The sequence below is a fragment of the Drosophila eugracilis genome, unplaced genomic scaffold, assembly GCF_018153835.1.
Source record: "Drosophila eugracilis isolate 14026-0451.02 unplaced genomic scaffold, ASM1815383v1 contig_1903, whole genome shotgun sequence".
NCBI classification, from domain to species: domain Eukaryota; kingdom Metazoa; phylum Arthropoda; class Insecta; order Diptera; family Drosophilidae; genus Drosophila; species Drosophila eugracilis.
The window spans coordinates 43,802-166,001 of NW_024572759.1; the positions used below are offsets into that span (position 1 = coordinate 43,802).

General features: G+C 43.2%; 12 protein-coding genes, 2 long non-coding RNA genes and 6 pseudogenes across 17 annotated transcripts; 4 read left to right on the top strand and 16 right to left on the bottom strand.

The window, feature by feature from the left end:
• Nucleotides 1-10,042: 10,042 nt before the first annotated feature.
• On the bottom strand, nt 10,043-12,999 carry LOC121529810 (annotated as a pseudogene).
• Nucleotides 13,000-15,057: 2,058 nt separating this feature from the next.
• Nucleotides 15,058-18,904, bottom strand: LOC121529811 (annotated as a pseudogene).
• A 2,018-nt stretch (nt 18,905-20,922) lies between these two features.
• On the bottom strand, nt 20,923-22,601 carry LOC121529812 (annotated as a pseudogene).
• A 1,672-nt stretch (nt 22,602-24,273) lies between these two features.
• LOC121529813 (gelsolin-like) lies at nt 24,274-25,972 on the bottom strand. Its single transcript, XM_041817810.1, is given in 3 exon segments — nt 24,274-24,306; nt 25,074-25,648; nt 25,651-25,972. Coding segments are annotated over 3 exon segments (930 nt in total).
• A 1,646-nt stretch (nt 25,973-27,618) lies between these two features.
• On the bottom strand, nt 27,619-29,314 carry LOC121529814 (annotated as a pseudogene).
• Nucleotides 29,315-30,981: 1,667 nt separating this feature from the next.
• LOC121529815 lies at nt 30,982-32,665 on the bottom strand (annotated as a pseudogene).
• Nucleotides 32,666-34,354: 1,689 nt separating this feature from the next.
• LOC121529816 (gelsolin-like) lies at nt 34,355-41,899 on the bottom strand. The gene is given in 6 exon segments (XM_041817811.1): nt 34,355-34,387; nt 35,138-35,709; nt 35,712-35,777; nt 35,780-36,022; nt 38,585-38,867; nt 41,459-41,899. Coding segments are annotated over 6 exon segments (1,638 nt in total).
• A 2,266-nt stretch (nt 41,900-44,165) lies between these two features.
• Nucleotides 44,166-45,219, bottom strand: LOC108115898 (annotated as a pseudogene).
• Nucleotides 45,220-53,762: 8,543 nt separating this feature from the next.
• On the bottom strand, nt 53,763-57,691 carry LOC108115899 (gelsolin-like). Its single transcript, XM_017227535.2, is given in 5 exon segments — nt 53,763-54,304; nt 54,307-55,479; nt 55,531-55,620; nt 55,623-55,725; nt 57,656-57,691. Coding segments are annotated over 5 exon segments (1,914 nt in total). The 5' UTR covers nt 57,677-57,691; the 3' UTR covers nt 53,763-53,777.
• Nucleotides 57,692-59,423: 1,732 nt separating this feature from the next.
• LOC121529808 (gelsolin-like) lies at nt 59,424-63,721 on the bottom strand. The gene is given in 8 exon segments (XM_041817809.1): nt 59,424-59,554; nt 59,679-59,804; nt 59,862-60,439; nt 60,442-61,436; nt 61,438-61,528; nt 61,580-61,666; nt 61,669-61,774; nt 63,686-63,721. Coding segments are annotated over 8 exon segments (2,064 nt in total). The 5' UTR covers nt 63,707-63,721; the 3' UTR covers nt 59,424-59,494.
• A 2,005-nt stretch (nt 63,722-65,726) lies between these two features.
• LOC108117358 (gelsolin) lies at nt 65,727-71,446 on the bottom strand. 3 transcript variants are annotated; one of them, XM_017229778.2, is made up of 8 exons: nt 71,339-71,445; nt 70,579-70,802; nt 69,924-70,116; nt 69,372-69,446; nt 67,924-68,119; nt 66,161-67,872; nt 65,978-66,103; nt 65,727-65,853 (listed from the first exon to the last, which is right to left on the bottom strand). In XM_017229778.2, exons 2-8 carry the CDS (start codon nt 70,617-70,619, stop codon nt 65,794-65,796), a joined length of 2,403 nt encoding a protein of 800 aa, XP_017085267.2. In that variant the 5' UTR covers nt 70,620-70,802; nt 71,339-71,445; the 3' UTR covers nt 65,727-65,793. The 3 variants fall into 3 exon arrangements, with proteins under 3 accessions (XP_017085267.2, XP_041673742.1, XP_041673741.1); XM_041817807.1 differs by having other exon boundaries at nt 65,785-65,876; nt 71,339-71,446; XM_041817808.1 differs by lacking the exons at nt 70,579-70,802; nt 71,339-71,445 and adding an exon at nt 70,476-70,554.
• Nucleotides 71,447-71,508: 62 nt separating this feature from the next.
• On the top strand, nt 71,509-72,737 carry LOC108117623. Its single transcript, XR_001772899.1, has 2 exons — nt 71,509-71,584; nt 72,383-72,737. It is a non-coding gene; the product is annotated as an uncharacterized LOC108117623 (long non-coding RNA).
• Nucleotides 72,722-75,001, bottom strand: LOC108117440 (ATP-dependent RNA helicase abstrakt). The gene is made up of 2 exons (XM_017229891.2): nt 74,976-75,001; nt 72,722-74,667 (listed from the first exon to the last, which is right to left on the bottom strand). The coding sequence occupies exon 2, from the start codon at nt 74,629-74,631 to the stop codon at nt 72,781-72,783; it is 1,851 nt and encodes a 616-aa protein (XP_017085380.1). The 5' UTR covers nt 74,632-74,667; nt 74,976-75,001; the 3' UTR covers nt 72,722-72,780.
• Nucleotides 75,002-75,073: 72 nt separating this feature from the next.
• Nucleotides 75,074-83,502, top strand: LOC108117266 (cyclin-G-associated kinase). The gene is made up of 9 exons (XM_017229658.2): nt 75,074-75,435; nt 75,774-76,004; nt 76,072-76,211; nt 76,268-77,185; nt 80,790-81,199; nt 81,270-81,643; nt 81,701-82,665; nt 82,719-82,880; nt 82,930-83,502. The coding sequence occupies exons 1-9, from the start codon at nt 75,258-75,260 to the stop codon at nt 83,038-83,040; spliced, it is 3,489 nt and encodes a 1,162-aa protein (XP_017085147.1). The 5' UTR covers nt 75,074-75,257; the 3' UTR covers nt 83,041-83,502.
• LOC108117503 (guanine deaminase) lies at nt 83,353-85,391 on the bottom strand. Its single transcript, XM_017230025.2, has 5 exons — nt 85,165-85,391; nt 84,850-85,110; nt 84,590-84,744; nt 84,259-84,532; nt 83,353-84,203 (listed from the first exon to the last, which is right to left on the bottom strand). Exons 1-5 carry the CDS (start codon nt 85,261-85,263, stop codon nt 83,631-83,633), a joined length of 1,362 nt encoding a protein of 453 aa, XP_017085514.1. The 5' UTR covers nt 85,264-85,391; the 3' UTR covers nt 83,353-83,630.
• A 3,020-nt stretch (nt 85,392-88,411) lies between these two features.
• LOC108117587 (pre-mRNA-splicing factor RBM22) lies at nt 88,412-89,800 on the bottom strand. Its single transcript, XM_017230135.2, has one exon. The coding sequence runs from the start codon at nt 89,732-89,734 to the stop codon at nt 88,478-88,480; it is 1,257 nt and encodes a 418-aa protein (XP_017085624.1). The 5' UTR covers nt 89,735-89,800; the 3' UTR covers nt 88,412-88,477.
• A 657-nt stretch (nt 89,801-90,457) lies between these two features.
• On the top strand, nt 90,458-92,045 carry LOC108117656. Its single transcript, XM_017230190.2, has one exon. It carries the CDS (start codon nt 91,437-91,439, stop codon nt 92,025-92,027), a length of 591 nt encoding a protein of 196 aa, XP_017085679.1. The 5' UTR covers nt 90,458-91,436; the 3' UTR covers nt 92,028-92,045.
• Nucleotides 92,046-92,931: 886 nt separating this feature from the next.
• LOC108117664 lies at nt 92,932-93,982 on the bottom strand. The gene is made up of 3 exons (XR_001772903.2): nt 93,891-93,982; nt 93,766-93,818; nt 92,932-93,709 (listed from the first exon to the last, which is right to left on the bottom strand). It is a non-coding gene; the product is annotated as an uncharacterized LOC108117664 (long non-coding RNA).
• Nucleotides 93,902-98,058, top strand: LOC108117639. Of its 2 annotated transcripts, none has more exons than XM_017230173.1 (2): nt 93,902-94,062; nt 96,797-98,058. In XM_017230173.1, the coding sequence occupies exon 2, from the start codon at nt 96,812-96,814 to the stop codon at nt 97,940-97,942; it is 1,131 nt and encodes a 376-aa protein (XP_017085662.1). In that variant the 5' UTR covers nt 93,902-94,062; nt 96,797-96,811; the 3' UTR covers nt 97,943-98,058. The 2 variants fall into 2 exon arrangements, with proteins under 2 accessions (XP_017085662.1, XP_017085670.1); XM_017230181.2 differs by lacking the exon at nt 93,902-94,062 and adding an exon at nt 95,410-95,949.
• On the bottom strand, nt 97,974-113,348 carry LOC108117629 (beta-mannosidase). Its single transcript, XM_017230161.2, has 9 exons — nt 112,432-113,348; nt 111,994-112,128; nt 103,450-103,963; nt 103,294-103,390; nt 102,928-103,216; nt 100,301-100,780; nt 99,827-100,248; nt 98,379-98,759; nt 97,974-98,331 (listed from the first exon to the last, which is right to left on the bottom strand). The coding sequence occupies exons 1-9, from the start codon at nt 112,574-112,576 to the stop codon at nt 98,071-98,073; spliced, it is 2,724 nt and encodes a 907-aa protein (XP_017085650.1). The 5' UTR covers nt 112,577-113,348; the 3' UTR covers nt 97,974-98,070.
• Nucleotides 113,349-122,200: the final 8,852 nt, after the last annotated feature.

A 122,200-nucleotide genomic window follows, 5' to 3' on the forward strand; every position in this document is an offset into this window, starting at 1 on the left:
AACGCGATTTTCTTTGAACACGACATTCACATTGGACTTTACGTCTGGACAATGTTTGGCAATATGGCCCACACCGTTGCACTTGAAGCATTTTAGGTCGCCCTTACACTCAGCTATCTTATGGTCAGCGGACCCACAGTTATAGCAATGCTGTTGCTTTCGGTTAAATGGATTTTCCTGTTTTTCAGCGCGATCGAAATTCGGCTTACGTTTAAACGAATTGCTTTTAACAACCGACTCTGCCAACTCAAACCGAGTTCTGAGCTCCTTTTTTTTTCGCGCGACTCCCGTTGCTTGACGTGCAACCCACCTCCCGCCCAACCGACCGAGGGGCGCTGCCGTCTATCGTACGGCTCGGAACACGGGGATAGATCCGAGTGGATTAGTAAAGATACGAGGAAAGTTAGTTTTGTGCTAAATGGATTAGTATCGAAACTTTCAGAGTGTTAGGAGGCGAGTTAGAAGTAATGTTATAAAGATCATTGTATTTTGAACATAGTACCCGAAATGGTTCATGTTGGGCAAAGTTCGAACTACAATGCTCTAAGGATAGAGGAATATAGTTTCTAGTAATCCTAAGGGGTACATGGATATTCAAGCGGCCAAGAAGGGCCTGGCTATCAATTTCACCCTTAAGAAGATTATGAATAAAGACTACCCCAAGCATCGACCTACGATTAGCGAGGGATGGCAAATTGATTAGTAAGAGTCTACTTTTATAAGAGGGAAGGTGTATATTTGCATCCCAGTTGAGACCTCGGAGAGCAAATATTAAAAAATTCTTTTGGATGGATTCAATAAGGCACTGGTGAACCCCATACTGGGGGGTTCCAGATACATGATCCATATTCCAGAATAGGACGAACTAAAGAAATAAAAAGTGTTTTGGTAACATAGGGGTCGTTAAATTCCTTCGACCACCTTTTAATGAAACCAAGAACTCCTCTAGCTTTATTAACCATAGAGGAAATATGGTCGGAAAACTTAAGTTTTGCATCCAGTAGGATGCCAAGATCTTCAACTGCATTAATTCTTTCCAGAGCTACACCATGCAAATTATAAGTGGCAACTTTAGGTCTTAGGCGACAGAAGGTCATTGCTTTGCACTTAGAGCCATTAAGATTTAATAAGTTTGCAGAGCACCAGTTTTGAAAATGATTAAGGTCAGATTGCAGTTTCACCTGGTAGGAGGCATCGGTATATTGCAGACAGAGCTTGACATCGTCTGCATACATAAGTACTAGGAAGTCATTAACAACCAAGGGAAGGTCGTTAATGAATAAAGTAAAAAGTAACGGACCAAGGTGGCTCCCCTGAGGGACCCCGGAGGAAGCATAGACTAAAGCAGACACTGAATTTTTAAAAAGAACTCGTTGCGTTCTACCTGTGAGGTAACTGCTAATCCAACCCAGGAGATCAGTGGGAAAACCGATAAGATCGAGTTTTTCTGAAAGAAGGCTGTGATTCACGGAGTCAAATGCTTTACTGAAGTCAGTGTATATGACATCCGTCTGAAGTTTATTTTGGAAACCAGTGATCACGAAGGATGTTAGTTCCAGAAGATTGGTAGTGGTAGACCGTTGTTTCATAAAGCCATGCTGGCATGGAGATATGACAGATCTACACTGGTGCTGCAAGTGAGGCACAAGAATTTTTTTCGAAGAGTTTCGGAATTGCTGATAGTTTGGATATACCTCTGTAATTTTCAGCATCCGATTTTTTTCCCTTCTTGTGAAGGGGAATGATAAAGGACTCTTTCAGATAGCGGGAAACGTGGACGTTTCCAGGGAAAGGTTAAATAATTTTAAAAGGGGTTTGGCCAGGGTAGCAGAGCAGTACCTAAGCTCACAGCCCGGTACCCCGTCTGGACCTGGCGAAAAGACTGGCTTCACATTCTGAAGATCCTTTATAACCCCACATTCCGACAAGGTGGGTCGGGAAATAAAGTTAGACCGGGGGATATCATAAGCGTAAGTCTGCGCGTTTATTAACAAAGGTGAATAAGTAGTTTGAAAAAACTGTGCAAAAAGATCGGCAATTTCCTGATCCGTGCTTGCTGTAGTTTTTCGAAACGATAGCAAAGACGGAAAGGTTTTAGATTTACGCTTAGTGTTAACAAAACTATAAAACTGTTTCGGATCCAGAGCAAACTGGTTCTTACATCGAGCTAAATAGTTCTTATAACATTGAGTGTTTTGCACGGTAAAGTTAGACCGAGCCACCATATAATGCACATAACAGTCATTGCTATTGGTTCCTAAGTATTTTTTAAAGAATCTTAATTTGATATTTTTTTAGGTTAGAAAGGTGCCTTGTATACCAAGGGGTTTATCCGCCATAGCCGGATACCGCAACGGAACAAAGCGATCAAAAACTAGGTTTAATGTACTATAAAATATATCTAGAGCAGTCGACATATCGGTACATGCGTACAAATCGGACCAGTCAAATTCTGAGATAAAATTATTAATTTTTTTAAAGTCGGCTTTTACGAAAACATCGAATTTTCGTATCAGCGTAATTGTTCTTAGGCTTAGTGCATAGCCCCGTATCGATCGTAAGATCTAATGTTGGATGATAAGGATCTTCGGGGAGTGTGAGAGGTGGAGCTCTGTATATGGATACGGCGTCCGTATCAGAGAGAAAGCACAGATCGAGCAAACGACCTAAAGAATTCCCTATATGATTAATTTGAGCCAGTGACATGTCTAACATGCCCGCAGTAAAGTCGTGATGCGACGTAGGTGTTAAAGCTAAGGTGTTATCGTTCATGGTCCAAGCCACCTGGGGTAGGTTAAAATCACCCAACACCACCAGCTGATCCATGTCCGATAACATTGAGAAGACAGACTGAATGGTTCATGTTGGGCAAAGTTCGAACTACAATGCTCTAAGGATAGAGGAATATAGTTTCTAGTAATCCTAAGGGGTACATGGATATTCAAGCGGCCAAGAAGGGCCTGGCTATCAATTTCACCCTTAAGAAGATTATGAATAAAGACTACCCCAAGCATCGACCTACGATTAGCGAGGGATGGCAAATTGATTAGTAAGAGTCTACTTTTATAAGAGGGAAGGTGTATATTTGCATCCCAGTTGAGACCTCGGAGAGCAAATATTAAAAAATTCTTTTGGATGGATTCAATAAGGCACTGGTGAACCCCATACTGGGGGTTCCAGATACATGATCCATATTCCAGAATAGGACGAACTAAAGAAATAAAAAGTGTTTTGGTAACATAGGGGTCGTTAAATTCCTTCGACCACCTTTTAATGAAACCAAGAACTCCTCTAGCTTTATTAACCATAGAGGAAATATGGTCGGAAAACTTAAGTTTTGCATCCAGTAGGATGCCAAGATCTTCAACTGCATTAATTCTTTCCAGAGCTACACCATGCAAATTATAAGTGGCAACTTTAGGTCTTAGGCGACAGAAGGTCATTGCTTTGCACTTAGAGCCATTAAGATTTAATAAGTTTGCAGAGCACCAGTTTTGAAAATGATTAAGGTCAGATTGCAGTTTCACCTGGTAGGAGGCATCGGTATATTGCAGACAGAGCTTGACATCGTCTGCATACATAAGTACTAGGAAGTCATTAACAACCAAGGGAAGGTCGTTAATGAATAAAGTAAAAAGTAACGGACCAAGGTGGCTCCCCTGAGGGACCCCGGAGGAAGCATAGACTAAAGCAGACACTGAATTTTTAAAAAGAACTCGTTGCGTTCTACCTGTGAGGTAACTGCTAATCCAACCCAGGAGATCAGTGGGAAAACCGATAAGATCGAGTTTTTCTGAAAGAAGGCTGTGATTCACGGAGTCAAATGCTTTACTGAAGTCAGTGTATATGACATCCGTCTGAAGTTTATTTTGGAAACCAGTGATCACGAAGGATGTTAGTTCCAGAAGATTGGTAGTGGTAGACCGTTGTTTCATAAAGCCATGCTGGCATGGAGATATGACAGATCTACACTGGTGCTGCAAGTGAGGCACAAGAATTTTTTCGAAGAGTTTCGGAATTGCTGATAGTTTGGATATACCTCTGTAATTTTCAGCATCCGATTTTTTCCCTTCTTGTGAAGGGGAATGATAAGGGACTCTTTCCAGATAGCGGGAAACGTGGACGTTTCCAGGGAAAGGTTAAATAATTTTAAAAGGGGTTTGGCCAGGGTAGCAGAGCAGTACCTAAGCTCACAGCCCGGTACCCCGTCTGGACCTGGCGAAAAGACTGGCTTCACATTCTGAAGATCCTTTATAACCCCACATTCCGACAAGGTGGGTCGGGAAATAAAGTTAGACCGGGGGATATCATAAGCGTAAGTCTGCGCGTTTATTAACAAAGGTGAATAAGTAGTTTGAAAAAACTGTGCAAAAAGATCGGCAATTTCCTGATCCGTGCTTGCTGTAGTTTTTCGAAACGATAGCAAAGACGGAAAGGTTTTAGATTTACGCTTAGTGTTAACAAAACTATAAAACTGTTTCGGATCCAGAGCAAACTGGTTCTTACATCGAGCTAAATAGTTCTTATAACATTGAGTGTTTTGCACGGTAAAGTTAGACCGAGCCACCATATAATGCACATAACAGTCATTGCTATTGGTTCCTAAGTATTTTTTAAAGAATCTTAATTTGATATTTTTTAGGTTAGAAAGGTGCCTTGTATACCAAGGGGGTTTATCCGCCATAGCCGGATACCGCAACGGAACAAAGCGATCAAAAACTAGGTTTAATGTACTATAAAATATATCTAGAGCAGTCGACATATCGGTACATGCGTACAAATCGGACCAGTCAAATTCTGAGATAAAATTATTAATTTTTTTAAAGTCGGCTTTACGAAAACATCGAATTTTCGTATCAGCGTAATTGTTCTTAGGCTTAGTGCATAGCCCCGTATCGATCGTAAGATCTAATGTTGGATGATAAGGATCTTCGGGGAGTGTGAGAGGTGGAGCTCTGTATATGGATACGGCGTCCGTATCAGAGAGAAAGCACAGATCGAGCAAACGACCTAAAGAATTCCCTATATGATTAATTTGAGCCAGTGACATGTCTAACATGCCCGCAGTAAAGTCGTGATGCGACGTAGGTGTTAAAGCTAAGGTGTTATCGTTCATGGTCCAAGCCACCTGGGGTAGGTTAAAATCACCCAACACCACCAGCTGATCCATGTCCGATAACATTGAGAAGACAGACTGAATGGCTGCTAGGTGCCGCTCATATGTCAAGGAATCGGACTTAGGCGGAATATAAGAGCAAGTGATGTATAACTTTAACCTAGACAATGAGATTTTTACTGTAATAAATTCTAAGTCTCCAGTTTGAAGATTTATCACCTCGGAAACGAGATTAGAGTCCACTGAAATTAAGACTCCACCACCATTTCCGAGGGATCGGTCAAGCCTATATATTGTGTACCTACTGGGGAAAACTTCAGAATTAAGAATTTCTGGAGTAAGCCAGGTTTCGGTAAACACAATGACCTGGGATGCAAACGAGAAGCTTACCGAGAACAAATTAGAAAGTTTAGAACGTAAGCCTCTTGTGTTCTGGTACGTAAGAATAAAGAATGATGTTAGTTTTTTAGGTTGGCAGGAGCGTTTACTTGTGGAAGCTTTACTCCTAAAGGGCCACTTTTTTCTTTTTTTTATTCTTAAGCTGATGTTCTTGAACGAAAATATGTTGCGGCCAGAAATTGGTCGAACAGATATCATCAAAAGCCATCGGAGGAACACGGATCTTGAAAGATGCCACGTTCCTAGCGTAGGAATATTTATATTTAGTAATATTTTCCACTCTAATATCGACTTTAAGTTTTGCTTGAATGTAAGCTAAGATGTCCGATTCGGACGTATCAGGGGAAAGCCGGGAAACAAAAATGTGTTTCTCTAGAGGAATACCAATCAAGGGTTTTGGCGGGGCGGGAGGTTTGCTCACGCTACCAGTGGGTGCCGGTAATCCGGACCCTAAGTTCCTCTGGTGAGTTAAGGGTACATTTTTTTGGGCTTGTAGAACCTTTGGCACGGGAGGGTCCAATGCGACTACCTCGGACTGCTCATCGGACAAATGCCTACGCACCTTAGCAACATTTTCGGGATCCGAAATATGGGCTGTTACCGGTGTCGTCACGATTGGAGTGGTAGACGGCAGCGGTGACAATGAAGGAGACTGTTGAACATCAGACGGAGGGAGAAGGAAGTTATTTAAATGACGTCGAACTATACAGTGGAAATTTTAAGTCATCACGCACCTCTAAGCCATCTACGATATAGCTTATTATCGACTGATCCTCGATATGACCCAGTGCTGCAATCTTTCGCATCTGGAGAACATATTCATGGAAATTTTCCGACGCACGTTTTTTACGGTTTCTTAGCATTTTGTGAATTTCCGCACTACTCAACTGTTTGTCGAATTCGTCAATTAAAACTTCACACAAATCTTCATAGTTTGATACTGCAACCGTTTCGAGGAACAATTTAGCTGTTCCACTGATTTTGTTTCTGGCGTTGACGTATTTTTGCTTCTCGTTTAATTCGTAGGCCTCTGCATTTTCGTCAAAATTCACCAACCATTGCCTAATGGGGATCGAGACACCGTTAAAATTAGGAACCACATTCGCAAAGCTTTCCACCGAAACACCACTTTTATTTTCACCAATTTCACATTTTTCTGCAATCATTTTTATTAGTTTGGCCAAGTCCCCGTTGTTCACAAATCTGTGTGAATCTTCAAAGTCTATATTGCTCATTTTGTCTACAAGTTCTTGGTCAACTTCGTCCGATTTTAATGGCAAACTTTCGTCAAGTTGAGATTGTGTATGTAACGGCTTGAGCTCTGCAATAGTTGTCTCTTTTTCACTACTTTGATCGCCTATATTGAATGTTTTTTCGCCAATGCTCCTTCTATTTAATTGAAATGTGCTGTTTTGCACATCTTCGTTAAGTTTTTCTGGATTCTTCTTTGATGTCGTAGAATTATTGTTTTGCGCAGTATTTTTCTTCTTTATATTTGTTCTCATCATAATTTCACAACTTCTTAAACAATTTCACAAAGAGTTAATTGTTGCACATAGTTCATTTAATTGGCTGCTCGGATCGGTTGAGCCCCCATGTAAGATTTATTATAAGATTATAGGTTTATTTAATATGAATACGATTAAGTATATAGCCGAACAGGTAAATGAATGTTAATACAGATTTCCAATGACCGACAGAAATTCGCGACTACTTTTGACAACTTTCAACTTTATTACGACTTCTGCGACTGGCTTCTACGACTTGCTTTTTCTGACTACTTCTCGACTCTCCTTCTCTTATCTTCTTCGGCGCTGCAAACTTCTCATCTGTCCAAATTTAGCATATTAGCAAAGGGTGGGAATGATGGGTGGTTTGTGTCAAGGATGGGTATGCCAACTTGTGAGGTGATTGTACCCATGCCACCTTACACATATGTACCTTAAGAGTAGCAATTCAAGAGTCCACAGAGTAAATTTACATATGTACATATGTTCCTTAAGAGTAGTAATTCAAGAGTAAACAAAGTTAACTTAAGTTTAAGCGTATTTATAAAAATGTATGCAAATATATGAGCAATTATTTAAGTTGTTATTGAATATATCTAAACAGTAGGAGTTGCAATGAAATGAAATGACTAAACACATACAACAGGCAGACAGACAGACGGACATACAGCCAAGGCCAAGGATAAACTTTCAGCAGGTACCTCATTGGCATGCACATCGCTTTCTAAGGTACCTTGTATGCGGAAAAGTTGTGCAGCTACCGGGAGTGCCGTGTAGGATGTTATCAACTGACCTGTAAATGTCTTATAGAAGTGGCGAGGCTCGTGGCCATGGTTGACCAACACAAAAAGAACTTCCTGCTTTTCTGGGACATCTAGACCCATCTTCACGGCACCCTTCTCGGCGGCGGAGGAAGAGTTTATTCCCTGCCAAACATACGTTATGGAACCAGTGTCTCCGATTTTGTCCTCATAGTTATAAGTGAGAACGTATGAAGCGATTCCCTGAAGGGGGACGCTCTCTCCAAAAGACACGGTGTTCGCCAAGATTTCATCAGAGCCCGTCTTCGTAACATACTCGGTAATACAGTTTTGACCATGATCAGGCATGAAGCCGAAGGCCCGACCTCTCTTCTTCATCTGAGACACCACAGCGTCGATTTGGTTGACATCTAGTGATTCATAAGAGCCGATGTCCAAAGCCGAGCTAATGAGACGACTATGCTCCATTCCAACATCTGCTTAAATGGTGGAGCGCCTTCTACAATGCGGTGAAATTGAGTCCAGGCCGGGTATTTTTTGCTGCATCAGTCTTCTCCTTTTGAGAGGCGCCCTTTCCGACCCAAACGAATATTCCGGAACCGGTGTCGAGGATAAAGCATTCGTGTGTGTCAAGTGTATTCTGGGTTAATGGTTTTTGGCTAATTACTTCGACTTTCAGTTTGCCACTGGAGTCGCCTACCTTGTAGAGGACAGGCTGCGGTGATAGACAGGCCGGCAGACGAACAGGTAGATCGAAAGTGTATACAGACAGACGGACAGACAGTCTGGCAGGCATACAGACAGACAGGTAGACAGAGAGACACTCAGACAGCTAGATAGACAAGCTTACAGGAAAGACTGAAAGGCAGACGGACAGACATACAGGCATGTGGACAGGCAGATAGACAGACAGACAGGCGGACAAGCATGCATGCAGGCAGACAGACAAAGGGACAGACAGACATTCAACAGGCAGACAGACAGATGGATATACAGCCAGGCAGACAGAACCACAGACATACGGATAGGCATTCAAGCAGACAGAAAGAAAAACAGGCGAATATACGGACAGGGAAATAGGCAGAAAGACATACACTCAGGCAGACAGACAAAGAGGCAGAGAAAAAGGGTAGACAGACAGGCAGGCACACAGACAAACGGACAGGGAGACAGAGAGACAGTCAGACAAATGGGCAGACAGGCTTACAGGAAGGCAGACAGACTACAAGGCAGACGGACAGGAAGACAGACAGGCAGGACAGACGGACTACAGCCAGGCAGAAAGACAGCAAGGCAGACGGAGAGGCAGACAGACAGGTAGACAACCTGGAAAGCAGACTGGCAGACAAACCGGCAAACGGATCAAAAGACACACAGACAGATAAGCAGACAGACGGACAGAAAGGCAGACAGACAAGCAGACAGACAGAATGACAAGCAGGCAGGCAGACTGGCAAACAGACATACAAACATACGGATAGGCAGACAGACAGACATAATAAAAGACAGACAAAAATATAGACAGATACCAGACAGACAGACGGGAAGGTGGATATACGGACCGGCAAATAGACCGACATAAAGACAGGTAGACAGAGAGACAGCCACACAGCAAGGCTTAGATAACCCAGACAGACACGGATTGAGGCATACAAGCAGCTAGACAGACCGACATGTATGCAGACAGACAGGCAGGGAGACAGACAAGCCAGCTAGTCAGACAGACAGCCACATTGCACGGCAGACGGACAGAAAGGCAGACAGACAAGCAGTCAGACAGACAGATAAGCAAGGAAGAAATCTTTTACTTTACATTTCCTTCAACAGTTTGCGATCAATGGCAATAGAGGCATATATGGGTATATTATTAGAATATTCACGGCTATGCCTTACATACAGATTGATCCAACGAACCAGAACTTATCTGACTTCGCACCTTTCTCCACATGCCGTATAGAATACAGACAGACAATTAAGCAGACGGACAGACAGAAAGCCAGACAGAAAGAAAAACTGGCAGGCAGACAGGAATTCAGACGGTCAGGTAAACAAACGTACAGGCAGACAAGAAGTCAGAGAGAAAAACAGACATGCAGACAGGCAGACATACAGACAGACAAACAGACGGACAGACAAGTAGGCAGTCATACAGTCAGACAAACAGACGGACAGACAAGCAGGCAGACAGATAAGAAGACAGACGTATGGGCAGACAGACGGACAAGCAGATAGACAGATACATAATATATGCAAGGGCCTTAACAAGTCGTGCAAGAGCCAACCCATAAGTAGATCTCATCTCCAGCATCCATTAGCATGATATCATCGGAGTCCAAGTCTTGTTCGTACTTAGCCACTTCCTCAAATTTAATAAATTCATTAGAGCTTAAACGGCAATGGAAAAGGCGCGGCTCCAGCAACGGTGCCCCTGGATCGCTCAAGCTCCGATCGTACTGGCCTTCGCCGTTTAACTCCTCCCAGAACTCATCTGATTCCGCACCCTCCTCCACATTCTCAAACTCAACGTCATCCCAGTACAGGGACAAGCAATTAAGGGCAACTCTTTTCTCAAAGGCAGATGCGCCCATACCATTCCAAATATATATCCTGTGGGACTGTCCAGAAAGAAAGACACAGGCATCACGCGAGGCCAAGGATAAACTTTCAGTAGGTACCTCATTGGCATGCACATCGCTTTCTACGGTACCTTATATGCGGAAAAGTTTTGCAGCTACCGGGAGTGCCGTGTAGGATGTTATCAACTGTCCTTTAAATGTCTTATAGAAGTGGCGAGGCTCGTGGCCATGGTTGACCAACACAAAAAGACCTTCCTGCTTTTTTGCGACATCTAGACCCATCTTCACGGCACGCTTCTTGGCGGCGGAGGAAGAGTTTATTCCCTGCCAAACATACGTTATGGAACCAGTGTCTCCGTTATTGTCCTCATAGTTATAAGTGAGAACGTATGAAGCGATTCCCTGAAGGGGGACGCTCTCCTCAAAAGACACGGTGTTGGCCAAGATTTCATCAGAGCCCGTCTTCGTAACATACTGGGTAATACAGTTTTGACCATGATCAGGCATGAAGCCGAAGGCCCGACCTCTCTTCTTCATCTGAGACACCACAGCGTTGACATCTAGTGATTCATAAGAGCCGATGTCCAAAGCCGAGCTAATGAGACGACTATGCTCCAATCCAACATCTGCTTAAATGGTGCAGACTCAGCGCCTTCTACAATGCGGTGAAATTGAGTCCACGCCGGGTATTTTTTGCTGCATCAGTCTTCTCCTATTGAGAGGCGCCCTTTCCGACCCAAACGAACATTCCGGAACCGGTGTCGAGGATAAAGCATTCGTGTGTGTCAAGCGTATTCTGGGTTAATGGTTTTTGGCTAATTACTTCGACTTTCAGTTTGCCACTGGAGTCGCTAACCTTGTAGAGGACAGACTGCGGGGACAGACAGACCGGCAGACGAACAGGTAGATCGAAAGTGTATACAGACAGACGGACAGACAGTCTGGCAGGCATACAGACAGACAGGTAGACAGAGAGACACTCAGACAGCTAGATAGACAAGCTTACAGGAAAGACTGAAAGGCAGACGGACAGACAAACAGGCATGTGGACAGGCAGATAGACAGACAGACAGGCGGACAGAAATACAAACAAGCAAGCAGGCAGACAGACAGGCAGCCACATAGCAGACAGACAAACAGTCATACCGGCAAACGGATCAGAAGGAAAACAGAGAGGCAGACGGGGAAACGGGCAGGCAAACAGACAGACAGTCAGGCAGACAGGCAAGCAGACAGACAGATAGGCAGCTAGACGGACAGAAAGGCAGGCATTCAGACAGTCAGGCAAACAACCAAACAGGCAAATAAGAGAGAAAGGCTGTCAGACCAACAGGCAGACAGACAAGCAGACAGGCATTGAGGCAGACAGACAGAAAGACAAGCAGGCAGACTGACGGACTTACATACAGCAGAGCAGACGGACAAACAGACAGAAAGGCTGAAAAACAGGAATGCAGACAAGCAGGCAAATGGACAGACAAAACGTCAGATGGTCCGACAGGCAGTACCACTGCACACAGACAGGCAGACATACCGGCTAACGGATTGGAAGGCAAACAGAGAGGCAGACGGGCAGGCACACAGACAGACAGACAGATAGGCAGACATACGGACAGACAGACAGACAGAAAGACAAGCAGGCCGACTGACAGACAGTCAAACAGACAGCAAGGAAGATGGACAGGCAGACAGACAGACGGACATACAACCAGGCAAAAAGACGGACAGACATACGGATATGTCTGCCAAGCAGGCGGGCAGACAGACAGACAAACGGACAGACGAAAGCCAGACAGACAGACAGGCGGACGGGTACACAGACAATCAGACAGACAGACAGATAAACAGACAGACAGAAAGACAAGCATGCATGCAGGCAGACAGACAAAGGGACAGACAGACAGAAAGACAAGCAGGCCGACTGACAGACAGTCAAACAGACAGCAAGGAAGATGGACAGGCAGACAGACAGACGGACATACAGCCAGGCAAAAAGACAGACACACAGGCGGACGGGTACACAGACAAAACAACAAACAGACAGAAAAACAGACAGACAGAAAGACAAGCATGCATGCAGGCAGACAGACAAAGGGACAGACAGACGGACATACCGCCGGCAGACAGACGGACAGACATACAACAGGCAGACAGACAGACGGACATACAGCCAAGGCCAAGGATAAACTTTGAGCAGTTACCTCATTGGCATGCACATCGTTTTCTAAGGTACCTTTTATGCGGAAAAGTTGTGCAGCTACCGGGAGTGCCGTGTAGGATGTTATCAACTGACCTGTAAATGTCTTATAGAAGTGGCGAGGCTCGTGGCCATGGTTGACCAACACAAAAAGACCTTCCTGCTTTTCTGCGACATCTAGACCCATCTTCACGGCACCCTTCTCGGCGGCGGAGGAAGAGTTTATTCCCTGCCAAACATACGTTATGGAACCAGTCTCTCCGTTATTGTCCTCATAGATATAAGTGAGAACGTATGAAGCGATTCCCTGAAGGAGGACGCTCTCCTCAAAAGACACGGTGTTGGCCAAGATTTCATCAGAGCCCGTCTTCGTAACGTACTGGGTAATACAGTTTTGACCATGATCAGGCATGAAGCCGAAGGCCCGACCTCTCTTCTTCATCTGAGACACCACAGCGTCGATTTGGTTGACATCTAGTGATTCATAAGAGCCGATGTCCAAAGCCGAGCTAATGAGACGACTATGCTCCAATCCAACATCTGCTTAAATGGTGCAGACTCAGCGCCTTCTACAATGCGGTGAAATTGAGTCCAGGCCGGGTATTTTTGCTGCATCAGTCTTCTCCTTTTGAGAGGCGCCCTTTCCGACCCAAGCGAATATTCCGGAACCGGTGTCGAGGATAAAGCATTCGTGTGTGTCAAGCGTATTCTGGGTTAATGGTTTTGGCTAATTACTTCGACTTTCAGTTTGCCACTGGAGTCGCTTACCTTGTAGTGGACAGACTGCGGTGACAGACAGGCCGGCAGACGAACAGGTAGATCGAAAGTGTATACAGACAGACGGACAGACAGTCTGGCAGGCATACAGACAGACAGGTAGACAGAGAGACACTCAGACATCTAGATAGACAAGCTTACAGGAAAGACTGAAAGGCAGACGGACAGACAAACAGGCATGTGGACAGGCAGATAGACAGACAAACAGGCGAACAGAAATACAAACAAGAAACCAGGCAGACAGACAGGCAGCCACATAGCAGACAGACAAGCAGTCATACCGGCAAACGGATCAGAAGGAAGACAGAGAGGCAGACGGGGAAACGGGCAGGCAAACAGACAGACAGATAGGCAGACATACGGACAGACAGGCAGGCATTCAGACAGTCAGGCAAACAACCAAACAGGCAGATAAGAGAGAAAGCCTGTCAGACCAACAGGCAGACAGACAAGCAGACAGGCATTGAGGCAGACAGACAGAAAGACAAGCAGGCAGACTGACGGACTTACATACAGCAGAGCAGACGGACAAACAGACAGAAAGGCTGAAAAACAGGAATGCAGACAAGCAGGCAAATGGACAGACAAAACGTCAGATGGTCCGACAGGCAGTACCACTGCACACAGACAGGCAGACATACCGGCTAACGGATTGGAAGGCAAACAGAGAGGCAGACGGGCAGGTACACAGAAAGACATACGGACAGACAGGCAGACAGACAGACAGAAAGACAAGCAGGCCGACTGACAGACAGTCAAACAGACAGCAAGGAAGATGGACAGGCAGACAGACAGACGGACATACAGCCAGGCAAAAAGTCGGACAGGCATACGGATATGTCTGCCAAGCAGGCGGGCAGACAGACAGACAAACGGACAGACGAAAGCCAGACAGACAGACAGGCGGACGGGTACACAGACAAACAGACAGACAGACAGAAAAACAGACAGACAGAAAGACAAGCATGCATGCAGGCAGACAGACAAAGGGACAGACAGACGGACAGACATTCAACAGGCAGACAGGCAGATGGACATACAGCCAGGCAGACAGAACCACAGACATACGGATAGGCATACAAGCAGACAGAAAGAAAAACAGGCGAATATACGGACAGGGAAATAGGCAGAAAGACATACACTCAGGCAGACAGACAAAGAGGCAGAGAAAAAGGGTAGACAGACAGGCAGGCACACAGACAAACGGACAGGGAGACAGAGAGACAGTCAGACAAATGGGCAGACAGGCTTACAGGAAAGCAGACAGACTACAAGGCAGACGGACAGGAAGACAGACAGGCAGGACAGACGGACTACAGCCAGGCAGAAAGACAGCAAGGCAGACGGAGAGGCAAACAGACAGGAAGACAGCCGAAAAGACAGACAGACGGACAGAGATACGGTCAGACAGCCAGACGGACCGACGACAGAAAAGCGGACTGACGGATAGACAGAAAAGCAGAAAGACAGACCGCCAGGCAGATAAGCAGACTGACAGACATGCAGGCAGACAGGCATTCAGAATGTCAGGCAAACAGTCATACGGCAGAGAAGAAGTCAGAGAGAACGGCAGTAAGACAGACAGACAAACAGATGGACAGGTAAACAGGCAGACAGATTGGGAGACAGACAGACAGATACATAATATATGCAAGGGACTTAACAATACATAACAAACTAGCATCGAAAGCACTGGCGGTGTTTTTTTGATCAAGTGTTTAAATCAGCGCGCTTTGGGCTTCGCTTGAATATACAGCTGTGGGTTAACAAGGAATTATATGTGGAACAGAGTGATCCTTTTCTGAGAGACAACCCAACCCTTATCTAGAAACTACAGATTTTCCTCATCAAACGCGTAAGAACCAATCCATAAGAATAGCTCATTGCCAGCATCCATTAGCATGACGTCACCAGAGTCCAAGTCATCTTAATTGTTCTCAGCCACTTCCTCAAACTTAATAATTCATTGGAGCTTAAACGGCAATAGAAAATGCGCGCCCAAGCTGCGATCGTACCAGCCTTTGCCTTATAACTCCTCCCAGAACTCATCTGACAAGCAGGCAAATGGACAGACAGAACGTCAGATGTTCCGACAGGCAGTCACACTGCACACAGACAGGCAGACATACCGGCTAACGGATTGGAAGGCAAACAGAGAGGCAGGCAAGCAGACAGACAGAAAGACAAGCAGGCCGACTGACAGACAGTCAAACAGACAGCAAGGAAGATGGACAGGCAGACAGACAGCCAGACAGACGGACATATAGCCAGGCAAAAGACGGACAGACATACGGATATGTCTTCCAAGCAGGCGGGCGGACAGACAGACAAACGGACAGACAAAAGCCAGACAGACAGACAGGCGGACGGGTACACAGACAAAACAACAAACAGACAGAAAAACAGACAGACAGAAAGACAAGCATGCATGCAGGCAGACAGGCAAAGGGACAGACAGACGGACATACCGCCGGCAGACAGACGGACAGACATACAACACGCAGACGAACATACAGCCAAGGCCAAGGATAAACTTTCAGCAGGTACCTCATTGGCACATCGTTTTCTAAAGTACCTTGTATGCGGAAAAGTTGTGCAGCTACCGGGAGTGCCGTGTAGGATGTTATCAACTGACCTGTAAATGTCTTATAGAAGTGGCGAGGCTCGTGGCCATGGTTGACCAACACAAAAAGACCTTCCTGCTTTTCTGCGACATCTAGACCCATCTTCACGGCACCCTTCTCGGCAGCGGAGGAAGAGTTTATTCCCTGCCAAACATACGTTATGGAACCAGTCTCTCCGTTTTTGTCCTCATAGTTATAAGTGAGAACGTATGAAGCGATTCCCTGAAGGGGGACGCTCTCCTCAAAAGACACGGTGTTGGCCAAGATTTCATCAGAGCCCGTCTTCGTAACATACTGGGTAATACAGTTTTGACCATGATCAGGCATGAAGCCGAAGGCCCGACCTCTCTTCTTCATCTGAGACACCACAGCGTCGATTTGGTTGACATCTAGTGATTCATAAGAGCCGATGTCCAAAGCCGAGCTAATGAGACGACTATGCTCCAATCCAACATCTGCTTAAATGGTGCAGACTCAGCGCCTTCTACAATGCGGTGAAATTGAGTCCAGGCCGGGTATTTTTTGCTGCATCAGTCTTCTCCTTTTGAGAGGCGCCCTTTCCGACCCAAGCGAATATTCCGGAACCGGTGTCGAGGATAAAGCATTCGTGTGTGTCAAGCGTATTCTGGGTTAATGGTTTTTGGCTAATTACTTCGACTTTCAGTTTGCCACTGGAGTCGCTTACCTTGTAGTGGACAGACTGCGGTGACAGACAGGCAGGCAGACGAACAGGTAGATCGAAAGTGTATACAGACAGACGGACAGACAGTCTGGCAGGCATACAGACAGACAGGTAGACAGAGAGACACTCAGACATCTAGATAGACAAGCTTACAGGAAAGACTGAAAGGCAGACGGACAGACAAACAGGCATGTGGACAGGCAGATAGACAGACAAACAGGCGGACAGAAATACAAACAAGAAACCAGGCAGACAGACAGGCAGCCACATAGCAGACAGACAAGCAGTCATACCGGCAAACGGATCAGAAGGAAGACAGAGAGGCAGACGGGGAAACGGGCAGGCAAACAGACAGACAGATAGGCAGACATACGGAGTGCCGTGTAGGATGTTATCAACTGACCTGTAAATGTCTTATAGAAGTGGCGAGGCTCGTGGCCATGGTTGACCAACACAAAAAGACCTTCCTGCTTTTCTGCGACATCTAGACCCATCTTCACGGCACCCTTCTCGGCAGCGGAGGAAGAGTTTATTCCCTGCCAAACATACGTTATGGAACCAGTGTCTCCGTTTTTGTCCTCATAGTTATAAGAGAGAACGTATGAAGCGATTCCCTGAAGGGGGACGCTCTCCTCAAAAGACACGGTGTTGGCCAAGATTTCATCAGAGCCCGTCTTCGTAACATACTGGGTAATACAGTTTTGACCATGATCAGGCATGAAGCCGAAGGCCCGACCTCTCTTCTTCATCTGAGACACCACAGCGTCGATTTGGTTGACATCTAGTGATTCATAAGAGCCGATGTCCAAAGCCGAGCTAATGAGACGACTATGCTCCATTCCAACATCTGCTTAAATGGTGCAGACTCAGCGCCTTCTACAATGCGGTGAAATTGAGTCCAGGCCGGGTATTTTTTGCTGCATCAGTCTTCTCCTTTTGAGAGGCGCCCTTTCCGACCCAAACGAATATTCCGGAACCGGTGTCGAGGATAAAGCATTCGTGTGTGTCAAGTGTATTCTGGGTTAATGGTTTTTGGCTAATTACTTCGACTTTCAGTTTGCCACTGGTAAGCGACTGCTTACCTTGTAGAGGACAGGCTGCGGTGATAGACAGGCCGGCAGACGAACAGGTAGATCGAAAGTGTATACAGACAGACGGACAGACAGTCTGGCAGGCATACAGACAGACAGGTAGACAGAGAGACACTCAGACAGCTAGATAGACAAGCTTACAGGAAAGACTGAAAGGCAGACGGACAGACATACAGGCATGTGGACAGGCAGATAGACAGACAGACAGGCGGACAGAAATACAAACAAGCACGCAGGCAGACAGACAGGCAGCCACATAGCAGACAGACAAGCAGTCATACCGGCAAACGGATCAGAAGGAAAACAGAGAGGCAGACGGGGAAACGGGCAGGCAAACAGACAGACGGACAGACAGGCAAGCAGAGAGACAGATAGGCAGCTAGACGGACAGAAAGGCAGGCATTCAGACAGTCAGGCAAACAACCAAACAGGCAGATAAGAGAGAAAGGCTGTCAGACCAACAGGCAGACAGACAGGCATTGAGGCAGACAGACAGAAAGACAAGCATTAAGTATATAGCCGAACAGGTAAATGAATGTTAATACAGATTTCCAATGACCGACAGAAATTCGCGACTACTTTTGACAACTTTCAACTTTATGACGACTTCTGCGACTGGCTTCTTCGACTTGCTTTTTCTGACTACTTCTCGACTCTCCTTCTCTTATCTTCTTCGGCTGGGTGGGAATGATGGGTGGTTTGTGTCAAGGATGGGTATGCCAACTTGTGAGGTGATTGTACCCATGCCACCTTACACATATGTTCCTTAAGAGTAGCAATTCAAGAGTCCACAGAGTAAATTTACATATGTACATATGTTCCTTAAGAGTAGTTATTCAAGAGTAAACAAAGTAAACTTAAGCTTAAGCGTATTTATAAAAATGTATGCAACTATATGAGCAATTATTTATTATTGAATATATCAGTGAGAACGTATGAAGCGATTCCCTGAAGGGGGACGCTCTCCTCAAAAGACACGGTGTTGGCCAAGATTTCATCAGAGCCCGTCTTCGTAACATACTGGGTAATACAGTTTTGACCATGATCAGGCATGAAGCCGAAGGCCCGACCTCTCTTCTTTATCTGAGACACCACAGCGTCGATTTGGTTGACATCTAGTGATTCATAAGAGCCGATGTCCAAAGCCGAGCTAATGAGACGACTATGCTCCATTCCAACATCTGCTTAAATGGTGCAGACTCAGCGCCTTCTACAATGCGGTGAAATTGAGTCCAGGCCGGGTATTTTTGCTGCATCAGTCTTCTCCTTTTGAGAGGCGCCCTTTCCGACCCAAACGAATATTCCGGAACCGGTGTCGAGGATAAAGCATTCGTGTGTGTCAAGTGTATTCTGGGTTAATGGTTTTTGGCTAATTACTTCGACTTTCGTTTGCCACTGGGTCGCTTACCTTGTAGAGGACAGACTGCGGTGATAGACAGGCCGGGGACGAACAGGTAGATCGAAAGTGTATACAGACAGACGGACAGACAGTCTGGCAGGCATACAGACAGACAGGTAGACAGAGAGACACTCAGACAGCTAGATAGACAAGCTTACAGGAAAGACTGAAAGGCAGACGGATAGACATACAGGCATGTGGACAGGCAGATAGACAGACAGACAGGCGGACAGAAATACAAACAAGCAAGCAGGCAGACAGACAGGCAGCCACATAGCAGACAGACAAGCAGTCATACCGACAAACGGATCAGAAGGAAAACAGAGAGGCAGACGGGGAAATGGGCAGGCAAACAGACAGACAGACAGATAGGCAGACATACGGACAGACAGGCAGACAGGCAAGCAGAGAGACAGATAGGCAGCTAGACGGACAGAAAGGCAGGCATTCAGACAGTCAGGCAAACAACCAAACAGGCAGATAAGAGAGAAAGGCTGTCAGACCAACAGGCAGACAGACAAGCAGACAGGCATTGAGGCAGACAGACAGAAAGACAAGCAGGCAGACTGACGGACTTACATACAGCAGAGCAGACGGACAAACAGACAGAAAGGCTGAAAAACAGGAATGCAGACAAGCAGGCAAATGGACAGACAAAACGTCAGATGGTCCGACAGGCAGTACCACTGCACACAGACAGGCAGACATACCGGCTAACGGATTGGAAGGCAAACAGAGAGGCAGACGGGCAGGCACACAGAAAGACATTCGGACAGACAGGCAGACAGACAGACAGAAAGACAAGCAGGCCGACTGACAGACAGTCAAACAGACAGCAAGGAAGATGGACAGGCAGACAGACAGACGGACATACAGCCAGGCAAAAAGACGGACAGGCATACGGATATGTCTGCCAAGCAGGCGGGCAGACAGACAGACAAACGGACAGACGAAAGCCAGACAGACAGACAGGCGGACGGGTACACAGACAAACAGACAGAAAAACAGACAGACAGACAGAAAAACAGACAGACAGAAAGACAAGCATGCATGCAGGCAGACAGACAAAGGGACAGACAGACGGACAGACATTCAACAGGCAGACAGACAGATGGACATACAGCCAGGCAGACAGAACCACAGACATACGGATAGGCATACAAGCAGACAGAAAGAAAAACAGGCGAATATACGGACAGGGAAATAGGCAGAAAGACAGACACTCAGGCAGACAGACAAAGAGGCAGAGAAAAAGGGTAGACAGACAGGCAGGCACACAGACAAACGGACAGGGAGACAGTCAGGCAGATGGGCAGACAGGCTTACAGGAAGGCAGACAGACTACAAGGCAGACGGACAGGAAGATAGACAGGCAGGACAGACGGACTACAGCCAGGCAGAAAGACAGCAAGGCAGACGGAGAGGCAGACAGACAGGAAGACAGCCGAAAAGACAGACAGACGGACAGAGATACGGTAAGACAGGAAGACGGACCGACGACAGACAAGCGGACAGACAGCCAGACGGACCGACGACAGAAAAGCGGACTGACGGATAGACAGAAAAGCAGAAAGACAGACCGCCAGGCAGATAAGCAGACTGACAGACATATAGGCAGAGAAGAAGTCAGAGAGAAAAGCAGTAAGACAGACAGACAAACAGATGGACAGGTAAACAGGCAGACAGATAGGGAGACAGACAGACAGATACATAATATATGCAAGGGACTTAACAATACATAACAAACTTGCATCGAAAGCACTGGCGGTGTTGTTTTAATCAAGTGTTTAAATCAGCGCGCTTTGGGCTTCGCTTGAATATACAGCTGTGGGTTAACAAGGAATTATACGTGGAACAGAGTGATCCTTTTCTGAGAGACAACCCTACCCTTATCTAGAAACTACAGATTTTCCTCATCAAACGCGTAAGAACCAACCCATAAGAATAGTTCATTGCCAGCATCCATTAGCATGACGTCACCAGAGTCCAAGTCATCTTAATTGTTCTCAGCCACTTCTTCAAACTTAATAATTCATTGGAGCTTAAACGGCAATAGAAAATGCGCGCCCAAGCTGCGATCGTACCAGCCTTTGCCTTATAACTCCTCCCAGAACTCATCTGACAAGCAGGCAAATGGACAGACAGAACGTCAGATGTTCCGACAGGCAGTCACACTGCACACAGACAGGCAGATATACCGGCTAACGGATTGGAAGGCAAACAGAGAGGCAGGCAAGCAGACAGACAGAAAGACAAGCAGGCCGACTGACAGACAGTCAAACAGACAGCAAGGAAGATGGACAGGCAGACAGACAGCCAGACAGACGGACATATAGCCAGGCAAAAAGACGGACAGACATACGGATATGTCTTCCAAGCAGGCGGACGGACAGACAGACAACCGGACAGACGAAAGCCAGACAGACAGACAGGCGGACGGGTACACAGACAAAACAACAAACAGACAGAAAGACAAGCATGCATGCAGGCAGACAGACAAAGGGACAGACAGACGGACATACCGCCGGCAGACAGACGGACAGACATACAACACGCAGACAGACAGACGGACATACAGCCAAGGCCAAGGATAAACTTTCAGCAGGTACCTCATTGGCATGCACATCGTTTTCTAAGGTACCTTGTATGCGGAAAAGTTGTGCAGCTACCGGGAGTGCCGTGTAGGATGTTATCAGCTGACCTGTAAATGTCTTATAGAAGTGGCGAGGCTCGTGGCCATGGTTGACCAAAACAAAAAGACCTTCCTGCTTTTCTGCGACATCTAGACCCATCTTCACGGCACCCTTCTCGGCGGCGGAGGAAGAGTTTATTCCCTACCAAATATACGTTATGGAACCAGTGTCTCCGTTTTTGTCCTCATAGTTATAAGTGAGAACGTATGAAGCGATTCCCTGAAGGGGGACGCTCTCCTCAAAAGACACGGTGTTGGCCAAGATTTCATCAGAGCCCGTCTTCGTAACATACTGGGTAATACAGTTTTGACCATGATCAGGCATGAAGCCGAAGGCCCGACCTCTCTTCTTCATCTGAGACACCACAGCGTCGATTTGGTTGACATCTAGTGATTCATAAGAGCCGATGTCCAAAGCCGAGCTAATGAGACGACTATGCTCCATTCCAACATCTGCTTAAATGGTGCAGACTCAGCGCCTTCTACAATGCGGTGAAATTGAGTCCAGGCCGGGTATTTTTTGCTGCATCAGTCTTCTCCTTTTGAGAGGCGCCCTTTCCGACCCAAACGAATATTCCGGAACCGGTGTCGAGGATAAAGCATTCGTGTGTGTCAAGTGTATTCTGGGTTAATGGTTTTTGGCTAATTACTTCGACTTTCAGTTTGCCACTGGAGTCGCTTACCTTGTAGAGGACAGACTGCGGTGATAGACAGGCCGGCAGACGAACAGGTAGATCGAAAGTGTATACAGACAGACGGACAGACAGTCTGGCAGGCATACAGACAGACAGGTAGACAGAGAGACACTCAGACAGCTAGATAGACAAGCTTACAGGAAAGACTGAAAGGCAGACGGATAGACATACAGGCATGTGGACAGGCAGATAGACAGACAGACAGGCGGACAGAAATACAAACAAGCAAGCAGGCAGCCACATAGCAGACAGACAAGCAGTCATACCGGCAAACGGATCAGAAGGAAGACAGAGAGGCAGACGGGGAAACGGGCAGGCAAACAGACAGACAGACAGATAGGCAGACATACGGACAGACAGGCAGACAGGCAAGCAGAGAGACAGATAGGCAGCTAGACGGACAGAAAGGCAGGCATTCAGACAGTCAGGCAAACAACCAAACAGGCAGATAAGAGAGAAAGGCTGTCAGACCAACAGGCAGACAGACAAGCAGACAGGCATTGAGGCAGACAGACAGAAAGACAAGCAGGCAGACTGACGGACTTACATACAGCAGAGCAGACGGACAAACAGACAGAAAGGCTGAAAAACAGGAATGCAGACAAGCAGGCAAATGGACAGACAAAACGTCAGATGGTCCGACAGGCAGTACCACTGCACACAGACAGGCAGACATACCGGCTAACGGATTGGAAGGCAAACAGAGAGGCAGACGGGCAGGCACACAGAAAGACATTCGGACAGACAGGCAGACAGACAGACAGAAAGACAAGCAGGCCGACTGACAGACAGTCAAACAGACAGCAAGGAAGATGGACAGGCAGACAGACAGACGGACATACAGCCAGGCAAAAAGACGGACAGGCATACGGATATGTCTGCCAAGCAGGCGGGCAGACAGACAGACAAACGGACAGACGAAAGCCAGACAGACAGACAGGCGGACGGGTACACAGACAAACAGACAGAAAAACAGACAGACAGACAGAAAAACAGACAGACAGAAAGACAAGCATGCATGCAGGCAGACAGACAGACGGACAGACATTCAACAGGCAGACAGACAGATGGACATACAGCCAGGCAGACAGAACCACAGACATACGGATAGGCATACAAGCAGACAGAAAGAAAAACAGGCGAATATACGGATAGGGAAATAGGCAGAAAGACAGACACTCAGGCAGACAGACAAAGAGGCAGAGAAAAAGGGTAGACAGACAGGCAGGCACACAGACAAACGGACAGGGAGACAGAGAGACAGTCAGGCAGATGGGCAGACAGGCTTACAGGAAGGCAGACAGACTACAAGGCAGACGGACAGGAAGATAGACAGGCAGGACAGACGGACTACAGCCAGGCAGAAAGACAGCAAGGCAGACGGAGAGGCAGACAGACAGGAAGACAGCCGAAAAGACAGACAGACGGACAGAGATACGGTAAGACAGGAAGACGGACCGACGACAGACAAGCGGACAGACAGCCAGACGGACCGACGACAGAAAAGCGGACTGACGGATAGACAGAAAAGCAGAAAGACAGACCGCCAGGCAGATAAGCAGACTGACAGACATATAGGCAGAGAAGAAGTCAGAGAGAAAAGCAGTAAGACAGACAGACAAACAGATGGACAGGTAAACAGGCAGACAGATAGGGAGACAGACAGACAGATACATAATATATGCAAGGGACTTAACAATACATAACAAACTTGCATCGAAAGCACTGGCGGTGTTGTTTTAATCAAGTGTTTAAATCAGCGCGCTTTGGGCTTCGCTTGAATATACAGCTGTGGGTTAACAAGGAATTATACGTGGAACAGAGTGATCCTTTTCTGAGAGACAACCCTACCCTTATCTAGAAACTACAGATTTTCCTCATCAAACGCGTAAGAACCAACCCATAAGAAAAGCTCATTGCCAGCATCCATTAGCATGACGTCACCAGAGTCCAAGTCATCTTAATTGTTCTCAGCCACTTCCTCAAACTTAATAATTCATTGGAGCTTAAACGGCAATAGAAAATGCGCGCCCAAGCTGCGATCGTACCAGCCTTTGCCTTATAACTCCTCCCAGAACTCATCTGACAAGCAGGCAAATGGACAGACAGAACGTCAGATGTTCCGACAGGCAGTCACACTGCACACAGACAGGCAGATATACCGGCTAACGGATTGGAAGGCAAACAGAGAGGCAGGCAAGCAGACAGACAGAAAGACAAGCAGGCCGACTGACAGACAGTCAAACAGACAGCAAGGAAGATGGACAGGCAGACAGACAGCCAGACAGACGGACATATAGCCAGGCAAAAAGACGGACAGACATACGGATATGTCTTCCAAGCAGGCGGGCGGACAGACAGACAAACGGACAGACGAAAGCCAGACAGACAGACAGGCGGACGGGTACACAGACAAAACAACAAACAGACAGAAAAACAGACAGACAGAAAGACAAGCATGCATGCAGGCAGACAGACAAAGGGACAGACAGACGGACATACCGCCGGCAGACAGACGGACAGACATACAACACGCAGACAGACAGACGGACATACAGCCAAGGCCAAGGATAAACTTTCAGCAGGTACCTCATTGGCATGCACATCGTTTTCTAAGGTACCTTGTATGCGGAAAAGTTGTGCAGCTACCGGGAGTACCGTGTAGGATGTTATCAACTGACCTGTAAATGTCTTATAGAAGTGGCGAGGCTGGTGGCCATGGTTGACCAACACAACAAAAAGACCTTCCTGCTTTTCTGCGACATCTAGACCCATCTTCACGGCACCCTTCTCGGCGGCGGAGGAAGAGTTTATTCCCTGCCAAACATACGTTATGGAACCAGTGTCTCCGTTTTTGTCCTCATAGTTATAAGTGAGAACGTATGAAGCGATTCCCTGAAGGGGGACGCTCTCCTCAAAAGACACGGTGTTGGCCAAGATTTCATCAGAGCCCGTCTTCGTAACATACTGGGTAATACAGTTTTGACCATGATCAGGCATGAAGCCGAAGGCCCGACCTCTCTTCTTCATCTGAGACACCACAGCGTCGATTTGGTTGACATCTAGTGATTCATAAGAGCCGATGTCCAAAGCCGAGCTAATGAGACGACTATGCTCCATTCCAACATCTGCTTAAATGGTGCAGACTCAGCGCCTTCTACAATGCGGTGAAATTGAGTCCAGGCCGGGTATTTTTTTGCTGCATCAGTCTTCTCCTTTTGAGAGGCGCCCTTTCCGACCCAAACGAATATTCCGGAACCGGTGTCGAGGATAAAGCATTCGTGTTTGTCAAGTGTATTCTGGGTTAATGGTTTTTGGCTAATTACTTCGACTTTCAGTTTGCCACTGGAGTCGCTTACCTTGTAGAGGACAGACTGCGGTGATAGACAGGCCGGCAGACGAACAGGTAGATCGAAAGTGTATACAGACAGACGGACAGACAGTCTGGCAGGCATACAGACAGACAGGTAGACAGAGAGACACTCAGACAGCTAGATAGACAAGCTTACAGGAAAGACTGAAAGGCAGACGGATAGACATACAGGCATGTGGACAGGCAGATAGACAGACAGACAGGCGGACAGAAATACAAACAAGCAAGCAGGCAGCCACATAGCAGACAGACAAGCAGTCATACCGGCAAACGGATCAGAAGGAAGACAGAGAGGCAGACGGGGAAACGGGCAGGCAAAAACAGACAGATAGGCAGACATACGGACAGACAGGCAGACAGGCAAGCAGAGAGACAGATAGGCAGCTAGACGGACAGAAAGGCAGGCATTCAGACAGTCAGGCAAACAACCAAACAGGCAGATAAGAGAGAAAGGCTGTCAGACCAACAGGCAGACAGACAAGCAGACAGGCATTGAGGCAGACAGACAGAAAGACAAGCAGGCAGACTGACGGACTTACATACAGCAGAGCAGACGGACAAACAGACAGAAAGGCTGAAAAACAGGAATGCAGACAAGCAGGCAAATGGACAGACAAAACGTCAGATGGTCCGACAGGCAGTACCACTGCACACAGACAGGCAGACATACCGGCTAACGGATTGGAAGGCAAACAGAGAGGCAGACGGGCAGGCACACAGAAAGACATTCGGACAGACAGGCAGACAGACAGACAGAAAGACAAGCAGGCCGACTGACAGACAGTCAAACAGACAGCAAGGAAGATGGACAGGCAGACAGACAGACGGACATACAGCCAGGCAAAAAGACGGACAGGCATACGGATATGTCTGCCAAGCAGGCGGGCAGACAGACAGACAAACGGACAGACGAAAGCCAGACAGACAGACAGGCGGACGGGTACACAGACAAACAGACAGAAAAACAGACAGACAGACAGAAAAACAGACAGACAGAAAGACAAGCATGCATGCAGGCAGACAGACAAAGGGACAGACAGACGGACAGACATTCAACAGGCAGACAGACAGATGGACATACAGCCAGGCAGACAGAACCACAGACATACGGATAGGCATACAAGCAGACAGAAAGAAAAACAGGCGAATATACGGACAGGGAAATAGGCAGAAAGACAGACACTCAGGCAGACAGACAAAGAGGCAGAGAAAAAGGGTAGACAGACAGGCAGGCACACAGACAAACGGACAGGGAGACAGAGAGACAGTCAGGCAGATGGGCAGACAGGCTTACAGGAAGGCAGACAGACTACAAGGCAGACGGACAGGAAGATAGACAGGCAGGACAGACGGACTACAGCCAGGCAGAAAGACAGCAAGGCAGACGGAGAGGCAGACAGACAGGAAGACAGCCGAAAAGACAGACAGACGGACAGAGATACGGTAAGATAGGAAGACGGACCGACGACAGACAAGCGGACAGACAGCCAGACGGACCGACGACAGAAAAGAGGACTGACGGATAGACAGAAAAGCAGAAAGACATATAGGCAGAGAAGAAGTCAGAGAGAAAAGCAGTAAGACAGACAGACAAACAGATGGACAGGTAAACAGGCAGACAGATAGGGAGACAGACAGACAGATACATAATATATGCAAGGGACTTAACAATACATAACAAACTTGCATCGAAAGCACTGGCGGTGTTGTTTTAATCAAGTGTTTAAATCAGCGCGCTTTGGGCTTCGCTTGAATATACAGCTGTGGGTTAACAAGGAATTATACGTGGAACAGAGTGATCCTTTTCTGAGAGACAACCCTACCCTTATCTAGAAACTACAGATTTTCCTCATCAAACGCGTAAGAACCAACCCATAAGAAAAGCTCATTGCCAGCATCCATTAGCATGACGTCACCAGAGTCCAAGTCATCTTAATTGTTCTCAGCCACTTCCCTCAAACTTAATAATTCATTGGAGCTTAAACGGCAATAGAAAATGCGCGCCCAAGCTGCGATCGTACCAGCCTTTGCCTTATAACTCCTCCCAGAACTCATCTGACAAGCAGGCAAATGGACAGACAGAACGTCAGATGTTCCGACAGGCAGTCACACTGCACACAGACAGGCAGATATACCGGCTAACGGATTGGAAGGCAAACAGAGAGGCAGGCAAGCAGACAGACAGAAAGACAAGCAGGCCGACTGACAGACAGTCAAACAGACAGCAAGGAAGATGGACAGGCAGACAGACAGCCAGACAGACGGACATATAGCCAGGCAAAAAGACGGACAGACATACGGATATGTCTTCCAAGCAGGCGGGCAGACAGACAGACAAACGGACAGACGAAAGCCAGACAGACAGACAGGCGGACGGGTACACAGACAAAACAACAAACAGACAGAAAAACAGACAGACAGAAGGACAAGCATGCATGCAGGCAGACAGACAAAGGGACAGACAGACGGACATACCGCCGGCAGACAGACGGACAGACATACAACACGCAGACAGACAGACGGACATACAGCCAAGGCCAAGGATAAACTTTCAGCAGGTACCTCATTGGCATGCACATCGTTTTCTAAGGTACCTTGTATGCGGAAAAGTTGTGCAGCTACCGGGAGTGCCGTGTAGGATGTTATCAACTGACCTGTAAATGTCTTATAGAAGTGGCGAGGCTGGTGGCCATGGTTGACCAACACAAAAAGACCTTCCTGCTTTTCTGCGACATCTAGACCCATCTTCACGGCACCCTTCTCGTCGGCGGAGGAAGAGTTTATTCCCTGCCAAACATACGTTATGGAACCAGTGTCTCCGTTTTTGTCCTCATAGTTATAAGTGAGAACGTATGAAGCGATTCCCTGAAGGGGGACGCTCTCCTCAAAAGACACGGTGTTGGCCAAGATTTCATCAGAGCCCGTCTTCGTAACATACTGGGTAATACAGTTTTGACCATGATCAGGCATGAAGCCGAAGGCCCGACCTCTCTTCTTCATCTGAGACACCACAGCGTCGATTTGGTTGACATCTAGTGATTCATAAGAGCCGATGTCCAAAGCCGAGCTAATGAGACGACTATGCTCCATTCCAACATCTGCTTAAATGGTGCAGACTCAGCGCCTTCTACAATGCGGTGAAATTGAGTCCAGGCCGGGTATTTTTTGCTGCATCAGTCTTCTCCTTTTGAGAGGCGCCCTTTCCGACCCAAACGAATATTCCGGAACCGGTGTCGAGGATAAAGCATTCGTGTTTGTCAAGTGTATTCTGGGTTAATGGTTTTTGGCTAATTACTTCGACTTTCAGTTTGCCACTGGAGTCGCTTACCTTGTAGAGGACAGACTGCGGTGATAGACAGGCCGGCAGACGAACAGGTAGATCGAAAGTGTATACAGACAGACGGACAGACAGTCTGGCAGGCATACAGACAGACAGGTAGACAGAGAGACACTCAGACAGCTAGATAGACAAGCTTACAGGAAAGACTGAAAGGCAGACGGATAGACATACAGGCATGTGGACAGGCAGATAGACAGACAGACAGGCGGACAGAAATACAAACAAGCAAGCAGGCAGACAGACAGGCAGCCCGCGACGCGTCCCGGCCGGTCGGGAAGACAGAGAGGCAGACGGGGGAAACGGGCAGGCAAACAGACAGACAGACAGATAGGCAGACATACGGACAGACAGGCAGACAGGCAAGCAGAGAGACAGATAGGCAGCTAGACGGACAGAAAGGCAGGCATTCAGACAGTCAGGCAAACAACCAAACAGGCAGATAAGAGAGAAAGGCTGTCAGACCAAGAGGCAGACAGACAAGCAGACAGGCATTGAGGCAGACAGACAGAAAGACAAGCAGGCAGACTGACGGACTTACATACAGCAGAGCAGACGGACAAACAGACAGAAAGGCTGAAAAACAGGAATGCAGACAAGCAGGCAAATGGACAGACAAAACGTCAGATGGTCCGACAGGCAGTACCACTGCACACAGACAGGCAGACATACCGGCTAACGGATTGGAAGGCAAACAGAGAGGCAGACGGGCAGGCACACAGAAAGACATTCGGACAGACAGGCAGACAGACAGACAGAAAGACAAGCAGGCCGACTGACAGACAGTCAAACAGACAGCAAGGAAGATGGACAGGCAGACAGACAGACGGACATACAGCCAGGCAAAAAGACGGACAGGCATACGGATATGTCTGCCAAGCAGGCGGGCCAGCAAACGGACAGACGAAAGCCAGACAGACAGACAGGCGGACGGGTACACAGACAAACAGACAGAAAAACAGACAGACAGACAGAAAAACAGACAGACAGAAAGACAAGCATGCATGCAGGCAGACAGACAAAGGGACAGACAGACGGACAGACATTCAACAGGCAGACAGACAGATGGACATACAGCCAGGCAGACAGAACCACAGACATACGGATAGGCATACAAGCAGACAGAAAGAAAAACAGGCGAATATACGGACAGGGAAATAGGCAGAAAGACAGACACTCAGGCAGACAGACAAAGAGGCAGAGAAAAAGGGTAGACAGACAGGCAGGCACACAGACAAACGGACAGGGAGACAGAGAGACAGTCAGGCAGATGGGCAGACAGGCTTACAGGAAGGCAGACAGACTACAAGGCAGACGGACAGGAAGATAGACAGGCAGGACAGACGGACTACAGCCAGGCAGAAAGACAGCAAGGCAGACGGAGAGGCAGACAGACAGGAAGACAGCCGAAAAGACAGACAGACGGACAGAGATACGGTAAGACAGGAAGACGGACCGACGACAGACAAGCGGACAGACAGCCAGACGGACCGACGACAGAAAAGCGGACTGACGGATAGACAGAAAAGCAGAAAGACAGACCGCCAGGCAGATAAGCAGACTGACAGACATATAGGCAGAGAAGATGTCAGAGAGAAAAGCAGTAAGACAGACAGACAAACAGATGGACAGGTAAACAGGCAGACAGATAGGGAGACAGACAGACAGATACATAATATATGCAAGGGACTTAACAATACATAACAAACTTGCATCGAAAGCACTGGCGGTGTTGTTTTAATCAAGTGTTTAAATCAGCGCGCTTTGGGCTTCGCTTGAATATACAGCTGTGGGTTAACAAGGAATTATACGTGGAACAGAGTGATCCTTTTTTGAGAGACAACCCTACCCTTATCTAGAAACTACAGATTTTCCTCATCAAACGCGTAAGAACCAACCCATAAGAAAAGCTCATTGCCAGCATCCATTAGCATGACGTCACCAGAGTCCAAGTCATCTTAATTGTTCTCAGCCACTTCCTCAAACTTAATAATTCATTGGAGCTTAAACGGCAATAGAAAATGCGCGCCCAAGCTGCGATCGTACCAGCCTTTGCCTTATAACTCCTCCCAGAACTCATCTGACAAGCAGGCAAATGGACAGACAGAACGTCAGATGTTCCGACAGGCAGTCACACTGCACACAGACAGGCAGCCATACCGGCTAACGGATTGGAAGGCAAACAGAGAGGCAGGCAAGCAGACAGACAGACAGAAAGACAAGCAGGCCGACTGACAGACAGTCAAACAGACAGCAAGGAAGATGGACAGGCAGACAGACAGCCAGACAGACGGACATATAGCCAGGCAAAAGACGGCCAGACATACGGATATGTCTTCCAAACAGGCGGGCGGACAGACAGACAACCGGACAGACGAAAGCCAGACAGACAGACAGGAGGACGGGTACACAGACAAAACAACAAACAGACAGAAAAACAAGCATGCATGCAGGCAGACAAACAAAGGGACAGACAGACGGACATACCGCCGGCAGACAGACGGACAGACATACAACACGCAGACAGACAGACGGACATACAGCCAAGGCCAAGGTTAAACTTTCAGCAGGAACCTCATTGGCATGCACATCGTTTTCTAAGGTACCTTGTATGCGGAAAAAGTTGTGCAGCTACCGGGAGTACCGTGTAGGATGTTATCAACTGACCTGTAAATGTCTTATAGAAGTGGCGAGGCTGGTGGCCATGGTTGACCAACACAAAAAGACCTTCCTGCTTTTCTGCGACATCTAGACCCATCTTCACGGCACCCTTCTCGGCGGCGGAGGAAGAGTTTATTCCCTGCCAAACATACGTTATGGAACCAGTGTCTCCGTTTTTGTCCTCATAGTTATAAGTGAGAACGTATGAAGCGATTCCCTGAAGGGGGACGCTCTCCTCAAAAGACACGGTGTTGGCCAAGATTTCATCAGAGCCCGTCTTCGTAACATACTGGGTAATACAGTTTTGACCATGATCAGGCATGAAGCCGAAGGCCCGACCTCTCTTCTTCATCTGAGACACCACAGCGTCGATTTGGTTGACATCTAGTGATTCATAAGAGCCGATGTCCAAAGCCGAGCTAATGAGACGACTATGCTCCATTCCAACATCTGCTTAAATGGTGCAGACTCAGCGCCTTCTACAATGCGGTGAAATTGAGTCCAGGCCGGGTATTTTTTTGCTGCATCAGTCTTCTCCTTTTGAGAGGCGCCCTTTCCGACCCAAACGAATATTCCGGAACCGGTGTCGAGGATAAAGCATTCGTGCGTGTCAAGTGTATTCTGGGTTAATGATTTTTGGCTAATTACTTCGACTTTCAGTTTGCCACTGGAGTCGCTTACCTTGTAGAGGACAGACTGCGGTGATAGACAGGCCGGCAGACGAACAGGTAGATCGAAAGTGTATACAGACAGACGGACAGACAGTCTGGCAGGCATACAGACAGACAGGTAGACAGAGAGACACTCAGACAGCTAGATAGACAAGCTTACAGGAAAGACTGAAAGGCAGACGGATAGACATACAGGCATGTGGACAGGCAGATAGACAGACAGACAGGCGGACAGAAATACAAACAAGCAAGCAGGCAGACAGACAGGCAGCCACATAGCAGACAGACAAGCAGTCATACCGGCAAACGGATCAGAAGGAAGACAGAGAGGCAGGCGGGGAAACGGGCAGGCAAACAGACAGATAGGCAGACATACGGACAGACAGGCAGATAGGCAAGCAGAGAGACAGATAGGCAGCTAGACGGACAGAAAGGCAGGCATTCAGACAGTCAGGCAAACAACCAAACAGGCAGATAAGAGAGAAAGGCTGTCAGACCAACAGGCAGACAGACAAGCAGACAGGCATTGAGGCAGACAGACAGAAAGACAAGCAGGCAGACTGACGGACTTACATACAGCAGAGCAGACGGACAAACAGACAGAAAGGCTGAAAAACAGGAATGCAGACAAGCAGGCAAATGGACAGACAAAACGTCAGATGGCCCGACAGGCAGTACCACTGCACACAGACAGGCAGACATACCGGCTAACGGATTGGAAGGCAAACAGAGAGGCAGACGGGCAGGCACACAGAAAGACATTCGGACAGACAGGCAGACAGACAGACAGAAAGACAAGCAGGCCGACTGACAGACAGTCAAACAGACAGCAAGGAAGATGGACAGGCAGACAGACAGACGGACATACAGCCAGGCAAAAAGACGGACAGGCATACGGATATGTCTGCCAAGCAGGCGGGCAGACAGACAGACAAACGGACAGACGAAAGCCAGACAGACAGACAGGCGGACGGGTACACAGACAAACAGACAGAAAAACAGACAGACAGACAGAAAAACAGACAGACAGAAAGACAAGCATGCATGCAGGCAGACAGACAAAGGGACAGACAGACGGACAGACATTCAACAGGCAGACAGACAGATGGACATACAGCCAGGCAGACAGAACCACAGACATACGGATAGGCATACAAGCAGACAGAAAGAAAAACAGGCGAATATACGGACAGGGAAATAGGCAGAAAGACAGACACTCAGGCAGACAGACAAAGAGGCAGAGAAAAAGGGTAGACAGACAGGCAGGCACACAGACAAACGGACAGGGAGACAGAGAGACAGTCAGGCAGATGGGCAGACAGGCTTACAGGAAGGCAGACAGACTACAAGGCAGACGGACAGGAAGATAGACAGGCAGGACAGACGGACTACAGCCAGGCAGAAAGACAGCAAGGCAGACGGAGAGGCAGACTGACAGGAAGACAGCCGAAAAAGACAGACAGACGGACAGAGATACGGTAAGACAGGAAGACGGACCGACGACAGACAAGCGGACAGACAGCCAGACGGACCGACGACAGAAAAGCGGACTGACGGATAGACAGAAAAGCAGAAAGACAGACCGCCAGGCAGATAAGCAGACTGACAGACATATAGGCAGAGAAGATGTCAGAGAGAAAAGCAGTAAGACAGACAGACAAACAGATGGACAGGTAAACAGGCAGACAGATAGGGAGACAGACAGACAGATACATAATATATGCAAGGGACTTAACAATACATAACAAACTTGCATCGAAAGCACTGGCGGTGTTGTTTTAATCAAGTGTTTAAATCAGCGCGCTTTGGGCTTCGCTTGAATATACAGCTGTGGGTTAACAAGGAATTATACGTGGAACAGAGTGATCCTTTTTGAGAGACAACCCTACCCTTATCTAGAAACTACAGATTTTCCTCATCAAACGCGTAAGAACCAACCCATAAGAAAAGCTCATTGCCAGCATCCATTAGCATGACGTCACCAGAGTCCAAGTCATCTTAATTGTTCTCAGCCACTTCCTCAAACTTAATAATTCATTGGAGCTTAAACGGCAATAGAAAATGCGCGCCCAAGCTGCGATCGTACCAGCCTTTGCCTTATAACTCCTCCCAGAACTCATCTGACAAGCAGGCAAATGGACAGACAGAACGTCAGATGTTCCGACAGGCAGTCACACTGCACACAGACAGGCAGCCATACCGGCTAACGGATTGGAAGGCAAACAGAGAGGCAGGCAAGCAGACAGACAGAAAGACAAGCAGGCCGACTGACAGACAGTCAAACAGACAGCAAGGAAGATGGACAGGCAGACAGACAGCCAGACAGACGGACATATAGCCAGGCAAAAAGACGGCCAGACATACGGATATGTCTTCCAAACAGGCGGGCGGACAGACAGACAAACGGACAGACGAAAGCCAGACAGACAGACAGGCGGACGGGTACACAGACAAAACAACAAACAGACAGAAAAACAAGCATGCATGCAGGCAGACAAACAAAGGGACAGACAGACGGACATACCGCCGGCAGACAGACGGACAGACATACAACACGCAGACAGACAGACGGACATACAGCCAAGGCCAAGGTTAAACTTTCAGCAGGAACCTCATTGGCATGCACATCGTTTTCTAAGGTACCTTGTATGCGGAAAAGTTGTGCAGCTACCGGGAGTACCGTGTAGGATGTTATCAACTGACCTGTAAATGTCTTATAGAAGTGGCGAGGCTGGTGGCCATGGTTGACGAACACAAAAAGACCTTCCTGCTTTTCTGCGACATCTAGACCCATCTTCACGGCACCCTTCTCGGCGGCGGAGGAAGAGTTTATTCCCTGCCAAACATACGTTATGGAACCAGTGTCTCCGTTTTTGTCCTCATAGTTATAAGTGAGAACGTATGAAGCGATTCCCTGAATGGGGACGCTCTCCTCAAAAGACACGGTGTTGGCCAAGATTTCATCAGAGCCCGTCTTCGTAACATACTGGGTAATACAGTTTTGACCATGATCAGGCATGAAGCCGAAGGCCCGACCTCTCTTCTTCATCTGAGACACCACAGCGTCGATTTGGTTGACATCTAGTGATTCATAAGAGCCGATGTCCAAAGCCGAGCTAATGAGACGACTATGCTCCATTCCAACATCTGCTTAAATGGTGCAGACTCAGCGCCTTCTACAATGCGGTGAAATTGAGTCCAGGCCGGGTATTTTTTGCTGCATCAGTCTTCTCCTTTTGAGAGGCGCCCTTTCCGACCCAAACGAATATTCCGGAACCGGTGTCGAGGATAAAGCATTCGTGCGTGTCAAGTGTATTCTGGGTTAATGATTTTTGGCTAATTACTTCGACTTTCAGTTTGCCACTGGAGTCGCTTACCTTTGTAGAGGACAGACTGCGGTGATAGACAGGCCGGCAGACGAACAGGTAGATCGAAAGTGTATACAGACAGACGGACAGACAGTCTGGCAGGCATACAGACAGACAGGTGGACAGAGAGACACTCAGACAGCTAGATAGACAAGCTTACAGGAAAGACTGAAAGGCAGACGGATAGACATACAGGCATGTGGACAGGCAGATAGACAGACAGACAGGCGGACAGAAATACAAACAAGCAAGCAGGCAGACAGACAGGCAGCCACATAGCAGACAGACAAGCAGTCATACCGGCAAACGGATCAGAAGGAAGACAGAGAGGCAGACGGGGAAACGGACAGGCAAACAGACAGATAGGCAGACATACGGACAGACAGGCAGACAGGCAAGCAGAGAGACAGATAGGCAGCTAGACGGACAGAAAGGCAGGCATTCAGACAGTCAGGCAAACAACCAAACAGGCAGATAAGAGAGAAAGGCTGTCAGACCAACAGGCAGACAGACAAGCAGACAGGCATTGAGGCAGACAGACAGAAAGACAAGCAGGCAGACTGACGGACTTACATACAGCAGAGCAGACGGACAAACAGACAGAAAGGCTGAAAAACAGGAATGCAGACAAGCAGGCAAATGGACAGACACTGCACACAGACAGGCAGACATACCGGCTAACGGATTGGAAGGCAAACAGAGAGGCAGACGGGCAGGCACACAGAAAGACATTCGGACAGACAGGCAGACAGACAGACAGAAAGACAAGCAGGCCGACTGACAGACAGTCAAACAGACAGCAAGGAAGATGGACAGGCAGACAGACAGACGGACATACAGCCAGGCAAAAGATGGACAGGCATACGGATATGTCTGCCAAGCAGGCGGGCAGACAGACAGACAAACGGACAGACGAAAGCCAGACAGACAGACAGGCGGACGGGTACACAGACAAACAGACAGAAAAACAGACAGACAGACAGAAAAACAGACAGACAGAAAGACAAGCATGCATGCAGGCAGACAGACAAAGGGACAGACAGACGGACAGACATTCAACAGGCAGACAGACAGATGGACATACAGCCAGGCAGACAGAACCACAGACATACGGATAGGCATACAAGCAGACAGAAAGAAAAACAGGCGAATATACGGACAGGGAAATAGGCAGAAAGACAGACACTCAGGCAGAGAAAAAGGGTAGACAGACAGGCAGGCACACAGACAAACGGACAGGGAGACAGAGAGACAGTCAGGCAGATGGGCAGACAGGCTTACAGGAAGGCAGACAGACTACAAGGCAGACGGACAGGAAGATAGACAGGCAGGACAGACGGACTACAGCCAGGCAGAAAGACAGCAAGGCAGACGGAGAGGCAGACAGACAGGAAGACAGCCGAAAAGACAGACAGACGGACAGAGATACGGTAAGACAGGAAGACGGACCGACGACAGACAAGCGGACAGACAGCCAGACGGACCGACGACAGAAAAGCGGACTGACGGATAGACAGAAAATCAGAAAGACAGACCGCCAGGCAGATAAGCAGACTGACAGACATATAGGCAGAGAAAAGCAGTAAGACAGACAGACAAACAGATGGACAGGTAAACAGACAGACAGATCGGGAGACAGACAGACAGATACATAATATATGCAAGGGACTTAACAATACATAACAAACTTGCATCGAAAGCACTGGCGGTGTTGTTTTAATCAAGTGTTTAAATCAGCGCGCTTTGGGCTTCGCTTGAATATACAGCTGTGGGTTAACAAGGAATTATACGTGGAACAGAGTGATCCTTTTCTGAGAGACAGCCCTACCCTTATCTAGAAACTACAGATTTTCCTCATCAAACGCGTAAGAACCAACCCATAAGAATAGCTCATTGCCAGCATCCATTAGCATGACGTCACCAGAGTCCAAGTCATCTTAATTGTTCTCAGCCACTTCCTCAAACTTAATAATTCATTGGAGCTTAAACGGCAATAGAAAATGCGCGCCCAAGCTGCGATCGTACCAGCCTTTGCGTTATAACTCCTCCCAGAACTCATCTGACAAGCAGGCAAATGGACAGACAGAACGTCAGATGTTCCGACAGGCAGTCACACTGCACACAGACAGGCAGCCATACCGGCTAACGGATTGGAAGGCAAACAGAGAGGCAGGCAAGCAGACAGACAGAAAGACAAGCAGGCCGACTGACAGACAGTCAAACAGACAGCAAGGAAGATGGACAGGCAGACAGACAGCCAGACAGACGGACATATAGCCAGGCAAAAGACGGACAGACATACGGATATGTCTTCCAAGCAGGCGGGCGGACAGACAGACAAACGGACAGACGAAAGCCAGACAGACAGACAGGCGGACGGGTACACAGACAAAACAACAAACAGACAGAAAAACAGACAGACAGAAAGACAAGCATGCATGCAGGCAGACAGACAAAGGGACAGACAGACGGACATACCGCCGGCAGACAGACGGACAGACATACAACACGCAGACAGACAGACGGACATACAGCCAAGGCCAAGGTTAAACTTTCAGCAGGTACCTCATTGGCATGCACATCGTTTTCTAAGGTACCTTGTATGCGGAAAAGTTGTGCAGCTACCGGGAGTGCCGTGTAGGATGTTATCAACTGACCTGTAAATGTCTTATAGAAGTGGCGAGGCTCGTGGCCATGGTTGACCAACACAAAAAGACCTTCCTGCTTTTCTGCGACATCTAGACCCATCTTCACGGCACCCTTCTCGGCGGCGGAGGAAGAGTTTATTCCCTGCCAAACATACGTTATGGAACCAGTGTCTCCGTTTTTGTCCTCATAGTTATAAGTGAGAACGTATGAAGCGATTCCCTGAAGGGGGACGCTCTCCTCAAAAGACACGGTGTTGGCCAAGATTTCATCAGAGCCCGTCTTCGTAACATACTGGGTAATACAGTTTTGACCATGATCAGGCATGATCAGGCCGGCAGACGAACAGGTAGATCGAAAGTGTATACAGACAGACTGACAGACAGTCTGGCAGGCATACAGACAGACAGGTAGACAGAGAGACACTCAGACAGCTAGATAGACAAGCTTACAGGAAAGACTGAAAGGCAGACGGATAGACATACAGGCATGTGGACAGGCAGATAGACAGACAGACAGGCGGACAGAAATACAAACAAGCAAGCAGGCAGACAGACAGGCAGCCACATAGCAGACAGACAAGCAGTCATACCGGCAAACGGATCAGAAGGAAGACAGAGAGGCAGACGGGGAAACGGGCAGGCAAACAGACAGACAGACAGATAGGCAGACATACGGACAGACAGGCAGACATGCAAGCAGAGAGACAGATAGACAGCTAGACGGACAGAAAGGCAGGCATTCAGACAGTCAGGCAAACAACCAAACAGGCAGATAAGAGAGAAAGGCTGTCAGACCAACAGGCAGACAGACAAGCAGACAGGCATTGAGGCAGACAGACAGAAAGACAAGCAGGCAGACTGACGGACTTACATACAGCAGAGCAGACGGACAAACAGACAGAAAGGCTGAAAAACAGGAATGCAGACAAGCAGGCAAATGGACAGACAAAACGTCAGATGGCCCGACAGGCAGTACCACTGCACACAGACAGGCAGACATACCGGCTAACGGATTGGAAGGCAAACAGAGAGGCAGACGGGCAGGCACACAGAAAGACATTCGGACAGACAGGCAGACAGACAGACAGAAAGACAAGCAGGCCGACTGACAGACAGTCAAACAGACAGCAAGGAAGATGGACAGGCAGACAGACAGACGGACATACAGCCAGGCAAAAAGACGGACAGGCATACGGATATGTCTGCCAAGCAGGCGGGCCAAACGGACAGACGAAAGCCAGACAGACAGACAGGCGGACGGGTACACAGACAAACAGACAGAAAAACAGACAGACAGACAGAAAAACAGACAGACAGAAAGACAAGCATGCATGCAGGCAGACAGACAAAGGGACAGACAGACGGACAGACATTCAACAGGCAGACAGACAGATGGACATACAGCCAGGCAGACAGAACCACAGACATACGGATAGGCATACAAGCAGACAGAAAGAAAAACAGGCGAATATACGGACAGGGAAATAGGCAGAAAGACAGACACTCAGGCAGACAGACAAAGAGGCAGAGAAAAAGGGTAGACAGACAGGCAGGCACACAGACAAACGGACAGGGAGACAGAGAGACAGTCAGGCAGATGGGCAGACAGGCTTACAGGAAGGCAGACAGACTACAAGGCAGACGGACAGGAAGATAGACAGGCAGGACAGACGGACTACAGCCAGGCAGAAAGACAGCAAGGCAGACGGAGAGGCAGACAGACAGGAAGACAGCCGAAAAGACAGACAGACGGACAGAGATACGGTAAGACAGGAAGACGGACCGACGACAGACAAGCGGACAGACAGCCAGACGGACCGACGACAGAAAAGCGGACTGACGGATAGACAGAAAAGCAGAAAGACAGACCGCCAGGCAGATAAAGCAGACTGACAGACATATAGGCAGAGAAGATGTCAGAGAGAAAAGCAGTAAGACAGACAGACAAACAGATGGACAGGTAAACAGGCAGACAGATAGGGAGACAGACAGACAGATACATAATATATGCAAGGGACTTAACAATACATAACAAACTTGCATCGAAAGCACTGGCGGTGTTGTTTTAATCAAGTGTTTAAATCAGCGCGCTTTGGGCTTCGCTTGAATATACAGCTGTGGGTTAACAAGGAATTATACGTGGAACAGAGTGATCCTTTTTTGAGAGACAACCCTACCCTTATCTAGAAACTACAGATTTTCCTCATCAAACGCGTAAGAACCAACCCATAAGAAAAAGCTCATTGCCAGCATCCATTAGCATGACGTCACCAGAGTCCAAGTCATCTTAATTGTTCTCAGCCACTTCCTCAAACTTAATAATTCATTGGAGCTTAAACGGCAATAGAAAATGCGCGCCCAAGCTGCGATCGTACCAGCCTTTGCCTTATAACTCCTCCCAGAACTCATCTGACAAGCAGGCAAATGGACAGACAGAACGTCAGATGTTCCGACAGGCAGTCACACTGCACACAGACAGGCAGCCATACCGGCTAACGGATTGGAAGGCAAACAGAGAGGCAGGCAAGCAGACAGACAGAAAGACAAGCAGGCCGACTGACAGACAGTCAAACAGACAGCAAGGAAGATGGACAGGCAGACAGACAGCCAGACAGACGGACATATAGCCAGGCAAAAAGACGGACAGACATACGGATATGTCTTCCAAGCAGGCGGGCGGACAGACAGACAAACGGACAGACGAAAGCCAGACAGACAGACAGGCGGACGGGTACACAGACAAAACAACAAACAGAAAGAAAAACAGACAGACAGAAAGACAAGCATGCATGCAGGCAGACAGACAAAGGGACAGACAGACGGACATACCGCCGGCAGACAGACGGACAGACATACAACACGCAGACAGACAGACGGACATACAGCCAAGGCCAAGGTTAAACTTTCAGCAGGTACCTCATTGGCATGCACATCGCTTTCTACAGTGCCTCGTATGCGGAAAAGTTGTGCAGCTACCGGGAGTGCCGTGTAGGATGTTATCAACTGTCCTTTAAATATCTTATAGAAGTGGCGAGGCTCGTGGCCATGGTTGACCAACACAAAAAGACCTTCCTGCTTTTCTGCGACATCTAGACCCATCTTCACGGCACCCTTCTCGGCGGCGGAGGAAGAGTTTATTCCCTGCCAAACATACGTTATGGAACCAGTGTCTCCGTTTTTGTCCTCATAGTTATAAGTGAGAACGTATGAAGCGATTCCCTGAAGGGGGACGCTCTCCTCAAAAGACACGGTGTTGGCCAAGATTTCATCAGAGCCCGTCTTCGTAACATACTGGGTAATACAGTTTTGACCATGATCAGGCATGATCAGGCCGGCAGACGAACAGGTAGATCGAAAGTGTATACAGACAGACTGACAGACAGTCTGGCAGGCATACAGACAGACAGGTAGACAGAGAGACACTCAGACAGCTAGATAGACAAGCTTACAGGAAAGACTGAAAGGCAGACGGATAGACATACAGGCATGTGGACAGGCAGATAGACAGACAGACAGGCGGACAGAAATACAAACAAGCAAGCAGGCAGACAGACAGGCAGCCACATAGCAGACAGACAAGCAGTCATACCGGCAAACGGATCAGATGGAAAACAGAGAAGCAGACGGGGAAATGGGCAGGCAAACAGACAGACAAACAGATAGGCAGACATACGGACCGACAGGCAGACAGGCAAGCAGAGAGACAGATAGGCAGCTAGACGGACAGAAAGGCAGGCATTCAGACAGTCAGGCAAACAACCAAACAGGCAGATAAGAGAGAAAGGCCGTCAGACCAACAGGCAGACAGACAAGCAGACAGGCATTGAGGCAGACAGACAGAAAGACAAGCAGGCAAATGGACAGACAAAACGTCAGATTGTCCGACAGGCAGTACAACTGCACACATACAGGCATACCGGCTAACGAATTGGAAGGCAAACAGAGAGGCAGACGGGCAGGCACACAGACAGACATACGGACAGACAGGCAGACAGACAGGCAGACAGACAGGCAGACAGACAGACAGAAAGACAAGCAGGCCGACTGACAGACAGTCAAACAGACAGCAAGGAAGATGGACAGGCAGACAGACAGACGGACATACAGCCAGGGAAAAAGACGGACAGACATACGGATATGTCTGCCAAGCAGGCGGGCAGACAGACACACAAACGGACAGACGAAAGCCAGAGAGACAGACAGGCGGACGGGTGCACAGACAGACAGAAAAACAGACAGACAGAAAGACAAGCATGCATGCAGGCAGACAGACAAAGGGACAGACAGACGGACAGACATTCAACAGGCAGACAGACAGACGGACATACAGCCAGGCAGACAGAACCACAGACATTCGGATAGGCATACAAGCAGACAGAAAGAAAAACAGGCGAATATACGGACAGGGAAATAGGCAGAAAGGCAGACATTCAGGCAGACAGACAAAGAGGCAGAGAAAAAGGGTAGACAGACAGGCAGGCACACAGACAGACGGACAGGGAGACAGAGAGACAGTCAGACAGATGGGCAGACAGGCTTACAGGAAGGCAGACAGACTACAAGGCAGACGGACAGGAAGACAGACAGGACTACAGCCAGGCAGAAAGACAGCAAGGCAGACGGAGAGGCAGACAGACAGGAAGACAGCCGAAAAGACAGACAGACAGACAGAGATACGGTCAGACAGGCAGACGGACCGACGACAGACAAGCGGACAGACAGCCAGACGGACCGACGACAGAAAAGCGGACTGACGGCTAGACAGAAAAGCGGAAAGACAGACGGCCAGGCAGATAAGCAGACTGACAGATATGCAGGCAGACAGGCATTCAGAGTGTCAGGCAAACAGTCATACGGCAGAGAAGAAGTAAGAGAGAAAGGCAGTAAGACAGACAGACAAACAGATGGACAGGTAAACAGGCAGACAGATAGGGAGATAGACAGACAGATACATAATATATGCAAGGGACTTAACAATACATAACAAACTAGCATCGAAAGCACCGGCGGTGTTGTTTTAATCAAGTGTTTAAATCAGCGCGCTTTTGGCTCCGCTTGAATATACAGCTGTGGGCTAACAAAGAATTATATGTGGAACAGAGTGATCCTTTTCTGAGAGACAACCCTACCCTTATCTAGAAACTACAGATTTTCCTCATCAAACGCGTAAGAACCAACCCATAAGAATAGCTCATTGCCAGCATCCATTAGCATGACGTCACCAGAGTCCAAGTCATCTTAATTGTTCTCAGCCACTTCCTCGAACTTAATAATTCATTGGTGCTTAAACGGCAATAGAAAATGCGCGCCCAAGCTGCGATCGTACCAGCCTTTGCCTTATAACTCCTCCCAGAACTCATCTGACTTCTCCACATGCCGTACAGGATCAACAGCAGACGGACAGACAGAAAGAAAAGCTGGCAGGCGGACAGGCAAACAGACATACAGGCAGACAAGAAGTCAGAGAGAAAGACAGACATGTAGACAGACAAACAGACGGACAGACAAGCAGGCAGACAGATAAGAAGACAGACGTACGGGCAGACAGACGGACAGGCAGGCAGACAGATACATAATATATGCAAGGGCCTTAACAAGTCGTGCAAGAGCCAACCCATAAGTAGAGCTCATCTCCAGCATCCATTAGCATGATATCATCGGAGTCCAAGTCCTCTTGTTCGTACTTAGCCACTTCCTCAAATTTAATAAATTCATTTGAGCTTAAACGGCAATAAAAAGGCGCGGCTCCAGCAGCAGTGCCCCTGGATCGCTCAAGCTCCGATCGTCCTGGCCTTCGCCATTTAACTCCTCCCAGAACTCATCTGATTCCGCACCCTCCTCCACAACCTCAAACTCAAGGTCATCCCAGTACAGGGAGAAGCGATTTAGGGCACCTCTTTTCTCAAAGGCAGATGCGCCCATACCGTTCCAAATATATATCCTGTTGGACTGTCCAGAAAGAAAGACACAGACATCACGCGAAGCCAAGGATAAACTTTCAGCAGGTACCTCATTGGCATGCACATCGTTTTCTAAGGTACCTTGTATGCGGAAAAGTTGTGCAGCTACAGGGAGTGCCGTGTAGGATATTATCAACTGTCCTTTAAATATCTTATAGAAGTGGCGAGGCTCGTGGCCATGGTTGACCAACACAAAAATACCTTCCTGCTTTTTTGCCCGCTTCTGGGCGGCAGAGGAAGAGTTTATTCCCTGCCAAACATACGTTATGGAACCAGTGTCTCCGTTGTCCTCATAGTTATAAGTGAGAACGTATGAAGCGATTCCCTGAAGGGGGACGCTCTCCTCAAAAGACACGGTGTCGGCCAAGATTTCATCAGAGCCCGTCTTCGTAACATACTGGGTAATGGTTTCAATACAGTTTTGACCATGATCAGGCATGAAGTCGACCTCCGCTCTTCTTCATCTGAGACACCACAGCGTCGATTTGGTCGACATCATTCATAAGAGCCGAAGTCCAAAGCCGAGCGAATGAGACGACTATGCTCCATTCCACCATCACGCCAGGTAGCAGGCGAATATACGGACAGGGAAGTAGGCAGAAAGACAGACAGCCATGCAGGCAGACAGACAACGAGGCAGAGAAAAAGGGTAGACAGACAGGCAGGCATACAGGCAGACGGCATGGAGTCAGAGAAACAGTCAGACAGATAGACAGACAGGCTTACAGGATGGCAGACGGACAGAAAGACAGACAGCTTGAAATACAGACATACGGACAGACAGGCAGACGGACCGACGGCAGACAAGCAGTCAGACAAAAAAGCAGAATGTCAGACCGACAGGCAGAAAAGCAGACTGACAGACATGCAGACAAGCAGGCAGCAGCAGACAGACAGACAGAAATATATACAGAAAAGCAGACAGACATTCAGGCAGACAGACAGAAAACCAAGCGGGAAGGCAGACGGGCATTCAGACAGTCAGGCCAACAGACAGACAGAAAGGCAGACGAACCGACAGATAGATAGGCAGTCACACAGCAGACAGACAGGTAGACGTACCGGCAAACGGATCGAAAGACAAACAGACTGTCAGTCGGGCGGACACACAGATAACCAGTAAGACGAACAGAAAGGCAGGCAGGCAGGCAGACAGATATACCGACAGGTAGACGTACAGACAGACGGAGAGACAGAACTCCAGATAGGCAGACGGACAGACAGACAGACAAACACACAGACAGGAAGACAGACAGAAAGACAGACAGGCAGGCATTCAGAAAGTCAGGAAAACAGTCATACGGCAGACAAGAAGTCAGAGAGAAAGGCAGTAAGACAGACAGGCAGACAGACAAACAGACGGACAGACAAGCAGACAGACAGATAAGAAGACAGACGGGCAGACAGACGGACAGGCAGACAGACAGATACATAATACATGCAAGGGTCTTAACAATACATAACAAACAAACATAAAATGCACTGGCGGTGTTGTTTTAATCAAGTGTTTAAATCAACGACCACTTACCTTCCAGTAAGTGTTATCTCAGCTAGGAAACATGCGCTCGAAAACTTTGGGCTCCTTGCCCTGAAGGCCGCGAATGATGATCACCGTGTTGATGGAGCACGCTATGGACTGCGCTCGAATATACAGCTGTGGGTTAACAAAGAATTATAAATGGATCAGAGTGATCCTTTTCTGAGAGACAACCCTATCCGTATCTAGAAATTACGATTTTTCGTCATCTAATGCTTAAGAACCAACCCATTAGTAGAGCTCATGGCCAGCATCCATTAGCATGACGTCATCAGAGTCCAAGTCCTCTTGATTGTACTCAGCCACTTCCTCAAACTTAATAATTCATTGGAGCTTAAACGGCAATGGAAAAGGCGTTCCCAAACTGCGTACCGGCTGTTTTGAGGAGGGCATTAATTTATGCCACCTGTTTCTAAATATTTTGCAACTTAAAATTGCACGAAAAAATGCGGTACCGTGAACGGTGAAAAAGAACATGCCAAAAGAGTGTTTTTCATAAATTTAATTGCGACTGCGTTTCTACAGCGATAAAGAACGAATGTGTGGGGGCGAGCCGACCGATCATCGACTCGCGAGCGCTAATCTTGGCTTGTCTTAAAATAATTGATTACAGTGAAGCAAATTTTGCTATTAGCTTGATGACCGCTTCCGACATACTCCCCCCGTTGGAAGAGCCATACTTCTAAGCGAAGTGCTTTCAAGGGGCAGCACAGCTAATTTCCTTGTTGCCCGGTTGCACAATCCAGAGTTAGTGCGGATCACCGCAATTCGATCGACGCCGTCATCTCCAGAGACAGTGCTCTCCACCCCGCGAAGGCGACACCGCAAGGGGGCTAAATTGTCATCCTTGATTAGGACTATGCTGCCTGGCTGTACGTTGTGCTCGAGGGAGCGCCGAGAGGGTCGGCGTGCTCGAGATTTTCTGGTATCTTCCACTCAGATGGGTTAAGGTAGAACTGTGGGTGATAATCGGGGATTGTCCGGGTAACGGTGGTAGTTCCTACAGCTGCCAGATCTGCATTGCCCTAAGCTGTGTCCCTTCCGTAGGCAATTTAAACAAAAGTGCAACCTTTTTGCTTCGTTGTAGCGCTGAGTTGGAGACAATCCTAGAAGCTCTGGTCATTTCGTCAAATAATTGTCCCTTGACCCACATAGTACACACGATGGCAATGTCGCAAACGAAGCGATAGGCGCGGTGTGATGACTTCTACTAGCTAGATTTCCCACCGGTTCGCTAGGTGTATGGTCTACCATTGCGCATTCCAAATTCTCCATCATGCGGCATTGAAGATCCAAAAATGTGGAAAATGTATCCCAATTCGGCAACTTCTTTGCAGGCAACCCTTCCTCCCACCTCTTCTGGTTCCGATGGTCCAGCTTTGAAGAGATAAGATGGATCAAAACACCGTCAAGAATTTCCTGCGTAGTTGCCATAGCACTGAGGACGCGCAAGTGTGAATTTGCCTTGTCGCTCTATTGCCTCAAACCACTTGCTGATCCCTTCTCCACATGATAGCTTGAATAATGACCGAACGTGAGCCTGGAAATGTAACAATTTATTATCAAAACGTAAAATCAATAGATCTAAGGCCCTGTCATGATTCCTCTCAGTGGGTTCCAGGGATCGAATTGTGTCCAACGCTGCGCCATACAAGCAAGATGCTGGAATTTTTCTACATTTGACAAGTCCTTGTTTGTTCACACCACCGTGTTGAACAAAGCGTAGAAGTCTAGCTAATCGATGTATGATCCTCCAAATCGCGGAAGATGAAATTCCGGCAGTCTGGTAGGCCTAGAATTGCGCTTGAAGACGGAACTGATACCATGCAATTCGGTTGAACTTGCCATGGACGTTCTCCTTTAGCTGTTCAGCGCGCGTCGGATTCCATCTCCGCGATCACTAGCCGTTCGAGGTTTAGTTGAGAGCAGTCGAAGTCGGAATTCATCCGTTCGACTAACTCTAAACGCACCTGCAAGTCACTCTCATCGAACTTTACCAACTGTTCATCACTCAAGAATGCACTTAATGCCACGGAGTTTGACTTTGCCCGATAAAAGTCTTCGCTATCTGGGGCAAGTTGCACAAGTTCCGTTTTATTTGATTCCGACATTTCGAATTAATTTTGGAATGGGTATACAAAAGTCACTACGCAAACTTTCCGATGCACTTGACTAACGGCGACGAAAGCGAGAATAGAAGTGGCGGGTAGTTCGGAACCGAAAAACGAAAAAACCTCCGCTTAGCAACCGAAATTATGTAACACTCGGCGTTGTGTATAAGTTTTTGAAATATACAGCAGCCGATGCTGCCTGCAGCTTTGGTTTGCAGGTATAAGCGAATACCGTACAAACGATGCGAATTGAGTTTGTTGGCCTTTACACCGAATTGTGTAAGAGGCGCTTGGAATTATTAAAACGATATTTAATAATTTCTTAACTTTCACACGCGTTCACGATCACGTCGGGGTCACCAATGTTTTGAGGAGGGCATTAATTTATGCCACCTGGTTCTAAATATTGTAAGGATGCTAATCACGGGCCAGGGTATAAACTTCAGTCAGCCCAGCGTCCTCTACAGAAATATTTATAAATACTGAGACAGGCAGGAAAAAGAAGGCGAGATGTGCGTGTGAGGTGAATTTTCGAGGTGGAGTTGGGCGGGCGGCCGATCCTGTCACCCGGCAATCGGTTGTCCGGCCCCGTCAGCCGGGTGCCGGTGCCCTTTCTGTCCTTTAAATATCTTATAGAGAAACAGAAAGACAGATAGACAGGCTGGCAGGCAGTACAGTAACTTTACATAAGATATGCAAAGGTCTTAACAATACATAACAAACACAGTTTTTTTGGCACATTTTATTCAGAAGTATTTAGAATGTTTTACACCTCATTGTTGGCATCAAAAACACTTCGCTTTATGTCTTCATAGGAGGGCAAGTTCTGTAGAAAAAATCGTTTCAATTCTAACAAATTTTAAATATCGAAAGCATATGGTCTGGTTAATGTATTTTTAATGAACTAGCGGTATTAGTTTAATCAAGTGTCTAAATTGACAATCACCTACATTCCAGTAATTTTTATCCCAGCTAGGAAACATTTTTTTTTTTTTTTTTTTTTTTTTATTATAGCTTTGCTTGTATTTAATGAATCTACTCTTACTTTTGAGACTAACAATAAGTTGACGAATCTTAACATTAAAATTTAACTAACAGTATACTAAGACTGCATTTTGGTTGCGCGTCCCTCAGGTCGGTCGCTGGGTGGGTAGGTCATTGCTTGTTAGACCTCTCGCCAGGTGGTTAGGGTGCACCGATAGCTTGGTGAAGTACTTTACCTTTTGTTCTGCGATCACTTCTTTTACTGGTTGAATGTTTATGTCGCGGTGTATGTTTTCGTTGCGAACGTACCACGGTGCCCCGGTGATTGTTCTCAGGATCTTCGACTGAACTCTCTGAACAGTGTCAATTTTGCTATTGCTGGCGTTCCCCCATAACTGGGAGCCATACATCCATATAGGTTTTAGTACCAAGTTGTACAGCATGATTTTATATTCAAGGCTAAGAGGTGACCGGGCGTTGATAAGCCAATGAAGGCTGCTGGCTTTTAGCTTTAAGTGTGTTCTTTTGGCTTCAATGTGCCGGCGCCATGTCGAGATGTACTCCTAGGTAAGTTACTTCGTTTGCTTGTGGGAGTAGAGTGTTGTTTAACGTAATCGGCGGGCAGTTTTGCCTGTTCAGAGTGAACGTAACGTGTTTGCATTCTAGTTCGTTCACTTTAATTCGCCAATCTGATAGCCATTTTTCAACATCGACCATATGACGAGCTAGCTGCGCAGTTGCTTGAATCGGGCATTTAGAACGCCTAAGAATATCTGTGTCATCGGCAAACGTAGATGTAGTTAAACGTGTGCTTGTCGGGATGTCTGCTGTGTAGAGGACATATAGTGTTGGCCCTAGCACGCTACCTTGAGGAACTCCAGCTCCAACAGTGTAATCATCAGATATAGCAGTGTTGCACCTCACAACAAATTTTCTGTCGTGAAGGTAAGACTCTAAAATCTTGTGGGTGCTGTAGGGGAGCATTGTCTTGATCTTGTACATTAGACCTTCTAGCCAGACTCTATCAAATTCTTGAGAGACATCTAAAAATATGGCAGTACAGTACTCTCGTTTTTCGAAAGCGTTTCGAATTTCTGATGTTATCCGATTGACCTGCTCAATTGTTTCATGCTTTTCACGAAACCCAAATTGGTGTGACGGGGATCCTTCCTGGATTCTCAGGTATGTGTTTATCCGAGTTAGGCTTTTTTCAAAGAGTTTAGATAGGCAAGAAAGTAGGCTTATAGGTCCATACGACGTGGGGATAGTGCGGACTTTCCCCGGCTTTGCTATCATTATTACAACTGACTTTTTCCATCTCACTGGAAAGTGGCCAAGTCTAGCGATGGCATTAAAGAGCTGGGTGAGAGTGCAAACGGCGCAGTATGGGAGCTCAATGATCATTTTGGGAGTTATGAGGTCGCAGCCCGGGGATTTTTTCGGATTCAGTTGTCTTTTGATGATGTTTACGATTTCGTTTGGGCGAAACTCAATTGGCTCATGTTGAGGCTGGGGCTCATATGATAGAGTAGGCAATGTAAACGCAATAGTGGCAGGATTTGGTTGGAAGATATTTTTAAGGTGGTTGGCAAACGTGCTGGCTTGGTCTGCTTCACTGCGCGCCCATCCGCCTGTGGAATTTCTAATAGGCATCACGGTTTCTTTCGGTGAGCTCAGAGTTGGGTGAGCTCTCCATAGTGAGTGTTTTGTACTATTGGTTGACAATTGCTCAATGTAGCGACGGTGGACATATGTTTCTTCTTGCTGTAGAGCTTGAGCAAGTTGACGTGAGGCATGTTTTAAGCTTTGCTTAGCAGATGGCGATCTGTGAAATTGCCATGCTAGACGTAAGCGTCGCTTTTCGAAGACGAGCTGTTCGATTTGTAGATTTGACTTCTTTTGATTGCATTGTGTGTTTATAGTATGAGGTGTTGAAACTCGAGCATTAACAAAACTGTCTACGTTGGCTTCATCGCTGAGGTGAGGACTTAGCTCAATGTGTGAGCTAATATACTTCCTGTACTTAACCCAATTGGTTTTATGTGAGGTCAGTTTTAATGGTTGATCCCATGTTCCTGGATGTCGGAGTAGAGTAAAAAGGACAGGCGAGTGATCAGATGAAAGATCCGAAAGGCATTCGGCGCTTATCATGTTTTTAGGAATGTTTTCGGTTATCGCAAAGTCTATTAAATCCGGAAGTTTCTTTGGGTCTGCCGGCCAGTATGTTGGTGTGCCAGAGGAAACATAGTCGAGCTTGTTCTTGGCTTTGATAATTGCATTATAGAGCTGCTTTCCTTTTGGAGTCACGAGACGAGATCCCCAGTGTGTGTGCTTGGCATTGTAGTCTCCTGCTGCTATGAAGTGGTCTCCGAGTGAGTTGAAAAACTGCATAAACTCATCTTCGGCTATGGTGAAGCGTCGGGGGCAGTATACGGCGGCTAGCATTAATTGCTTGCCAGTATGTAGGTATATATTTATGGATGTGGCCTGTAGGTAGTTTTTAGCAAATTTCATATGAGCAAATTTCATATTAATGCGGCTTCTGGATGGTTTGTTCCATAGAATGAATATCCTCGTAGTTGAAAATTGTATCTGTTTGTAAGATGTATTTCTGAAATCAGCATTACGTCGATTTGATTGTCTAGTAGGAATTGCGCTAACTCGAGTTTATGCTGCGAAACGCGTTCCACGTAGATATTCGTAGGGAAGTCATTATTTGGATTGTTGTGAAACCAGCATTTGTATTAATAGATTTTGGTTTCGCATCAGATCTTGCATTGTTGTATGCATAAACGACATAAACTTCGTAAGGCTTTGTTGTAGACTGCATATCATAGCTTCAAAGTTACATTTTGGCTGCTCTGTCGGTTGATGCTGCTGAGCCGTGTTTGGTTTTTGGTATGCTGATTGCGGCAATGAGCTTTTAGAGGCTGGGGTAGACAATCCTGATTTTAAAGCACTTGCGTATGTAATATTTTTGGCAGAGTTTATGGGTCCTAGTGAGGATCTGGCTGCAGTCGAGAAGAGGACTTCAGGGTTTGACCTGGAGGCTATCAACTGTTTATTTTGGGTGCGGGCAGTAATTCCCCTCTGGTGGATTCGACTTTTCAGCTCCTTATAAACTGGGCAACCTCTTTAGTTAACAGTGTGATTTCCACCGCAGTTGCCGCACTTTTTTGAGTTGTGGTCATCTTTGCTCTCTGAGCAGTGTGCGGAGTCATGAAGCTCACCACAAACTACACACACCGGGCGCAGTTTACAGTAAGACCTTGTATGGCCAAATTCTTGGCAGTTCGCACATTGTACCGGGGCATTGCGTTTGTGCGGCTCCTCAACCGTAATTCTGCGGTGCAGCAGGAACTGAAGATTGTATATAGGGTGCACTTCGTATTTCTTTAGGGGCTTAATTTTTGGTTCGAGCTCAACCTTAAAGAGTGGCTGCGGCTTTCTATCCTTGTTAAGGATATTGAAGACTGTCTTAGCGCTAAATCCCTTCTCTTGTAGCGCCTTTGTTATCTCTGCAGGCGATACTTCGGACTCTATGCCCTTAAGTACGACTTGCTGGCCCTTGCTACTTTTTAGCTGATACGTGTAAAAGTTTTTTTTTTGTCGGTGATATATTTTGATAATACTCTGTAATTATCTTCAGACTTCGTTTGAACTTTTGTTTCCTGGATGTTGCCCTTTACGAGTGAAATTATGTGAAAATTGTCCTTGCCAATAAGCTCTATAATATTGTTGACAAGAACGTTGGAACTTTTTTCGACTTCAGTAAATTCGGCATCATCCTCATAGTCTGCCGAGATTTTAAAACGGTTTGAGTTAGAGGGCGTTTCTATTGCAGCTATGTTAGCATTGCCACGGGTTATTTTGCGTTGAGAGTTTAGGGGGCTTAGCTTCCTTTTGATATGGATGTAGCGGTCCATACCAGTCTGCACAGCCGGCCTTATACTTTCTTTGTTTTTGTTCTCTTTTTCGGGCAGCGCAGCGGCAGAAGTATTAATGTTTGCGCTGCTAGCTGATGACGTCGTTAATCGCGCTGTCGTTACAGTTGCGGTTGTTGTTGTTGTTACGGTTGACGTTGTCAAAGAAATTGCGGTGCTAGTTGCTGCGCTCTTTGGCTGGAGGCGGAGCAAGAACGCGCTCTCTCGCTCTCTACGTTCGGAATTCGGTCAAGTTTGGGGTGATTGACCGTGTTTGTGAAGAGCTTGCATTACTTTCGGTTGCTTTGAAAGAGAAGTAAGCGATGTTTCTTTGTACTGAGAGCCGTCTCTCGGCTTGCTCGCGTTGACGTTGTGTGCGAACGTCGTTTAAACTCATTGCAGTCGAGATTGAGTTTGTTAAAATTAGTGTTTTGTTTTATATTAATTAATTAATTAATCAATATAAACATTAGCGATTTTCATCGCTGAAAGCGTCTTTTCGCGTTGTTTTGGTTTACGAAACCAGTCACTGCACTTTTTTGGATATTATTGAATACTTTTTTAGCTAGGAAACATGCGCTTGAAAACGTTGGGCTCCTTGCCCTGAGGGACGCGGATGATGGTCACCGTGTCAATGGAACGCGCTGTGGGCTCCGCTCGAATATACAGCTGTGGATTAACAAAGAATTATATGTTGAACAGAGTGATCCCTTTCTGACACAAAACCTTAGCCATATCTAGAAACTTCGAATTTTCCTCATCAGTCGTGCAAGAGCCAACCCATAAGTAGAGCTCATCTCCAGCATCCATTAGCATGACGTCATCGGAGTCCAAGTCCTCTTGTTCGTACTTAGCCACTTCCTCAAATTTAATAAATTCATTAGAGCTTAAACGGCAATGGAAAAGGCGCGGATCCAGCAGCGGTGCCCCTGGATCGCTCAAGCTCCGATCGTACTGGCCTTCGCCGTTTAACTCCTCCCAGAACTCATCTGATTCCGCACCCTCCTCCACATTCTCAAACTCAACGTCATCCCAGTACAGGGAGAAGCGATTTAAGGCAACTTTTTTCTCAAAGGCAGATGCGCCCATGCCGTTCCAAATATATATCCTGTGGGACTGTCCAGAAAGAAGGACGAAGGCATCACGCGAGGCCAAGGATAAACTTTCAGCAGGTACCTCATTGGCATGCACATCGCTTTCTACGGTGCCTCGTAAGATGTTATCAACTGTCCTTTAAATATCTTATAGAAGTGGCGAGGCTCGTGGCCATGGTTGACCAACACAATAAGACCTTCCTGCTTTTCTGCGACATCTAGACCCATCTTCACGGCACGTGAGGAAGAATTTTTTCCCTGCCAAACATACGTTATGGAACCAGTGTCTCCGTTATTGTCTTCATAGTTATAAGTGAGAACATATGAAGCGAATCCCTGAAGGGGGACGCTCTTCTCAAAAGACACGGTGTTGCCCAAGATTTCATCAGAGCCCGTCTTCGTAACATGCTGGGTAATGGTTTCAATACAGTTTTGACCATGATCAGGCATGAAGCCGAAGTCCCGACCGCCGCTCTTCTTCATCTGAGACACCACACCGTCGATTTGGTCGAAATCTAGTGATTCATAAGAGCCGATGTCCAAAGCCGAGCGAATGAGACGAGTATGCGCCATTCCAACATCACGCCAGGTAGCAAAATACTGCTTAAATGGTGCAGACTCAGCGCCTTCCACAATGCGGTGAATTTGAGTCCACGCCGGGTACTTTTTGCTGCGTAAAAACTCCTGTGCTTTGATCATGGCATCAGTCTTCTCCTTTTGAGAGGCGCCCTTTCCGACCCAAACGAATATTCCGGAACCGGTGTCGAGGATAAAGCATTCGTGTGTATCCAGCATAGTCTGGGTTAATGGTTTTTGGCTAATTACGTCGACTTTCAGTTTGCCACTGGAGTCGCTAACCTTGTAGAGGATAACCGCTGCGGCGTCTAACCTCTCGAACGCACCATCCTCGTCGGAGGCTGACTCCTCAGGCACCTTGTCATCTGAACCCGACCCAAGCACATCAAAGAAATGCTGTTTATCGAAATCAATGCTAAATTCGTCGATGATTTGAACTCGGGCACGACCGTTGTGATCCTGGTCCCTGATCTGGTTTGCAGCGCTTATTGCCTTCAGTTTCTCGACTCGCTTTGCCTGGGAGCCCACGTAGACATATATATCGCTTCCGGCATCTAAAATAAAGCAATCGCCCTTGTTCATCGACGATACGGACAGGTACACTTGGCGTACTCGCACGTTGCGCTTGCCCTTGACCTGAAATAGTCGCTTCTCCCCCTGGGCATTGCTCTCTACGTGTTTGAAACCAGATCCGACGCCGCCCTGTTGGTAGCGAATACCTGCAAATATATTTAGTTTAATGAGATTCAAACGGAAATAACTAGATTTACCATTTTTGAAGTAGCCGAGAAATAACTGTGACTCGTGGTCCTGCACCTCGCGGTGTTGGATCGGACCCCCGTTCAACAAATCATCAACTGGACAGTGAAAATAGCTGCAGATCCGGCCTCGTCAGTAGACGTCTCTGATCCAAGCCAGAAGTGCACATCCCAAGACAGTTTTTTGACTCTCCTATTTTCAATTGTCTTTAAAATATTTGAAATATTAAGATTAAGTTATATATTTATTGGTTTATTCATAACATCCGGGTGAATCTGTCTGAAGGTTATGTTTCGGTATGGGTCAGAAATGAACTCTAGTACAGTATTTGTTGACAGTGTTGGAACCTTTAGATAGTTATTTTAAACACCAAAAAGGTTGAATACTCGTTACGAGTCCGTAATAATATCCTTTATTTTAAAAAATTAGATAACAAGGTTCAGATTAAACATTTTTTGGTTAATTCGTAGTGCATAAAAAAGTATTATTATATTTAGTCATTCTACTTCTTACATATGTGTATAAATAAAATAAAAACATAAATAAATAAATAAAACAATAACAAGTTACGCCGAATCATTATAACTATTTAAAAAAAAACATGTTTAATAACTGATGGTGAAGTGACGCCTTATAACGCACCTTTCTCAATAAATCTCGAAAAAATTATCCGATTTAAAAAATTATTGGTGTATTGATACATATTAACAAAAAAAAAAGTCATACAGAAACATAAATTTTATTATGGTGGCAATCCCGAGATATTATCGTTTTGGGTTTTTCGCGTTTTGTGGGCGTTAAAGCTTAATTCCAACTGTCTATACTTTTCATTACCGTTTCTACAACAAACGGTACGAGTTTTTTGAGATTGGTCCCGATAATGATATTATTCGTTGTCATTATTATTGCAGATTATGTCAGCGTGGGCGAAACAGGGCTCTGAGATAAGTTTGCGCTGCATAGGAGTCTTAAAAATCGACATGCCTTATGTTGTGTGTTATATAGTTCATGAGATCTCAGCGTTCATACAGAGAGATGAACGGACGGACGAACAGATGGACAGACGGAAAAACGGACAGACTGGCGGGCATGGCTAAATCGAGTATGTCTTTAGCCGCTTTGAATGCAAAATTATTACTAATATTATTAATATTCAATGTCCCAAAATAATTTTCTTAAACATCGCCGAAAATTACAAGGTTCAAACTAGTATGATTCGGACTACCATGCGGTATATTCCTGAAATAAAGTTTTAAATTTTTAGCAGTTTGTTACACCCTTGCATTCAGAAAAACAATATAAATTGTTGGATTGTAATATTGGATCAATATTAACTTTATTTTGCTTACGGTTATGCAGAATTTTGAGCCTGTTCCCTATCCAAAAAATAACTATGGAAAATTTTACACTGGCGACTCGTTTATAATTCTTAATGTAATGCCTCTTGGTCATCAGCCGAGGGTGGTGAGGGGATCCCTGGGAAATCTGTTTATTGTAATGATAAATATAACCAATCAATCTGTTTGGGTATACGTTATTATGAACTGTGTTTTGTCTTTTGCTCAAATAGAGACGATTCTTCCTACTGAGAGCGTATGTACTGAAAATAAGAGAATTAATAATGTAGTAAATTGAAAGGGAACAAAGATTCTGAATACCACTGAGTGGTACTTACAGTCGGCCCTTAATTTAATTTATTTTATGAAGTGTACGAATAATTTTCGTGCGTAAAAATTACTTTTTTGGGTTAATATGTTTAAAATTGCTACCTTTTGCCAAAAAGCAATTTTCTAACTGATGGTGACGTCACTGTCCATGTTAGGCCTTATAACCTAAATTTCTCCATACATAGCAAAATTATGTTCCGATTAGAAAAATCCTTGGTAAACCGATAGATATTGGCAAAAATAAGTTATACAAGGTCAAACGAAGACACACACTATAATATTATGGACTCCCCAGGTTTGGTGGGCGTGACAGGATGCTGAAATAAACATGTGCGTAGGCACCTCAAGAATCTGCCTGCTTAATCTCAACTCTGTATATCCTATAGATCCTGAGATCTCAGCGTTCATACGGACAGACGGACATGAATAAATCGACTTCGCTATTGATACTGATGCAAGCAACACTTACAACACGATTACTCTTTTCCATTTCAGAACTAAGTTTCGAGCGACTAGCGGGCAGAGCTATGTCTCAGACACTAAACGAAAGCTAAAGCTCATCTTCGCTTTTATAAATTCGTCTCAAGTCTGAATTGCGCTTACGTCTGGGAACGACTTTAATTTTGCTTGGGTGATCCATAGATAAGCAAAGCTCGTACAATAAGCTAAACAGTGAATATATAGTGAAAGCAAATCCGAAAAAATCCCAGAAATGTAAATATGCGTATCTACACTAGTCTATTTCTATCGTAGTAATCTTATAATTGGGTGATCGTAGTGCCCTTATAATTCGCAACAGTGTTATACAGCTTGTTTCGAACTGCCTCCAGCTTTGTTCAACCTATGATGCCCTTGGTTAAGCTATGTGAGATTCACCGAAGTGTATAAGGTGGTCCTTAGTCTACGGTTTCAGGACGTCTTAGAACTCAGGCTCCTGCCTTCTTTCCACAATGAGCAGGGGCTTCTGGTCTAAAATACAGACAGTTTGGTGATTTTATTAATATGCGTGGTGCCCAATCCCTTGGTGCTTAGGGGCCATTTGTGGCCTATGACATACATTCATAATTCCAATTTTCTATTCTAACTATCCAGTAGTTCATAGTTCAGCAGTAGTTCATAGTTACTATATGTTAGGAATATTCTCTTATAATAAATCATGTCTACAAAGGAACTTGGCTTTCCTTTAAAAGCAATGATAGTCTAAAATTCGATTCTATTTTTCAAAAACAAGTGATAAGACAAATCATCATCCAATGATGACCTTAGAAAATTATTGCTTTAAAAGTTGTTGTTTTTCTTAATGATTGTATTCACGTTTATGTTATCAGCCTTCATGACTAGCTTACTCTTTTCTACTTGCACAAATTAAATACAGTCTGACTTTAAATTTTAAGATATTTTAAGGAAACAATACTTTCGCAAGAAGCTACATACATATATGTTTTATAATATTACAACACACATTATTTGAAACAAACACGACACATTCATTTTTTATACTCTTTACTTGTAGAGTAAAAGGATATATTGAAAGAAGGAAGGTAGAAGAAGTCGTGTCCGAACCTATATTCTTGACCAAGATCAATAGCCAAGTCGATTAAGCCATGTCTGTCTATTCGTCTAGCCTTACGAAAGCGAAAAAAAAATAAAATCGTAGATGTTTGAAAACTAGAAAACTAGGATTAAGCATGAATAATCTTGAAATGGCGGCGCATTTTGAGGTGGTATTATTATACGGCCACACCCACTCTTACGACCAAGACCCGCTCAAAAACAACGTTCTATAAGAACGCGGAGATCACGCTAACTAAAAATGTTGAAAAATTCCCAGAAATGTAAATATGAATAAATATACACCTATATATTTATTCTATCGTCTTAGTAATCTTATAATTATGTGATCGTAGATCTTTAATAATCAGCAGCTGTATTAGAAGGATAGTCCCGACGTCCTATGTTTGAGGCCTGCTTATTCTGAACTGCTTCCAGCTTTGGACACTCTGTTATACGATGGCCCAGTCCGCCACAGTAGGTACAACCATGGGAGTCACCTAAGTCTAAGTGCTGGTGTTCAGCGGTAAGCGTCCACGGCCCGTGACCGGTCTTCCTAATCTTTACCGCCATGTATTGCCACAGCCTCAACACCCTTCAACACCCTGTCCTTTAAATATCTTATAGAAAGACAGACAGACAGATAGAAAGGCAAGCAGGCAGTACAGTAACGTTACATAAGATATGCAAAGGTCTTAACAATACATAACAAACACAGTTTTTTTGGTACATTTTATTCAGCAGTATTTAGAATGTTTTACACCTTATTGTTGGCATCAAAAACACTTCGCTTTATGTCTTCATAGGAGGGCAAGTTCTGTAGAAAAAATCGTTTCAATTCTAACAAATTTTAAATATCGAAAGCATATGGTCTGGTTAATGTTTTTCTAATGAACTAGCGGTATTAGTTTAATCAAGTGTCTAAATTGGCAATCACTTACCTTCCAGTAATTGTTATCCCAGCTAGGAAACATGCGCTTGAAAACGTTGGGCTCCTTGCCCTGAGGGACGCGGATAACGGTCACCGTGTCGATGGAACGCGCTGTGGGCTCCGCTCGAATATACACCTGTGGATTAACAAAAAATTATATGTGGAACAGAGTGATCCCTTTCTGACAGAAAACCTTAGCCATATCTAGAAACTTCGAATTTTCCTCATCAGTCGTGCAAGAGCCAACCCATAAGTAGAGCTCATCTCCAGCATCCATTAGCATGACGTCATCGGAGTCCAAGTCCTCTTGTTCGTACTTAGCCACTTCCTCAAATTTAATAAATTCATTAGAGCTTAAACGGCAATGGAAAAGGCGCGGATCCAGCAGCGGTGCCCCTGGATCGCTCAAGCTCCGATCGTACTGGCCTTCGCCGTTTAACTCCTCCCAGAACTCATCTGATTCCGCACCCTCCTCCACATTCTCAAACTCAACGTCATCCCAGTACAGGGAGAAGCGATTTAAGGCAACTTTTTTCTCAAAGGCAGATGCGCCCATGCCGTTCCAAATATATATCCTGTGGGAATGTCCAGAAAGAAGGACGAAGGGATCACGCGAGGCGAAGGATAAACTTTCAGCAGGTACCTCATTGGCATGCACATCGCTTTCTACAGTGCCTCGTATGCGGAAAAGTTGTGCAGCTACCGGGAGTGCCGTGTAGGATGTTATCAACTGTCCTTTAAATATCTTATAGAAGTGGCGAGGCTCGTGCCATGGTTGACCAACACAAAAAGACCTTCCTGCTTTTCTGCGACATCTAGACCCATCTTCACGGCACGCTTCTTTGCGGCGGAGGAAGAGTTTATTCCCTGCCAAACATACGTTATGAAACCAGTGTCTCCGGTATTGTCCTCATAGTTATAAGTGAGAACATATGAAGCGAATCCCTGAAGGGGGACGCTCTCCTCAAAAGACACGGTGTTGGTTAAGATTTCATCAGAGCCAGTCTTAGTAACATACTGGGTAATGGTTTCAATACAGTTTTGACCATGATCAGGCATGAAGCCGAAGGCCCGACCGCCGCTCTTCTTCATCTGAGACACCACACCGTCGATTTGGTCGACATCTAGTGATTCATAAGAGCCGATGTCCAAAGCCGAGCGAATGAGACGAGTATGCGCCATTCCAACATCACGCCAGGTAGCAAAATACTGCTTAAATGGTGCAGACTCAGCGCCTTCCACAATGCGGTGAATTTGAGTCCACGCCGGGTACTTTTTGCTGCGTAAAAACTCCTGTGCTTTGATCATGGCATCAGTCTTCTCCTTTTGAGAGGCGCCCTTTCCGACCCAAACGAATATTCCGGAACCGGTGTCAAGGATAAAGCATTCGTGTGTATCCAGCATAGTCTGGGTTAATGGTTTTTGGCTAATTACGTCGACTTTCAATTTGCCACTGGAGTCGCTAACCTTGTAGAGGATAACCGCTGCGGCGTCTAACCTCTCGAACGCACCATCCTCGTCGGAGGCTGACTCCTCAGGCACCTTGTCATCTGAACCCGACCCAAGCACATCAAAGAAATGCTGTTTATCGAAATCAATGCTAAATTCGTCGATGATTTGAACTCGGGCTCGACCGTTGTGATCCTGGTCTCTGATCTGGTTTGCAGCGCTTATTGCCTTCAGTTTCTCGACTCGCTTTGCCTGGGAGCCCACGTAGACATATATATCGCTTCCGGCATCTAAAATAAAGCAATCGCCCTTGTTCATCGCCCTTGACCTGAAATAGTCGCTTCTCCCCCTGGGCATTGCTCTCTACGTGTTTGAAACCAGATCCGACGCCGCCCTGTTGGTAGCGAATACCTGCAAATATATTTAGTTTAATGAGATTCAAACGGAAATAACTAGATTTACCATTTTTGAAGTAGCCGAGAAATAACTGTGACTCGTGGTCCTGCACCTCGCGGTGTTGGATCGGACCCCCGTTCAACAAATCATCAACTGGACAGTGAAAATAGCTGCAGATCCGGCCTCGTCAGTAGACGTCTCTGATCCAAGCCAGAAGTGCACATCCCAAGACAGTTTTTTGACTCTCCTATTTTCAATTGTCTTTAAAATATTTGAAATATTAAGATTAAGTTATATATTTATTGCTTTATTCATAACATCCGGGTGAATCTGTCTGAAGGTTATGTTTCGGTATGGGTCAGAAATGAACTCTAGTACAGTATTTGTTGACAGTGTTGGAAACACCAAAAAGGTTGAATACTCGTTACGAGTCCGTAATAATATCCTTTATTTTAAAAAATTAGATAACAAGGTTCAGATTAAACATTTTTTGGTTAATTCGTAGTGCATAAAAAAGTATTATTATATTTAGTCATTCTACTTCTTACATATGTGTATAAATAAAATAAAAACATAAATAAATAAATAAAACAATAACAAGTTACGACGAATCATTATAACTATTTAAAAAAAAACATGTTTAATAACTGATGGTGAAGTGACGCCTTATAACGCACCTTTCTCAATAAATCTCGAAAAAATTATCCGATTTAAAAAATTATTATTGTATTGATACATATTAACAAAAAAAAAAGTCATACAGAAACATAAATTTTATTATGGTGGCAATCCCGAGATATTATCGTTTTGGGTTTTTCGCGTTTTGTGGGCGTTAAAGCTTAATTCCAACTGTCTATACTTTTCATTACCGTTTCTACAACAAACGGTAGGAGTTTTTTGAGATTGGTCCCGATAATGATATTATTCGTTGTCATTATTATTGCAGATTATGTCAGCGTGGGCGAAACAGGGCTCTGAGATAAGTTTGCGCTGCATAGGAGTCTTAAAAATCGACATGCCTTATGTTGTGTGTTATATAGTTCATGAGATCTCAGCGTTCATACAGAGAGATGAACGGACGGACGAACAGATGGACAGACGGAAAAACGGACAGACTGGCGGGCATGGCTAAATCGAGTATATCTTTAGCCGCTTTGAATGCAAAAGTATTACTAATATTATTAATATTCAATGTCCCAAAATAATTTTCTTAAACATCGCCGAAAATTACAAGGTTCAAACTAGTATGATTCGGACTACCATGCGGTATATTCCTGAAATAAAGTTTTAAATTTTTAGCAGTTTGTTACACCCTTTGCATTCAGAAAAACAATATAAATTGTTGGATTGTAATATTGGATCAATATTAACTTTATTTTGCTTACGGTTATGCAGAATTTTGAGCCTGTTCCCTATCCAAAAAATAACTATGGAAAATTTTACACTGGCGACTCGTTTATAATTCTTAATGTAATGCCTCTTGGTCATCAGCCGAGGGGGGTGAGGGGATCCCTGGGAAATCTGTTTATTGTAATGATAAATATAACCAATCAATCTGTTTGGGTATACGTTATTATGAACTGTGTTTTGTCTTTTGCTCAAATAGAGACGATTCTTCCTACTGAGAGCGTATGTACTGAAAATAAGAGAATTAATAATGTAGTAAATTGAAAGGGAACAAAGATTCTGAATACCACTGAGTGGTACTTACAGTCGGCCCTTAATTTAATTTATTTTATGAAGTGTACGAATAATTTTCGTGCGTAAAAATTACTTTTTTGGGTTAATATGTTTAAAATTGCTACCTTTTGCCAAAAAGCAATTTTCTAACTGATGGTGACGTCACTGTCCATGTCAGGCCTTATAACCTACATTTCTCCATACATAGCAAAATTATGTTCCGATTAGAAAAATCCTTGGTAAACCGATAGATATTGGCAAAAATAAGTTATACAAGGTCAAACGAAGACACACACTATAATATTATGGACTCCCCAGGTTTGGTGGGCGTGACAGGATGCTGAAATAAACATGTGCGTAGGCACCTCAAGAATCTGCCTGCTTAATCTCAACTCTGTATATCCTATAGATCCTGAGATCTCAGCGTTCATACGGACAGACGGACATGAATAAATCGACTTCGCTATTGATACTGATGCAAGCAACACTTACAACACGATTACTCTTTTCCATTTCAGAACTAAGTTTCGAGCGACTGGCGGGCAGAGCTATGTCTCAGACACTAAACGAAAGCTAAAGCTCATCTTCGCTTTTATAAATTCGTCTCAAGTCTGAATTGCGCTTACGTCTGGGAACGACTTTAATTTTGCTTGGGTGATCCATAGATAAGCAAAGCTCGTACAATAAGCTAAACAGTGAATATATAGTGAAAGCAAATCCGAAAAAATCCCAGAAATGTAAATATGCGTATCTACACTAGTCTATTTCTATCGTAGTAATCTTATAATTGGGTGATCGTAGTGCCCTTATAATTCGCAACAGTGTTATACAACTTGTTTCGAACTGCCTCCAGCTTTGTTCAACCTATGATGCCCTTGGTTAAGCTATGTGAGATTCACCGAAGTGTATAAGGTGGTCCTTAGTCTACGGTTTCAGGACGTCTTAGAACTCAGGCTCCTGCCTTCTTTCCACAATGAGCAGGGGCTTCTGGTCTAAAATACAGACAGTTTGGTGATTTTATTAATATGCGTGGTGCCCAATCCCTTGGTGCTTAGGGGCCATTTGTGGCCTATGACATACATTCATAATTCCAATTTTCTATTCTAACTATCCAGTAGTTCATAGTTCAGCAGTAGTTCATAGTTACTATATGTTAGGAATATTCTCTTATAATAAATCATGTCTACAAAGGAACTTGGCTTTCCTTTAAAAGCAATGATAGTCTAAAATTCAATTCTATTTTTCAAAAACAAGTGATAAGACAAATCATCATCCAATGATGACCTTAGAAAATTATTGCTTTAAAAGTTGTTGTTTTTCTTAATGATTGTATTCACGTTTATGTCAGCCTTCATGACTAGCTTACTTTTTTCTACTTGCACAAATTAAATACAGTCTGACTTTAAATTTTAAGATATTTTAAGGAAACAATACTTTCGCAAGAAGCTACATACATATATGTTTTATAATGATACAACACACATTATTTGAAACAAACACGACACATTCATTTTTTATACTCTTTACTTGTAGAGTAAAAGGATATATTGAAAGAAGGAAGGTAGAAGAAGTCGTGTCCGAACCTATATTCTTGACCAAGATCAATAGCCAAGTCGATTAAGCCATGTCTGTCTATTCGTCTAGCCTTACGAAAGCGAAAAAAAAATAAAATCGTAGATGTTTGAAAACTAGAAAACTAGGATTAAGCATGAATAATCTTGAAATGGCGGCGCATTTTGAGGTGGTATTATTATACGGCCACACCCACTCTTACGACCAAGACCCGCTCAACAACAACGTTCTATAAGAACGCGGAGATCACGGTAACTAAAAATGTTGAAAAATTCCCAGAAATGTAAATATGAATAAATATACACCTATATATTTATTCTATCGTCTTAGTAATCTTATAATTATGTGATCGTAGATCTTTAATAATCAGCAGCTGTATTAGAAGGATAGTCCCGACGTCCTATGTTTGAGGCCTGCTTATTCTGAACTGCTTCCAGCTTTGGACACTCTGTTATACGATGGCCCAGTCCGCCACAGTAGGTACAGCCATGGGAGTCACCTAAGTCTAAGTGCTGGTGTTCAGCCTCTGGTGCCAGCTCATCCAAGAAGTCAGGAACCTGCTGCCTTCCCTCAATAAGCAGATGCTTCAGGTCAAGTAGTACAGACTGTTCGGTCATTTTGTTAATCAGAGTGGTTGCCAAACCCTTAGTGTTTGAGCGCCCTGTGCGACCTATGCGATGTACATAATTCTCGATATCGTCCGGCATGTCGTAGTTAATAACGCGTTGAACGTTGGGAAAGTCCAGGTCCTTTGAAGCTACGTCGGTGGCCACCAGGACATCTTTTCTGCCAACGCGGTAAGCGTCCACGGCCCGTGACCGGTCTTCCTAATCTTTACCGCCATGTATTGCCACAGCCTCAACACCCTTCAACACCCTGTCCTTTAAATATCTTATAGAAAGACAGACAGACAGATAGAAAGGCAAGCAGGCAGTACAGTAACGTTACATAAGATATGCAAAGGTCTTAACAATACATAACAAACACAGTTTTTTTGGTACATTTTATTCAGCAGTATTTAGAATGTTTTACACCTTATTGTTGGCATCAAAAACACTTCGCTTTATGTCTTCATAGGAGGGCAAGTTCTGTAGAAAAAATCGTTTCAATTCTAACAAATTTTAAATATCGAAAGCATATGGTCTGGTTAATGTGTTTCTAATGAACTAGCGGTATTAGTTTAATCAAGTGTCTAAATTGGCAATCACTTACCTTCCAGTAATTGTTATCCCAGCTAGGAAACATGCGCTTGAAAACGTTGGGCTCCTTGCCCTGAGGGACGCGGATAACGGTCACCGTGTCGATGGAACGCGCTGTGGGCTCCGCTCGAATATACACCTGTGGATTAACAAAAAATTATATGTGGAACAGAGTGATCCCTTTCTGACAGAAAACCTTAGCCATATCTAGAAACTTCGAATTTTCCTCATCAGTCGTGCAAGAGCCAACCCATAAGTAGAGCTCATCTCCAGCATCCATTAGCATGACGTCATCGGAGTCCAAGTCCTCTTGTTCGTACTTAGCCACTTCCTCAAATTTAATAAATTCATTAGAGCTTAAACGGCAATGGAAAAGGCGCGGATCCAGCAGCGGTGCCCCTGGATCGCTCAAGCTCCGATCGTACTGGCCTTCGCCGTTTAACTCCTCCCAGAACTCATCTGATTCCGCACCCTCCTCCACATTCTCAAACTCAACGTCATCCCAGTACAGGGAGAAGCGATTTAAGGCAACTTTTTTCTCAAAGGCAGATGCGCCCATGCCGTTCCAAATATATATCCTGTGGGAATGTCCAGAAAGAAGGACGAAGGCATCACGCGAGGCCAAGGATAAACTTTCAGCAGGTACCTCATTGGCATGCACATCGCTTTCTACAGTGCCTCGTATGCGGAAAAGTTGTGCAGCTACCGGGAGTGCCGTGTAGGATGTTATCAACTGTCCTTTAAATATCTTATAGAAGTGGCGAGGCTCGTGGCCATGGTTGACCAACACAAAAAGACCTTCCTGCTTTTCTGCGACATCTAGACCCATCTTCACGGCACGCTTCTTTGCGGCGGAGGAAGAGTTTATTCCCTGCCAAACATACGTTATGAAACCAGTGTCTCCGGTATTGTCCTCATAGTTATAAGTGAGAACATATGAAGCGAATCCCTGAAGGGGGACGCTCTCCTCAAAAGACACGGTGTTGGTTAAGATTTCATCAGAGCCAGTCTTAGTAACATACTGGGTAATGGTTTCAATACAGTTTTGACCATGATCAGGCATGAAGCCGAAGGCCCGACCGCCGCTCTTCTTCATCTGAGACACCACACCGTCGATTTGGTCGACATCTAGTGATTCATAAGAGCCGATGTCCAAAGCCGAGCGAATGAGACGAGTATGCGCCATTCCAACATCACGCCAGGTAGCAAAATACTGCTTAAATGGTGCAGACTCAGCGCCTTCCACAATGCGGTGAATTTGAGTCCACGCCGGGTACTTTTTGCTGCGTAAAAACTCCTGTGCTTTGATCATGGCATCAGTCTTCTCCTTTTGAGAGGCGCCCTTTCCGACCCAAACGAATATTCCGGAACCGGTGTCAAGGATAAAGCATTCGTGTGTATCCAGCATAGTCTGGGTTAATGGTTTTTGGCTAATTACGTCGACTTTCAATTTGCCACTGGAGTCGCTAACCTTGTAGAGGATAACCGCTGCGGCGTCTAACCTCTCGAACGCACCATCCTCGTCGGAGGCTGACTCCTCAGGCACCTTGTCATCTGAACCCGACCCAAGCACATCAAAGAAATGCTGTTTATCGAAATCAATGCTAAATTCGTCGATGATTTGAACTCGGGCTCGACCGTTGTGATCCTGGTCTCTGATCTGGTTTGCAGCGCTTATTGCCTTCAGTTTCTCGACTCGCTTTGCCTGGGAGCCCACGTAGACATATATATCGCTTCCGGCATCTAAAATAAAGCAATCGCCCTTGTTCATCGACGATACGGACAGGTACACTTGGCGTACTCGCACGTTGCGCTTGCCCTTGACCTGAAATAGTCGCTTCTCCCCCTGGGCATTGCTCTCTACGTGTTTGAAACCAGATCCGACGCCGCCCTGTTGGTAGCGAATACCTGCAAATATATTTAGTTTAATGAGATTCAAACGGAAATAACTAGATTTACCATTTTTGAAGTAGCCGAGAAATAACTGTGACTCGTGGTCCTGCACCTCGCGGTGTTGGATCGGACCCCCGTTCAACAAATCATCTAACTGGACAGTGAAAATAGCTGCAGATCCGGCCTCGTCAGTAGACGTCTCTGATCCAAGCCAGAAGTGCACATCCCAAGACAGTTTTTTGTCTCTCCTATTTTCAATTGTCTTTAAAATATTTGAAATATTAAGATTAAGTTATATATTTATTGCTTTATTAATAACATCCGGGTGAATCTGTCTGAAGGTTATGTTTCGGTATGGGTCAGAAATGAACTCTAGTACAGTATTTGTTGACAGTGTTGGAACCTTTAGATAGTTATTTTAAACACCAAAAAGGTTGAATACTCGTTACGAGTCCGTAATAATATTCTTTATTTTATTAAATTAAAAAATTAGATAACAAGGTTCAGATTAAACATTTTTTGGTTAATTCATAGTGCATAAAAAAGTATTATTATATTTAGTCATTCTACTTCTTACATATGCGCATAAATAAAATAAAAACATAAATAAATAAATAAAACAATAACAAGTTACGCCGAATCATTATAACTATTTAAAAAAAACATGTTTAATAACTGATGGTGAAGTGAGGCCTTATAACGCACCTTTCTCAATAAATCTCGAAAAAATTATCCGATTTAAATATTATTGGTGTATTGATAAATATTAACAAAAAAAAAAGTCATACAAGGTCAAACAGAAACATAAATTGTATTATGGTGGCAATCCTGAGATATTATCGTTTTGGGTTTTTCGCGTTTTGTGGGCGTTAAAGCTTAATTCCAACTGTCTATACTTTTCATTACCGTTTCTACAACAAACGGTAGGAGTTTTTTGAGATTGGTCCCGATAATGATATCATTCGTTGTCATTATTATTGCAGATTACGTCAGCGTGGGCGAAACAGGGCTCTGAGATAAGTTAGCGCTGCATAGGAGTCTTAAAAATCGACATGCCTTATGTTGTGTGTTATATAGTTCATGAGATCTCAGCGTTCATACAGAGAGATGAACGGACGGACGAACAGATGGACAGACGGAAAAACGGACAGACTGGCGGGCATGGCTAAATCGACTTGGCTATTTGTCCTGATCATAAATAAAAACACATTATAGGGTTGGAAACGCCACCTACTGCCTTTTACATACTATTTAACGATTACATAATATTCATAATTTTACCAGCTCCACCTTTTATAAAAAAAAAAACAAATTTTTAATACTATATGTGATGGCACTGCCCATGTAAGGCGTTATAACCTAAATTTCCTAATAGTCTCCATAGTTTTCCTCGGTTTTTGGGCGTTAGAGCAGGTTAGTAAAGGTTAGTGAGATCTCAGCTTATTTCAACATGTTTTTTTCTGTTAATATGATAAATATATTTAAATAAAATCTTTGGTTTTACATATACTTACATTAAGAATTATAAACGAGTCGCCAGTGTAAAATTTTCCATAGTCATTTTTTGGATAGGGAACAGGCTCAAAATTCTGTATAACCGTAAGCAAAATAAAGTTAATATTGATCCAATATTAATAAAACAAATGTCAATTTATATTATTTTTCTGAATGCAAGGGTGTAACAAACTGCTAGAATTTAAAACTTTTTTTCAGGAATATACCGCATGGTAGTCCGAATCATACTAGTTTGAACCTTGTAATTTTCGGCGATGTTTGAGAAAATGATTTCGGGACATTGAATATTAATAATATTAGTAATAATTTTGCATACAAAGCGGCTAAAGATATACTCGTATATACACATATGTATAAACATACATACATACTTAATATACATATGTATGCCTGAGTTTCATCAGTTTAAGGGTATCTTTGGTATGCGTCATAGTTTTCATCCAAGCCTCTTGAAGGTTCGAGCTCTTTCCGACACATTTTATCGAAGTAATCTATTTATACGCGTCTTCGCACTCGACCAATTTAGAATTGTACACCAAGATATGACTCACCTCAATGCGCCAAATCTCCAGACCTGGGGTATGACCAGCGTTCTCGAAGGCCGAATGCATGACTCGTTTTCCGGGCTGCTTTCCGTTCTGCCCGTTTTGTTGGATTTGATCAGCTTCAACGGCGAACGCGGGGCGAGTGTTAATGCTGCTGGCTGAGCAGAGACTAGATGAGAGGGCAAATAACACGCTCAAGCTGAAACAGACAACCAGATAGCCGTTAATGGAGAACTTATATCTATTTTCATCTTCAACCTCCAAAAATGAAATTCTAGTTAGATTTTTTAATTTGAAGACTTAGAAAATCTTGCTTTTATAATAATGATCGCTTTTATCCGCTTAGGCTGTCTGTTGACAAATTTTAAAATTAAGTATTTAAAAATGTTATAATACTATTTTTACCTTTACCAAATAAACATCTATTTTCATGTGAGTCATGTCCAAAACGTAATAGTGATACCAAAATTGTAAAATTTGTTAATAGCGGACACTAGACAAAACATTAGTCATCTCAATTTTTACAAATTATGTGCACTTACTATTTTTGTTACTTACTAGATTTTTGTTTAATCATTAGTACACTTAATTAATCAGGGAAAACTTATATCTAGGTATGTCTGCCAAAATATTTTGCCGGCAATCTGTTTGCTTGCATTACCTGGAGATGACTGCCATGCTTGCGTCGCCAGACGCTGCCATTTTGCCTCTTGGTCGTCAGCCGAGGGTGGTGAGGGGATCCCTGGGAGCTCTGTTTATTCTAATGATAAATATAACAGGTCGAGTATAATGTACACAACCAATCTGTTTGGGTATACGTTATTATGAACTGTGTTTTATCTTTTGCTCAAATAGAGACGATTCTTCCTACTGAGAGCGTATGTACTGAAAATAAGAGAATTATTAATGTAGTAAATTGAAAGGGAACAAAGATTCTGAGTACCACTGAGTGGTACTTACAGTCGGCCCTTAATTTAATTTATTTTATGAAGTGTACGAATAATTTTCGTGCGTAAAAATTACTTTTTTGGGTTAATATGTTTAAAATTGCTACCTTTTGCCAAAAAGCAATTTTCTAACTGATGGTGACGTCACTGTCCATGTCAGGCCTTATAACCTACATTTCTCCATACATAGCAAAATTAAGTTCCGATTGGAAAAATCTTGAGTAAATCGATAGATATTGGCAAAAATAAGTTATACAAGGTCAAACGAAGACATACACTATAATATTATGGACTCCCCAGGTTTGGTGGGCGTGATAGGATGCTGAAATAAACATGCGCGTAGGCACCTCAAGAATCTGCCTGCTTAATCTCAACTCTGTATATCCTATAGTTCCTGAGATCTCAGCGTTCATACGGACAGACGGACATGAATAAATCGACTTCGCTATTGATACTGATGCAAGCAACACTTACAACACGATTACTCTTTTCAATTTCAGAACTAAGTTTCGAGCGACTGGCGGGCAGAGCTATGTCTCAGACACTAAACGAAAGCTAAAGCTCATCTTCGCTTTTATAAATTCGTCTCAAGTCTGAATTGCGCTTACGTCTGGGAACGACTTTAATTTTGCTTGGGTGATCCATAGATAAGCAAAGCTCGTACAATAAGCTAAACAGTGAATCTATAGTGAAAGCAAATCCGAAAAAAATCCCAGAAATGTAAATATGCGTATCTACACTAGTCTATTTCTATCGTAGTAATCTTATAATTGGGTGATCGTAGTGCCCTTATAATTCGCAACAGTGTTATACAACTTGTTTCGAACTGCCTCCAGCTTTGTTCAACCTATGATGCCCTTGGTTAAGCTATGTGAGATTCACCGAAGTGTATAAGGTGGTCCTTAGTCTACGATTCAGGACGTCTTAGAACTCAGGCTCCTGCCTTCTTTCCACAATGAGCAGGGGCTTCTGGTCTAAAATACAGACAGTTTGGTGATTTTATTAATATGCGTGGTGCCCAATCCCTTGGTGCTTAGGGGCCATTTGTGGCCTATGACATACATTCATAATTCCAATTTTCTATTCTAACTATCCAGTAGTTCATAGTTCAGCAGTAGTTCATAGTTACTATATGTTAGGAATATTCTCTTATAATAAATCATGTCTACAAAGGAACTTGGCTTTCCTTTAAAAGCAATGATAGTCTAAAATTCAATTCTATTTTTCAAAAACAAGTGATAAGACAAATCATCATCCAATGATGACCTTAGAAAATTATTGCTTTAAAAGTTGTTGTTTTTCTTAATGATTGTATTCACGTTTATGTTATCAGCCTTCATGACTAGCTTACTTTTTTCTACTTGCACAAATTAAATACAGTCTGACTTTAAATTTTAAGATATTTTAAGGAAACAATACTTTCGCAAGAAGCTACATACATATATGTTTTATAATGATACAACACACATTATTTGAAACAAACACGACACATTCATTTTTTATACTCTTTACTTGTAGAGTAAAAGGATATATTGAAAGAAGGAAGGTAGAAGAAGTCGTGTCCGAACCTATATTCTTGACCAAGATCAATAGCCAAGTCGATTAAGCCATGTCTGTCTATTCGTCTGGCCTTACGAAAGCGAAAAAAAAATAAAATCGTAGATGTTTGAAAACTAGAAAACTAGGATTAAGCATGAATAATCTTGAAATGGCGGCGCATTTTGAGGTGGTATTATTATACGGCCACACCCACTCTTACGACCAAGACCCGCTCAACAACAACGTTCTGTAAGAACGCGGAGATCACGGTAACTAAAAATGTTGAAAAATTCCCAGAAATGTAAATATGAATATATATACACTTATCTATTTATTCTATCGTCATAGTAATCTTATAATTATGTGATCGTAGATCTTTAATAATCAGCAGCTGTATTAGAAAGATAGTCCCGACGTCCTATGTTTGAGGCCTGCTTATTCTGAACTGCTTCCAGCTTTGGACACTCTGTTATACGATGGCCCAGTCCGCCACAGTAGGTACAGCCATGGGAGTCACCTAAGTCTAAGTGCTGGTGTTCAGCCTCTGGTGCCAGCTCATCCAAGAAGTCAGGAACCTGCTGCCTTCCCTCAATAAGCAGATGCTTCAGGTCAAGTAGTACAGACTGTTCGGTCATTTTGTTAATCAGCGTGGTTGCCAAACCCTTAGTGTTTGAGCGCCCTGTGCGACCTATGCGATGTACATAATTCTCGATATCGTCCGGCATGTCGTAGTTAATAACGTGTTGCACGTTGGGAAAGTCCAGGCCCTTTGAAGCTACGTCGGTGGCCACCAGAACATCTTTTCTGCCAACGCGGTAAGCGTCCACGGCCCGTGACCGGTCTTCCTGATCTTTACCGCCATGTATTGCCACAGCCTCAACACCCTTCAGTAATAAGTACTCATGTATGCAGTCCACGTCTTGCTTTTTCTCTGCAAAAATGAGAACGGGTGGAGCGGTCTTCTGAAGACAGTCCAGCAAATAAACCACCTTGGCCTCCTGCTTCACATATTCAACTTGCTGCGTTACATTCATCGATGCGGCACCTGCTCGGCCCACATTTATCGTGACTGGCTTAACAAGAGCGGAGCGAGCAAAGTTTTGAATCTTCTTTGGCATGGTGGCCGAGAAAAGTAGTGTCTGTCGCTGACCTTTAAAAAACGAGAAAATCGTACGTACGTCTTCTTCGAAACCCATGTCAATCATTCGGTCAGCCTCATCCATGCACAGGTATCGGCACATGTCTAGCGTAAGAATCTTCTTGTCAAGCATGTCCATGAGTCGACCGGGGGTAGCCACAACTATGTGTACGCCGCGCGAGATTACATCCAGGGCCCCGCTGACCGGTAAACCTCCCATGGCCAGGCAAGAGCGCACCTCAGGCATCCCACAAGCCTGAAGGTGCTTACAATAGTGTTCAATGATCTCGTGCGTTTGCTTAGCTAGCTCGCGGGACGGACAAATGATTAGCCCGTAGGGACCCTCGTTTTGTTCAAATGGAAGTCTGTACTCTTGTTCAAGGGCAAACATGATAACAGGCAGCACAAATACCAGTGTTTTGCCGGATCCGGTGAAGGCAATGCCAATCAGATCTCGACCTGCCAGAACAGTGGGCAAGCCTTGTACCTGGATCGGTGTTGGATAACTAATGCCTTTGGCGGTCAAGCCGTTGATAATGCCTTCTGGGAACTTCATTTCTCGGAAACTGCGAACGGGCGGAGTTGGGTTCTCGCCCTCCACTACGATCCTCAGTTGTTGACGAACGGCCTGGTGCTCGTCCACAGACACCGACCGAAAGTATCGCGGCGGTCGCCAGCCAGTCTTGATAGGCTCCTCGTACTGAATGCCCTTTGCCAACTCAGCAACACCCATAAGCGCTTTCTGCTGGGCAATGCTCTCCATGATCTTCTCCTCCTCGCGAAGCTGCTTCTCCACAGCACTTAGCTTTTTCGCCTCCGCAATCTTCTTCAGTTCTGTGTGCTGGTCCAGCAAACTTATGTTGTACTTGCGTCCCCAGGTCTCTGCGTTGTGATTTCCCTGAAAGTCGTCCTCGTTCTCATTTTCGCTAGAGGACTTTGGTTGTGCAGTCTCTGAAGCCAGTTGCACGATCCGACCCAACTTTATCATGTGCTGCCTCTTTCGCTCTTTAACCGGCACATATGGCACAAACTCCTCGTTGTCCTGGTATCCGTCTTCGGATGATCTCCTATACCGCTTCACTTGCGCCATGGTAAAAAATTTGTGCTTCGGACTTTTGCTTTAGGCCTTCAGTAAACAAACATAAAAATAATTATAATTTATCGATAAATTAAATATTTATTTTCATGGTGGTCAGGGATTGGTGTGACCATCCCATTTTTATATAAGTGTGTTAAAAAACTTGATTTTCACAAAATTTGCATTATACGACGCATATAATACACACACAACTATAAAACATTCACAGAACACGAAAGTAACAAATCCATATCTTTTTTGTTGGTTCAATATGATCTTTACAATTCTGCCTATTAAAACAGTGCGAATCTAAAATGTGTTTCCAATTCTATACATTTTTTTTCATATAATCATACAGCTTTTTTTACATCCAACACAATATTAATTTAGTTTCTCTCAGTCACACTAATTCATTAATGTTGAAAATATATTGTTCTGGATTTTCCCATAGATATGGTCGCACTATTTATAAGAAGTGGATAACAACAGCTGTTTTTCGATAGGCATTGAGCAAATTAAATTGATACTTATTCGTGGCTACTGCGAAGGCAAAATGTATTAGTTGTTTGAACGGGCGCCAGTAGTAAAAATCCATCAGTTTGTGACCAGCACACGCGCTAGCGTCGACCATTTGCAAAATGGGCGACTTCTTTAAATCTATTAACTTTACCTACTTCTCTAGCGAGGGCGTTACGTCTGTCAGTGGAGCTTCATTAGCAGGAAGTGGCCTCGTGGGTAGACTGGAAAACGATTTCGTTGGACAGGTGGTCGAGGTGGCTGGCCACAAGCTACGCATCAAGTGCATAATCGCCGAAGGTGAGGAGAGGCTTCGTCGAAAAATCAATAAGAAGTCAATCCAATAGCCGTACAAGACCGATCCGAGCAATTCTCTACACTTTGGTTTAGCTTGCCATAACAATAACAGTTTTCCCATGAATGAATTCAAGGAATGCTTGGGCTTGCCAGACCTAAGTTATAGGGGTTTCTCAGACGTGTTCTTATACAAAAACAAATATAGTAGGAGAAAGGGGAGGAACTCTACAGAATATTTTTTCAAAGATAATAAAATACCAGATAGAAACTACTCATTTCGTTGTACTTACTGTGGCCAGTATTTAATCAATCTCTTATCAAAACTTCCAACTATATTTCAGGCGGATACGCTTTTGTTTACAAAGTCCAAGATATGCAAACTGGAACCGAGTACGCCCTGAAACGACTGATCGGGCCAGATCAGCAAGCTTGTTCCGCTATTATCAACGAAATCGGCATACACAAACAGCTCTCTGGCCACGAAAATATTGTCGCCTTCGCTGGTTCCAGTTACACGGCCCCGGTTGCTCAGCAGGGTGCCCAATATTTGCTCCTCACAGAACTTTGCAAAGGTAAGGGAATTTAGTGTTCAACATTAAATATTGTTAGTAATAACTCCTCCTTTTTATTGACTTGCAGGCGGCTCGCTGGTGGACCTCTTTAAAACACATAATGTCATCATCAATCCTCCATTGGTGCTGAGCATCTTCTATCAAATGGCACGAGCCGTGGCCTGCCTGCACTCACAATTGCCTCCGATCACCCATCGAGACATAAAGGTACGTGTGCTACCCTAACGCGGCTCACGGCCTAATCCCATTTAATTTTGTTCCAGATCGAAAACTTCCTTATTGGCAATAACAATCAGATCAAGCTGTGTGACTTTGGCTCCGCCACCAAGCAGGTGCTCTCACCCAAAATCGAGTGGAGTGTAAACCAGCGCAACATGCTGGAAGATCAATTAAACACCGTAACCACGCCAATGTACCGATCCCCTGAGATGCTCGACACTTGGTCCAACAACCCGATTGGGCCCCCAGCAGACATATGGGCTCTCGGCTGCATCCTTTACTTTCTGTGCTTTCGTAAACATCCCTACGAGGATGGTGGCAAACTGCGCATAATCAACGCCAACTATATTCTCCCGCCGGATCCTCAGTATCAGTGCTTCCGCGACATTATCAGGGGCTGTTTTAAAGTGAACCCGGCCGAGCGTCTGGACATTGACATGGTGCTGGAACGTCTTGCAGCTATCGCAGAGACAAACAAATGGTTGCTGAAAGGCCCTATAGAACTGCATGGAATTCCTATCGAATCTTTACAGGCAGATAGTAACGAATCACCTAATACCACAGCGCATATAGCCACCACCGTTTCATCCTCCAGTAATGGACACGGTAGTCTGCTGTCGTCGCTGCGTGGTGGCGCAGGCACGCTGCTTAAAAACATAAAGGATACATCAACTAAAGTAATGCAAACAATGCAGCATTCAATCGGTCGCAGTGATCTGGACATCAGTCACATCACCTCTCGGATCCTTGTGATGCCCTGCCCGTCTGAAGGATTCGAGTCAACGTACAAGACAAACAACATCGAAGACGTCCGACTGTCACTCGAGAGTCGATTTGCTCCACAAAAAATGAGTATTTACAACTTCGGCCAACGCACAGTGCCCCGGATACCGCCGCCCGTACGTACTGTTGAAGCCGGTTCGGTGTATGGTTGCCCACAGGCTCACGCTCCCAATCTGGAGGTATGTAAATTGAAAAAAGGTTAATGATGTAGACTCAAATTCTAGAAATATCAGCATCTATACGTATCTACGTAAATCGCTACGTAAAAAAAAAGAAATCAATCGACTGGAGTGGTTACTCTAGAATATATGTTGGGCTTTATTTATTATATTCGAGTTTATAGGGCCTGGCTACCGATTTCACCCTTATGAAGATTATGGATAAAGATGACAACAAGCATCGTCCTACGATTAGCGAGGGAGGGCAAATTAATTAGTAAGAGTCTACTTTTATAAGAAGGAAGGTGTATGTTTGCATCCCAGTTGAGACCGCGGAGAGCAAATATAAAAAAATTCTTTTGGATGGATTCAATAAGGCACTGGTGAACCCCATACTGGGGGTCCCAGATCCATATTCCAGATTCACACGAACTAAAGAAATAAAAAGTGTTTTGGTAACATAGGTTAAATTCCTTCGACCACCTTCTAGTGAAACCAAGCACTCCTCTAGCTTTATTAACCATAGAGGAAATATGGTCGGAAAACTTAAGTTTTGCATCGAGTAAGATGCCAAGATCATCAACTGCATTAGTTCTTTCCTGAGCTACACCATACAGAGTATAAGTGGCAACTTTAGGACTTAGGCGGCAGAAGGTCATTGCTTTGCACTTAGAGCCATTAAGATTTAATATGTTTGCAGAGCACCAGTTTTGAAAATTATTAAGGTCAGATTGCAGTTTCACCTGGTAGGAGGCATCGGTATATTGCAGACAGAGTTTGACATCGTCTGCATACATAGGTACTAGAGAGTCATTAACAACCAAGGGAAGGTCATTAATGAATAAAGTAAAAAGTAACCGACCAAGATGATCCCCTGAGGGAAGAAGCGTAGACTAAAGCAGACACTGAATTTTTAAAAAGAACTCGTTGCGATGTGAGGTAACTGCTAATCCAACCCAGCAGTTTAGTAGGAATCCCAATAAGATCGAGTTTTTCTAAAAGAAGGCCGTGATTCACGGAGTCAAATGCTTTACTGAAGTGTAAATGACATCCGTCTGAAGTTTATTTTGGAAACCAGTGATCACGAAGGATGTTAGTTCCAGAAGATTGGTAGTGGTAGACCGTTGTTTCATAAAGCCATGCTGGTGCTGCAAGTGAGGCACAAGTATTTTTCCGTAAAGATTCGGAATTGCTGATAGTTTAGATATACCTCTGTAAATTGCAGCATCCGATTTTTCCCCTTCTTGTGAAGGGGAATAATAAGGGACTCTTTCTAGATAGCGGGAAACGTGGACGTCTCCAGGGAAAGGTTAAATAATTTTAAAAGGGGTTTGGCGAGGGTAGCAGAGCAGTACCTAAGCACACAGCCCGGTACCCCGTCTTGACCTGGCGAAAAGACTGGCTTCATATTCTGAAGACCGACAAGGTGGGTCGGGAAATAAAGTTAGACCGGGGGATATCATAAGCGTAAGTCTGCGCGTTTATTAACAAAGGTAAATAGGTGGTTTGAAAAACTGTGCAAAAAGATCGGCAATTTCCTGATCCGTGCTTGCAGTAGATTTTCCAAACGATAGCAAATACGGAAAGGTTTTAGATTTACGCTTAGTGTTAACACAACTATAGAACTGTTTCGGATCCAGAGCAAACTGGTTCTTACATCGACCTAAATAGTTCTTATTACACTGAATGTTATGCACGGTAAAGTTAGACCAAGCCACCATATAATGCACATAACAGTCATTGCTATTAGTTCTTAAGTATTTATTAAAGAATCTTAACTTGATATTTTTTAGATTAGAAAGGTGCCTTGTATACCAAGGGGGTTTATCCGACTTAGCCGGAAACCGCAACGGTACAAAGCAATCAAAAATTATGTTTAATGTACTATAAAATATATCTAGAGCAGTCGACATATCGGTACATGCGTAAAAATCGGACCAGTCAAATTCTGAAATAGTTATTAATTTTTTTAAAGTCGGCTTTTCGAAAACATCGAATTTTCGTATCAGCGTAATTGTTCTTAGGCTTAGTACATAGCCCCATATCGATCGAAAAATCTAATGTTGGATGATAAGGATCTTCAGGGTGTGTGAGAGGTGGACCTCTGTATATGGATACGGCGTCCGTATCAGAGAGAAAGCACAGATCGAGCAAACGACCTAAAGAATTCCCTATATGATTAATTTGAGCCAGTGACATGTCTAACATGCCAGCAGTAAAGTCGTGATGCGACGTAGGTGTTAAAGCTAAGGTGTTATCGTTCATGGACCAAGCCACCTGATTTAAGTTGAAATCACCCAATACCACCAGCTGATCCATGTCCGATAACATTGAGAAGACAGACTGAATGGCTGCTAGGTGCCGCTCATATGTCAAGGAATATGCATGCTTAATCTTTACTTTTGATCTCTTGTAGTTCCTGAGATTTAAGAGTTTATACATACATAATTGACTAGTTATTGATTCTAATCAAGAATATATAAACTTTAACTGCGGATGAGCTGTGCAGGCGTCTCTAGATATGTATACTTAGTCCCAACATAATAGCCTCATTGAAGATAAGATACATAGTTAAACTTGGTTAAATAAATTACGAGTAATTGCTAAGAATAAAAAAAAAGGAAACGCTATAGTCGAGTGCCGCGACTATAAGATACCCGTTACTGCCTTACAGAATTTTGAAATATTGATTTTGGTAGTGGAAATTCACAAGGCGCTACCTTTTGTCAGAGAAAGCCTGTTGAGTAACTGATAGTGACGTCACTGCCCATGTGAGGCCTTATAACTTTAATTTCTTCATAAATAGCGAAATGATGTTCCGATTTGAAAAATCTTTGGTAAATCGATAAATATTAACAGAAATAAGTTATACAAGGTCAAACGAAGGCATTCATAATAATATTATAGACGGCACAGTTTTCCGAGATCTATCAAAGCCAAGTGAGTAATTAGAAAGCTTATTAAAATATTTAACGTCCTATCAAGTCGCTTGAATGAGGCGATTGCCGATATGCAAACATTCGCATTTACAATGCACTCAGAACAATGGGGTCAATGGATAGTAGTATGAAAAATAATTAAGTAATCCCGGGTTTTGTGGGCGTTAGGGTGGGCGTGACTAGATTGGGGAAAAAAATTCGCATTTGGGTCAACATAAAAACCTTCATGCTTAACCCGCCCATTCTAACGCCTATAGTTATTGAGATATCAGCTTTTCTATCACCATAAGATCCGCTGGCATCTCAAGATTATACATTCTGAATTATTTTGGGCGTGGCAGGATGCTGAAATAAACTTTCACTGCGTAGGTACCTCAAGATCATTAATCATAAGCGTTCATACGGGCAGAAGGGCAGACGGACATGGCTCAATTGACTTCGCTATTGATCCTGATCAAGAATAAATATACTTTTTGGGGTCGAAAATTCTTCCTTTTACCTCTTACATTATTCTCAACGAATCTAATATACCCTTTTAATCTCGATTAACGGTTATAATCACATAACATGAGATAATCACAACCGATTATAAAAAACTGATTTATATATAAACACATATATAAATATGCACACAATTTATATAGTTTAATATCTATCTGGCATTATCGAGTTTGTTTTTAATTTAGGGTCTGTTTACCGTATCGGCAGACATGTACAACTTCCTAAACGCGGACCCGAAATCAATTGTTATCGTCCAGACGGAAGATTCGGGAGGGCGCACTGCTGCCACAGTCATCTGTGCACTGCTTATGTATGCAGATTTGTTGCAGGAGCCAGAAGACGCCGTGCAGGTTTTCGCCGTTAAGCGCCACACTATTAACCTGCGAGCCTCCGAGTTCCGTTACCTGTATTACTTCGGTGACATCCTGCGGCCCAAGCCCCTACTGCCACACTACAAGAACACAAATCTTGTGTCGCTCAGCTGTCAGCCTGTTCCCAAAATGACCAAGGCACGCGACGGTTGCCGTATCTACATGGAGATATACTGCAACGAGAAATTATTGCTTAGCACTCTTCAAGATTACGAAAAGATGCGGTAGGATTCGCTTAATTTAAATCGAGATTCATGCTTAAAACACTTTTTTTTGGCTGTTTTAACCTTGCAGGTTGTATCAGGCCGGTCCCGGTAAAATAGTGTTGCCAATCAACATGACCGTCTGTGGTGATGTGACTGTGGTTTTGTACCACGCCCGAAAAGGAATTGTACGCCCACAAGGGCTGAAGATATGCCAGTTTCAAATAAACACCGGATTTATTCCCGAGCCAGAAACGCTGATTACGTTCACAAGCCAAGATCTGGATGACCTGCCGGATCCTGAACAGGTTACTCTTAGCCTCTGCGTGTCGCTATCTCTGACAGTTACTGAGTCGGAAGCTCCTCCGACCCACAAACCACCATGGGTACCAGCCAAACCTTTGCGATCACCAGCCGCGTTGTTTAGCTCTGATCTCGAGTTTGCGGAGATGCTGGATAATTTTGGTAAGTGGTCGCAATTCGTACCTCTATCTTTTGTAGTCAATTTATTTTTTGTAAAAGTAACCAAACCCAGGAATAGTTCACCACCACCGCCAGGGTCTAGAAAGAATGATCGTCCCTGTTCCCCGCTCGTTCTGCCAGATGTTACAGGGACCGTCCATGGACCTTCGACTCCCACGCCAGAGCCTTCTCCGCCTATCGACCTGTTGAACCTGAACCAGCAAAACAGAAACTCGCCAGCCACTGATCCCTTAACTAGCGCAAGGCCTGGCACAGATGCCAGCTTTGACTTGTTAGGGGCATTCGGCGATGATGACTCCACGGGCATACGTTCGGCGCCGATTCCTGACATTCTTCACCCAATGCAGCATCAGCCTGTAAAAGCGAGCACTGACCCTTTTGACATATTTGACTCTATGGACCAAGGTATTGCGCCCAGCCTGAAGCCATCGGCCGGATCAGACCTTCCACCATTTCTTGGTTCCCTTCCGACTTTTGTATCTAAGCCTGCGGTCGCCAGAAGCAAACCCTCACCAACCCAGCCACGCAAGGCATCTGGAGATCCCTTTGCGGACATCGCCAGCTTGGCTTCAGGGCTAAACATAAACTTTAAACGCAGCACGCTGGGTGGAAATTCTACTGTAGGCAGTAGTCCCCAGCCGACGCAGTTCTCCAGTCCGACCCACAACCCATCAATATCCTCGAAACCCCAAGAGATGTTTATGCAGTCACCACAGCAGCAGCAGTCTGAGCCCATGTCTTCTGCCAGAACACCGCGACACCCACCTTCGGTCTCTGCCCAATTACGACCGGACTACAATCGAGCCTACTTTGATCCGCAAAAGCCTGCGCAGCAAGCTGGTACTTGCGGAACTAACAACACCGACATATTTGCAGACATCCTAGGCCAACAAGGCTACTCATTCGGCAACAAAATAAACCACGGGCCGCGGTCCATAAATGAAATGCGCAAGGAAGATTTGGTTCGTTATATGGACCCTAAGAAAGTACGAGTTATGGAATGGGTAAGGCAGTACGAAGCTGAGATAGAAACACAGCTTTAATTTCCAGTTTTCAGACCGATGGCAAAAAAAACAATATACGTGCGCTTTTATGCTCCATGCATACAGTACTGTGGGAAAACGCCAAGTGGCAGCGATGCGAAATGTCTACCATGGTGACTCCTGCTGAGGTCAAGAAGGCATACCGTCGTGCTTGTCTATCAGTGCATCCTGATAAGGTAAATGGCATGTAAACATTTCCAATATTTGATGGCATTATACTTTTAGCATAATGGAACCGAGAACGAAGAGATTGCCAAGCTTATTTTTATGGAACTTAACAAAGCGTGGACAGATTTCGAAAAAGATGTCACTCAGAAACATATGTTTAATACGTAAAACGCACAGGAATATATTTACCACGGGTAGCAATATTGTTGTATTTTTAGCGAAATATAATGTAAATTCATGTAAGAGTAAGCTTTAATCTGTGAAGTTAAAATATTGGCTATGGCCATCGAATGCTCAGTCAGCCCAGCACATTTTCAAAATGACTTTCTTAATTTGCATGAAAGAAAATCTTATTAATCATTCCCATTGCATTCAAAAGCAATCCGGCCAAAACTAAAAACCTTGACACCTTGGCGACTATCCAATTGAATAAATAGGATATTGCGCGCCTTATTTACCTATAAACATATGTACATTATATTCGTCTATAATATACTTTATTCGCAGCAGATATATCCTTGATAAAATTATAGCCTATACGTTATAAACTACAAATTGATTGAAATTAAAAGTATAGTTTCTGTTTTAACGGTAAAATATGTAGAACAAGTAAAGACAAAATCAGCCCTATCTTTTGGAAGTGTTTATAACGGAATATTGCAGGTAATCTAAACACAGATTTCCGTTTTAGCATTTAATTTTTGTCGCTATAAAACAAACTCTTCGAAATTATTTTTGAAAATGCCAACACTAAAAGTCTATCTGCCGTATTCTGATCGGCATTCCTTTTTAATACGCTTGCCAGCTACAAAGACCTCAACAATATTGCGTTCACCTCCGGTATATATGAACTTTTCGATCAATTCGTCGACACTAAGCTTGCGCATAGGATTTTCGTCAACGCTTACGTCCACCAACAGGGCATCAAACTCTTTCCCCAAGGTGAAGTTTCCGGTCAGGTGGTCTAAAGACAACGCTTTGGCGCCGCCTAAAGTGGCCATGTACAGAGCCTGCTTGTACTTTAGTTGAACATAGTTGGGATCTTGTGATTTAGCCTTTCCTGTTCCGTGTATATTTTGCGTCTTAAAAAAGCTTATGTGTTTGGACACTTCCAACGCGCGCAAAAGTGCGTTATGAATCGAGGCAGAGTTTCCGCCCGAAACATCTGTGCCAAGGCCTACAGTTATGCCGGCAGTCACCAGTCGTTGGACATCACACAGCCCCGAGCTAAGCATAGTGTTTGACGCGGGACAATGAGCCACCGAACAACCGCGAGTTTTAAGAAGTGTGACCTCATCGTCCTCAAGATGAACGCCGTGCGCCATTACCGTCTGCCAGATGAACATTTTTTAAAAGGGGGTAAAAACTGATGCTTAAATGATTAACCTTATTAGTCAGCAACCCAGCATTGTCGTATGCTTTGGCGTAACTGGTATTAAATATATCTTTCACCGCATCAATCTCCGCCAGATTTTCACTGATGTGGCTCTGGACATGCAGGTCGAATCGCTTGGCTATATCGCCAAGATTCTTCAGAAGTTCCTTGCTGCAGCTAAGGGCGAAACGCGGCGTAATTGTGGGCAATACAAGGCTGCTTCCTAGTTTCCGTATTTCCTCCACGAAAGCCAGAGTTGCAGTGACGGACTCCTCGAGAGTCTCCCTAGGCGTACCAACTTAATTTGATTGACATACTTTATAAGCCACGCTTGGTACTTACACGTAAAAGTCGGGACTGTTGCAGTTTGAGCAGACCTTACCGACAAGCGCCCTCTGGCCTTGGCTTGCTGCTTCCCGTGCTAAGATCACCGTCGATTCCAGGTGGTTCGTAGCGAAATAGGATGCCAGGGTGGTTCCACAGCGCACCGTTGCTTCCTGGGGAAATCACAATGACATTAACAAGAAATAAAAATATATTTTGATGACGTGTGAGCGACCCATTTGATAAGTGTGAGTGTTGCTAAGTTTACTATTACTTACGACAACCCTTTTGTAGACCTGTTGGGAGTATTGTAGGTCTACAAACTTCGCCTCCAGCGGAAATGTGTACGTGTTTAACCAGTCCAAAAGAGGCATATCCAGTCCCAGGCCCATTTGGGCGAACTGCGGGGCGTGTATGTGACAGTCAACGAAACCCGGCATAAGGAACTGGTTGTCTGACATCTGAACCTTGAACAAAGTTTTTGCCTGATCCGGATTGCTGGACACCCAAGCCTGATAGTCATGGCCCAACCCAATTATCTGCGTGCGAAACGCCTGTTAAGAAAATTTTATTGCAGAGAGTATAATGTACACCTTTCCAGCACCGTCCACTGCAAGAAATCCGTTCTCGAAGGACTCAAACTCGTTAAACGATTTAGTGTGTACAATAATGCCAAAAAAAACGGTAGCCATCTCACGAGGTCTTTGGATATCAGCGTTTTAAACGTATTCAACAGTTCAGAGTATAAAATGATAGTGATAAGCTTTACCGCCTTTCATTTATTAACAGCGATCGACGCCGTAATGCTAAGCGATGTACACGCGTCTCACAGCGAATGGCTAAACTCTTATGTACATACAGTCGACACATAATTTATTCGTACACCTATGTGTTGGAAGTTTATTCCTTAATATCTCAAGAAATACGTAACGGAAATTAAAATGTAATATCTCAAATGAAAGATATACATTTCGAGAATATATTTTAAACATAAAATTAACAAGTTTTAGCTTTAATACTAGATAATTTCCTTAATAACACAAAAAAGTCATTTTTTTACGCACGAAAATTATTTGTACACATCTCATTCTTGACTTCTCTTTCTGAATTCAACGGCAATCCGCGATTCTTTTTTAACTGTACTTCGGAATAAGCTTTGGTGTACTATTCTCAAAGTTTTTTAGTTAGTTTCGCTGCTTTTTATACCCGTAGAGTAAAGTAAAAGGGTATACTAGATTCGTTGAAAAGTATGTAACAGGTATAAGGAAGCGTTTCCGACCCTATAAAGTACATATTATATATTCTATTCAGGATGAATAGTAAAGACGAATGAGCCATGTCCACCTGTCTGTCCGTCTTTCCGTATGAACGTTGAGATCTCAGAAACTATAAGAGATACAAAGTTCAGATTAACCATGAAGGTTCTTGCAGCGCAAGCTTATTACAGCATCCTGCCACGCCCACAAATCGCGAAATACTAAAATCGCTGAAATCTCAGGAACTATTAGAGCTAGAACGTTGAAATTCAGAATGTATAATCTTTAGATGCCAGCCACCCATACGCCCACAAGGCTCGAAAAACGGTTTTCGCATTTCCTAAACAAAACCTGATATCTCGGTAACTATAATAGATAGAAAGTTAGGATTAAGTAGCAGTAGTATTAATGTAGGTTTTTATGATGCTCCAAATGCAAATTCATTTTTTCCCATCTAGCTACGTCTACCCTAACGCCCACAAACCCGGAAAACCAAAAATGCAAAAATCTAGGGAACTAAAAGATCTAGAAAGTTCGGCTTAAGAACACGTATTTAAGAGATGCCACTGAAACTTGCCACAAGTTTCATCCGGCCACGCCCACAATCCGAGGAACACTGTGGCGTCTATAATATTATTATGAATTCCCTCGTTTGACCTTGCATATCTTAATTCTGTTAATATCTATCGATTTGTCAAAGGTTTTTTAAATTGGAACATTATTTCGCTATTTATGAAGAAATTAAGGTTATAAGGCTTCACATAGCCAGTGACGTCACTATCAGTTACTCGACATGTTTTCTCCGACAATAGAAGCCGCTTGTGCAATTTTAATGGCAGGATGCTGTAATAAACTTGCGCTGGGTAGGGACCTCAAGAATCTTCATGGTTAATCTCAATTTTCTATCTCTTATAAGTTCCTGAGATCTCAGCGTTCATACGGACATGGCTCATTCGTCTTCGCTATTCATCCTGATCAAGAATATATATACTTTATAGGGTCGGAAACGCTTCCTTCTGCCTGTTACATACTTTTCAACAAACCTAGTATACCCTTTTACTCTACGAGTAAAGGGTATAAAAAATGTATACATATCTACATATCCAAAAAACACCATATAACCATATTTTGATAGAAATATGTGCTGTTAAATATAATCCAAGTAGTTACCAGTTAGAAAAGTAGACTTTATTCTTGTTACTTGAAGATAAGTTATTAATGTATTCGTTAGTTTTGGGTTGACCGCTTTTGAATGCATTCCAATTGCAATAAATACATACGTACATATGTATGGTAAAATTTTTTATACCTAAAGGTTACCAAACTCCTCCACAAGCTCCAGGGCAAGAGTTCCCGTCAATATTTAAGGTACCTTTAGTACCTTTAATTTACGGAAATCTTCAATGATTACTTGAAGATTTCCTTTATATTCCGCGCGACCTAAAACATTACACAATTTAAAAACCGAACAAATTTTCTTCTGGATGCGATTTCATTTTTTTTTTAATTTACATAAATAAAAGTAATGCAAAAATAATGCCGAATGTAAAGGCATTGCTAGCAGTGACAGTTTTTCTCAAGAGCTAGAGTGATTTTAGTTTCTTGACACTCACTCACTCACACTTTTTACACTCATTAATTAAGCAATTCTTAAATAATTGCCATATATATTTTTTTAACTTTAAATTAAACAAGATGAATTTTTACAACAAAAATATAATTCAGTGTATTTACACATTTTTTATACCCGTTATTCGTAGAGTAAAAGGGTATACTAGATTCGTTGAAAAATATGTAACAGGAAGAAGCGTTTCCGACCCTATAAAGTATATGTATATATTCTTGATCAGTATCAATAGCGAAGTTGATTAAGCCATGTCCGTTTTTCCGACTGTCCGTTTGAACGCTGAGATCTCAGGAACTAGAAGAGATGAGATTAATCATGAATATTCACAGCATCCTGCCACGGCCACTCGAACGCCCACAAATCGCAAAACACTAAAATCGCTAAAATCTGAGGAACTATTAGAGCTAGAACGTTGAAATTCAGTACGTATAGTTTTCAGATGACAGCGCATCTTATAGTGGTACCATTTTCGGGCCGCACCCACTCTTACGCCCATCAAGCTCAAAAGACGGTTTTCGCATTTTGTAGAAAAGCTTATATCTCGGTAGCTATAAATCATAGAAGGTTCGGATTATTCTTGTAGGTGCGAATTGTTTTTCCCATCAAGCCACGCCCACTCGAACGCACACAAAACCAGAAAAAAATTACGAAAATATCGGAAACTATAAGAGCTAGAATGCTTAGGAATGCGTATTTAACACGCCCACTCTAACGCCCACAAACCGCGGAAAACTGTGGTCTCTATAATATTATTATGAATGCCTTTTTTAAATCGGAATATTATTTCGCTATTTATGAAGAAATTTAGGTTATAAAGCATCAGGTTCTCAACATGCTTTCTCCGACAATAGATGGCCTTTGGGAATTTCCACTATCAAAATTAATACTTTAAAATATCTTATAGCAGCGGCACTCGACTGTAGCGTTTCCTCTTGTTATATATGTATGTTTTTGGTATACAGGACATATTTGTTTATTGGATCATTGAAAAAGTGCCTTATCTACAAACGAAACACCATATATTTATTTTTTAACAGCACCCAACCGGCTGGCGTCCTGACTGGGATAAGGTCCTTGGCCAGGTGGTGGAGGAATCAAAATGGGATCAGGAGCCACTTCTGAACTAGAAGAGATTGAGGTACTGGCGTTGCAGTAGGGCGCGGCGTAGGTCGGTTGGGCATACATATGGTATGCTGACGCCGGAACAAGGTTCGATGGTAGCTCGTGCAGTTTCATCCCGGCAGGCATAACATTGATCTGCTCCTGGCGCAGATTGAAGTAGTCGCTGGGCTTAGCGCTAGTCGGCGAAATGCCTGATACTTCAAAGCGTCTGTCTGTCTTTGCGGCAGTGCCTTGTTTTGCCTGTGAGTGCGCCCATTTTATGCTTACCTTACGGCTTTGTATTACCAGTTTGTTAAAAGTTCTCTCGGCGGCCAGTTCAGCAGAGTTTCTTTTGCTGTATTGTACAAAAGCACACTGCTGGCGCGGCACCAGCGCAATAGACCGAATCTCTCCGAACTGGTAAAACTCATCTCGCAGTTCTGGCTCAGTAATCTCCTCGGGAAGGTTTCCCACGTACAAAGTGGTGATGTTGCGGTCTTCCGGCTGTTCGAGGGTGGGAAGCGAAGCTGCCCGTTTCATGATCTTCTCGGCAACTGGATCGTTACGCCCGTAGTACCTGTCTTTAATGTTTTGCTCGCACAGTGGGTCATCTGGCTCATTGGGCTTGTCGTGGCGGTAAGGGCACTCCTCGCCACGCTTGCACTCGCCTTTTACCCAAAAGGAGCAGATATGTGGCCTGTTTCGTTTATAATAAGGCGCAGTGCGCGCTAACTTGGAAAGCATCTCACTGGCAGCAAGGGATCGGCCGACTGCCCCTGCTGCTTCAGTGCCATTTCCATCGTTCAGCTGGGCGTCTATGTTCTGGATATAATATTCCTTATTGACATCGCTTTGCGGCAAATTGTCCGAAACTTTTAGTGCCGCGTCACGCACCTGGATGGGCAAGCCGTACTCAAGGTCCAGAAGACAGGTTTGGCACACGTTTTTCAGGCGTGCACACGTTTGGCAAATCTCGGTCTTCTTAAAGCGCATTCGGGATCCGGGACACCATCGAAATATGGTGAATGGACGCGTACAGATCTTGCATTCCTTACCGAAGCGCTCCTTTATCATCCGCACATACGGATTATCTCCTAGGCAAGTCTGGCACAGGATAGGGAATTCGGCGTCTTCCCAATTCTGTCGATTGTAAGTGTTCGTGGTTTTTGACATGGACATGGCGAATGCGTCGTTTTTTACCTAAAACCTTTAGTAAGTATCGACAAGTGTGACCGCGCCGATATTCACAAAATATACCAGCGGCCTGAAAACAAATACTATCCAGATATGAGTTCAATTTTAAGATACATATGTACATATGCATTCATTTTGATTAGTTAACAAATTGACTACCTGTTAAACTCTTTTCTACGTTTGTCAAAGAATTATTATCTTTATATATCATCTTTTAAAAATGTATCACCCGAAAAATACTGGTAGTCTACCATCGATTCTTTTTTTAGGGAATCGATGCATCGAAAAGTTTGGTCACCTTATAAAAAAAATTTCAGGCGAATCGAATTGGATAAATGTAAGTAACCGAAAAAATTATTTTAAAGTAATAAAACTTATATAAACTAATAAATATTATTCACTTTCAGAATCAGTGAGTGTTGGTGTTAAGGAGAAAGAGAGGGATGGATAAGTTTGTTCGTATTTCAGGTAAAAGCGAAAAATGTTGACAAACTTGTGTTTACAAGTAAAAAGCAATGGGTTTTGACTAAATAAATATTGATCTCAAAATATATTGTTATTGAATTTTCTTTTTGTTTGCAAAGGTAAATTTTCTATTTTCCTTACCACGTCTTAAGCAAAAAATGCTTTTCTCCTGGAAAAATTTTTTTTTAGTTTTCGATTTTAAATCGATTTAATCGGTCTTTTCAAGAATTGAATCGAAAAGAATCGATTCTCAAATAGTAGAATTGTTTACAGTTCTAGTTTACAGCTCTATTAGTATGACCTGATGCGACGAAGAAAACAAGACTACGCGCTTTCAGCGCCAACTATCGAAAATACCGCAAGACTTTTTTGACAACCTAACCAACCAACCATATCTTTCATATGATTTAACACTTTAATATCCGTCACATATACCTCGAGATATTAAATAACAAGTTTGAAACTTTCGGGTACGAATAAATTGTGTGCTGACTGCATGTACATATGTACATATGTATGTGACTAAATCACTACATTTGGTGGTAAAATGTTTACAAACACAGCATCCGCAGAGTTATAACTACATATGTACTTGGTTCCTTTTTTTTAGTCAATACGACACTCACAGATATTGTAAAAACTTTCTCTGTAAAAAAGGGTAGGAAAATAATTAATATCCATATCATTTGCAGCGACGTAGAAGGTCGCACTAAGCCCACCCAAGACACTTTCCATCATAAAATTAATAAATAAGTAAATATAAAATAAAATAGGCGAGATTTCTGTGAAGTCCATCGGCCCTTTGGATGGATTAATAATCATTGAAGGATTATGAAAGATCCCTGAAGATTGGACACAAGAGTAAAATCCAATATTTGGATAATGATGATGAGTGTTTTGTAAAATGTATTTTTATTTTTTTAAATCGTTATAATAGCAATTACCCCTCAACCTTATCAACGCGTCTATAAGCGTCGGCCATGCTCCACAGCTTTACCGAATTAGCATTGACACAATTTTTAGGCAATTGCACTTGGTGTCGGCACTAGTGCTAATGTACATATGGCAATGTTTTCCGAGCCATTTGACTTTCCAGTAAAGCGGTCATGGCTTTGTAAAAATTCCGCTTTGGGCACAGTAATGAGGCACTCTATTTAAACAATTGCGGTCGAAAACACCTTTTCGGAAAACCACGAAGCCTTCAGACGCTGGACTTAAAAAGATGAGCTGGCGTCTGAGTACTATTTGCGTATTAATATGCGTTCTGGTGGCGTACGTCGTGTCCTTTCGGGCACAAAATTACAAAAATTCGTTTCCAGACAAATCGTTTTACAATCCCTTAAATGGTCAGCAGCTAGAACCGCTGACCGTAAACGGGAACATTGTCGAGCTTTCGCATGTGTGGCAGCAGCCTTGCTTTTGTTCTTCGTTCGCCTGCCGGTGCTGTCTGGGTCTGGCTTTTGGATTTGGAGAATCCTTTAAGCAGCGACTGTGCTCCTTTCTGGAGTACAGTCGGACGGATATGGGTCTGCGCCTAGGCATCGAGTTGAACCAGCGGACCTTGGCGAACTTTCAGTTCTCGGCTCGCACTCCACCCGACTACTGCCTACCGTTGCTTCTACCGCCATCGCTAGTTTGCTGCTTACGCCTCTACGAAATCCAGACATTTGACGAGTTCAACATGAAGGTCTGCCTATCTGTGGTATTTAAGGTTCTGACTAGCCAGTTCTTGGAGTACAGATTTAACTGCTTTCGATTCGGCACCAATGGAGTGCTTCTCGAACGTGTCGCGGGTCCAGAAACAGAAAAGTAATCGGAATGGGTTGGAGCTTTTACCTGAAACAAGTAGGGTACAGGAAACGTTTAATAAATTAAGTTCTAGCATTAGATAATATTTATTGTCTAAAACCACTTGTTATTTTTCATGGGAACACAAGCCCAATTTTTTACAAGTTATGTGAAAGAAGTCAAATATGTATTGTAATTAAAAATAAGAAAGTTGCTTTCCTGCGACGGGGTAAAAGTGAATCTCAAAACGGACATATGTGTATTTATTCATACATATAACAAACAAAGTAAGTATATGTATATGTAAGTACAAAGGTGTACTAAAGTTACCTGAAATATTGAACCTTTGCTTAAGACTTTAAGGAAGAGTGCTGAAGTCTTATTATACCCGTTACTCTTAGAGTAAAATGGTTTATTAGATTCGTTGAAAAGTATATAACAGGTAAAAGGAAGCGTTTCCGACCCTAAAGTATATATATTCTTGATCAGGATCACGGAAAACTAAAAATCCTGAAATCTCATAAACTATCTTGACATGCCAGCGCATCATGTGGTGGTAAATTTATCCGTCCATTTACGCTCACCAAAATAAACATTTCGGTTAGTATAAGTGATATAAATTTGGGATTAAGCATGTAGTTTTTTTCCCCATCTTGCCACGCCCACTCTAACGCCCACAAAACACGGAAAACAAAAAAATTTCAAAAATCTTGGGAACTATAGAAGCTGGAAAGTTAGTTTAAAAGATGCCACTGCACCTCGACGTGATTTTCATCCGGCCATACGCCCACAAACCGCGAAAAACGGTAGCGTCCATAATATTATGGATATTATGGATGCCCACAATGTTATGTACGTCTTCATATTTTTGTCAATATCTATCGATTTACCAAAATGTTTTAATTTGGAACATTATTTCACTATTTATGAAGAAATGTAGGTTATAAGGCCTCACATGAAAAGTTAGTAAACATTTTAAACATTTTAAAATTGTGGAAAACAGTAACCGGTATCTTATAGTAGCGTAATCAAAAGCCAAGTCGATTAAGCCATGTCCGTCTTTACCGATCCCCAAACAATTCAAATTATAACACTATCTTAAAATATCTTAACATCTAATCTTTCTATCTCTACTAATATTTTCAGTGTTTATAGGAAAGTATAAAAGGACGAACATAGAAAATCTACTCGGTTATTGATACTGATCAATAATATCGGACTGTTCCCTATACAGTCGAAAAAGATTTTTTAACACTAGGAACTTGTATTACTAGATTACGACATAACACAAAACAAATAACGGGATTTCTATTTGCACGCCTTGCATTTTTGAAACTCTTTGCCTGTTGTGGGGGTACACATTTCCGTGAGCTTGCTTTTACTATCCTTAAGTTGTTTTATAAAGCAACAAAGATTTATTATGTCTCATAGTGAATCGATGACTACGAGATGGAGAAGTTGAAGCCGTCAGTTTACTGGCAGCGACGAAATTGCGCAATTGTATGCCCATTTTGATATTGGCTTGTCTCAGCTTTGATTACCAATTCGGTTCCAGTCAATGTTTCTGTATTCGAGAGTAATTTTGCATCGGCTTGGAGATAGCTATAGCCTCGGTTCGATGAACAGTGATTCGTTGGCCGGGATGGGACGGCATTGAGCGGGATTAGCGACTCCATTTCGCCGTGTGGCTGTATCGCATCTATTGGACTGAGTACAAGTGCTGTTAAGTATCGCTGGCTGCGCCCCTCGCCGGCTGGATTTACCTTTGCTATTGGACGCCTCTCTGCTGCTGCCTCAATCGCTGCGCCGTCGGCCTCTAAATATACATATGTATACAAATTAATTTTTACTTCTTCTGCTGTTTTCCAGCTCGCTGCTTTTTACTTACTGGCAAAAGTTTTCATTCACCGTCAGTTGTATTTCGGTCTGCACTGCGATCTGTCGCACTTTAAAGTCTTCAGTGCTAGGGAGAGATCCGAATTACAGCACATCCTCCGGATAAATATCCTGTGTAGCGGAAGGAGCCTTGTTAGTTACATCGAATTTGTCACAGAAGAAGAGTAAGTCCATGAAGCAGCATATAAGCGAGGGAGTAATTCACTGCAGTCTTCGGATAGTGCCGTCGATAAAAAAATAGTTTTTCAATTAGGCTTACAAGCTCATAAAAAATGTCCAATATTGTGAAGCCGGCTGTTTGACAGAACTTTAAGCTAGACACTTTGGCGCCTCAAAGAGAGAGCATACACCCTTATTATTCGGAGCTAAAAGCAAAAAGAGTTTCACTTTCAATTGCGACATTTAAATCGGTGAAAAGCAGGAGGTCAGACTAGCCCATGTAATAAAAAGATGCTGGCTCACAAGTCAAAAAATGTAACTTCAGCTGTAAGCACCTTCTCGCGATTTCTCTGGATTTTCATTTAATCGTGCAGTTTGCGTAAACGTAAAAATGTAATTAAGAGAAAAAAATGTAAGCATTTGGCAGCAAGATGTAAAAAGTTGCAATCAAAACAATAAGGCGACCGATATCGAAAGGAGTACACAGAGAAAAACCACCTGACGAAAAATATAAAGTCATATATTTATGTACATGTATGTATTATGTATTCGGTACATATCACACAGATATTACTTAAGTTTAATCACAGCTGTCCGATCACCTTACAATGGACGATGTGTTAAGTAGCAAGCATAGGTTGATTGACACCTGCATTCGCCAAGCAACATATTCTGCTGTTTATAGGAGAGAGGAGACCTGAAACTAAGTTGATATGCGTGGGTCTGGTTTTGAATTTAAAAAACTTAAAAACGCGAAATAAAGTAAATTCGAAAGAGTCGAGCTGGTCACGGGCACAGCCAAACAAACGGCTATTATTTTCACCGATTCAAATCAAAAGGAATTATAATTGCAGGTCACATTTCAACACTCGACTCTACATGGCTTCTGTTATGCGCCGCTTTTGACCATAACCAGGGTTATGAACATTTTCGACTTGCTTCCGCCGCTCGCATCTCTCATTTACAATGATTATGTAATCATAAGTGGCCGAAAGTGAACGAATATCAGTCGAGACAATGCGGTTCAACTACGACACCAAATCAGTTAAGACTTTGGGGCGAGCGTAGTGTAGCCATACAAAAATTTTGATCGTCAACTTGCTAAAACTGGTTTCGAACCTCTGCAGCGACGTTTTCGGCAACAACAATAGCGTGAGAGTTTTGACAACATTTCAATGGTCAAAAAATTTAATTTTTACACAGTAAAGTATTTAATATTAAAAAAGCTATCTAAAACTATATTGTTAATTTGAAGGTTTTAATCGAGGACATAATTAAAAATAATAATTACACTACAGCAAATATTCGTACTTTAAAAACTTCAAAAATAGTTTATTCAAATCCATTTAAAATGGTAATATACAGCTTTCGATAACTTTCCGCATAACACTTTGTTGCTATCTCTTTAGTAAGAAAATTTAATATTCTTAAAATGTAATAATTTGCTATTATTGTCAAATCAATTGGGATTGCGAAAACGCACGCTCCAGCAAATATTGTGAATTAAGATGGCTTCATCGGAAAACAGACGCGATATGATGCAGTCGACTGCACCAAGTTAAAAGTGAAAGTCTTTTCAAGCAGAGTGAGGCGATTTGGGTCGGCAAGCAGTTTAATCGTGAACCATTCATTGTCAGTCTCGAAGGCCGCGAACTTCTGCGGGCGCATTAACACGCAATTTACAATTTACATAAACATTAAAAACGCTGCTCACAATTTAAATTAACATTGAAAATGCACTTTACAATTTTCTTAATTGTTTATATTTAACCTTTTGCAATTTTCTTTCATTTTAAACTGTTATTTGTGTAGTTGTGGCACTTGCTTTTTGTAATTGCGAACGCCTAAACATAACAACAGATTTTACACAGAATGTGGTTCTGACAATAAAAGTAATTTCCGATCAGCAAAAAATGATTAAGTTTATGTATGTGTACTCTGAAAAAATAGCCATGCAATATAAATAGCCACGAAATATTATGAATATATGTATTAATAAAAGCGTTTTTATTAGACTTCATTCATGGTTATTCATACTGGTTTTTAATAAATATAACAAATAAAAAAGACTTCTGTTAGAATTTTATTTTAAGCTGGATTAACAGAGTAAAGAGTATCCCGTGACTTATCAGATTCCAAAGAAGTTAAACAAACATATTTATTTTGTGATTTGAAAATGTTTGTGAGGTATTTATTAACTTTAGATTTTTGCAGCGCCAATTTTGTTACTGGTAAATACTGTAAACGAAAGTTGCAGGTTTTTAATTTTTGTTTCGCTTTCTGAGCCCATGACAAACATATATTTTTATTGCACTGAAACCATAAGCCGATAAGAAGCCGATTTATTTAAATGCCTGTGAAAAACAATAAATTTCGAAATAAGTCCTCCGCGCCAACGAAGTTGCTGTTTTTGACCCACGCAGTAAAGAATGTGCCTCAGATTACTTTTAGTTAGTTAAAGAAATGTGATTTGCGCACTTTTGCTCATGTGGCAATTTTATTTATGCGAAGCAGGGTTTACTTTGTTTTACATTCGGTACTAAGTTGTTTAACAAAAGGACGTCTGAGATCGTATACTTTTCGGAAATTTCAACGAAAAGCCCATATGTAAGACAAGCTTTACCGAAATTTGACGCCTTTCAACACACACCATAAAAACAAAAATAGGGTTTTATAAAACATATATATACATATATTCGAACTACTTAACTAAAAAAATTAATTACTTTTATTCTGTAGCGGCCCTAACTTATCATGGTATTGTTAAGCTGCTACGGATGGCATGCCGTTATTGTTTTCATGGCCTGTTTGGCACACGGTCTATCACAGTCAGAATACAACGACGACCGTATTCCGTGTGTAACCGGTAAGCCAGCCCTAATTCGGACGGAGCTCCGCTTTGCCCGAAATTTGGACCCTTCGAAGGTACAAGTAGTGAACGTCAAGTCCAGCAAGGGGGATAATGTAGAGATTCTGGTCGGTAAGAACAGTCACAAGGCTCGCGCTGCGGATGCGGATAAATTATTTTTTGTGCGAAACGCATACTTAAAGCGGCCCCTAAATCCTCCAATGGGCAAGGATATCGCCTTTCAACATAGTCCAGCATTGCTTAAGCAGAGTGAGCTAGCTCTGCAGAATACCGCCTCTCGGCAGCGCAAGGTTGAGGCGGAGCAGCGCCAAGCTAAGCTTATCCAGTTGCAGCTGGCCAAAACAAATAGTAAAGCAATTGAATATCAAGCAGTGCAGTATGGTTCTCGTCATGGTCGTAAACTCGCTATGGACCTTATCTGGAAACCCGTCCAAACTAATGCCCAGTTACTAACCCAAAAGAACAATTCTTTAGCGTCAAATCTTCGGAGGCAATCTTTTGATGTGCACGACACTGTGGAGATTCTGCCACGACGGCAGCGAAAAGTGCTAGGATCCACGGTCGGTTTGTCCAGGGACATAGACTTCATCGCTTCCGACTTCCAAGAATATAGGGACAATCGTGCCTATGACAAGAGTGGGTCGAGTCAAGGATACCAGCCCCAAAACCTTATTACCAAACATAATTTCGAATCCCTGCCTCAGGAGTCAAAGTTTGTTACCTACGTACCCCACTCTTTAGTGGTGACGTCAATGGGAGTCGACTTGCCCGCATACACACGGCATCCAGAAAATATTGGCGGTTACGAGAGTCCACACCACAACCCTATTGGACAAAGCATGCACAGCGTCGTGGACGGTCCCGCTATCACACTGATCGAGGGCGTCCGAGTACCGGACAGCGCAGAGGACAAGACTAAGACCTGGCGTAATGCCCGCGTGCTGAACAACCGATTGGTGCCATATCCAGACGGTTACACGCCGCCGAGAGTTCAGATGCCAAGTTTCGAACGTTAGACGGGAATGGTGTAAATCAGAACGACGGATGTTGGGTGATAAACGGCTAATGCTATTTATTGATTTGATTACACTTAAGCTATTTATAATCTTTTAATTAAATTTTCCAAGGAAAACGAGTCGCTCTTTCATTTCATAAAGTCGTTCACGGAAAGCACCCGGATGTCCGTCTTGCGTAAAAGCCAGGCGCACAAGGGTGCGTCGAACGTAAGGTAGACGACATGCATTGGCACGGTTTGCATAAATCCGTTCTCGGACAGGGTGTAGCGGTATGGCTTTAGCAACTCAAGGTATACGAAAAGGGCTGGACGCTTCACCTGAATGCTGATACTGATGCTGTTCCGGATGAAATCAGTGGTATTGTAACAGGTCCGGGAAGCGATCTCATACTGCGAAATGCACATGTAGGCCAAATAACATAGTAGGGCACACTTACCTCTAAGTCAGGGCTCTCGATTCCAACAGCTCCGGCAATGCTGCTAGGAAAAAAGTGGGTCCTGGAAATGACCTGCTGGCCGCGGCGTAACTGAAGCTCTAGAAATGCGTTGGTACTAGTAAACTGCCCTTTCAGCAAGTCGGATATGTGAATGACCTTGTCGTACTGCACTCCGTTAGCTCGCAGAGTAACATCCCAGGAGGTTGAATGTCGCGGCAGCAACTGAGACCATAAATGTACATTAGCCACGACATTCAGGTCCCTCGTGTCCACCTCTAGTTGGTCGCAGATTAGTGAGATGTTAAGCGAGTCCAAGAGCTTATCGTAGAGGGCTACGATAACAATTGGAGCAAAAAAATCGCGCGCCCAGTAGTGAACCATCTGTAGTGGGAAGTCAGGGTAGAACTTTTATAAGACTTACACAAAACCAGCATGAACGCAAGATGGGACTTCATTATAATAAGAGATAGGAAATAAGCTATTTTAAAAAGGAAATCTAATAAAAATAATAATTGCCTGTACCGTCCCTGACCATGTAATTAATACCTTTTATTAATAACTTCTCAATAAATTAAAAAACGGCTTAGACTTAAAATATGTTTGTAGCTAGATAGGCACTGATATTCAAAATAAAGAAAAAGATCTTAAGATTAATATTGTTTGCATCCCTGATGCAGTTCGCGGTTGTAAGACTGCGACCCCTCAGTGCTTGGTTTGATTGATCTTTTTTCAATCAATTTATTTAAGTCCCATCGATCTACTAAGCTTTGTCCAAATATGCAACTATTTCATAATTTATATAACTTCATCGATAGTTGAGAGATGTTCCAGTTCTAAAATAAGTGTAAATCTAGTTTCTATCAACTTTTGAAAGATTATGGTTAAATGCTCTATTGCGCTGTAGACGCGGCCTATTTTAGCGGCTTGTTGGCGTTAAAAAGAATTTTCCGATGTTGAAGTAAGCTTGCTTGTGTCGGTAGAAAGAACGTCTCGCAGCTCACATCTACCAACTAGCATCTTCCCTAGCTAACACAACAATTTGAAAACGACTAAGGGATCTCTGGACAAGAGGACGGCGAGTTTTTTGAGTCCTACAGCAGTGACTTTACTTATTATTTATATTGTTATATACATTTATTACCTTCTTACGTATTAATGTTATTTGTATTATAGCCATTAAGTTGGCCGATTGATATTTAATAAAATGTATTTATTTGTTACACTTAAAAAATCTACCAGTCAGATACTTTTTAATGTACAAATAATGGGTGAACGAATATTTTATGTTTAAATTTAATATTTAAATTTAATATCTCTCAACTGTACTGAGCAGTGTTTTAATACCAAAACTATAATTATGTTACAATGTCATCTAGTGGTTCAAGAAAAAGCTATGAACAGCAGGGGAGCAGTTTAGGAGTGACCAAGGGCAATGCAATATAGCTCACCTTCCAGTTGCCGTAAAAATCAATCCCTGACCAGGATGGTGCAACCCATACATCGTTTAATTGCCAGTAGAGGGCTCCCATGGTTTTGACTGGGGTGTCACGAAGGCTCCGGTAAAATTCCGTTTCCACCTTGGTAGCCATGGCCTGAGCAATCTGGCTGAAGTATATTAATGCGTTGACATAGTTTCCATCCTCTTGCAACGGTAGCGGAAGGTGTCTCTCAATTAATGCAATTACAGGAACATTTCCCAGGGGATGGTGCTGGCGGTGTCTAATCAGGGTAAGAAGATCGTCGTCGTCATTCTTGCTGCGCTGCCAGGCGTATTCGCCCGGAAAACTCTGAAAGCCGTATTCACTAACAAATCTTGAACGTGGATAAATATCTGGATCCCAGCCGTCCTTTGCATAGTCATAAAAGTGTACTGAGGGAGAGATCCGATTTGAAGCTGCTCATATAATATTCGAACTTCTTACCATCCCCATTGTGATTATCCTGAGGGTTGTTAGAAATGTAGTTGTCCTGTTCACTGACCTTGCCATTGGAGGGGGAGGAAACCAGTGGCTGGGGTCGAGAACTATGTGAGACTTGTTTCAATTCATGGATAACATTGGCCAGATATAACTCCCGATACTCGCTCTCAAAACGTTCTCTCTCGAAAAACGTTCCGTACCAGTTTTGGACCAAGGCGGCTTCGTTTTCATTGTTGGTTACAAAAATTGCCAAGCTTGGATGGTGTGATAGCCGCATGGCATTCTGGCGGACCTCCTGGCGCACTGATGAAATAAAATCCCTGCTAACCGGGTACATGGCACATGCAAACATCATATCTTGCCAAATTAGGAGGCCAAGGCTGTCGGCGAGTTGGTAGAAGTAGTCCGATTCGTAGACACCGCCTCCCCAAACGCGCAACATGTTCATATGAGCCCCCTTAGCGGACCTCAATAAATGTGCAACTTTCGTTGGCATTAATTAGTACATATTCAAACCAAATGATATAATGGCTATATATACACACAATATAATTTGAGAATAGATAATTGATTACTGGTCCATTTGATCTTTTTAAGGATCACATTTTTCATATAAATAAAAATTAATAAAAAAAATTAAAATTTTATTACAAATTTTTATGAAATAATGTCGAATTGATATGGGTTGTTTGGTAATGACATGCCGGTTTTTACATTCAAATATAATCTTATCTGGCAATGATGTATATCGTTTGAAAGGTATTGGCATCACCTTTAAAATGGCGAACAGTGGTTTAGGCGATTCCGAAGTGGCAATTTTGATACCGAAACACCCAAGCCTTCCGGACGAGTGACCAGTGATACGGATAAAATCATGGAAATAGTGGATCGAGATCGTCATGTGACTATTAGAACCATCGCAGAGGAGCTGCAACTAAGCACGGAAACCGTACATAGGCTTTTAAAGTCGAAAAATATAACAAAAAAGATCGATGTATGGGTGCCTCATGAGTTATACCAAAAAAACCTTTTCGACCGTGTAATAAACTCGACTCATTTCTGTATCGGTTAGTCACTGGTGATGAAAAATGGATCACATATGACAACATAAAGCGTAAAAGGTGGCAAAGCCAGGACTGACGGCTCAGAAGGTGTTGCTGAGTGTATGGTGGGATATCAGAGGAATTATCCATTATGAAGTGTTGCTTTATGGCCAAACTATCAATTCTGACCTCTACTGTGAACAACTGGAGCGATTGAAGATTGCACTCGAACAGAAGCGGCCAGCCAAGGTGAATCGTAAGGGCCCCATACATCTTTGGTGACGCATCACAAGCTACGGGAGTTTGGTTGGAAAGTGTTAATGCATCCACTTTATAGTCCGGACATTGCCCCAAGCGATTACCATCTGTTTTTGGCCATGCAAAATTTTTTTGGGGGACAAAAATTGAGTTCAAGGGAGGATTGTGAAAATCGAATCGAGTTTTTTGCCAGTAGGGACAAGGACTTCTTCAGGAGAGGCATATACAAGTTACCATCAAAATGGCAGAAAATCATGGAAGGCAACGGTACATATAGCACTTAAATCGGACAATGCTAACTATGTTAAAATCGTCGTCAAAAATCAATAAAGAAACCGGTATGTCATTACCAAACAACCTAATATTAATTTTGCTAGTGGAAATTCCCAAAGCGCCATCTATTGTCGGAGAAAGCATGCTGAGTAACTGATAGTGACGTCTTAGTCCGTGTGAGGCCTTCTAACCAAAATTTTCAAATAAATAGCGAAATAATGTTCCGATTTGAAATACCTTTGTTAAATCGATAGATATTGACAGAAATAAGTTATACAAGGTCAAACGAAGGCAGGTCGGTTTGTGGGCGTTAGAGTGGCATAGCCGGATAAAAACTAGAGGCAAGTAGTAGTGGTATCTCTTAAATACGCATTCTTAAGCGCACCTTTCTAGCTTTTATAATTTCCGAGATTTTCTCAATTTTGGTTTTTCAGGTTTTGAGTGGGCGTGGCTTGATCGAAAAAAAAACGACATTGGGGGCATCATAAAAATGCTTAATCCGAACGTTCTATCATTTATAGTTACCGAGATATAAGCTTTTCTACAAAATGCGAATGGGCGTAAGAGTGAGTGTGGCCCGATAATGGTACCACTATAAGATGCGCTGGCATCTAAAGATTATACACACTAAATTTCTTTTTAGTTTTAATAGTTCCTGAGATTTCACCGTTTTTAGTTTTGTGATGTGCGAATTGTGTGCGTTAGAGTGGGCGGGGCAGGATTTATAAACTTGTGCTGTGTATGGACCTCAAGAATCTTAAGCTTAATCTCAACTTTGTATCTCTTTTAGTTTCTGAGATCTCAGCGTTCATACGGACAGTCGAAAAGACGGACATGGCGTAATCAACTTCGATATTGATAGTGATAAAGAAAACATAATATATAATTTATAGGGTCGGAAACGCTTCTTTCTACCTCGAACATACTTTTCAACGAATCTAATATACCCTCTTATTCTACAAGTAACGGGTATAAAATGGAAAAGTAAGCTATCTACTTCTAAGCTGCAAATTTGGTTTAATTATTTGTGAAGTCGAGTTTATCATAAGTACTTACTCTGTTTCTTCGTTTGCAATTCCGGTAGTATGTGGGATGGTATATAGTTACTGCCTTTCATAAACATCTCCACTCCATTGACACGAAAAAGAAAAGTGTTTCCAATGCCATCTGGGGCTAGGTCCTCGATTAGTTCAAGAGTTCGAAAGCCGACAGAAAGCGATTTGCTCGATTTGGTCTTAGAGCGAGCCTCGGGGCCATCAGCTCCCAGCCATGTGTTTAGAGTAAAGTGGAGTGGATAAAGTTTTTGCTCTCCATAGCCATGTGGCCACCAAGGAACGACTTTCTCCTACGAAGTGATAATGAAAATTATTCAGGTACAGAAAGTTTAAACTTGTGCCCATGTAATTAGCAGGAGGAACTTACAATTGGCACGGCTTGATCGAACTCAATCACTGGCATCAAATGACTGATGGAGTTCACTGTGTATCTGTCCACTACCACCGGTTCGTCCAATAGCTCGCTATAACACGTAAAGAATTTTAGTAGGGCTGTTGAATCGCTGAGAGTTAGGTCACTTACACTGCGTATAGAATAAGACTTCCGTTGAAGTCGTCTCGGCCAACCGCATCGATGTAGCAACGAATATGCATATTCCAGTGCGAACCGTTGATGTGGGTGACATCCACATCCACGTCACGAATGACAGCTACCTCATATATTTCAAGCTCAACATTCTTCCAGATTCCAGCGGAAGGGGCTGCAGGACCCCAGTCCCAAGAAAAGCTAGCCTGCATCTTCCGCAACATGTTCATATGGCACTCGCCATGGTAGCGCTCATTGGGGCATTCCGGGGGTACGCTTTTTTTAGCATCTTTCAAAGCATTGGCCCTCTCCAGGGCAGCTAGTATGGGAGATTGGATATCCACTTCCAAAAAGTTTTCAGCTTGAAGCAGCGAACTCACTTCGTAGGAGTAGCGCACGAACATGTTATCCGTTCGTCCCAGCAGCTGATGGTTTAATCGGATCTCTGCCACGGTGTCAATGCCGTGGAAGGTAAGGTTGATGTGGCTTTTTTTGTAGTGTCGAAAGTCGACTGCGCAGGTTAGAAAAACAAGAAAAAACGCTAAATTCGAGTGCCGTGACTATAAGATACCCGTTACTGTGGTACACAATTATAAAATATTTATTTTGCTGGTGGAAATGGACAAAGCGCCACCTTTTGTCAAGAAACATGTTTACTAACTGATGACGATGATGATGATTATTTCTTCATTAACAGAGAAATAATTTTCTGATTTTAAAAATATTTAGTAAATCGGTAGATATTGTCAACAAATGTTATACAAGGTCATACGAAGACATTATAATATTATGGACGCCACAGATTTCCGCGGCTTGTAGTCGTTAGAATGGGCGTTTCCAGATTAATCATATGCCGCTTATACTTCTCAAGATTTTGGTTTTCTGTGTTTTTGGGCGTTTCTAGATGAAATTTCACGTCGAGCTGCAGTGTCATCTCTAAAAGACGTAATCCTAAGCCTCTTATACTTCCCAAGATTTTGGTTTTCTGCATTTTTTGGGCTTTAGAGTAAGCGAGGTAAATATAATACGCATTGGGGGTATCAGTAGAAATTACGTGCCTAATCCCACATTTCTATGACTTATAGTTATTGAGATCTCAGCCTTTTTACAAAAAGCGAAAACCGTCTTTCGATCTTGGGCGGCGTAAGAGTGGGCGTGGCCGGAAAGTGTTTTCACCTTAAGATGCTCTGGCAATTCATGCACAATTGGGTTTCTTAACGGTGATCCTATGGTGCAATAGATATTGAAGCTTATAGATTGGGATCATTGTTTTTTAAGTGCATACTTTCAGGCTCCAACTCTACCTTGAACATTGGCTGTAGAACTTTGTTTTTATTTAATATATTCCTAGCCTGTTTGACATTAAAAGCCTTTTCTTTAAGTCCATCTATAATCTCATAGATAGGGACTGTTGCTTCGATAACTTTAATAACTACTTGTAGTCCTTTCACTATAGGAAATTTTGCCACTTTTTTGGCCAAAAACCATTTTTTTTAAAGAGAAAAATTAAAATAATTTTAACTGAACTGCATCCACATTAGATCAATTTTAAGTGTTGCATAACAGAAATTTTAATAGATGGTGCTACTGCTAAGAAATCAACTGATAAAAACAGCTGTTGCTGTTTATCTTTACAAGCAGTGGCACTATTGGGATTTGAGCGCAGTTTTAAAATTGTGAACAGTAAAAAATTTGAGAATATAATTAAAAAATTTAATTTTTAAAAAGACATTGAAGGTGAGTCCAGCCGAGTCCATCAATCAAATAAAAACGATGTTTTAGAGCATTTAATTCTTGTTCGAATGAATGTAACCAGAAAGTGCACTTTTATGCACTTTTCGAGATATTTAAGTTTTAAGGACGCAACATCAAATGAGCTAATGCTGGATTGTTCCTTAAATTATGCGTGCAGCGCCTTCTATTATTAAAAAAAATCAAATTATTATTGCAAACATTGTTCCTGTTTTTTAAAACAGCTAATAAATATATTTGCAAAGTAACTTGGGTTTTATATAAAAGAAGGTGCAATTTTGCTTAGTTTTTAGTAAATTTCTAATTTTGAGGTTGTGGGCGGTGCCACACCCATAATTTTTCACATCTGAAATCTATCGACCATATGAACTCAAATAAAAAAAAGAATATAAATATCTTGTTTAGTTTTTGAGTTAGCATATGATCTTGAGGTTGTGGGCGGTGACACGCCCCCATTTTTTTATATCGGAAATCTATTGACCATATCAACTCAAATCAAAAAACAGATCCTAAATATCTTGCCTTGTTCTTGAGATTTTAATTTTGGCCAGAAAATTGGCAAAATGTGATGCGCTGCTGGCACACAAAAAGCCGGGAGAGAGCGAGTGTGCTTCCTCCGTATTCGCTTGCAGTGTTGAAGTTGTTGTTGCTTCTGGTACGTCTTCCGCTCTTATGGTAAGTAAGCGTTATTTCTGATTGACGAGAGCCGACGTTTGTCTTGTTGTGGTTGCCAAGACTTGCTCATTATGGTTTTTCAAGAGAGAGAGATGTGTAACAAATTATATTATCGCTTGTATTAGTAATTAGAACACTTTATATTGGGCATTTCCAATGCACATGAGCACAAGTACCCATGCATACACTCTGAGCGTCTTTTCTCGAAATAGAATTCGGTTTTTGTGGTGCGTCTTAATTACACGCCGGGAGCGATATAAAAACACGTCTGTTGTCATTGGCTTTCACTCGAATTACAACAATGCGAGTTAGGGTTATGATTAAGCTTTCTCTCTCTCTTATGTTAATTAGTTCTTGGCTGAAAGCCGAATAATAAAGGCACTTTCTCTGAGTCGGGTGTTTTCATCTTTTTCAACCGCCGCGACAGTAAACATAGCTGAAGCTAAGACCCAGCTATCAGTTTACGATCGTCACCGACCGTGGCCACCACCCGGCCTCGGTCCGACTCTGCAACCACGACTGCCGCATTATCCTACACCTTTATTATAACTGCTGAAGCCAAGACCCTGCTATCAGCGCTATCTCCACTGATCGTGAGAACCACCTGGACCCGATCTGCACTCTGCATCACTTGTGGGTAGCAACTTGTCGCAACGAGCTATTCAAAACCAAAACATCCGTGGGCAGCACGTGCCACGGCGTAACCTTCTGGAAGACCTGTGCAGGAACTTAGAGAGATAAAAAGGCAGGATTAAGCATGCTGATTCTTGAGATGCTTTCGCAGTTTTTATCAGCGTCTTGCCACTTCCACCGAACGCCAAGAAAACTAAAATTGCTGTAATATCTTTTTTAAGAAATGTATGTTTTGAGGTCTCATTTCACCGTCAGTTATTAAACATCGCTGCGCCAAGTTATTCTATCAAAATTAATATTTATAAATGGGATACGACAGTAAGGGGTAACTATAGCGTTTCATCATTGTATTAACATAAGAGAAAACTGCAATGTAACGCAAAAAAAAAACATAGAAGCACGTTAATTCCAAACGTATTTAAACTTATTAAGAATATTTTTATGATATACTTTTAATAAATATTAAAAATCTATCCATACTATATGCTGCTTCTATGTACATACAGTGGCTCCAAGCTTATTTCGTGCAAGCATAAATCGAAGTTTAAATTTGATACTGCTACTAAGCGAGCAGAGATATCAAAATTTAAACGCAGTAATGTCGCATATTATTAAAATAATACCAAAAGTTTTTACTAATTTAAAAAACAAAAGAATTTTTCATACAAAAACTAAAAATAGGGCAACTCCGACGCACAAGCTTATTTCGTGCAAGCACTTTAATTGAAAATAACTCGACTTTTAAATCCATTTTTTTTCAATACTAGTAAAAATATATTAACAAAAGCATATTTATAAGTTTTCGAGGCTGGGGGCACCCAAAAATTACGGACTAACGAGGATTTTCAAACTACGGCGCCACGAACAACTATTGAGCAAAGCGAATTAGTCCTTAAACATTTTAAGGATGGGAAAACCCAGGAAATGGTTGCCTCAAGCCCTAGTACAAATCCATACATAACCCAAACGCTTTTTTGCGAAAATCGGGTGGCAGATAACGGCCGTGATGCACCGAACAAAATTTTTAATGACCAGGAGGAGAGACGTATTGTCCGAAAAGTGAAGGAAAACCCAAGGTATCGGGTCCTAAAATAGTTGTGGAGATTGAGAACGAAATTGGCAAAAAATATTGCCCAGGTACAGTTCGGAGCACTTCCCATAACCACCACTTTAATGGTCGAGTTTCTAGAACTAAGACCTTCGTTAGTGCTAAAAAAAAAGGCTGGCACGCGTCAAATTCGCCAGGGAACTTGAAACTCGTCCGATTTTGGTGTGCAACGACGTTATATTTGTGGACGAATCCAAATGTAATATATTTGGGTCCCATGGGAGGAAATATGTTTTGCGACGTCCCAATACAGAGCTACAGTGGATCCAAGCTTATTTCGTGCAAGAAAAAATCGAATTTTTTATTTGATACTGCTACTAAACCAGCAGAGATATCAAAAAAATGTAAACGCAGTAATGTTAAGAATGTCGCATATTATCAAAATAATAACAAAAGTTTTTACTAATTTAAAAAACAAAAGAATTTTTCATACAAAAACTAAAAATAGGGCAACTCCGACGCACAAGCTTATTTCGTGCAAGCACTTTAATGGAAAATAACTCGACTTTTAAATCCATTTTTTTTTCAATACTAGTAAAAATACATTAACAAAAGCATATTTATAAGTTTTCGAGGCTGGGGGCACCCAAAAATTACGGATTAACGAGGATTTTCAAACTACGGCGCCACGAACAACTATTGAGCAAAGCGAATTAGTCCTTAAACATTTTAAGGATGGGAAAACCCAGGAAATGGTTGCCTCAAGCCCTAGTACAAATCCATACATAACCCAAACGCTTTTTTGCGAAAATCGGGTGGCAGATAAGGGCCGTGATGCACCGAACAAAATTTTTAATGACCAGGAGGAGGTATCGGGTCCTAAAATAGTTGCGGAGATTGAGAACGAAATTGGCAAAAAATATTGCCCAGGTACAGTTCGGAGCACTTCTTATAACCACCACTTTAATGGTCGAGTTTCTAGAACTAAGACCTTCGTTAGTGCTAAAAAAAAAAGGCTGGCACGCGTCAAATTCGCCAGGGAACTTGAAACTCGTCCGATTTTGGGAGGAAATATGTTTTGCGACGTCCCAATACAGAGCTACAGTGGATCCAAGCTTATTTCGTGCCAGAAAAAATCGAATTTTTAATTTGATACTGCTACTAAACCAGCAGAGATATCAAAAAAATTTAAACGCAGTAATGTTAAGAATGTCGCATATTATCAAAATAATACCAAAAGTTTTTACTAATTTAAAAAACAAAAGAATTTTTCATACAAAAACTAAAAATAGGGCAACTCCGACGCACAAGCTTATTTCGTGCAAGCACTTTAATTGAAAATAACTCGACTTTTAAATCCATTTTTTTCAATACTAGTAAAAATATATTAACAAAAGCATATTTATAAGTTTTCGAGGCTGGGGGCACCCAAAAATTACGGATTAACGAGGATTTTCAAACTACGGCGCCACGAACAACTATTGAGCAAAGCGAATTAGTCCTTAAACATTTTAAGGATGGGAAAACCCAGGAAATGGTTGCCTCAAGCCCTAGTACAAATCCATACATAACCCAAACGCTTTTTTGCGAAAATCGGGTGGCAGATAAGGGCCGTGATGCACCGAACAAAATTTTTAATGACCAGGAGGAGGTATCGGGTCCTAAAATAGTTGCGGAGATTGAGAACGAAATTGGCAAAAAATATTGCCCAGGTACAGTTCGGAGCACTTCTTATAACCACCACTTTAATGGTCGAGTTTCTAGAACTAAGACCTTCGTTAGTGCTAAAAAAAAAAGGCTGGCACGCGTCAAATTCGCCAGGGAACTTGAAACTCGTCCGATTTTGGGAGGAAATATGTTTTGCGACGTCCCAATACAGAGCTACAGTGGATCCAAGCTTATTTCGTGCAAGAAAAAATCGAATTTTTTATTTGATACTGCTACTAAACCAGCAGAGATATCAAAAAAATGTAAACGCAGTAATGTTAAGAATGTCGCATATTATCAAAATAATAACAAAAGTTTTTACTAATTTAAAAAACAAAAGAATTTTTCATACAAAAACTAAAAATAGGGCAACTCCGACGCACAAGCTTATTTCGTGCAAGCACTTTAATGGAAAATAACTCGACTTTTAAATCCATTTTTTTTTCAATACTAGTAAAAATATATTATCAAAAGCATATTATAAGTTTTCGAGGCTGGGGGCACACAAAAATTACGGATTAACGAGGATTTTCAAACTACGGCGCCACGAACAATCAAAAAAATTTAAACGCAGTAATGTTAAGAATGTCGCATATTATCAAAATAATAACAAAAGTTTTAACTAATTTAAAAAACAAAAGAATTTTTCATACAAAAACTAAAAATAAGGTAACTCCGACGCACAAGCTTATTTCGTGCAAGCACTTTAATTGAAAATAACTCGACTTTTAAATCCATTTTTTTCAATACTAGTAAAAATATATTAACAAAAGCATATTTATAAGTTTTCGAGGCTGGGGGCACCCAAAAATTACGGATTAACGAGGATTTTCAAACTACGGCGCCACGAACAACTATTGAGCAAAGCGAATTAGTCCTTAAACATTTTAAGGATGGGAAAACCCAGGAAATGGTTGCCTCAAGCCCTAGTACAAATCCATACATAACCCAAACGCTTTTTTGCGAAAATCGGGTGGCAGATAAGGGCCGTGATGCACCGAACAAAATTTTTAATGACCAGGAGGAGGTATCGGGTCCTAAAATAGTTGCGGAGATTGAGAACGAAATTGGCAAAAAATATTGCCCAGGTACAGTTCGGAGCATTTCTTATAACCACCACTTTAATGGTCGAGTTTCTAGAACTAAGACCTTCGTTAGTGCTAAAAAAAAAAGGCTGGCACGCGTCAAATTCGCCAGGGAACTTGAAACTCGTCCGATTTTGGGAGGAAATATGTTTTGCGACGTCCCAATACAGAGCTACAGTGGATCCAAGCTTATTTCGTGCAAGAAAAAATCGAATTTTTTATTTGATACTGCTACTAAACCAGCAGAGATATCAAAAAAATGTAAACGCAGTAATGTTAAGAATGTCGCATATTATCAAAATAATAACAAAAGTTTTTACTAATTTAAAAAACAAAAGAATTTTTCATACAAAAACTAAAAATAGGGCAACTCCGACGCACAAGCTTATTTCGTGCAAGCACTTTAATGGAAAATAACTCGACTTTTAAATCCATTTTTTTTCAATACTAGTAAAAATATATTATCAAAAGCATATTATAAGTTTTCGAGGCTGGGGGCACACAAAAATTACGGATTAACGAGGATTTTCAAACTACGGCGCCACGAACAATCAAAAAAATTTAAACGCAGTAATGTTAAGAATGTCGCATATTATCAAAATAATAACAAAAGTTTTAACTAATTTAAAAAACAAAAGAATTTTTCATACAAAAACTAAAAATAAGGCAACTCCGACGCACAAGCTTATTTCGTGCAAGCACTTTAATTGAAAATAACTCGACTTTTAAATCCATTTTTTTTCAATACTAGTAAAAATACATTAACAAAAGCATATTTATAAGTTTTCGAGGCTGGGGGCACCCAAAAATTACGGATTAACGAGGATTTTCAAACTACGGCGCCACGAACAACTATTGAGCAAAGCGAATTAGTCCTTAAACATTTTAAGGATGGGAAAACCCAGGAAATGGTTGCCTCAAGCCCTAGTACAAATCCATACATAACCCAAACGCTTTTTTGCGAAAATCGGGTGGCAGATAAGGGCCGTGATGCACCGAACAAAATTTTTAATGACCAGGAGGAGAGACGTATTGTCCGAAAAGTGAAGGAAAACCCAAGGTATCGGGTCCTAAAATAGTTGCGGAGATTGAGAACAGTTCGGAGCACTTCCCATAACCACCACTTTAATGGTCGAGTTTCTAGAACTAAGACCTTCGTTAGTGCTAAAAAAAAAGTCTGGCACGCGTCAAATTCGCCAGGGAACTTGAAACTCGTCCGATTTTGGTGTGCAACGACGTTATATTTGTGGACGAATCCAAATGTAATATATTTGGGTCCCATGGGCGGAAATATGTTTTGCGACGTCCCAATACAGAGCTACATACAAAAAACCAAAAAGCAGCGGCTAGGCAAGGCGGTGGTCATGCTATGGTTTGGGCCTGTATGACTGTGTCCGGCGTCGGAAATTTGTTTTTATTGACGGAATCATGGATAAATATTTAACTATTTTAAAAGAAAATTTGGTGCTATGGGCTTTTAACGCTAAACTTAAGCGATTCTATTCAAGTTTTCTATTGAAGTAAGGATTAGGAAAACGTTTATAAAAAACACCTAACCATTAACTTAGCATGTACCAAACGGTACTGTTTACTGCTACCTAGCAATAAATAATTTTTTTTATAAATGATGTGAAGACTTACACTGAAAGAGGTTCGTATAGGTCCAGTTTTCATAAGCCAAATAACGCACATCTATGTCATTGTAAGATTCCAGCACACGGGGTGCAAAGGCACTATAAATTCCCGATGGCAATGTTTGGTTGGAAATCTTTATGGCTGCAATTGAAAATATTTATGAAGTACATTTATCATACAAAATAAATTCTATATGTGCGGTGTACTTGTATGTATGTACATACATTTGTATGCATGTATGTACATATATATGTACATATTATAATATATTATCTACATGTTGCCAAAGCGCCCCGCTTTTGAAAGCCTTTTTATTGCTTTGTAAAGAATTTCAATTGAATAACATCAAATTTATTTTCAAGATTAAAGATAGAGCAAAGTAATTTGTGGCAGTTACATATGCAGTCTAGTCTTGACGAGCAGCCTTGGAATAATTGTACTCACAGCCATTCTGATTAGTTATTGTCCAATTACTTAGCTCTATTATTTCCACCTTGTCACCATGGACACCATAAATAAGAAATCCACAGAGTAGTCTGACTAAAACAGCGCTACTTTCAAAAAACATGCATTCAAGCCGAAACTTCATCTGGCCAATTGTTGTGTGTACCACAAAAAGGCGATTTTAAAAATGAATTCGTGGTTCGGCAGACAAAATTATGAATGATGAATGTACATATGTATGTATGTATATAGTTATAGGAAGCCGCGTAGAGCGTTCAGCAAAGTGAGAAATGGTTCTAACGACTCACAACACACGAATGGAACCCGATGTATTATTAACGATCATCAGCATTAACAATTGAGAATGTCTCTCGCAAAGAAAAGGAAAACTCTACGATAATGATAATTAATTTAAAGTGACGCCTCTGATTACGTTCTGATACATATGTACATATGTTCGTATTAGCAGAGGTCTTATAAAAGTAGCAGCAGACAATAAAACCTTGTAACCTGTAATGAAATCATAATTTACATATAAGTTTTTTTATTAAGCTATAGATGAGGGGACATTTTCAAAACGTTTAATTATACCTATTATACATGTACATACACATACATAAGTTACACAGTACGCCAGTATCAATATGCATACATATGTACAAATGTACGATCTGTATACAGATATATGTATACATTACATTACATTAAAATTTATTTTTACATTATACATTGTAAAATGTATAACGTGTATCATATAGTGAAATAATATGCATACAGTTTGTCAAGGAACTGTTTACACAAAGGAATTTAATACATTTCCTTCCTTAAAAATACCCTGGGTATCTTTTCTAAATAAAACAAAGGTACATCATTCTTCCTTAAGGTGCTAAGTAGGAATTCGCATCAATATTCCAGGTACCTTTGGTACAACGGTGGTCCATTCGTTTGCCAACATTAATTATTTCCTTGTTTTTCTAAAAATCGGTGAAAAAGCTAAACAGATGACATTACATTACACATTTCTTTTGAAGACATTTTATAAATCTTAAAACTTAACTTTCAGATGTTATTTTAAAAACAAATGAATGAAATGCTAACAGTGAGGTATCGCTTTTCTCCAGAGTAAAATTGAATCGAAAAACGAATGTCTGTAAACAGTTTCTTGACAGTGTTAAACTTGTATAAGCTTACATTTTTTTCCCTCCCATTGCAATGTGACGTTAATGTGCTTGCCGTTATAAATTAAGCACATTCTATATTAATAACAACGTATATCTTTTTAAAAAATGTTCCATTGAATATAAAGCGTTATTTTTTTAATGAAAAGTAAGAAAATTTAAATAAATCATGTATACTGGAAAGCGTTTGCAACCCTATAAAGTATATACACTCTTGATCAGGAAGTCGATTGATTCATGTCCGTCTGTCCATATGAACGCTATTACCTCAGGAACTATAAGAAATACAGAGAGAGCCCACTTTAACGCCCACAAATCACGGAAAACTATAACCGCGGAAATCTCAGAAGCTATTAAAGCTAGAAAGTTGAGATTAAGTATGTATAATGCCAGCGGATCTTATGGTGATACCATTATCTGGCCACACCCTTTCTTTTACCCGACAAGCTCGAATGACGGTTTTCGCATATTGTAGAAAAGCTGATATCTCAGAAGCTATAAGTGATAGAAAGTTCGGATTAAGCATGTAGGATTTTATGATGCCCCAACTGCGAATTGTTTTTTCCCATCTATCCACTCCCACTCAAACGCCGACAAAACCCGGAAAACCAAAAATGCAAAAATGCTCGAGACCTATAAGAGCTAGAAAGTTGTGCTTTAGAATACGTATTTAAGAGATGCCACTGAACTTTCCACGAGTTTTCCAGCCGTATGCCTTCAAGACTACGCACAGATTAACTGGTTCACAAATCAAATTGCATTTAAACTTTTTTTATTCCCATTGAAACCCCCAGAGTTTTAATTGATTGGCTTGTAAGGCTTTAATAATAAGATTCAAAGATATTTTTTAAACTTTTGACTAGTTAACTTTTGTTAGTGGTTTTCGATGAGGAATCCTTTCACCTGAAAGTCCCAGGAGCAGGAGGACAAACGCCTGGCAGGAGATCTTTACGAGTGAGTCTTAAAATGTACGATCGCGACACGGTGGCAGAGTAGAGACTGGAGTAGAAGGGTTTAAAATAATTAAGGAAAATTGTACATTAATAATAAGAAATCAAAGATCCAGAAAGGGAAAAAACAAAGTTTAATTTTGAGATCATTTATCAATATCCCGCATTCCCTTATTAAGTCATTAAGTAATTAACCTAGCGGCTGTCAGCTAAGCTAGTGCGCCATTTCATCCCGTCACCCGTCACTATTTTACACAATTTTAAAATATTTGTCGGTTTAGCCATGAGGTTAGGTTCCATTTCCTTCTTTCTAAACGTTTTCTCTTGGCTACGCGCACAAAAACGAATTCCCTTGTGTCCGCTTACGGTGAACGTTCTAGACTGCCAGCCTCTTGCCAGCGATTCTTGACGACAATATCAACTGCACTCGTCATTTTCGTCACTATTACCATCTCGCTTACTCACACACGCTAAACAACACAAGGGACCACGTACAGCGACAGATAGCCTTATCTCTCTCAGTCTCAAAATTATCTACGCTCAATCGTCTGAGTATAACAGAAGAAACGGACAACGAATTAGAGATGTGTGTCGCGCAACGGCCTTTTAACTCAAGTTATATCATCGTGTCACGACACGGCTATCCTGACAATTTACACGTCCTCGTGTAGTCCTTTTTATCAAACTGAATCAATTTTCATCTCTATTCAAGTCTTAAACTTTATTGTTCATGTATTTCACACTATGCTCTGTACACAAAGTTTAGCTTTACAAACAATTTTCTTCATAACAGACTCTCTTATACCTATTTTACAAACGCAATTAATTTAATTTCCGTAGTATTTTCAGTTCATATTTTCTTCACTAGTAACTAGATTATAAATGACTTAACATTACTTTCAATATGCCTCACTTGGACTTTCCGCCAGTACACTATATTCGTCTCTTCAATTCATTAAATTCATCGTTTCTTTTATCGGATTACACATCGTCCTCCCTGACGGATAACACATCGTCCTCTCTGACAGATACCACATCGTCCTCTCTGACGAATAACACATCGTCCCCTCTGACGGATAACACATGGCCGCCTCTGACGGATAACACATCGTCCCCTCTGACGGATAACACATCATCTCGCTTAGATGGATTACTTTCTGCCCGAACTGGACTCATTGGCAGGCTTAACTCTTCATTTTCAATATTAAATTCATTTGGTATTGCACTATCTGGCATTTTTCGAATATCTTCGTGACAATACTTGAACAAGCGTTTATTTTTTAGGGACTTCAACATGTTCCTATCACCATCCACCATGCTCCTGTGGCAATCAAATGAAGTTTTATTTTTTGAGAGTTGCAAAACTCTAAAACTCTCTTTACTAGCAAAACACCTACCCTAGTCTGCTATGATGCGATTTGGTACCCCAAATAATGTTGCGGCAGATTTCACAGACTTAATACAAATTTCAGCATCTAACTTTAGAACGTGATGCAAAATACGTTTATTTCGTACTCTTTTAAACGGCTTTTTCCGCTTAGCTCTCCTGTAATGTCAATGTGAACCGTATGCCAAGGTATACTGACCTTTGGGATAGGATGAAGCTCAGCTTGGACTTTCCCAGAAGGAGATTTAGAAGTCCGACAAGTTATGCAGTTAGCGACAAATTTACGAACGTACTTGTTCATTTTAGCAAACCAGTAATATTGATAAACTTTGTCAAGTGTCTTTTGCCAACCAAGGTGCATAATCGATTCGTGTTCTTGGTTTATTACCGACCATTTGAACGCTCGTGGCACAACCGGCAAGCAACGTGTCCTACCGTTTCGCTGTACTTTACGATGCAAGACTCCTTTGCGCAAATCAAATGTGTTGGCCAAGTCATCGGAGAACTCATAGGAGTTTAATTTAGTGACAATTTCTATTATTTCGGGATCTAAACGCTGTTCGGCGAGAAGCCAGTCGCTAGAAATTTCAGCTAAATTTACTCTCTTTTCGGGAATTTTAGATACAGCTGGATGCGATTCGGGATGCTATGGGTTTCTGGACAGAAAGTCAACATAAGCCATACGCTTTCCTTCTCTATATTAAATGTCAAAATTGAACGACTGTAAATAGGCCCACCATCGTTGTACCCTTGGAGTTAAATATATTTTGGTACGAGAAGCCTTCAACGAATTACAATCGGTAAACACAACGAAATTGCGACCAAGAAGGTAATGACGAAAATGTTTTATGGCCTGAACCACAGCTAAGGCTTCCAATTCATAAGAATGATACCTAGACTCCGCAAAAGAGGTGGTTTTACCAAAATATTCTACAACATAAGATCTATTTTGTATTCGATGTATAATATAAGCATCGCCCCATATCCTATCAAATATTACTAATACAGGGTCGTTTGTAAGAATGTCCACGACGTGTTTTCTAACTTTTTTCCAATTCAGGATTCCAAGTAATACTTCCATTTCCAGAAGATAGAGAATATAACGGTTTCATAACTTAGGAGAAGTTGGACACATACTTTCGGAAATATGAGGCCAGACCAATAAATTAATGCCAGTGGCAGTTAGTGGCGGAGGCAATGAACGTAACGCAGTTATTTTCCGTGAATTGGGCCGAACTTCCCCCGCCCGTATCTCATGGCCTAAATACTGAACTTCTGTTTTAAGGAAACTGTACTTATTAATGTTAAAAGTGAATCCAGCATTTGTAAGAATGTTTAAAACAATTTTTAACCTTTTCATTCCAGACTCCTTTGTTGGTGACACAACCGTAATATCGTCCATATAAACGATTACGAAAGTATGAGCGGTGATCTTGCTCATACTTTCGTAATCGTTACAGAACGCTGGGCGACTGCTGGCGCGTTTTTAAGACCGAAAGGCATTGTTAAAAATTCAAATTCAACTCGCTCAACTGATTTCTAACTGTTTCTCTCTCTTGAGGACTAAGCCTATAAGGGCTTCGCTGAACAGTTTTACTGGGGTCGATTAAACGTATTCTCATCTCGCCTGTGCTAACTTCTGTACTTGGAATTCCTTTATTAAATGCTGTCGAATAAGTTTCAGTTCGTTTAATTAATTCATCTTTCTCGTTACCGACCAATTCGGTGTCTAAGTCGGATAAGTTAAATGTTGGCTTAGTTGAAGAACAAATACTTACATTTTTCGATTTTACGAGTTCAAACTTATCTGATGAAATAACAACATTAAGACCCTGGCTCAGGATCTCTCGCCCGATTATGATATCATTTTTCAATTGCATATCTCTTACAACATGGAACATGCCCTGGTTGGCTCTTATTTCTCTCTCTTGACGCATTTTCGACCGGCATTCTGCAACTTTATGTCCTCGTTTTCAGTGTTTTTTTTGTTCAGTGTTTTCGTCACGACAGCCGCGGCGTTTCTTCTCAAAAGAGAACGCTTTGAATTCGGTTTGTAATTTACTTCGGGATTGCACGTTTTAAGTAAAAACAATTCGCTGCAAGCGGCTATCGATATACGTCAAGTGTGCAAGCACGGTAGAAACGGCGATTTCTTCGTGGCTATTTCGTCGCCATTTCGTTGTCAATGACGTTTTTAAACGACTTGCATAAACTGCGAGACATTTATCATCGGCCGGGCGGCTGTTTAGCAAATTGAAAAACATCGCCGCCACCGTCTCTTCTTCTTCGAAGCGCTGAAGAAACAATTCTCGAAACTCATTTCATTCCATGCCAGGATAGGAGATTTGTGTTAACCAATGCGAAGCGATCCCCTCCATGGAATTACTCAATGCCATAATAAGTTTACTACCTTCCAGTGGGTGCTCCGATAGTATTATGTCGGTAGTAGCGCACCATTTTGAGGCTTCTACTCCAGCAGTGTCAGGATTGAATTTGGGCAAAATGACGTCACGGCATTGTTGCTGCAGTTGTGTCGTTGCCTGCATTGTTTTCAGGAGCTCGATCATATTCCGATTTTGTAAGTCAAGAACTTCACGCCACTGTTCTCAGACAGTGCAGGAGCTGGCACAGATCCCACTTCTGATGTCGGGTCAGCCATGAGGTTAGGTTCCATTTCTTTCTTTTTAAACGTTTTCTCTTGGCTACGCGCACAAAAACGAATTCTCTTGTATCCGCTTACGGTGAACGTTCTAGACTGCCAGCCTAGTGCCAGCGATTCTTAACGAGTAATTGATAGTGACGTCACAAACCATGTGACCTTATAACCTTAATTTCTTCATAAACAGCGAAATAATGTTCCGATTTAAAAAATCTCTGATAAATCGATAGATATACAAAAATAAGTTATACAAGGTCAAACGAAGGCATACATAATAATATTATAGACGCTTCAGTTTTGACAGTTTGACCGACGCCTCTCTAGTATACCATACATAGAGTATGGGACCAAAACAGGGGCCAAGCTACAATTTCTAATAGACACCGGTGCTAACAATAATTTTATAAGCCCAAAGAACTCCGCCGGCTCTATAGCATTACCCCCACCGTTTGTCGTTCAGTCCGCAGGGGGTAATGTTAAAATAACGCATTGTATCACTGGACAATTTTTTAAGCCGATTGGGAACAATACCGTTCTCACCTTTTTTGTCCTTCCCGGACTAAAAACTTTAAAAGCCCTGATCGACAGGAAAAATAACCTCCTGACAATATCACCCGATTTCAAGATTCCCCTTCTTGCTAAAAAATCCCTAAATCCCTACTGTTAGACAAAAAGCACCCTGAGTCTGCAAAGGAAGCTTTAAACGCTCTTATTAGCGAGTATTTCAAAATATTCGAGCCACTCTCACAAGGAGAGGCCGTAGACACAAGCGTTAGGGATGAGATTCGCACAAGCACCTCAGACCCTATATACACAAAGAGCTATCCCTACCCTACCAACATGAGAGGGGAAGTGGATAGACAGTTAGAAGAACTCTTGCGGAATGGGATCATCAAACCATCTAAAAGTCCCTATAACTCCCCGGTCTGGGTAGTACCATAGAAACCCAAACCGAACGGAGATAAGCAATACCGCATGGTCATCGATTTTAAGCGCTTGAATGCTGTCACGATTGCAGACACTTATCCTATATCGAACACAAACAAATTTTAACCAATAATGGGCGCAATAAAAATAAAGGTGACACCGTGTATGTCGCCAATAAACAGTTTAAACCCAAAGAAAATCAGCGATTCAAGGCGGAGGAGGTTGAGGATGCGGTCATCCGAAAGGTCACTATCAAAACAAGGTCGGGAAAAATCTTTCATAAATCCCATCTAAGAAATTAATATTTTTTTGATCAACAATGTAGTTCATATTTTTCTCGACAGGGAAGACTGACAACAGAGTATCATAACTCCTCAAAACATTGAAATTTATCTATACAAAAGTGCGTACTGAACGTTTCACTGACTCATAACCTCCTTCAAACACAAACAAACAAATAAACATTAGTAATAAACAAAAAAACTCAATAATTCAATTCTTAGTTTAAGTTAAGCAAAAACAAAAAAAAGAATCTACATTTCATGTGCACGTAATCCCCTGGCGACGTTACAAGTGCGTCCACAATCTACGTGGCGACAACCCTCCACATTTTCAAATATGATGCACCGGTTGTCCCCTTGCAACAAGGTACTCATCAACCAGTTGGCAAACGAGGCCATGGTAGTAATCGACCAACGTATCAACGCACTGGTTGGCCACTATCTGCAACACGCTTCAGAAGGAATCTCGCGCATGGTTGGCGCACCAACACGAAGACAAAGCTCAATCGACTGCCAAGGATCAGCCTGGAAGTGGGTCGCGGGATCGCCGGACAAATCGGATTGGAATGCCATCTTGAAAGAGGAGGACAGCTTGGCGAGAAACAACAATCAGCAGATTCGCATCAATACTAAGTTGTTCGACACAACACACGAGTCGCTCCAGAAGTTGAACGACGTTATCGGGAGAGTCAACGCAATAGATGCGGACTTCCACGTGACGACGGCCGTTCTCCACAAATCAATTATAATAGCGGACCAGGTCAATGAAATACTGAGGGCCTGCCAACTAGGAAAAACTGGAGTGGTCAACACGAATCTCCTGGACCACGACGAGGTCGACACAATACTGGCGGAGGTAGACAGCCTCCCTTATCAAAACGTTGTCGAGGCCGTCGAATTCTCTAAACCAACAATCCTGACAAACGGGACTGCTCTTTTGTACATCTTGGCTATGCCCAAGGTAGTGGATAGGAGGTACAGATTAATGAGGATCTACACAACGATATCCGATGGGAAACAAGTTGTTCTGAAATACAACACATTGGCGATGGACCGCCTGGAAACATACGCCCTCCTCGGAAAGTGTGTATCCATCGGCAACACAACGGTCTGCCGAGAAAAGGACTTGTTGAAATTGGAGGAGGACGGTTGCATACCCAGACTGTTAAAAGGAGGTCAGGCCGAATGCGACTATCTGATGATCAACCAGGAAAAGGTAGATCTAACCAACTTCAATATCCACACCAGCCAAGAAGTACAAATTAGAGGGATCGTACGTCATACAATTTGACAACGAAACAATCTCAATCGGCGACCGGAACTACAGCAGCTACTCATCAACACACCTTATGGCAATGCCCGCCGTGCTAACCCAGGTAAAAACAACGGGTTACGAGCTCTCGCTGAAATATGTCCACGAATTCAGCATGGAAAACCTAAAGAAGTTATCTGTAATGTCAGATGAGATTTGGATATCCTTTTCAGTGGAGATAGTCATAGCCCTCTCCATTATGACAACGGTATTCATCGTTTGAAAGAAGATAACGTCGACCAAAGGAATCCTAAACAGCGGAACCCGCCTGCAAACCTGGAAGCGCAGGATACTCTGGAACCCGCAACCAAAGCCTAATAATCTGTGGGACACAGATCTTGTGGTGGGGAGGAGTTAACACCGGCCAAGCGCCCCCTTCCCTTTACCGCCTCTCGACCAGACACCGCGACTTCCCTCATCACCCCACTCAGCCAACCCCACGACCAGCAGAGACACAGCAGCGGTAGTGCAAACACCAAACGTCAGCGGCGTCAGAGCGACAGAACGTCAAAGGCAGAATTGTACCGGCAGAATTGTAACGGCAGTAGCGTGAGAATGGAAGAGCACTGACCGCCCGCTAGCTGCCTCAGCAATACCTGCCTCAACCCCTTCCCATCACCGCGGCCAACCCAAAATGCAGAGCTAGCACCTGGAGGTTAGCAACACGTTGGCCCAAATATCCAGAACCGCTGCTATCAGCAGCGCGACAATAGAAGAGCACTGACCGATCGCTAGCTGTCTCAGCCATAGCTTCCCCTACCCCTGCACACGGACGGAAATGCAACACCAGCACCTCGAGCAAAGCAACACTTTGGCCCAAAACCCCCAAAACCGCTGCTGTCAGCATCGGACTGCTGCAACCGCTCTGCCAGCGTTATGCAGTCAACAAGCCAGCCAAACTTATGATTTAGAATTACTTCGATGTGTACCCCCAAAGCCAGCAGACCATTATTATTTGCTAATAAAACCATTGTAACGTATAAAAGCGATTACTGTTTTATTTTAAAGTAACTTTGTAGAAAATAAAGATTGGGCTGTGGAAGAGAAGGACGAAGGGACCTCTAATTGGAAACGC

Excerpts from the sequence above, each read along its gene's own strand:
- LOC108117358 (XM_017229778.2), bottom strand. The coding sequence starts at position 70,619 with ATGGCAGCGTCTGGCGACGCAAGCATGGCAGTCATCTCCAG. Across the intron at positions 67,873-67,923 it reads TCTCGGCTACTTCAAAAATG|GTATTCGCTACCAACAGGGC; the intron begins GTAAATCTAGTT and ends ATATATTTGCAG. Across the intron at positions 65,854-65,977 it reads GGGATAACAATTACTGGAAG|AACTTGCCCTCCTATGAAGA; the intron begins GTAAGTGATTGC and ends TTTTTTCTACAG.
- LOC108117440 (XM_017229891.2), bottom strand. The coding sequence starts at position 74,631 with ATGGCGCAAGTGAAGCGGTATAGGAGATCATCCGAAGACGGATACCAG.
- LOC108117266 (XM_017229658.2), top strand. The coding sequence starts at position 75,258 with ATGGGCGACTTCTTTAAATCTATTAACTTTACCTACTTCTCTAGCGAG. Across the intron at positions 76,212-76,267 it reads TCACCCATCGAGACATAAAG|ATCGAAAACTTCCTTATTGG; the intron begins GTACGTGTGCTA and ends ATTTTGTTCCAG. Across the intron at positions 82,881-82,929 it reads TATCAGTGCATCCTGATAAG|CATAATGGAACCGAGAACGA; the intron begins GTAAATGGCATG and ends TTATACTTTTAG.
- LOC108117503 (XM_017230025.2), bottom strand. The coding sequence starts at position 85,263 with ATGGCTACCGTTTTTTTTGGCATTATTGTACACACTAAATCGTTTAAC. Across the intron at positions 85,111-85,164 it reads CAGTGGACGGTGCTGGAAAG|ATAATTGGGTTGGGCCATGA; the intron begins GTGTACATTATA and ends TTTCGCACGCAG. Across the intron at positions 84,204-84,258 it reads CTGGGTTGCTGACTAATAAG|ACGGTAATGGCGCACGGCGT; the intron begins GTTAATCATTTA and ends TTCATCTGGCAG.
- LOC108117587 (XM_017230135.2), bottom strand. The coding sequence starts at position 89,734 with ATGTCCATGTCAAAAACCACGAACACTTACAATCGACAGAATTGGGAA.
- LOC108117656 (XM_017230190.2), top strand. The coding sequence starts at position 91,437 with ATGAGCTGGCGTCTGAGTACTATTTGCGTATTAATATGCGTTCTGGTG.
- LOC108117639 (XM_017230173.1), top strand. The coding sequence starts at position 96,812 with ATGGTATTGTTAAGCTGCTACGGATGGCATGCCGTTATTGTTTTCATG.
- LOC108117629 (XM_017230161.2), bottom strand. The coding sequence starts at position 112,576 with ATGAAGTTTCGGCTTGAATGCATGTTTTTTGAAAGTAGCGCTGTTTTA. Across the intron at positions 112,129-112,431 it reads AATAACTAATCAGAATGGCT|CCATAAAGATTTCCAACCAA; the intron begins GTGAGTACAATT and ends TTTCAATTGCAG. Across the intron at positions 98,332-98,378 it reads TCGAGAGCCCTGACTTAGAG|TATGAGATCGCTTCCCGGAC; the intron begins GTAAGTGTGCCC and ends TGCATTTCGCAG.